Genomic DNA, 129,681 nt, shown 5'->3' on the forward strand with positions numbered 1-129,681 from the left:
TTATCTCCTGCTAACATTACTCAAGTTCGACAAGAAGACTGTTACAACAAAATACAGGTTAAAAAGATAGAAAGTCAGATGTGTGAAACAATATCCTAGCCTGACAGAGCTAGCTAGATGCTAATCTGTAAATAGCTTTGACCTACCTAACAAGAGAACATGACCCAGCATGAATACATTTATATTGATATAAAACTTTGTGCTACCAAATTGTGATTGTTGTGAAATGTATTATTATTATTATTATTATTATTATAACAGTAATAATACAATATTTTAAAGCAAATTTTATACATTAAATTGCAAAAGTGTGCTTTAGAATACAAAGCAAACAGGCTTCACACACCCCGTCCAAGGTATACATTTGCTAAGTGATTCAAAATGAATAATTAACATCAAAACATATTTCCTGCTCCTTGATTGTTTTCACAGAAAATCTGATTTGTTTCCAATTCTTCATTCAGCTTTTTTCCCCCTCCAGAAACATGCTGATACAATCAGCCTCTGGTTAATGAATGACTTCACTGGCTAAAAATATGTTGCTTTTGGATGGTTTCCCCTCTTTTTTCTATCTTTTTTTCCTCTTTTGGCCACAGGGTGTGTAGTAAGATAATGTGTTTGAAACATTGCAGTGTCTCCTCTCGGCCTCCAGGCGTCGCTGCACTCAAACTTCTCTGATATCGTTTTCTTGAAAATTCCTAGAATGGTGCAGTGAGTAAACAAAGTCTGATTATTCCTACGGGTTTCACAATCCACTACAACCTCTCATCTGTCTCACGTCAGTCTTTCTTTCTTTCTTTCTCTCTCTGTGTTCTGTGTTTGGAAGCAGTAGGACTTCACATGTATTTAATTAGCACTCTACAACTCAGCTAACTTTATAAACCTTATCATTTTATATTGAGATGTAAAGAGCAGTTATATAAAACAGTGGTTGTTGTTTCCAAAGGCACAGCCACAAATGAATATACAGAGAACACAAATACATTTTTTTTTAAATACAGTAAATAAAAGTATTGATTTATGAATAAACTTGTAGGAACTTAACTCTTGACATTTAAATCTTGTGGTCTCAAAATATAATAAAAAATATTAAAGAAAAAAACTGTTTTAAAATACTAAATTGTGGCCTGAATATTTACATATGTCGACTACATACATTCAATTATGGCCTCAATATATACATTTGTGGCCTCCAAATTGTATTAGTGGCCTCAATATACACAATATACGCTCAATATATTTGTTGACACAAGAACCTTAACGGCCTCATTAAATTTATTCATGTCAAGAGAAGTTTAACTCTTGGCCTCAGTCCCCTGTATAAATTTGTGGACCACACCTTGTAGAATAATAACAACCATGTCACTTCAGGGCCTCTATGTTTTGCCTCAGCTTCACTGTAGCTAAAACTTACACATGTAAAATATTACGTTTGAAAAGTGATAAACATGAATCACTGCCAAGGTGTGAAGGACTGAAGTTTAAACCAGTCTTTCCAAACAAATGTTTAGGCATTAGAAGTGCACAACAGAGCGAAAATATATCATGGTATTTCAAAACAAATGCTAATGTCTGGTTCGTTTACATTTATATCCAAAGTTTGACATATTAAGGTTTATAAAATGTAGAAATTGGAACATAATCCCTCCTCTGTAACATGATTAAAAGTGTAGGTTTCCTGAGAAATGCGGCCGAATGCTGGAATATAACATTTATTTGTAGTGCAGATGTTTAGTGCTATATTTAAATCTAATTAAAAATGTAGAAAAGTCTAATGTAAACATTCTTGACTCTGTAGTCATTTTCTCCTTTTCCCATATGACACACACACACACACACACACACACATATATATATATATATATATATACATGCTCAGAAAAGCATCCTGTGACTAAATGTGATGTAATTTATCACAACAATGTTAAATGTTGTCATATTTTCCACCCTTGTTAGGTACATTTCAGCAATTCACAAGGCTTTTAGGCGTACAGATACACAATTAGACAACCCCTGGACAAAATATATGTTTATATCATAATCAAAAATCCCTCTTCTAAAAAAGGACACAGTTGCCATTTAAAAACGTTCACATCTGAGCAAAACGTGTGACACAAACTTCATATTTGTATTTTTTCAATAGAAATGATGCACTAATATAATTTATAACTTTGGAACTTGAAAATAAAAAAAAACATGATTCAAAATTATGCATGACTCTATATTAAAAAAAAAACCCAGTGCTGTAAGTCATTTCACACTTCTTCTAATCAGAAATGCATAGATTCAGCTGCTGTGAAAATGGATGTGATTTTCTTGGTAAAACAGTGGATAGATTATTCACAAGTGAATGACACGTAGAAGAGTCTTTCACAGGTCAGCAGTCCAACTGGAGCTTGCCGTTCCTGTGTGGAAAATAATGTGATGTAGGAAACAGGATGATTTCCACCCATTTGCACCCAATGTATATTTTTAATCGCCAAAAACACAAGGCAGGAAATGGGTGCCCTTCTGAGTCAACACACAGCGAGGAACTGTGAAAATGAGAAGTAGCAGAAGTATTCACCTCATTGTGGTCGGAGACTATGTCAAAGACCAATACTGCAGGCTCTTATAAACACGTCGGTCTCAGCTCACTTTCAGTTAAGACTGAAATCAACCTTTTTTCTTTTTTAAAAGGTAGCACTAATCCTTTTTTTCTGATTTGACACAGGTCTGTAGATGTCCCTTTACATGGGCCTCAGCTCAAATCCAAACCCAGCCTATAATTAAAGAAGCTGATGACTAAATCTGATTCAACCACTAGAGGGTGCATCAAAGCTTGGAAAAAAACAAGGCTGGGGTGTTTTACATTTTAATGAAGTGCAGTTATTTCAAGGTTGACATGTTGTTCTCAAAATATTGGACGTATTATTAAGAGCATTTGAAGTGGCGGGCTACATTTCAATCACATATTTTGCTGTGGCCACGCCACATGGCTTCCATTACACGTGCTGCCTCTGACATTCAGAAACCAGAATGTAGCTCGAGCACATTTAGCCATCCTTCGCAAAACATGATCTAAACAAGATGTCTCAATAACCTGCTTAATATGGAGCCAAAAGAGAACCAGATCTGATAAAAGTGCTTAAAAACTGACCGGATTAAAGGGCGGTACGGTTGATTATTGACACGATAACATCACTAAGAGTGGCTTGATGTGACTTTGAATCAATTATTAAGAAGCAACTCATTACACATAACGACTACGAATATTCTGCCTCATGCTTGGGATACTTTTTTTTCCCACCATTTTGATCTAAGAGCTATTTTTATTAAACGCAACAGTCTCCAAAAAACCAGATTCATCACTATTTTCCCATCATTAACATTCCACATAAAACTCAGAAGACAAAAGTTCACTGATGTTTGTGGATAATAAATAAAAGGGAAATATTTGTGCTGCACACATGATAACCACTGGTTACTGTTACCACAGCTTTAAAATAAATCTGAGTCCTCCACCAACAAGTATTTCACATCATAGTGCAAAATGACTGTTTACCGTGTAATTATGAAGAAATTTAGAAGAAATGGTGAAACTCCCCTTTACATCACAGTCTGACACAACACCGTAATTATGTTTAAATGTCTCGACAAACTGGCTTAGTTCCTTTAGAATATAAAATCAGCGAGCAAGACTTAAGTTCTTATACGTCTTCTCTACAATTATTTGTACTGCAGCTAAACAAAAAAAAAAGGGCAAATAAATCAACATTTAAAAATAGCTGAATATTTAGTTTTTACAAGTTTTTTTTTTTAGGAAAAGGCAAAATCCCCTGACCTACTGAGGTCTGAACTCTAACCTCCAAAACACAGCTGGCTGTGACAGTCCAATGCAGAAAGAAGTTCTTTAAATGCTCCTGACAAACATTCTAATTATGGGGGCCTCAAAAAAAAAAAAATTCCCAGCGCTCATTACGGTTATAATGAAGACGGTAAACTACAGCAGATGTGCTCCAGTACAGGGCTCTTTCAGCGTGTGTGTGATTACAGTTAAAAACCAGGGATAACGTTCTCCTCCTGCAGAGACACTGTAGAAACACACCAGCTTTAAATAGGCCGCCTCCACCCTGTTATACAGCAGCTGACGTGTTTCTGTAAGAAGTTTACAATAATCAAGCTACAGTACTGTGAAAAAGTACATTTAATTTCCAGTCAAAACAACCATTATGATATTACAAGTGATACGTCATTCAGTTTCAGAAAACGATAAGAAACATATTGACAAGAAAATCACAAAAACGCCTCCGATATCAAATCAAAGACCGATAGGAGCTATTAGATATTGGAGATGGAACCAGAGGTAAAATGCATTAAACATAAAGAGAAAATGGAACTCCTATCACTAAATTAAAAGTGGGTCTCCTGAATATTTCTCTATATTTTTGTAAATGTCGTTATAAATAGCTGCTGAGGCATGTATTATTTTCTTGTGAATATGTTTTCCTTTATTCTGACCACTGGAGAATTAATAACTGGTACGTAATGGTCATTTTGAGTTTTGAAAGTTCTCTCTCTCTCTTTCCACACACACATTTGAAAAATTAGGTCATTTTCCTCAAGTATCAATTTCAAAACACACTCCACTGATCAGACACCCACATACAGCAAATGCAGAACATGAGTGGATAAAATATATATATATATATATATATTTAAGTTATAAAACAGTTTATTTCTTATTAAAAATGTTACATAGCAACCTTGAGTGCTACTCCAAACACTGCTGGAGCAAATACATTTCTTGAACTTTTAAGTTTAATTTCTCCTACTAATACATCAAAATAAAGGAAGAGGAAAAAAAAAAAAAAGAAATAATTGATTACCCCTAGGAAGATATCACTTTCAAAATGTGTGTTGATACATTTCCAAAATCCTTTGTGCAAAGACATTACTTTTTTTCACTGTCAGACAATTTCTGGTGGTTTCACATCAATTAACATAACTTTGAAAATAACATTTTTTTCCCCCCAAAAAAAGAACTGATCTCTGCCAATACACTTCAACACATTTTAAGGTCAGTTTGAAATCTGTTTTGATTTACTTTTGAACATAAACAATGAGGAGGGGGCTTTCGTGTGCTTCACTAAGTGCTGCTAAACACCCCCCACCCTCGCAAACCCAGGTATAGTCTCAAAATCTCCTGAAAATAATTCCTCTGAGTAAACTGTGATCACAAGTGTGTGCCTGCAAAGAAAAAAAATTCAAATTAAAAGCCACTTTCTGACACCGGAGTAGCCCCTGGACGCAGTACTTCATCCCATCACAAGCGAAGCGATCCCATTTTAGAACTTGCGGTTCAGCGCAGTCAGAAATTACAGTAGCCAGTGAGTATGATACAAAGTGTTTTCAGTTTGCTAGGGTTATGTACAAGCACCTCGGTCCTACATTTGACATACACATTCCACATTGCCCTGGAAAATGGGAGGGAGCCTCGCTGAGTGGGAGAGGAACAGAACGGGATGCCAGTGGATGGTGGTCAGAAAAGTGTGTGAAAACCTATCTCACATTTTATCATCGACGTAGAAGATTCTTTCAAGGAAAGCTTAGTTAGTTATGTACATGTAGCTGTGTAACACACCAATGTTCCGAACTCCGAACTTGTGGTTCTTGTGGTTTGAAGACAATTGAGATCTTAAAGTTTCAACCCTGCAGGGTATGACCTCGCTAAACTACCAAAAAAAAAAATGCAGAGTAAGGATTAATATGTAAAAGGTACAAGAGTTCACCAGGCAGCTCTCCCCTGCATCGTGTCAAAATAGTGTTTCAAACCGGAGTTCTGCAGATTGATTGAAATAGCATTGTTTTGATTGCATTTGCATTGCATTTATCACTTGGTTTATATCCTTTGGGCACCCAGAAGTTCAGGGAGAATTCCTGCTCCTCTGTTGGGATACAATACCCTCCGCTATCTGCGGCGCTCCTGCTAAGGCGATCCTTATTCAAACCAGATTGACGCCTGCAAACAGCGCAGTGAGAACAAGACACAATCAGCCCAGCTGTCCCATGTTCAAGGAAATGTGCAAATCATAAACTTGAGTGGCAAAAACAAAAACAGAAATAAACTGCTCCTTATTTTAAGCGTCTATACGACACGGCTAGCTGTGTAGTTGGCAGCATGGCCGTGCTAAACTGGAAATAGTGACCTTTCGAGTGAGAGTCAGGAGTGTCTTCTAGGTCTCCCCAGTTATCGGCATGTCTAAGAGAGTTTGGTGCTGGGATGAACTGAAGAGAGCTGTGGGGGACTGAAAGCTGGCTGGGGGTTGAGGGCAGACATAGGGTAGATGCCGTGATGAAGAATATCCCCGTAAGAAGTCCCGACAGGGTGTCTGTACAGGTGGGCTGGGTTGGCCGCCTGGGCCAAGAATTGTCTCTGCATCATTATGGAATGAATGGCGAAAGGAGGCATGAGTGGAGAAATGACAGCCTGGTTCTTCAAGTACTGCAGTGGATGTGAGTAACCGGGGGGGACATGAGGTCCCAGGCTGTCACACATGTCCTGCACCTGAGATACGAAAGCCCCAGGGTACAGTCCTGGGAACACCGGGGAGTGCAGGGGGAACTTGTGTCCCTCAGCAGCATAGCTGTTGATATGCACCGCGTGTGCCGGCTCGGCCGGCTTCATGGATTCGTTGTCGGGCTCCGGGGTCCGCACTTTTACTGGGATGTCTCTAGGCGTGGAACAGTGCATGGGCGTCACCGCCCGGATCTTCTTCTCGGTGGGTCCGTTCTCAAGCTCATCCAGGTTCCTTTTTAGAGGCCGGGCTGCGCCAACATTCTGTGGGCTGCATTTGGTGCTCAGGATGGGCCGAGCCATCTCTTCGACCTTGTAGCTATGCGTCTCTTCTCCCCGGTTGTTCTGTGCTTTGGGCTGGGGTTCTGCGACCTTTTTGGGATTGGAAACAGTCATAGGAGGGACCCTGCAGGCTCTGGGGTGGTAGTCCAAGCTTGAACTCTGACCACTGCCTGCTGAAAAGAGAGGAGTGCTTTTGCTGTCTTGTTGCATTATGGAATGTGGGAGGCTGCACAGAGATGAGGCGGAGTTGGGCAGTTTGGGCGGAGATGCCTTGGGGAGGCTCAGGTCTGTTGGTTGCTCCTCCGTCACCCTTTCACTGGGAGGACCTTTTTCTTTTTGATGGAGACGGGCACAGTACGTCAGACCCCCGTTGTCTGCCTGCTGGTTCTGGGGGAAACCGTGGGCAGTGTCAGAGTCCCGTGGGTAAGCCTCTCTGCTTAGGAACTTGCTCAGCTGTTCCTTACTTAGATGGTGCTCCGTCTGCCGGTAGAGGCTGTGAAGATGTGGTGAGGAGTAGAAATCCCCAAGGAAGCTTGGTGCTTGTCCTGAACGAGGTATGTCTGTGGATTTCTCCACACTGGAATTAGAGTTGGTCCTCGCTGCGTACGACTCTCCTGTGGGGCTGGTCTGAGACTGGTGCGAAGATTGGTGCTGCACTGGATCGGAAGGATAATCTCCCTCACCGCACGGCTCTCTTGTAGACGTCTCTACGGAAGGCCTCCTCTCCTCGCTGCCTCGAGACTTGAAACTCTGAGCATGCTGAATGACAGATGGACGTTTGATCACTACACTTGCCTCACTTGCAGCGGAAGGGACCTGGGGGCCATGCTGTCCAGCTGCTGCTTCATCCGTGCTGTTGGCTGATACCTTTTTGTTGACTAACGGGGGAGGTGGACCATAGGGGTAGTTATTGGTCACACCAGTGCCACTGACCTGGGACAACATCTTTTTCTTGGCTAAGGGGGACATGATGCCAGGATTGCTTCTAGGATAGAGCAGCGAGTTATAGTTGAAGCTCTCTTCCTTGGTGGGAAGTTCGGCCCTCTCTGTTGGAATCTCTGGCACTGAAAGGGGCTGCAAGGGTCTTTGCTTCAGTGTTGGTAGCACCATTACTACATGGTTCTGATTCTCTTTTGAGCCTGCCTGTTCCATATCTCCCAAGTTGAATGGAGGTACCTTATACTCTGGGGTCCCGTGCTGCCATTGGTCCTGTGTGTGAGGGTGGGGGAAGGGATGGGAATGACGTAGTGGCATGGAGACAGCAACAGGGAACACATCAGAGTCCTCGGATTTGAGAGGTGTGCCGTCCTGCGGAAGGGACGCGTGCTTGCTCCTACTGATTGGTTCATGTGGGTCGCTGTCCCAGGGGGCTTTCTGGAACACCAGTTTGTCTTCTTCCTCCTTAATGATCAGCTGCACGTCACCGTCCTCTGAGGTGGGACTGTTCACCTCGGACTCCCTCTGAGCTGGAAGTTGGCACTGCTGTGCCTTCTGCTTCGCCAGCACCTCCTCCTGAATATGCTCCTTGTCTTCTATGTCCTCTGCACCCTGAAAACACAAGCACAGGGAGACAACAGGCCACTTTATCACTGAATTGGATATTTGCTGGAGCACTTAATCTAGCTTTACTCTACTAAATGTAAATGTGTGTAAACCCACCCTCAAGGTCCCATAGTCTTTCAGCAGAGGCCCTTATGGGAAATTGGGCTCAGCAGAATCCTAATATCACATGACGCTGTGATAGTTGTTATTCGCAGTTGACAGATGACATGATGTCTGACTACACCAGGATCTAAGCTAATGGTAGTGTATTGTTAGCGTTGGGGATGGATCACAAGCATCTCACCCTATGACCCATTTGTTTGAGGCTTTTCCACTGCAGGGTTCTTACTGTACTCGGCTCTACTTGCATTTTGGTCCCTGGTACTCGGTTGGCTTTCCATGACGACAGCTTCTATGTGACTTGCAGCTGGTGACATTTCTTTAATGGGAAATGCAGGCTTTGGAAACCACAACAACTGCGACGGTAAGGTTTAGTGTTGTTTACTCATCGTGTATTTGTGTGTTGTTGTTGTTTTTTGGGACATAACACATATCCGCACACCATCTAGCTCTCTCTGGAGTCTTTTGTCGGCTCCCAGTTCAAGGACCACTTTGTAATTTAACAAGCTGCTGTTGTAAATTGAATAAAAACAAATGTGATCTCTACTGTACCCAGGAGGGTTTTACAAATGGCTAGTTTGTCCTGGGTGTCTGCATTATGTTGTAATTAACAAGTCTCACTGGCCAATCAGCGCTTTGCAATGCTTACACATCACCATTTAGTCACTACTCGGCTCGCTTGGAACCATAAATCAGCAGGTACTAAAAAAGTATCCGGTTCCAATGACCAGGTACCAGATTTGCCTAGTGTAAAATAAAAAAAAGCAGAGTAGAGACGAGTCGAGTAGTGAAGGCACCATGCAATGGAAAAGCACTATATGAAACTAAATTAAAAAGGTGCTAAATCTGTTCCATTCATTTTCTGGACAATGTGGTGTTCGAAGGCTTAAAATAATTTTAAACATGGTGGAAGTTTACAGGCTGTAAGGTACTAATCATTACAAAATGACGAGCTATTTTTTCACCTAATTTTCACTGTCGATTATCTGCAGTGAACTGTCACCTGTTTTTGAGCCACTGTGGGTCTGGTGGTCTGAGGCTGCCCATATCCCCTGGCAGTCAGAGGCCATTGGACACTGGCCCCATTGGACTAGTCTGCAATGAGTCCCTGTGTCAGCCCTAAGAGCTTCTTCCACTTCCACATAGAAAGGCAGAGGGGATGAAAAATCTCTTTCATAACTGAGATAAGAGGTGTGGTTTATAGAGCCCTGCTGGACCACCTCTCCCGAATCAGTGATGTACAAATCACTCCTGAAATCCCTGAAATGCACTCTGCTCTTAATGAAAACTGAAATTGAGTAGTCAGCATAGTTCTGCCAAAGTGACAGCGCACATTTGCTGCTGGCCTTAAGATCCAGTACCTCATGTCACAAAGCAGTTTGTGCACTCCAGGCACAGTGACTTCAGATGTCTTAAATGATCAGCTCCACCCCTCCATCGAGTATGAGGTTGGAGAAAGGCGCAGATGTTTCATGTCAGTCATGGAGCTTTATCACTACACGGTACCTACTTGACTCTGGTCCTGCTACCTGGAACCGGGTACTTTTTTTTTTTTTTTACTTGCAGAGAGCTGATTTGTCAGAGAGACAAAATACAGATATTGTGCATAAATTAGCTGTTTCAAAAAAAAAAAAAAAAAAAGCAGTAGAGAGCACAATAGTTTCCGACCCAGAATGACAGCTTGTAAAATTATACCGTAGTCTTTTGAAGTGGTTCAAATGCTCCTTGGATCAGTGGCCGCTGAAAGAATCCAGTGAGAGCTGAATGTAACAAGGAACAAAAATCTCTACTGATCTGTCTAAACTGAGGCATGGCTAAACTGTGTTTAGTCCCAAAAAACAACAACACACACACATTACAGCTGCCATTGTGGTTTCCAAAGCCTGCGGTTCCCATTAGAGATGGTGTTTTGAGACGTCACTTGCTACATTTCGGGTTGGGGGTGGTGGGGGTAACTGTCAAATAAAAAAAAAACTACCAAGAACAAGGTCCCAAAAAGCTTGTAGAGCAAAGCAGAGCTGGGTAGGTACCATACAGTGGAAAAGCACCATTAAACTAAAGTTTTGATTAATCTGTTTAATTTTGTTTACGTTCTCAACCAAATAAGTATGAAAATTCGTACGAATGATGGCTTGTGTATAAACCACATTATGCCGCTCCCAAACAACAGGTCCCACTTGTCTTCTGTAGACATTTGAAAAGGAACAATACCCTTATCTGGTGTCTGATTACACACAGTTAAGCTATGCACAATCTGTATGGGACCAAGAAAAAGGGACTCAAGTCTGTTCTGCTGATAAAGAACATGAGTGAATATTGTGTTGCTGATGACCCCTGACCTGGAGGCTCATTGAATCTCCTGCCCTGGAGGCTGTGCTCTGACATGCCCTTAATACAATGTCAAAAGAGGGTCTTAGAAGCAAGTGACTAACAGCCAAGATTACACAGTTGTAATGGGGTGTGACTGCCTGTTGGCAAGTCACGTATCTTTCAATAGCCCTGATTGTCTTTGGAGCCTGAGGAAAAACTAAATTAACAAGAGCTCACAACGCTCTGATTCTTACCAGAACAGCATGCCTATATTTGAACATGTCCTGATTATATTCCATTGACACAGGAGCCGTGAGACAAATCCCAGCACCTGCTTCTAAAAGATTTCTCTTACAGCGGAGATCTATAGCTTAGGTTGAAATGTTAAAAGTATCCCCCCCCACCTCCCTCTACATTTTCTCCCTCTCTAGCCATTCACTTTGGCTCTGCCTCAAACGGAGAATTCCATTTTCATTTTCTCCCTTGTACAATGTACAATCAATTATCTGGAGAGGGCTTTCAAATTACAGAACATACCAGACAGATGAGCTAGGCATGCCACTGGAAAAGCAGCCAGCCCCCTACAACAGCCTCCTTTGTTTCCACACTGCAGCCGATCACTCATTTCATGCGCGGCAGAAACGAATATGTGCTGTGCAGCTCTGAAATGTGTCGAAATCTGACACTTCAAGAGAAAAATTCAAACAGTCCTTTCATCTTCTCTGTAATCATTTGGTTATTCATGTGAAAATAATAACTCAATTTTCATTCCGCTCGCGGAGAGTGGTGCGCCTGCGTACACACCCCCACTCTTTTTTTTTTCTGATTTTCGCTTAACTGGAAAGACATTTGCAAATCACCATGGATTTATTGGCTTTCAGGGATAAAAATAAGCCTGTGGTTTATATAAGAACTAAAATATGGCATCAATTCACTTGGCACGTAATCGACGGTCGGACCTGATAGCAGCGTTTCCAGCACAGCCCTCTCTTTAGTGACGCTCTGCACACAATGGGTCTTGTCAATAACAGCAACTTGGTCATGATCTTTTCTCCTTCACTTGATTTGTGTGGAAAAACTCAGAGAGGGAGAGGGAGAGAGAGAGAGAGAGAGTGCCTAGTGTGCTCCAGCCCTTCAGTTCACAAGGAGAATATAACTGAATCAGGCAAAGCGTAAAAATCGCCTGGAGTCAGCGAGGCAGGGAAATACCATTTGATTTACCACGCTGTAGCGCAGCGGTCAGAGCCTCCAATTCAGCTCAAATAATTATGTTAAAACCAGCTGCCTCTGACAGTGCTATTCTTACAGGTCTTTGACGGCTTATTTGTTAAAGAGACAAAAGACAGCCAGCCTGAAGTGGCCTGTCGTTTTTCTTTTTTTGGGTCCCACCCCTACCCCCGTCTCTCTATTTCTGTGTGTTCTGGAAAGAAAAGTGTTGCGCTGCAGCATTCAGAGTTCAGTGAGAGAACTGGTAACTGACCAGCTCTGGAGCTTTGGCTGTGACGTCACTCCGGCCTTTCTGATTTAGCTCGTCTTTGGGTCGCTTCATGCCCGGGACCTTTGTCCTAACGCTCCCCTCCTGGGCGCTGGCCTCCTGCTTTCGGGGTTTGATGGGTGGTAGTGGCTTGTCCTCTTCTCCTTTCGTATATCTCTCATAGGGCAGAATTAGCCTGGGGAGAGGGGAAGTGAGACAGGTTAGCACTCTGGCCTAAATACCACCAAATGACTCACTGAGTGCTCTTTTCGTATTCCGCTTGCTCTCGTACCACATTAATAAGCCCTGTCTTCATTCTGCTGGAACAATGACTGGTGAGGAGTTGCAGGAAAATGCATCTGCTTTTTCAATCACAATATTCAACGGCCACCATTTTTTTGCCTCAGCCACACACTGATTAAAGCAGGTTATAGACGTAAAAACAAACACAGCCGGCGTGTACAAAATGTACTCTGTGACGAATCTGCCTCAGGGATTAGTCTCTTTTGACAGAGAAATAACTGTTATTATTTAAGGATTAAATTAAGTAGAGAACACACTAGCAAGATATAAGAAACAAGGCTTACTCTGATTGGCTGAGCCATATTCAAAGCTACTTTAAAATCCATATGCACATTTAATCAAATGAATGTTGTATCCTGTATTCATGCAGTGTGATCCTATTATAAAGCATGGGACATATTTTTGAGGAATATGCATCTAAATATTTAAAATGATCCTTTTAAAATGGTACACAACATCACCATTTGTAGGTGCTTGCTTTATTTAACAGTAAATCCGTCTAATGGAACACACTGCCCACAGTGCTCACCTGGGCACATTTGAAAAGTCCTCCTTCGCTGTTTTAAAAATTCAGTATAAATTAATGAACAAAAGTTGTTTATTTAATAGTTAGAACCATACTCTGCATTTTACATGGTTGGTATTAGCATTTTAATAGTTTTACCATTGTAATTTCTCTCTCTCTCTCTCTCTCTCTCTCTCTCTCTCTCTCTCTCTCTCTCTCTCTCTCTCTCTCTCTCTCTCTCTATATATATATATATATATATATATATATATATATATATATATATATATATATATATATATATATAGTGATATGTGTGGGCCAAGGGAAATAAATATGAATTTATATATTAGGGCTGTCAACTGATTTAAAAAAAAAAAAAAAAAAAAAATACATATTAATCACACAACTGGCTGCAATTAATTGAGAGCAATGTTTGATGTTTAAATGTAAAATAAAATAATCAATGTGACATTAACACAATGGAATTACATTTATATTAGTGGTGTCTGTCGATTAAAACATTTAACCACAACAAAGTGGTTACAAAGCTAAAATGCTCATACTTCTGTGTGATTTTGGGAGGGAAATGAATGTGTAGTGAGAGAGAGAGAGAGAGAGAGAGAGATGGGTAAGAGTTTGTTGTGATATTTAATACATATATCAGCGTTAAAAAATGTCTCCCTTTTGAACTCAGCAGTAGCGATGCTGTGTTTACATTACTAAATAAAACCTCTAATATGTCACTAGACTGTAAAAATAATGAATTATGGGAGGACGTTGTGGTAATGTTTCATTAGCTTTAAAAAATAACCACTTTATATTCCTGCATGCATTAGCGTGCAATAACTTGCTAATTCTGGCAGCACTTATATATGTGTGTGTGTGTGTGTGTGTATTCGTCCCAGAACATGGGAAATCACTAAGGCCCAAGGAGTAATCATGCACACGCTCCAGTATCTTTCTCTAATTCCTTGCTCTCAATGAGGCATGCAGGGCAAATAAGGGAAAAAGCACTTGAACCTAATTAAAAGAATTTCAGTTCCCTGCAGCTGATGACATATGCTCCCCTCACTTGCCCCTCTTTCTGCCTCCTCACCACACTTTCCTTAACCTGTACCTGCCTCACCCAGCCGAAGCCAAAAGGTTACAGCATGTGAATATGATGGATATACCACATGCAGCAGAAGCATTTATTGCTCTTTGTCTAATCCTGAACTGGATTCACATGGAGATCCAGGCGGTCGCTATCAGCCTTGTCTCTGGCTTTTGCTGATGGAGAAGCTTGATAGAGGCTGCGGTAATTGGATGGGGTGATACATAGTGCTGTAATCTGCCGCTCGGCTCCCGCGGTTTGAAGTTTTATAATGTAGCTCGGCGTGATTAATGAGACCGGGTGGGAACTGTCAGAGGCATCCAGAATTATAAATATCCACAGCGAGATGCCATCTATAATCAAAATAAAAATTCTACATCTCTCGCATCGTGATCTGGGGATGCCAAAGAGGAGCCGACAGAATCGGAGATGCGCTAAATACGTCAGGCCTCTCTATCTCAATTATTTAAAGGCTATTGTTGTTATTGTTTTATTTTCTTCCTTCTTTCTTTTTCGAAAGCTCATATCTCAAGAATCTCCTTCATACTGTGTGATCCCCCCCCACAAACTCTCTCTCTTTTTCCCCTTTATCTCTCCTTTCTTCTGCTGTTTAATAAAATCTGCAAGGCATCTCTAGAGGAATTCATTTCCGCTATTTTGCTTGGCTGAGTGTTTACTCAACAGCAAGGCCGTCCAGGCCTTCTTGGAGCTGGGGCCGGCAGGGCCGCACTGAGCATGCTCAGGCAGGGGGAGGCATGCGGGAGAACTATGCTAGCTGGGGTTTGGCAGCCGGCCAACGGCAAAGCTAAGCAGGAGCCCAGAGGGAACATTCATCTTCAGATCCCATTACCAAAAGAGTTTAAACATGTTACAGCTGCTAAAACTGGAAAACGGCTCGCTCCACGCGGTCAAATCAAAATAGCAGGCAGCTGCCAAATACCTGATTCCCACTGTAATGTTTCAGCTCGTGTTTATATAATAGAGGCATAATAAGGCACACAATGACTTATCTTGTTTGCAGCGCTGGTATCTTTAATAACACAAACCTGCCCCCGCCCCTCCCTCTCGTGCCCTCTCTCAAAGCCTCCAACACCCCTGGGAGCCCTCTCTAAGCTTTAAGCTGGTCTTGTGACCCTCTTTTAGTTTGTGTGCAATGGCCAAAATTAGGCTTTTTTTCTGACCTCATATTTCCATGTTTTTAAGTTGCTAGGGATAATTGATATCAGATGTCACCGCTTCATTGCTGTATTTACGTAACCACTGAGATTAAAATGGAAATAGTCCCTACTCCAAGGTGAGGAGTCAGTGAATAAATTCCAACAAACTCCCTCATTAAAACAAACCCAAAAAAAAAAAATAAAAAGTTCACTCCCCATATCCATGTATGGTCATCCAATCACTGTTCCTTTCCAATGTGTTTTTAGTGTGTTATTCAGTTGAAGGAAAATCTGCGCCTTACAAGTAAGGCCACAACATATTTCCTTCGTGAAGGAGGGGGGAAAAATGCTTTTAAGAGGTCGCAAGGGCCTGCATGACTTTAATTTCTGAATTTTTTGTTGTTTTTCATTGAGCTCAGCAGCTGGCAGCTAGACAGCAACATAGCTGCATTCCATACAGCTGGTGAGCGGCAAAGCGCCAAGAACAGGAAATCTGCAATTAAATGTTCCTTTATGAGAACAAGGGAGAGGAGAGAGGGAAGAGGGAAAGAGGGAGGAGACTAAAGAACAAGGAAAGAGAAAGAGACAACATTAAATGGACTGAAAAAAAGAAAAAGAATGGGATAAAAGCTATGGGATAGCCACTTGTTTATAAGCAATAATAAATGTAAGTTTGTTTATTGCCAGGACAAGGCATCTTTGTGTGATAGGGAATGTTGCCGGAATCAGTTTTACTGGGAAATGAACCAGAACCATTATAGTCCTAATGTGAACTCGCTCCAGAGACACAAAAAATAGCTTCAAGTGCCTGCACAAAGTACTCCATTTACTGTACTCGGAAACATAGCACACACACCCCCCCCCTTTTCCTCCCCATGCTGTCAACAACCCACACCATCTCCAGAGTGACTGATTACATCTCTGAGCATGAGTTTAACTTAACGGTGACGCTGGGGCCTGCCAGCAAGCTTGGGGAAGGGGAAAAGGGGAAGCGGGGGGTTGACATGCTGAGTGAGTCTTTCACATCAGCCTATGTCTATGCCTATATCAGTCCATTACAATCACCATTCCACCTCAATAAAGCCCTGCTACCTCAGAGGCCCCAGGACTCCTCTCTGTATTTTCACATTCTCAGCTGGATGAAGGGCACGGCTTTAAAAAGTCACGGTGTTGGTAGGGCTGAGTGCTGATGGGGCTTTTGTGGAATATCCAAATAGATACAGTTGTGCGAATCTGAAAAAGAGACACACATTAATTAGGAAGGTTCCTAAATCTAAGGATCTCATTCGGCTCCTTGAAAGCTTCCTGTAGTGTGTGTGTGTGTGTGTGTGTGTGCGGGTGTAAGTTTTGTATGTAGCGCTGGACGATATTGCCAAAATTGATATCATGATATATTTCTAATTTTTGATCGATACGATATAGTTCCGATATTGAGATGAACAGTATAAAACCAATAAATAAAAAAGAAACATGACATCACCATCAAACATGAACCTATTGGCTTTGTCAATATTAACATTTTTAAACTAAATTTTAAACTGAAAATGTGTTTAAAAATCATATCATTGATTAACATTTTATATTGTGATATATATTGATATTGGATTATCGTCAAGCCCCCAGCACAAAAACGGCAGAAATTATAATTAAGAAAATTATACTCCTTTTCCAATACTTGCTTTAATTCTAACCAAAACATCTGCAGGCCTACCTTTCAATGCCTCTAGTACACAGTGCACTTCCAAAGTTCAGTCTCATTCTCTGAGGTTTTCTCATGATCCAATTAATGTTTTTTTTATACATTTTAACACATTTAACACATTTATACTCATATGTCAAGGACAGATGCAAACACCTGTGGATTTTGTCAGATCTGAACTGAGAGTGGAGCTTGGTTTTCTCCCGTTGCTTAAAGATGAAAGAGTTTCAAAGGATTCTTTTACACATTGTTTCAAATTCTGCTCTGGAAACTGCTGTGTGTCATTTTCCTTTGACTTTCCCCTTCTTTATAGAACCAGGTTATATTTACAAGGGACTTTCAGTAAGTTCTCTGTATTGATAGGAGATAAAATACATATGAAGTTTATGATTTCTTTTCTTCTTCTATGAAATCATACTTCTGTATATCTGTTAGATTAACAATTATCTTTTTATTTTCCTGGAAAAAAACATTTACTTGAAAAAACTAATTTACAGCACGATGCTCAAATTTCCTCAATATATTTGTGTTACTCATTGGTTTAGGTTTATTTTTTGGGGGTTTTTTTGGAGCAATTTCAACAAACCTAGTGTTAAAAATGAGCTGATGTTTTCTTTATATCCGCTCAGAAAGTGCCAATGCCTGAAGGATTAGTAGATTATATCAATACAGAGTATTATTAAACACCCATTGTTTATCTAACCCCCTCAGAAACATGCTTATTTTATCTTATATTGCACCAAACACACACACACACACAGATATTTAAGTAACATATTTAAGCTGTGAAACATCACCCCAGTTCGCCGTGGAGAGAGAGAGAGAGAGAGAGAGAGAGAGAGAGAGAGAGAGAGAGAACGTGTTTGGTCAAGCCTCCTGACATAGGAATGATGATAATGTCAGATTGGTCAAGCCTAGATGGTAGCATCCAGAAGATGCAGGTAGCCAAGAAACTCTGTGAAACCACAAAAATGTGGCCACTTATTTAAAGTCATTTTGATGCCAGGTTCATCTTCGGGCCACATAAACATGTAGCAGTGCCTCTGGCCAGGCTCAGGTGTTCCTGCAGCAGGAAGCAGACGCTTATTTAAAAGAGACAGCAGAGACGGCCTTTCTCACAAGCACCAGGGCTTTGAGCCTGGGCTAGCTGCACCTGCAGACTGAAAGCTCTCTCTCTCTCTCTGTCTCTCTCTCTCTCTCTCTCACACACACACACACACACACACACACATCCTTACACACCAACAAGTGCTCACTGAGGGCTCCGTCTCCACTTATCCCAGTTCCTCAATATACTCCTTTGAGAAAAAACAACAGGCCAAGCTTTTAATAGAAAAGGGCAGGAATGTTTTTGGTGGAGGAAAGGGGGGAGGCACTGAGTTGGTACTGATTAAATGGGGCCTGGGTAAGGTTAGCTTTAGCAAAGCCTAGTGGTCAGTGTTCACAAATGACCATTCAAGATGAACAAAGCAGTGGAGATGCTTGTTAAAGCGGATGCGCTGGGGGAATGTGTGTAGCATTCATTCTGTTCATTTAAAAATATTATAACCGTAATCAGTCAACATACTAGCGTTGTTTATTCTTTTGCTGCCTTTATTGCACTAATGTGTAAACGGTTCCTCATCATATTTGGGTATTAGGCGTATTTTAAAAGAAAAATTCTACTGATTTATTACTAAAATGCATTTAGAAGGTAATGGCTGAGATGTAAACAAACATGTTTGCGGTGAGGAACCAGGAGAGTGTGACGGCGACCTGAAAAGTACTTTTTAAAATCAATGTATGATGGTATCTGAATCCTACCAGCACTGGCAGATATTCATTTTTAAAAAAAGTATATTGACATTTCTTTAATAACAATATTTATTCAACTTTGAAAGTCAACTCTGGGCTGCTGCACTACTATATCTGCATTTTATTCATTTACTGCAACTGGAATCCAGCAGAAATAAATATTAACTTTCTCCACAACGCTAGATAAATGTTGATTGAGTCCCAGCATTTTCATTTATTTTATATTTACATAGCAAATATATACAATACGGCATTTATCATAGGGTAGCAATATCTATTAAATACTGAAAGTGCCTGGAGGAGTAAATAAATGAGCGTGACCAGAAGACCATGCTTAGGGTAGTGCTACAATTTGAATCCATGTATGAATAGATCTTATTAGACAGGCAAATCAGACCCATTTGCATATTTTAAAGTCAAATAAATATATTCATGGCCTTTGAATGATTAGTATGACTACATGAATTTGTCTAAATTGAATTCATCCAGCAATAGGCTGACTCTTTTATGCATAACAGTTCTCCATCATTAATTCAAACGTGTAATTACTTTAGGATTTCGTGGGGAGAATAAAGCTCTCTTCATAATGCTGACAGATAAGGGCATCGCCACAGAGATGACAGCCTCACCGAAAACCATGAACCAATGTGTGCGTGTGTGTGTGTGTGTGTGTGTGTGTGTGTGTGTGTGTCCGCTGGGAGTGCTGCTGAATGGGTAATAAGATTCTGTTGCAGCATCTCTTTGTCCTTGCGGCCTCTAATCCGGCCTCTTACGTAACACTCATTTCCATAGTTAGCGATATAAAAAAAACGTTTTTTTTTCTTTTAGGGGAAATAATCGTGTTTAAGATACAGAATAATTACAGAAAGTGCCACATTAACACAGTGGTTTAAAGAGGTGACATACTTCCCCCTGGATTGGGTAGGGGAGGTTGGGCCCCTGAAATAAGGCATAGCCTCTGAAGTGCTCTCAGACAAAAATAGGCTAGTGGAGGAAGGCCCCTGTGAATTATAAGGAATGACAATTATTTTATTAACACCCAGGAACTTGTAAAATTGAGAAATTAGGAGTAAATACAGTACTGTGCAGGAGTCACGGAAGGTAACACAATGATAACAATATCAATGAGTCTGAAAGGATGTGGATCTGTCATTAAGACCTTACTGAGAAAAATATAATAGAGAAACTGTTGACTGTTTGGTTAAGAGCTAAGACCTCAATATCACAGAATGTGTGTGTTAAGGTAAGGAGCGTTCCTTTAGCTTGTAATATGCAAAAATTACAAAAAAATTCACTTGCGGGGGAAAAGTGGAGCAGAAATCCAGGCATTGCATTTCTTTCTTTCCAGCCACTGCTTGTAAATTATGCTGTGTTCCAAATAGAGCCATACTCCCTAAATAGTGTGCTTCACAGATTATAAATCTAACTAATTCACTGTGCACTACACAGGGTGGAAGAAGATCATTGATATTTATGATTCAGCCCTAGTGTTTTGGCGGAATAATTGCAGAGTGTTGCAAACACACCAACACACAAGTATAAACACTCACAACAATGTAGGGCACTCGTGCCGGCTCTGGTGTAAGGCCTTAAGAAAAACAAATACACAGGATTAGCCTGTGCTATTAATAGTGCCTGTTTGTTTATAAATTAAACTAATGCCAAAAAAAGATAAATGAATGAATATAAATTGGCTAATTTACCACCATCAGAAAAGTTGGAATTAGAAACATAACAGATATAAGTAGTAATAATTCAGGACACCCATGATCATGCTCCTTGAATGATTAGTGTTAATAAATGGCCTCCAGCTTAAACTGTCATATACAATTTAGTTGAACTAATTGGGTTTAATTGCACTTTTATTTGCTTGTGTTTTGTTATTTTTAAGAGAAAATGAATATATCCACCCTGTCTGGGCTGTGTTTCTCCAGACCTTCCACAACACTGATCAGGTCGAAGTGGACCCAAGAGATGAATAAATGAGGATCACATTTTTACACATTGTAATATGGTTGTTGTCGCCCCCGCTTAACTGAATTTACCAATAATTCCTTCATTTATTCATTTGCTTTCCATAACCTCTTCATCCTGATCAGGCCCTTTAGCAGCACACTGCGTTAAACATGGCTTTGGCATTGTATTTTTGTAACTGCAGGTCACTTTGTTTCTGCAATATCCTCCAGAGAGGCTGGGCAGTTATTGGGGCAGGAAGCAGGCCTGAGGTCAGTGGGTTTTTCCTGCACAGCAAGAGAAAGAGAGGCCCTGCAACTGTCCACCTTCATCCCACCCCACCCCACCTCTCTCCTGGCCTGGTTTATGAGCTTGTGCCTGCCGACCACAGAAGCATGAGCACGGCGGAAGTGAAAAACCAGAAGACTGAGCCAGTAAATATGAGGTCAAGCCTAAAAAGAAGAGATCAAACGTGTGGCTAAACACAGCACTAGAAACAGATAGTCACAAATGGCCTGGTTGTGAATTTACTCCACATACAGCATCACGGCTCATAAATGATAAAATTATCCATTTTGTTTTTTTAGTCTTGTGTCTGGGAACTGGAATTTCATTTCTATTTATCACTCGAGTAAGTGAGAAAAAAAAATGCAGGGGGTGGGTTGAGGCCAGAAGCTGTTTTTCACTTCTCAGCTCTACAGGGGAAAAAAAAAAAAAAAAAAAAAAAAAGCTCAGCGGAGCTAAATTACTAGCATTTAAGAGCGCTACTGGGAACGCCATCTCTGCTATTAGCACAAGATCCCACAATCAATACTCCGCTTTCCTTTGTTAACTAAAATAGCATGCGCAAATGGCTTTGTTGGTTTATATAACCATTACGTAATCCCATAGGATCACATTTGAGGAGGGGGTGGGGTGGGGTAGAGGGGGTGTACTATTGGACAATTGAATGTTGCCACAGTAACAGACAAATATGCAGCACAAATTTATCACAGAGAAAGATGTTACGTAAACTGACATTTAAACACATATGTGGGCAGCTGCGTATGCGTCAATATAATCACAGCAAAAGATGATTTCTTTCTCCCCTCTGACTCAATTCATAAATCACAATGAAACACCTCACTATGGAATGGAGAGGAGAGCAATAAAGGCATTATTATTCCTATCAGAGTAAGCAATACGATGATGCCACTGGCACTGTTATTAAAACAGAAGCAGGGGATGGGTGTGAGAAAATGTGTCAGCTTTTACCTTCATGTTTTAATGAATGCCATTTCAAGCTGTTTTGTTTATTTATTTATTTATTTTTTTTATGTCATCCCTCTGCAATGCCTCAAAGAGATGGTGTAATACTAGTGTTTGGCCACAAGATGGCACACATCTCAGCTTTGAGAGCCTTTCTAAGAAAGCAGTAATATATTACAGCCACACACAGCAAGCTAATGGAGCTTATTTCCAGCAAATCTTATCTTAGACACTTCTCTCCGAGGTAGTGTGGGATGAAAAAAAAAGAAAACCAAAATAGGAATAAAATATAATAATAATAATAAAATAATAAAAAAAAAACCATCCCCCTCCTCCAGTCCTGGAACAATAATATCCAAGATAAATAGCTGTTGACACCAACAGTTTTATTCTCTCGTTCAGCTCATTCAGAGCCTTTGGCTCCCATTAATGCCTGGGATCAAACATGACTGCATGTTAAAGTGAGATTATAGTTGTCCAACTATGTCTGAAGTTTGCTGGGACTTCCACGCACAAAAAAAGAGCCTCTAATGAAGGGCTACTGAAATGCCACTGCCTGTAAATCACAGAGAGGGGGGTTTGAAAGTGGGGTTAGTGGATAGATGGTGGCTGCATGGCAGTGCAGCAGGTTTTCTCTGATGCTAAATGGATGTTAAACAAACAACTGGAGGCTTGTGATTGAACCTAATGGAGAGAGCAGCTGAGCGCCTGGCCCGAGGCGATGTGGTGCCGTCCTGAAGCCCTGCACTGAAGCTGCGTTTTCATTACGGTGTCTGGAAGGACTGGGATCAAACCTCAAGCTTAAGAAAAGGGAAATAATTCAACATATTTGAGGGGGGGGGGGGGGGGGGGGAGCGAGAGGGAGCGAGAGAGAGAGAGAGAGAGAGAGAAACATAGCATGGCTTTTATTCTCTGCAGGGGGAAAATGTTGAATTAATCACAGAGACAGACAAGAGAGAGAGAGAGAGAGAGAGAGAGAATGCTGGACTGTGTATATGAGGGAGGGTGGGAGAAAAACAGACATTGTTCCATAAGCACTGCAGGATCTTTAGCATTTTTTTTGAGGGGGGTTTGGTTTTGAGAAAAAGTCAACCCTTGAACAAATCTGGACTCTCACACATTAAGGCAGGGTGAATGTGAAGGAAAGCCAAAGCAGGGCCCTTTTTCTTCTTCTTTCTTTTTTTGTGTCACTATTGGCTTTTAGACAATTCCCTTAAGACACAAACTCATTAACTTCCAAAAAGCCAACTTCAATTATGAAGCCTGGAGAATAATATGTAATACGTAAGCCGAAACGTCTTGCTCTGTATGTCCTGGAAAGTCTAAAAACCTTTACGACTACATCTTTCATTGTCGGAATTTCGCTCGGAAACTGTCCAAATGAGAGCCAGATTCTTCCGTAATGATTTAAAGCCCTTTTCTTTTAAAGGCTTTTTCTCCTTCCAGCTCTTTTGAATGTATCGACTCTCTCGGCCCAAAACAAACACGCCCCCACCCCACCATCCTTTTCTGTCTCCCACTCTCTGAGGATGATCCAAAGTGATAAAGCATAAATAAGTCGTACGATGAACATGAAACTACATCAATACTGTGGAGGGTTTAGAGAGAGAGAGAGTAGAGAGAAAAAAAAAAGTTCCAAAACAAAGGGCCTTTTTAATCTCCGCTTCATAAACAATCGAGGAACCTGAGCACGAGGCACCTATGAAAGCAAAGACTAACCTTAGTAAATGTTTAATACGGGTCAGTTACACATCCCGGGGGCTGAGCGAATCAGAAAATCTATTAAAAGTGCTAGACAAACTCAAAACGACAGCTCGGTGGAATGCAGGGGCCTGCAGTTAGCCTTGATGCAGAGTCCGCGACTCGATGCTAATGACCAGCGCAGGCTTTTCTCTGCAGCACACCTAAGAGCATTATCTTTATTGAGGAAAACACGGCTGACACCAGGCCGCCGCTATTAAATCAGACGCTTTTGTCTCGCTGAAGAAAAGAAGTGACGGCGTCTTGCTAGGGCAAATGAGGCTGCAAATCTCTGTGCAAATTGCAATGATAAACTAATTAGACCTATCAGGGATTTAATTAGGATTTGTCAGCTTCGAACACCCACCACGTCGCACCGGGGTCCCCTCCATTAGGTAAATTTCTTCATCACGGGTGTAAATACAGATACAGAGATAATCGCAAATAGATGCCTGTCAATACTTGGCATTTCCGCGAGCGCTGGGTCTTTCTGAAGTGACGTTCGCAGCAGTGCACTGCCACCGAGGCTTTGTTTTTTTCAGGATTATGAAGCAAGGGCCCCATGCTTTAAATAACGATACAGAGGGGGTAATGCATGCGATATTGCTATTGTTCACGGCAGCCTGAGTGCTTGAATGAAACACTGACCTCTCCAGGGACACGGACGGATAATGCAATACTCGGAGGATGAGGCGCTCCTCCAAAGACAGATCATTAAAATTTACTTAAAGGACCTGCATTAAAAAGCCGTCATAGCCGCTATAGGTTCAAGGAAGCGTGGCTCGTTTGAGTTTAGAGCAAACATTAATTCCAAAGGGGAGAGAGAAATCAATAAAGCACTGGGAGGAAGTGGCATTCTGCTTCTCTCTCTCTCTCTCTAAAAATGCCACAACACACTTTGTCATAGATTAACATGCCTTTTAGCTGATCTTTCTCAATGAGCAGCCAAATAATGGAATTATACGTTACGTAATTCGGCAAATATCTACATTATGCAAAGCGGATCAGGCGTTCCTGCCGACAATAGACTTCTTTGTAGAGCTTATTGTAGTGTGATAAGCAAACACAATCTACAAACTGGGACACAGATCTTGATAAATATTAATGCATTCCAAAGTAGTTTACAGTCTAATATTCCGTTTTTAAGACTGTATCCATTCCTGCCAGGGGCTGTGGTCAAACCCTTGAGCTATGACAAATAAATGAATAAATGCTTTAAAAAGTACATTAAGTACTGTATGTATCTGGACTCGCTCACTTTGAGAGTCCTTCAGCTGGAACTAACACCATGTAAAACTCTTACTGAACATTCTCCAGTGTACACACAGTAACCGAGGCTGAGTCAAAGAGGAACAGCTTGAACCCAGTAGACAAGGCTTTGTAAATTAGTGTAAGGCATTGCCATGAACATGAGAACAGGCCACTGCAGTAAAAGTAGTGGTCTCAGTTGTACTTTTGCAGGAGTGTTTGTAGACTACTTGTTGTTCTGGGGCGCACACAGAGTTTAGAAGGGCACAGGTCAATCGGTTGTAGAAGGCAGAACACTAAACACTAAACTCTAAAGTGCGTGTTAATCTGTCATGGATGAGAAGAGAATAATGAACAGAAAACATATATTAATAGCTTTCATTTTGTTTATGTGCACTTTCTAAAACAAATACGAACATAAACAGTATAAATCTCTTCAGTTGTGCTCTGTGCGCCAAACCTGCATCCACATTCCTCTGATATACACACGCAGAGTACACTGAACGTGAGAGATTTGGGTAATACCCTCTGCATTTCCTCATTTAACATCATCCATACCTGAACTGTCTATAAACGGCAGCTTTTAAATGAGCCATGCTTTTGGGTGGTGTTACATGCTCTTACCCTAAATTTCCATGGGCAGGGAATATCAGGAGAGTTCATTTAATGCTGTATTAGGTATTTTTGGAAAGACACTGGGGCACTATGGGGAATGTTGTTCCTGTAGTCCTGTAGTTTGCTTATCAAGCCTGGATTAAATGTACTTTGTACTGCTGTGATTTTAGTGGGGCAAAGCAACATTATACTGTGTTGGCAAAACATCGGTTTTAACCATAATACTTTGTAAAATTGGTGTATAATAGAGTTTAAGTTGCTGCAGGCTTTGTGCTGGCACCTCACCCATAATTGGCTGAAGCACCTTTTCCTTTTTCCTCTTGGACACTTCAGGGCCAGAAGCTCAACTGAACGCCTTTACATAGTTACACACTACAATCTAGACATCATTTGAGGCAGATACTAATTTGGAGAATGCGGTTATCTGCAGAACAGCCCATTTCTGGAACAAAGCACACCCTCCGAGAGAAGGAGGAGGAGGAGGAGGATTAAATAAATAAGCCAGGCCTGATTGATCAGTGCCACTGACCTATATAATTAAAAAAAGCAGTGGGGAAGGGAGGGAGGAATGCCGCAGTCTCTCTCAAGGTTATTCATGTCATTTTTATGACCCAATTTGCAATCTATGTTTCATTCTCATTCCTACTTCTTTTTTTTTTTTTACTTACTCCACCCCCTCCTTCCTCTACTCTAGCAGCAGATCAGTAAACTGATGACAGAGCTAAATAAATATCAGTAGGAGTGCTTAGAGTCTGACTGCTGGGACCATAGAGGACGTTAAATATTGATCTACAGCTGCTCTGGGTTGACGAGTTTTACTGACCTAAATGACCAAGGCCAAACCAGGCCAGATTACATTCAAACATAAACATTTTCTAGGCCAAAACCCACATCCTCACTGGCTAATTTTCACATTGAAGCTACACAAGCTTTACCATTCCCATAACTGGCAAGGACCACTCATTTCAAACCACACAACATGGTGAGAAAGTTTGCCAGGCTGCATTTTAGAGAGCAGTATTTAAGGGTTTACCCTCTCTGAAATAAAAGAAAAGATAGAAAAGGAAAGGGAGAGTGAAAATAACCAACATCAAGGCTCTTTCGGCTTGTTTCACAGAAGCAAGGTCCCCTTGTTAAAAAGAAAAAAAAGAAAGAAAAAAATTCCCATCTGTGGCTGGCTCTTTTTTTTGGCAGTGCTGCTGCTAGAGGAGTTTCAGTGAAAAGCCACTTCAGCTCGGCTCAGCTCGGATCCTCAGTGTGGAGCTTGTTGCTGGACAATGGTTGCCCAATGGTGTGGTGCGAAAAAACTGAGAGCACAAACAGTGAGGCCCAATCTTCGACTACGAAAACTGATAACATGCTCCCTGGGGATGTTAAAATGGATCAGTGCCCTGACAGTTTTGGAATGATATTCATGGTAACTGATTAAAATAATCAATGAAGTTTGTGCTAAGCAAAATGTTTGTTCATTTTATTAGTCACATAAAAACAAGAGGCTAAAACTGTGGTGAAATTTACAGTTTATGATGCTCTGAGTCATGTTCTCTATAATCATTTCGAAATCAGGTATTACCCCACTAAATGAAATGTGGTGAAATAAGGGATTACACAATGCAAAAATTATATCTTTAGAATCATTGTGATGCTCCACTGAGCTGTAAAAAGAAGAATAATGCCTCAGTTGTTGCTCATTCAGGCTCAGCACTGCAGAAACTGCACTATGTAACTTTTGGAGAAAGGTAGGGAACCACCCCCACCTCCTTTCCCCTTGATTTCAGCAAAGTGCCCCGTGAAAGTAAATTATACTCTGAAACCATAGGGGGATCCCAGAGGCAAATATTCCAAAATTTATATTGTGTTCCTTTAAAGGCTGTGTTTGCGATTTTAATAAAAATACTTTTCTTTTTATAAAACTCAGAGGATGTTTTTTCACCATTTGCTAGCTCTCTAGGCTGTTTGCATGCTGAATAACGGTTTAATGTGCTTATGAAGCCCCAGCATCAACAACAGTTTAAAAAAAATAAATGAATTAAAAAAAAAAAAGTTTCTCGGTCCAATACGTTAGGATACCTCTCTTTGTTCACGGTACAGAAAAAGCTAAAAGAGACCTCCAAACATTGAAAAGCATTTAAAAAAATATGCTGACTGTGCTATTTCTGCTCTGACTGACTAATTTTTGCTGTTATAAATTACTTAAAGTAACCTGACTCCAAATTCTGGAGGTTCTGCCTGAAAATAAACACATACAGAAAGTGCTTCAAAGTAAACAACTCGAGTTACAAATGAGTTGGTGTGGTAATTCAAACAGTGAATAAAAACTTCAGCCACATACAAAAAAAAAAAGTTCTGAACGTAAACAAACAAAAGAAAAGCAGTTCCCCCAAATCGTCTATGTTCCCTTTAAATTAATCAGAATTGAATCAAACTGTAGTCAAACTGAATCATTTTATGGTCATAAAAATGTCTACCACTAACTGAATCAAATGAAGCCATAATGAATGAAAGGACTCAGAGAGAGAATGAGCACAACTATGAAAACTCAACGGAGTTAAGACTGAACTGTGGTGTAGGGAGTGTCATGACACAATGATTTCTTTTCTGGACAATCATAATTGAACTGATTCACGATGAGATCAGATGTTTACGTCACTTCTGGGATCAAACTGTATTGAAATCTAAGGATTCATTAAATAATGAATCACTCCTCCAATGGTCAAATATTTATTCCTCTAGTGGCCACAACACCCTTACAGTCCTCAAAGAATGTAAAGAATGGCTTCATATGAGGGAAAATGAAATGGATTAATTACTCGAGACTCGCAGCTGCACAGGCGAACACCTCAGCACGTTCCCCGTCTGCTCCGCCGGGCTTTTGGCAGCATGTGATTCACCGGGCAGAGAATTTCTACACGGCTATCGATCGTGCAGCAGGTTGAGAACAGTGGGGCTGGAGGGTGGCCAGGTGCCGCAGCCTCGTCCACCCACTCTCCTGACCTCCCCTCTCCGCTCCCTCATGTCAAAGCAAATACGGGGCTCCTCGCAAATCTTAAAGGTCGCATTGGATTGCTTTTCAAATAAAAGACGGCCTTTTTGCCACCGCATACTCACTGATCCATGCCAGAACCAATAATTAGCTCGACGTGCTGCATACAAATACAAATATATACATGAGCACTCACAACTCATGACATCCACACACTTCCTCTTCGCCCACAAATCATATTTACATAAGTACAATGTCACTTTATTGTGAAAGGAAACACAAATCTCCTCCCACCCGAGTGTCCTCTTAATCTGTGACTGTGATAACGTCAGCGTGCATCTCACTTCTTCAGAAAATAATGAACAAAAGAGATAAGGCAAGTGGCCGGGCCGAACAAAGTCAAAATGACAGGACGTGGTGAACAAAAGTAGCGCTCATGAAACGGATACACTGCTGATCCTGGTTATTAGTATGAGCTCTGTAATCCACACCCCCTCATTACCATTCCCTAAATGATTCATTAACTGCCCGTATTAATTAAGTAATGCGGGGGGAACCGACTCACTCAAGTGTTGTACATGTGTGAGGCTCAATTGTAGAGACTCTCCAAGCCTCAAATCATATTTGTAAGGTGCCTTTATGAGTTTTAATCATCTGAAATATAGACTGAAGACAATTCTGATTTGACTTTTGATATCCACAATTCTAGAATCATTTTTCTTAAACAGCTACTTTTCTGTACAATATCTAAAATGTGTAGCCTATATTTCTGGCTTTGAATCATGAAACATCCAGTACGTCTGTGGGTTTGAGATTTTTATCCTCTGTTGGATAGTTAGTTGCCTTGAATGCTGATGTAAACAAATCTTACTAATGCAGGTCCAAACTGCTCCAAAAGTAAAAATAGAAATGTGTGAGCACTGATATTGAAACCTAACTATATTTTACAACTTCTAAAATGGCTCCTGAACAAAACAACATCTTCAAATCATTCAAAAATTTTTCAAAAGGCAAATGAAGTTATTTCTTTAATTTATTTGATCCTGTTCTTGTTTCTTTGTGTGTGATAAAAGAACCTGAAGTGTTTAAAACCTGCTCTGTGTCATCAACACTATGACAAGTGTTAATATAGTGTTAATATAGATACCAATGTGCTGTGGAAGTGAATGTAGACATGTAAACCCCATTTTTTTTGTGCGTGTGTTACCTCTCATAGTGTCTCCTTGTGCATGTGGCAGCACTGGTGCTGCCTGGGTTTCCGCCCAGTTCATCGTAAACATTTTTCCACTGTCGGCGAGCTGTGATCTGCAGAGAGACGGAACCAGTCATGAGCGAAGGACAACCACATTCAAAACAGTATAACAGTATATTGGTACATATACAGTAATGACTGACAAAAGCGGTATTATTTGGTTTAGAAATGCCAGACCGTGCAGGCTGCTGACATATGATGTCACAAATACTGGGACTCAAATTTCAGTAATGGTACTTTAAACATAAACAGTAAAGATTCTAAACAGCAAACATTGTAGTCAATTTAATGTATCAACATTATTAGGTATATGAAAAAAAAAGAAATTTCAATACAAGTTAACTGTTTTATTCCAAGTAACCGTGGCTAGGGGTGCCCAGCGCCCACTAGTGTTCACTGGTGTGTGTGTAAATGTGTTTCACAGCATGGATTGGAGAAAATGCGGAGAAAAAAATTCCTATGTGTGGATATATATATATATATATATATATATATATATATATATACCATGACATACAGGATGAATGCCATTTCTGCTTAGACATCACCCTGGAATTTTCCAAGCTAAAATTCAACCTGACTCAGAGGTTTACTCATCCCCTGTAGCTTGTCATGCCTCCAAGCTTCTGCTCAATAAAATGTTTTGCAGGAAAGCTGAACAATAATATTCCTGCAGGTCCCACTTCATTGCACTTGAGTTATTTTATTAAACCCCATATACAGCTTTTTGCATTGCTAATATAATCTTTACACTGCTCCACTTCTATTACAGTCACTCTCTTAACTCAGACACAAGTGGATAACAGATGTAGTGCATAATGCAACAAGCAAATGCAAATAGATGCCATTTTTCCAAGGTCATCGGAGTCTAATGACTTGATTATGCAGAATCTCCTGTACAGTGTCCTGATATTCAAGTCGAAACTGATAAACCAGCAACAACCACTGCACCAAAAGGCCACCAACACTCGATCAGCATAATGACTGTACACAGTATGATATTCATGAGACTTTCACTACATTGTGAGTGTGTTTGGGGTTAAAAGATTCTTAATGGCTCTTTCTAGCTGCCAATGGCAGCCTTTTTGGAATACCAAGTTGGTATTTGGGAAATACATGGTAATAAAGGACACCAAAGCTATGTAGACATTGTATATCATGAGACATCCTATATGTGCCATATGTTCATATTCAATTTGAAATGTATCTTTTCAAATTGATGGCTAGCTGAGACATGTTTGGAGTTTGGTAAGAGTGTAAGAGTGATTTGAAAAGAGCGTTTGACTCATGTATAATCTTTTTTTTTTGGGGGGGAAGTACTATCAGGTACCATCAGTATTATACAACATTGAAAATGTATCTCATGGAAACCGTAACACTGTGTCTTCTTATCCATAACTGAATCAGACGCTTGCTAGTCTCCTTTATTAGTTTTACACTGCAGCCAAGAGGACAATGTAGCTAACAAGTAATGTCAGCTTACAGTTCACCATTCAATAGTGTGTGAACTATATTCCTAAATCAATGGTCCTTGAATCCGGATCTTGGATCCAGGCCCCAGGCTGGGATTTTAAAATGGCCAGCAGGTATAGCACTATAGCTGCATCTGGCCAGGTACATCCCCTGTCAAAATACTCACACTTGCACATGCTCTCCTAAGTATGCGAGGCTGTAGGGTGTCCCAATTCTTTCATTTTCCTCAACATATGTGCTCATGAGCGCCCCCTGCGCGCATTTGATACAACCCTTTCATAAAATCAGAGTGATACATTCTACTGAAGGGTGAGAGTGTGCCTCATTCTGCACTCAACACTTGGAACACTTGAACCCTTGCACCCCTTTTGCTCACCCTTTAACAATGTTATCAAAAATTATCCAATTGCACGCTTCAAGAAAGGCCTTAGGGCTTAAGGCAAGAACAGGGGCATGGTGATAATATCATACCAACCACAGTAAAAACCCTGTTTGAAACCTAGATCTCTGGCTTAAATCTTCACACACTTGCCTTACAATGTGTTTAAAAGTGTAAAGAAAAAAGTACGTAAAACGCTTTTTATAAATTTCAGAGGATGTTTCCTCACCATTTGCCAGCTCTCATGTCTGTTTGCGTACTTGAAAAACATTGAATGTGTTTACGAAGCCCTGGTGTCTGTAAATGGCTAAAAACACCAAATGTTGAAAAGCAAGAACCAAGATGAGGATATTGATCTATTCCTGCTCCACAGTTGGGAAATATCGACTAGTTTTTGCTGTTTCGGATTACTTATAGTGGAAATATCTCCAAATTTGTGACCGAAAAGTGCTACAAAACGAAATAACTCGAGTTTCTGTGGTACTTCAAAGACTGAACAAAAACTTCTAGTTTTAATTCAGCTGCTTACAAACAAACAGTTCCACCTTAAAAGACCTGGCTCTCTCTTAGATGTTCCCTTTAACTGTTACATAATCGGCACTATTTAAATATTCGTTTTTCATGTGGTACATGGCTCCATTACTAAATCGCATTACTACTAGCTCCAGTGCAAAAACAAGAACTAGACTAAGGACACTTAGCGTGTCTTGGCTGATGAACTACGTTTGGCATTCAGGGAAAAAGTTTGGAAATGTAATATGTGACAACACACTTTAGGCTCTCAGTGACACCAAGTGGAAATATGATAACAGAGGTGAGAAATGCCTAAATGTCCATTAGTGTGTATTGAACTGCTTACAGTCCCTGCAGAAGGAGAGCAGGTCTGATTCACGGGCCTCTCTCTGCTCTCCATTAAATGCTTCAGCCCTAATACCCCCTGACTGTTGTTTGTTTTAATATGACTATTGTGGACCTGGGCCGGTCTCAAAGCTGTGGCCCCTAAACGCAGTCAGGAGGAGTTCAGCTGTGGCAGAGGTGCATAATCTCATCACTGTGCACCGTGGAAATGTTTCCAGTGACATCACTGCTTCTCCCCCTCTTTTCACATTGCACTGATTTGTGTTACAGATGTCAGCTGCCTCGGAGCTATGAAGACACTGAGTGTCCCAAACGGCGGCGGCGGCGCTCATGTACATGGGACTAATTTCATTACGGAACATACGCAAGGCGGAGGGCTTCCTTCGCCTGGCAGACAGGCAGCCTGGAGTATTGATAAGCAACATAAAAGGACTCAAGAGGACGAACGAGAGGGAGAAAATGAGGAGGAAGAAAAGAGACCTTGAGAGACTCTCTGTTCGCTCCTCATCCAAACAGTTTGGCCGTCTTTCTCGTTCCTCTCTTGACGAATAAAATGGTGTGAAACTCCGAGCAACCTTTCCTGATTAAATGGAAAAGGGCCCTAATGTTTTTGCCATATTATTCCTGCACGGATGTCAGATTGACTGCCAAGCAAATTCCCTGCTCGGTGCCATTTGCCGCTTGTGGAATAATAGCCCCTTAAGAGGCTCAACGTGGGTACCCACCAGACCCTAACAATTTCCTCCCCTGCAAAATAAAAAAAGGGGTTACACATGTTTTCCACTTGTAGCTTTCTTTTTTTAACAACGACCGCAAAAAAAAAGACTGGGCCAGATCTGGAGCAGAGTGAGTGCCCAAATATTACCATATTGGTCTGGTAAACACACATCACGGTGAGCCGAGAAATCGGCAAAATCCTCTTCTGGAATCAGATTGAAGAAAAAAAAATAATAATAAAAAAAGAAAAACCTGCTACTGATGGCACTAAATACGTTCAGGGAGATCAAAAGAGTAAACACTTACCAATTCGTATCCTCCCAGCTTCTGAGCAGCTTGAAACATAGTCCAAAGGTTTACTGTTAGAAGGACAATAAGCATAAAGATCAATACCGCGGGAGAAGAAAGGGAGAAAAAGAGCCACAGTCACTCACACACAAACACAGTCTTCCAATCAAGCACTTCATATGAGAACTGAAACATTACTCAAAGCACTTGTCAACAATCCATTGCCCGCTTTTCTTGCCTTGTGAATGCTAAAGAGGGGCCTTTCAGGAAAGAAAACAAGATGAAACTAAATAAATTAGTCATTTAATGATGCAGAACCAAAGTGCGTGTTTGAATGAGGCCGGGCAGAAATTAATGAGAGACTTTTGCTGCTGGGGAGACTAATCAATCAAGATTCAATCACCATACACACACACACACACACACACACACACACACACACACACCCCGTTGCATTTGTCAGAGTGGTGTTCTCCTATCCCCATATCTGGCAATATTGATTTTCACCTCCTCCCCAGCAGCTATTTCAGATGGACTGCAGGATTACGCCGCCAGTTCTTTTTTAGCCCTGAGAATGACATTAGGCCCGCAGCTTAGAGCTCTGCTCTCTACAGCCACAGAGGCTTTTATGTATCAGCAATACATCACGCACACACACTGATATTTTGAAAATAATTCAAGTGAACACTCAAGGTGAAGCTAATATTTAAGCAGCAAATGCATTTTTGAGGTAGTGCGAGGAAGTAACCTTAACCTCAAAAGCATTCTCATTGAAATTTCATTTAAAACACACAGGCCTGAGCAGGAGTATATTTCAAAATGATACTGATATGAAATCTTACTGGATGCCAGCATACTGCCTTCAGCAGCTGCTTGTGTTCAAGTCCGTTTCCTCTGAATTTGGTTGGGATTCAGCTCTTTGTGTATGAAAATCAATGCAATAAACGGCACATTAAATATTGTTTTAAATATTTGTCCAATGACTATCGTTTGTACAGCAGCCGTTTACAGATACTGCTATGTTTCAGGTACCTCTAGGCAATGTACAACGTGCTGCACTGTATAATTAAAACCAGTAACTGCCCCCCAATCTCTGCTGCAGACCTTATTTAACTGCAGTTATTTGCCTATTTTCCTTCTGTTCATTGTTTTATTTGTTCTCCTTCCAGAGAGCTGCATCAATCATGAAGCTAACATCAGCCCGATAAGTATTTTGCTCTAATCTAGAGCTTATTAATACATCTTCAAATATTGCCTGTACTCTCCCTAGTGTAATTGACCCTACCCCAATCTGAGATGTGATTCATCCTTCATATAACGAGGATATAATTTATTTTTTAACATATCAAGTGCGCCAAAAGATACATAAAAAAATAAACCCAGAAGAACATCTCATTCCTGAGTCGTTTTGGGTGTAATCGGCTATGAAGCAGCGGGCTAACGTGACACGACTAGAAGAAAACAAACTAGGGCTCTTTTTGATGACTGTGTACATCCATTCAGCTGTTTATCTGTTCTCCGAGCCCCAGAGGCACCTCTGCTAGGCTGCGGTTTGTGTGTGTGTGTGTGTGTGTATTTGTGGAGAGGGAGGGGGAGTGGTGGTGGGGGGAGGGGGGGGGTGGGATTTGTGTCAATGGACTCCAGCAACACTAACAATAAAAGGTGCCTTGGCGTGCATGTGAAATAATATGTTGCAGCCTGGCAGACTATCAATGAGCTACTGATGCCTATTTGCTGCACACTATTGTTGCTGTTCAGACCAATGGAAGAGAAAGATTATGTTTGTGTGTGTGTGTCAGTAGTAATGCAAAAAATAAAATAAAATAAATAAATAAACAAAAAGCAAACAAACAAACAAAAAAAACATGAGAAAGATGAGACAGAAATAAAATGTTGCTCTAAGCCGTTTCTATCATGCAGAAGTGCATCGAATTGGGGGTAATTAGGTTTGGCATAAACTACTTGTCAATTCAGCTCAGATATGGAAGGCGCAAATCCATATTCATGAACTGGAGGATGTTTTCATTGATGACTGCGGCAAAATCAAGGGGGAAAATGAAGATGAATATTAGCATTTTTTGCTTTCAGCATGTAGATAGCGAAGAGCATCTTCATGCGCATGTCGAGAGGGTGAGTCTGAACTGCTTTCCTATTCACGTCATGTTTCGGGCGAGAAAACAGCTGAAGATGTGGAACAGAATGGCTAGAGCTGACTAGCAATAATCGTCTCCGCACTTTTCTAAAGTTACGCCGACCTACTTTTCGGCCCAGCTGAGTACACTGCGACTTCTTTTTTCTTGTTTTGTTTCAAAGAGAATACCAATTAGCCTCGAAGGCAGGGAAAGGACGTTTCCGGGAGCGCTGCTGTGGTGTTTAGCGCAAACTGGACTGACAGATCATGTCCCTTTTCAGCCTTTGAGGACAAAATCTGAAGCCAGGGCTTATCAGGAGAAGCTGATACTCCCAGCATGCTTGGCTTTTTCAGTTGAGACACTGTACTGAATCTGTAATATCAACTGTGAGGTCACAAAGGGCTTCGCTAACAAAGTAGCACATGACCCTCAGTGAGAGAAGATAGGGTGTACTTTAAAGTAACCCTAGGTAAGATGTGGTCATTTTGCTCCTGAGCTGAAATAACATCCCTCCCCAATTTGAATTCCCAATTTAATCCCATTTAAAGTAACACTAGGTAGTAATTTGACCTTACAATTACACCTTCAAAATCATTGTAATGTTTCACTGACCTGTAAAAGGGTGAATACAGCTTCTTTTATTGCTACTCCGGGGTCAGCGCTGCACTGTGTAACTTTTGGAGGAGGGTAGGAAACCACCACTCCTTCCCCTCCCCCTTCATTTCAGGACAGTTTTGTATTGTAGTTAGTTGCTTTGTACAGCTCTAAGGGGAGTCTTGGAGCAAACATACCCAATCTTACATAGTGTTCCTTATTTTTTTTTAAAAAATAACGTAAAATAAATTAAATAAACCCTTTGCATGAGTGTGGTTATTTATAGCTTTTGAACAAACACTAAGCCTTGCCAATGAATTTCAACAATCCCATCATACAGTACAACATGATGCAAATTCCCAAGCCCTCTCTAAGACCATATTAATCTTCTGAAACTATTATAGACTTGTGTATGATAAACAGATTTGTTTTGGCATTGTCTCTTAATATGGTCATGCCAATAAACCTACCTTGAGTTAAACTGGGAGAGTGAAGTGAACTAGCTGTGCTTGAAGATGCCCAATTGGGGACAGTAAAAAGGTTTTAAACGCTCCGGCCACACTGTAACTGAACACGGGCAGTCAGGGCTTTAGGGGAGAGTTGAGTGGACTGTAGAAGGAGAAGTGTGAACTTACTCTGCTTGAAGCCTAGGTAGGGTATCCGCTCTATGGGGGTTTTCCTCTCTTTCATGTACTTGTAGAGAGCCACTAAGAAGGCTTGTTCTTCAGCCCGGCACTCCTCACCTCCTTCTTCTTTGGACTTATCCTCGCCTTGGGCTTGTCGTTTCCAGCTGCTGCTGCTGCTGCTTTTGGGTTTGGACACCATGGTCTTTGTGTCTCCTTTCACCTGGGCAACAATGAGCAGGAAAGAGAGAAGACACTTAGTTAACAGAGTGGCTGTATCATCCCAGACATTGTAGCTCTTTAGTCTCACAGCTTAAGCTCTTTATTTATTTCTATAGATTCCTTCATACTTCTTAATAGGAAAGTGCTGGCAGATGTAGGTAAGAAACGTCAGGCAAATAAGTCTTAAGGGATTTTTAACCAAGTCTGCCACATCCGTAATAGGCATGCATTAATAGTGACAGTGGGGCTGGGTATAGACTTAGTCAACAAGGAAGCCAGTGTGGATTTAGGGTTGTTGATAGTGCAGGCAGTTGATATTGTGCGTAAAGTCCTCATTGCACTGATGGCACTTAGCTGCATTAACGGTGCCAGTGTGGCTTGGTACCCCTTAATCACCAAGGAGGCCAGTTTGGCTCGACATATTAGATTATGATAGGTCTGTAAAGCACACTTTAAGTGGGGGTCGGAGATGCCAGACCTCAGTGCTGAGCTTTCTGGAGTGTTGTGGGAGGTACCTGATGAGCCCTGTAAAGAGCTAGCGATGTTCGGATGAACATCGGATGAGTAAGGAGTAATCTTAGTTGTTTGAGGTAGCTGATTTCTGATTGGACCATAAATTGTCATAGCAACCTTAGTGGCTAACAGTAGGATATAAATGTTCAACAACAGGTGCTAACAAATGTTGTGGTTGCTGGTAGGAAGAGAGTGGGCTGGGCCTTATGTAAAGCTGTAATGGACTGGCATATGATATTTCACATCTTGTCTGGAGTACTTTATAAAAACATCTATAATGATAATAACAAGAAGGAAGCAGGTAACATATAGAAATACACTTCAATTATGCAGGAGGAATGTAATAAAAGCCTAATGTTACCATGAACAGTAATCAAGATGGGGTGTTGTGTACTAGATTGCTGGATTACAGCACCACTCCACTTACTTGTAGTTAATTTTTTAACATATTTAAATTTTCGTATTCTAGAATAACAGTGAGAACATCAAAGCCATTATATAACACATAAGAAATAAAAAAGTGCCCCACAAAGTGTATATGCCCTATTTACTGCTCTATTTTAGATTATTTTAAGCAGCCTCCACTTCACCTTGATGCAACATTGCACACTCACTCTCATAATCCTCTCCAGCATCTTCATGAGGAGCCACCTAGGACAGGCTTTGATGAGGTTCTACAGCTGAGCACTTGTTGGATGTTAGGGGGACTATGTTTTCGTTCTGAATATACCAGGCTGGCATCCACTGGCATCTTCTGATCCAGTCAAAAATATATTTTTTAAAAAGCTACAATGATCTTCTGAATATATATGAAATATTTAATGGTAAAATAGCTGTAAATAATTAAAAAACAAAAAGTATTCTTTTTGCATTTCAATGCACTACATTCATTTTATAGATATGTTACAGGCCAAAATTCTGTATATTACTCTGACCAGAGATGGCAGTATCTATGATTTACATGTAGCACTTTTATTGGCAAACCATAAGGACAGTCTTTCTTATATGCAACACGTGGGCTATAATCACATTATTAATATCTGGATGTCATTATGCTGAATGTTTATAAAAATCTGGTGGAACTCTCCATCACGACAATGAAAAATCCTATCCTGTTAGTTGTACCCAAACTTTTGGCGTGTACCGTACCTGTTATAGGTTTATTGGCTGGTGTCACTGTCTCACTGCCTGTTGGTCGAGGAGAGTTCTCTACACATTCAGTGGCTTGTGACTGGCCTTTTAAAATTCAGCGGCCTCTGCCTATATCGTGCCTGACTCCACTACAGATCTGGACCTGAACTATTTAGAGCTTTATGCCGCAGTCAAAAGCCTGCTGCTGTGGGGCTGAATAGATGCGGGCCACACACTCCAGCCTACAAATGAAACATATGAAACATCTCGAGCATTTGGTATCATGAAAAATAAATGCATTGAAAAGATTCTCTGGATCCTTGGTTTCTAAGCACCGGAGCGTTGGAGGTGGGCGTCTGACGGGGCGAGCGAGTGTGTGGAGTCTGATCTCGAGTCAGATCCCGAGTGCCGGGCTGCAGTCGTGCTGTCACACTCGGCAGTCGGCTCTGGCCCACACGCGTCTGCTTAGCCATCTGCTACCGACAATCAAGCGCATTTGTTTTTCCAAAAGGAGCTATCAAGGCTAGCAGGATATATGAATGAACAACAACAACAGAAAGGAAATGGTGGAGATGCTAGTTCAATAAACACAACCTGGAATTGGCGCCGTGTTCCACCACAGAATGAGCCTTCTTTTAAAGGCTACTTTGGAAGCATATGAAAATGATCTCATACCGAACAATGAGACCATTTGTTGCACATTAAAACTGTTTATAAGTACAACTAAAATAACTGCTCCTTTTTTTTCTGTGGCACAAAGGGCTTGGAATATTACAGATGCGAACCAGCTGATTTGGCACTACGTTATCTTGTTCCTCCTTAAATCACACCTCAAAAACATGAAAAAAAGCTGAGATTTGGACTGATGTGCGGAGTGACTTTAGCCACTGTTTGAAAGTCTAGTCTATATACAGTAGCTAAAATAATAAGCATGAAACTCTGTTGCAAATGTTGACAGCTGAAAGTGCAAGGAAGTGGCATGTGGGGAACAAAGGTCGGTGAAATAACAAGAGGAAAAACAGTTGTGGACATTTCCCAAGCCTTGACAGTGGCTCTTTAATTAAATATTATACTGATATGAGGAAATGACTCCTCAGGTTTGCCCTGAGAAGTGAGGGAAGTGAGGAAGGTAGCATATTGTATATTGTGCACTATATATAACACATCATGCTTAACTCTTACAAGTCACAGTTATTGGCTGCGAGACCAGTCTTGTTTTGTATATGAACATTACCTCACTTAGAGCTCAATGAGCTCCAATTTAATTGTAGGTGAGGAGTCATAGGAATAGGGCTGGACGATACGGCCAAAATTTATATCACAATATATATCGGTCGATATAATATAATTCCCATATCGATTTAAACAACATAAAAACCACAGAAAAACTGTTAAGAACAAACAAGAAACATGACATCACCAGCAAACATAAACCTGCTCGCTTTCTCAATATTAATATTTTTAAATTAACTTTAAAATTGAGGGCAGTGAACTGATGGCAGCGCCCTCTAATGACCATCAGTCAGTGACAGATGCTGTAAATAATGCATACTGAAATATTGAAAATGTGTTTTAAAATCATATGATTTGTTATTGAAACATTTTATATCGTGATATATATTGATATTCAATTATTGTCCAGCCCTACATGGGAATATAAGTGAAAAAAACTGTTCTCAAAAATAGAGATAAATAGCACTTTTGCCTCCAATCTAAAATCAGCCACAGTTGTTTCTGTTCATCCCCGATTTATTCTTTGCCTTCGAAAGGATTTGGAGCTGTCAAGAAGCCCACACTCAGAAAATGAGATAAATAACATTAAAACATCAAATTGAAAAACTGTTAGTGCTCTCACTGTTAGAGGGAATGGAGGTCCAGACCTCAACATCAACTAAATGTGATTGGGATTACTTGGATCCTGAGAAACAACTTCTAAAACTGAGCGTTGTGTGGTGCTTGGTTTCCCTGAAAGTCATTTGAAAGGGTGGTCAATAGTGATGTAATCTACTAATCCTACAGATAATTTTATACTTGTTCTATGAAGTGGCACTTTCTGATGTGATAGAAACAAAATATCAGCTCATTTTTATCATTACTATATTATTTGCTATCACTAAGAAAACTTCACCATTAGTATGCTGAGAAAGCCTGAGAAATGCTCTGTGAGTGACTGTGGATTCCAAGAAATTAGTCCTTGAACCTAGTCCACCAGCTTTTCACCCATTCCCAAATTTAAAGAAAAATGTCAGTGAAAAGTGATTTTTTTGATGGTAGAAGATAAATGATCATTTTTTTAAAGTAAAGTTGAAATTCAGAGAAGTGAAAAGCTAAATGCTAAATTTGACAAATGTACAGAAATTTAGAGTAATATCATAGAATATAAATATATAATACATTTCTTATGTGTTTTACCTCATACCTATACTGAGATATTAGGAACACTTAACTTGCATCTACACTCCACTGACCATAGAGGAGCACTCTTGTAGTTCTACAATTACAGATTGTCATCCACCTGTTTCTCTGCATACTTCATCTCCATTTCACACTGCTCCTCAATAGTCTGGAAGATATTTTCTGTCCAGCAATGACACTTTAATGAGGGCTTTAATAAAAACTCTAGTAGACCTGCTGTGTCTGATCCACTCAGATCCAATCATACCTGCGCTGTAGAGGTCCTGAGCACTGGAGATCAGGATGAAAGGTGGCTTACAATATATTCAGAGCTACAGACTTTAATTGTAGAACTACAAAGTGTTCCTGTATGATCAGTGACGCTTAGAGAAAGAATAATGAGTGTAAAAGCAAGGAGGTTGTCATTATGTCTCTGTAAATTTCTGATAAACATATGTCCTATGAATTATTTCCTGACACTGAGAAAATTGTGTATTTAATGGCCATTTTGACTGAAAATTCCACACTTAAAAAAAAAGTGTCCTCTGACTTAGTACTGATTGTATGTTGCATTTCTAATCATAGTGCTACCTTGGTCTTGCCCTCCATATTGCCAGAGTCCTTGCCATTTCCGCTCTGGCTTTGCGAGTCTCTGCGCTGGGAGAAGGAAAGCTTCTTTTTGCGGGGCCGGCCCTTCAGGTTAGGAGCTGTGGAGAGAGAGCAGAAAAAAGCCATTTACAGTCCAGCCGCAATGACAGAGATTGCAACAACACACCCACTCACCCTAGAGGCTTCTGACACCCACCCCACTGCCCTATAGGCCCATACAGCCACATGAGAGCAGCAAATAATCCATCACCTCTAACCAAAATACAGTAATGATGAGATTCTTCTAAAAATGTGGACATCAACTCGGGTGGACACGAGCCTTGTCTGAAATAATGTGCTGCTGCTGGACTATTCTTTTCTCTTTATTTATAAATATATAGATTTTCAGGACCTAGGTTATAGCCAAGGCTTCAGACATATATATATATATATATATCAAATTGAGATGGAGGCAGAAACCCAGCTTGGTTTTCTAGGCTTTATTTGCTTGTTATTTCATCCGTTCAACAGTAGTGAAAAAATATATAATAAAGAATAATAACCCAGCAATGTAAGCTATGAAGGCATGTGTCAATAAGTAGGCGAGATTCGATAGCAAAGGACTGCCAGGTGAGAAAATTCCTAGCATGCCATTACTTTAAATAGCATTTCAAGGTAATGTGAGTGCACCTTCGCACACTTAGTTAGCGTGAATATCTGTTCTCAGGTGTGACAGCAATTCTAATCTATTAGTTTAGATGCCAAACAGAATATTTTGGCGCAAATAGATGGCTCCGAAAGAGGTCGGATCACATTTTCGGAATTCTCTTTAAAGCGCAAGGCAGAGCGAGCTTTTCCAGAGAGCTTTTTGTTTTCACTTCTTCAGAATCATTAAAAACATTTCACAGTTTGAGAAAGACAGCAAAGAGCAGGATGGCCTACCGACTCACAAAAGGGAGAAGATGCTAGGGCCCAAAGAGGTGAGAGGACGCTTTATTCCACGTCCGCTGATGATTAAATCAGAGTCAATAGCTTAGTCCCATGGCTAGAGCAATGCTGCCACACTGTATCTTCTAAAAGGCATTGTAAAAGTAAAAAAATATATATAAATAAAAAATAATAATAAATAATTTTTAAAAACGCTGAAATAAATCGCTGTGTTTAATGAGAAATCCTAAAATCCTAATCAGCAAAGGTCAAAGCTCTTTTTCTTGTATTCCAATTGCATTCCCATTATGCCATGGTGCTTTCTGTGTAATTGCTCTGTGAGCAGCAGGGGGTGGCGACAAAAAAATAAAAAAATAAAAAATACAGCACCTGAAATTAAACCCTTTCTCAGAAGAATAAACATTTATGTTGGAGCTTTTTTCCAGTTGCCTTGGCAACAGGGAGACCGTTTTGTTTTGCGCAGGCCTTTTGCGACAAGCAAAGCATCAGATACAGGTCCCACCGAGCCCTGCACTGAGGTAATGGGGACGTTCTGGAGAAACTGGACTGCTTCTTACTCAAATATCAGTTTGTCTTTGTCCCTGAGATTAATGTACTCTCACAGTCTGTTCTTTTTCTTTTTCACCCCCTCCTTTCTTTCTTTTTTTTCCTCCCATATACTAGTAGTCACACCATAATTCGAATTCCAGCCTCGTGAGTAATGCCTTACCCATGATTGCTGGAGTACATTACCGCTTATTCTCCACGCATGTTATGTCTTTGCTTGGTAAGAGGACACTGTTTCTGAGGCGTTTCACATGTGTTATTACATACAGCAATTTAAAGAGCATTCCAGCTAATGTTTCACACAGTTTATCAGTATGTTTCCCTGTACTTAGAAGAATAACTGTTGATGTCAAATAATTATAGCAACAGCTAACTGAAAAGTGCTTACAGCATATTGACTCTTATGATAAGTGATAGAGAATAAGCAGAAAAACCTTTAATAAGCAGGCTTTTAATAAGCATGCTCACAGTGAAGTATATTGCTGTCAACAGTGTAAGAGCCATCTCAGTAGGATGGGAAAAAATAATCAGTTCTTAAAGGCAACATAGACGATTCTGGAGAACTACTGTTCTCGCAGCTTAACAACCACCCCCCCCATTCAAAAGCTCTGAATCTTTTAAGGTGCAATGGTATGTTTGAGTAAGCCTATTCTAACTTGTTTGTGGTTGAAGTGTAACTTCATCTTTTTATTCACGTAATTACCACAGAAACTAATTTGTAAATCAAGCTGTTAAATTTGGATACTTAAGCCCCTTTCAAACCAGCACGGTATGTTCAGAGTTTACCCAGAGGAGCTATATGTGTGAAAGAGAACATCTGCAACTTTTGTCCTTTTTTTATGCTGAATTTATCCTCCTAATGCCCTTGTAAAAGTCAGCGCATGTGTGAATGGAGCCAATAATGTCCCGGAGTATTCGCTGTATCTCCTGCACAAATTGTACAGGCACAGCACTATGCCTTAAGGAGAACGTGTCTGACATAGACAATCTCCTGCTGTGCTCAACATGTGTGAAAGGACAACTAGCTAGAGAGCTAGCAAATGTTGAGAAAACATTCTAAGAATTTTATAAAAAGTGTATTGGATTAATTTAGACAAGTCTAAATACTTTAGGCTACAATCAAACATCTGTAATGACAAATACAGGAAAACAGATCCTAATAGAACATACAGATTTTGAAAATAAAATCACCAGTTAGATGATGAACCAAGTCAGAGAATGAGGAGCCAATGGTTCCCAACCCAACAACGGAGCACACACTCAAAAAACATCTGCCTCCTTCATTCGCCATCAAAAACCTACTGTGAAATTACAGCAAAAGGAAGAGAGAAGGGGTACATGGCGGGAGGAAGAATATGTTATTCCTGCCTCTTTCTCTCTTGCATTAGCACTCTACTCAGCTTCCCCACTGCGCAGGCTGTACAGGCATATGACAGGCACTGGGCCGAGGCTGCAGATTTTTTGGGGTGGGAGACGGACTGCTATTGGGCCTCCATTCCTCACACATAAACAGATTACTGGCAGCTCTACACTAGTGTGCAGCAACCAGAGTCCACAACTGTCACTGTTGACCCCCTGTGCCTTATTTTATTGACTTTCCTCAGGACTGACATAACAGCTGCCTGTGCCCCCCTCCCTGCTTCCTGTGCAGAAGTGTGTCAGTTGGACTGCAATGAGAACAAAGGCCCAAGTGGAATTTATACTGAGAAACTAGAGCTGAAATATCAGATCTGGATTTTTTAAGTTAAGGCTTTATTGGTCCCATAGGACACTGAATTGTGAAATGTATTGAAGTAGCAAAACATATTGCACAAAACACGAGGGGTTTACAAGGTACTTTCTAAAGACACAGTTAAAGCAGTATTGGATTAAAGACAGCTACGCCTAGGCAAATTTATCCATATAATTTTTTTCTACATTGATCAATATCAATAAGTACTATGATGTAAAAATTTGCAACAATGTCACAGTAGGACTAAACAATAATTCAATATCAATATATATCGCAACAACAGTTATATAATTATTAAACTCATTCACATTATTTTAATATACATTATTTCCAACATCTGTCACTGACTGACCTTCATTACAGTGCACTGTCATCAGTTCAGTGGACTCAATTAAAGTTTTATTTAAAAATATAAATATTGACAAATCAATAGGTTTAGGTTTGATGGTGATGTCATGTTTCTTTTTCCAGTGGATTTTATACTGTTTGTATCAATATCAGAATTATATTGTATCAAATATATTGTGATATAAATCTTGGCCATATCGTTCAGCCCTATATCACAGTTATCAAAGAGAATCCCTCTAAATACTGTAGGGTGAATTCACCAAATGTTTTTAATGTTAGCCAACATCTACTTTTTCTGCAATTAGTGATACAGTAGCTCTTCTGTGGGATCAGAACAGACGGGGTAGCTTTCTGTCCTCATGAGCATTAATGATCCTTGTGTGCCTACAACCCTGTTGCCGGTTTGCCAGTTGTCCTTCCTTGGACCCCTCTTGGTAGGTACTAACAACTGCAGAACTGGAACAGCCCACAAGAGATGCATTGAACAAAACATAATGACATCACCATTTGGCCCTTTGTCAAAGTCACTCTCTAAAGTGCAGAATGAGTGTCATGCCAGTTGCCGGTTCAGTAACAGAGCACAGTGCGTATGAATATAATTTTCAGATCAATAATGTGACTGTGATATTAATTGAGATGAGATTATTTTCAATAGATAAAGATCCAGGCCTCTTTTTTTGTGGTTGCATGTTTTGTATCATAGTGTCAGAGATAGTGTCATGGTTGTGATGTCCATAGACACCTCATAACCTCCGTGTTATTGAGGTAATACAACGCACTTACAAATTGCAGGGCCGTATTTAAAATCCTGGTCCATACAATATATATATATATATATATATATATATATATATATATATATATATATATATATATATATATATATATATATATATATATATATATATATATATATGTATTTTTTTTTCAATATTAAAATTAATAATTGTAATAATAATATATATTTATAAACGTTTAGAGAGAGAGAATTTAATTTGAAATTTGGATCTAAAATCATTTAATGTTTCATCTCTTCGGCACTTCCAGAATCTCACCCTTCACCTCCTTGCTACGGTTTGTTTGCGTCAATGAAGTGACAGGTTACTACATGAAAAATGTCAAAATGCTGTTTAGATGACTTCAGTTATGAGCCCGCGGCATTCATTTCGCTTAAAGCTGTCTATCCAGAAAGTTATTTGTAGCTAGGGGTGTGCATTCTGACTTGTTCCAATGACTTAATGAGCTGATAATAGCTTAAAAGAAGCAACTTTTTTTCACTGCTATTTCTTTCAGTTCCTTGAATTATTGTGACACAGTGTAACCAACACCTAAATACCATTTTACTATTCAAATACCAGTAATTTGCTGAAGGGTTTTTGGGGACTACAACTCATAGACACACTATTTAGAATTGTGATTATAGTCTACAAATAGTAACATGCAATATATGACATAATTCATATCAAAATCAAATATTCCTATTTATTTATAAAAGATTTTAAAGTAGTATGTAAACATGGTTACACTCTGCAGTCCATATATGGAAGACAAGCAGTCAGAACATGTTTTTGCGATATCATAAAAACCAACACTTCTAAATCTATCCACCTACCTATTCAGCCTACGGCAGTTTTGCTCTGCCCTTTTTACAATGAATATATTTGGAATGTTCTAGTTGGAACTGTTTTTTTTAAATGAGTCTCAGTACATGGCCAATAGCATTTACTGGCACCAGAGTAGTAATAAATGCAGCCAATATAATTCTGAGAGATTAAAAGAGACTGGAAAAAATATAATGAATAAATATGTTTTCAGCACTTAATTCCACAAAAAATATAAAACATATAATCAAGGGATGAATAACAGAGATATATAATGGTAAGATACACTATACATGTAACAAGTATTAGGACACATCCAAATAAATAGTGTAAATAAATCTAAGCCCCTAGCCATGTAGTTTGACTTTACAAACGTTTGTGGGATAACAGGATGTCCTAAAAAGCTCACTGGATTTGAGTGCGCTATTTTAAGTTGCAACTTGTTAAATTTTTTCCCTCTTAAATATTTTATGACTGACTGTGATTGGTATTACTGAGAAAAGATACATTTAGGAACCACAGCAACTCGGACCATATAAAGTGTTAACAACCAGGAAATCACAGAACCCTCACAATGGACCGTGCTACAAGAGACTTGCAAACAGGGAATAGAGTACTGCACACTGGTTCCTGGTGTATAAAGTGTGGATAACTGGTATGTTTGTCAGTATATACACGGACATAAATATGATTATACAGACTTCCGACAGACAGCTTTAACATGATATCTGTTTATTTACAGCCAGTGAGAAGGAAATGGTGATGAAATGGCTCTGCTTGTGTTTAGACACAGTTAAATGTAGCGTTTAAGTCTTCAGAGCAGAGCCTGCACTGAACTGTGGGGATGTGTATGTTTTAAGAGTGTATTCATGACAAAAGACATAGGTCGTATTATAATTTATGGTAGAACAATTGTATTACGCTTATTGTGTGTGTAGGTTTTTCATTTTCTGGGCAGATAATCGCAATCTTTCCTAAATTTGAGTATCTTACAGTACCAGTCAAAAGTTTGGACACAAGCTCTCATTAGCCTTTGGTGGAATAGGGCTATTCACTGTATAGAACTGTGTACCAGCCCCTATCTCTGCACAACCCAAGTTATGGTCTCAAACACATTAAGAAGGCGAGCAGATCCACAAATTAACTCTTGATGAGGCCACAGCTGTTCACTGAAAACCATTCCAGGTGATGACCTCATGAAGCCGACTGAGAACACGCCGAGAGTGCGCAAAGCTGTCATCAAAACACAAGGTGGCTACTTTGAAGAATCTAAAGTATAAAACATATTCTGGTTTGTTTAACCCTTTTTTTGTTTACTACATAATTTCATATGTGTTCCTTTTTTAATGTTTTAATGTCTTCCACATTCATTTACAATGTAGAAAAATAATAAAAAAACGAAGAGAAACCATTGAATGAAAATTGCCAAAAATAAAAGAAAACCTCGAGTGGGTGTATCCAAACATTTGACTGGTACTGTATACACTGTGTATGGATATAATATCCTGATAAATATTTGAATATTTTAAAAACATTGGTAGCGCAGCATGTAGTGTCGCAGTCACACAGGTGTGTTCTCTCTGTGTCTGCGTGGGTTTCCTCCGGGTGACTGTCTGTGAGGAGTGTGGTGTGTTCTCCCTGTGTCTGCGTGGGTTTCCTCCGGGTGCTCCGGTTTCCTCTCATTTTCCACACACGTTGGCGACTCAAAGTGTCCACAGGTGTGAGTGTGGGTCGCCCTGTGAAGGACTGGTGCCCCCTCCAGGTTGTATCCCGCCTTGCGCCCAGTGATTCCGGGTAGGCTCCGGCGGTAACAGACAATGAATGAAAGAACGAATGAATTAAAAACATTTGTTGTATTCACTCTAAAATTTTTAGAAACATATTTTTTACACAATTTACAAATTTCATATCATGGTAATTATCTATATGGATCCGTGCATAAATATTTATCGTGATACATTTTTGTCAATATCGCCCAGGACGATACTGTTAGTGGGTCTTTAAAACTTATCGATGAATGAATGACCTAAATAAAATAATTTTCACTTGCTTATCACATTCATACCTTGATTTTTCAGAAATCAAGGTATGAGCAATAAAACCCATTTGGGACTGTGATTTAATTTAAGTTGTTTAGTACACAGTAGTAAAAAAAATTTAAGTTTGCATAAAGCAGCCTTCTGCAATATCAGTATAGCATCAGCCAAAACTGTGGTAACATTAGCAAACATTGCATAGTGCAGCCCTATTGTTTCCTCATATAAACACACAGTTTGAATGGCATGTGGTAAGGGGGGGTCAAGACGGTAATTGAGGTATTGCTCAGGCTGGAAGTCCTCTGCCTTTCTTTCAAATCCACTGTGGAGCACTACAAGATTTCCAGCAGATCAAGTATCCGCTCACACATTCCTGTGGTCATGTTTGTTCCTTGAGTGAATATGTTTGAAGCATATCTGTGGACTCTCCTGCCAAATATTTGGCCTAAGCCTCTTGAAGCTCAAGGGAAGTCTCAAAAAAACCAAAAAAACCCAAATTAATGTAATGCCTCAGAGTGTTACTCAAAGCCATCCAAGCCACCCCCGCATCTCCAAAAAAAAAAAAATCTTATAAACACATACAAACCCAGCAGAAAATGTGAAAAATGCCTTGTGCTTTATCTTCTTCCTGCAATGCCAAAAACATCTTAATCCTCCACTTCTACTCTCCTTCATACGGTCATAAAAAAACAGACTAGGCACAAAATATGCCAATGTCAATATAATGTGCTGCAATGCTATTGAGTTCCTGTCTGAGTATTTGTATAAGAGCCTTTGGTTATGTACAGGGTTTAGGACTGGAAGCCTCCTCTGTAGTCCCAGTGCTCCATCCCTGCTGCTGCGCTAACTAGCATACAAACGCATCACGGCCACGATCAATGCAGCACTCCTCCGACAACTTCATCTATAATGCAGCAGAGCACTTTTCTTGTGTCTTTGTCTCATTCCTCTCTATTGTTGCCAGCAAATTGTTCACATTACTGCAGAGGACAATTAATTTAAAAAGTCTTGCCAAGAAATTTTAGATATTTCATTTTGACAGGGAGGAGCATGATGAATTCTTTAAAAAAAACTTTTTTTCTAAGGCCACACTGACAGCAGATTAGAAGACAGAGAGAGAGAGAGAGAGAGAGAGAGAGATTTGATTGGATTAAGTTCAAGTAACATGATTATCCTTGGATTTGTAAATACAAACCTGAGTAAAATCTAGGATGGACCCGAATATTCAGCAAATCGGAAGGTGCTTGGACTTGTTTGTACTAGCCTTGGGGGCAGTGAACAGTTGTTTAATCCTTTTAATGAAGTAGGAATTGCTGCGATTGGTTTAACCTTATAATTTATTTAATCTCTAAATATAAATTCATTGGGAACTACATAAATTAGCTGAGGAAAATAATGCATCCATTGATTGAAGGCAAAAAAATTAAATAAATAAATAAAATAACAAAATAAAATAAAATAATAATTGTGCACATCCACAGAAAATAAACGCTATGCAATGTGCAGTACATGCGTAAACAATACGCATAGTTCCTCTAGTGGAAGGCTCCAGTTACAAGCATAGCACATAGATAAATATGTGAACAGTCATGTTCACAACGCAAACGGTTGTCTAAGCGAATGCATTAGCAAACAGCAAGTACATCTCTATTCTAAAACAGCCCAACACACTGCAAGTTATTTCATCAGCTTTGAACCTAGAATTACACCACCTGCACGAAGCACTGTGGACAATGTGTACATACTCTGTGCCCTTAATGGCAGTGGTTAGTGAATGAAGCTGCGCTGTGAGCTGCAGCTCAGCCTGGAGATTGGGATTTTAAAGCGGGCACTGGTTGCAGATTTTCTAAACAAATATCCCGGAATATTTAAACATTCATCAGCTATTACTGCAGAAGCTCCAAAGCCCTAAAAATGATATACAGGACAGCCCTAGTAAAATCGTCCTCTGTGGAGTACCACACGGTTCACTGCTTGCACCTGCAACTTTCCAAACTCCATTTTGTAGGTTTTGCAGGCTGTTTCACAGTGAAGCAAAAAAAAAAAAAAAAATCAAACTAAAATTAGGAAATGTACTTGTGCTTGTGCTGTTGGACATTTGCTTTAGGCTTAAGCTTTATGGTTAACTTAGGGAAAACCTCTCTTAAACCCGTCTGTACTTATCCAGCAACACAGCAGACCCCCATCAACAACTCTCTCTTTCCTCCTCTCCACACCAGGGCCAACCCCAATTCACTCCACTCTTCATCATCCCCATGTTCATCCCCAATAATTCAGCTCATAATATGAGCGCACACGCTGCTGGAATAGATGGATTATATGAATATACACATGACAGAAACATTCATATCAATGTAGTAGAGTGAGAAGGAGTGGTCCGTCACTTCACATCTATCCACATATCGCACAGCTCACCATCTGTAAGAGAGACAGAAGGAAATAAATCTCCACCTATTCCCCCTCCCTCTGCCTGTTCACCACCAACACCCCCCCCCCCCCCCCCCCCCCCCCGTCTGATTTAATTCTCTCTTTCCTCCTTTTTTCGCTCCTTCGAACTCTCCCGCCTTCCCTCCATCCCTCGCTCACTACCTCCTCTCTCTGATTTAATACAACACTATACAGCAGATGGCAGTGTGAGGCACAGAAGGAGCAAAACATACACGATGAATAAATGATATCGTCCTCGCTAAATAATGCTGTGTGCTACTAAATCCCCATCTGAAACGGCAACTGTTCCATCTTTTAATCTCACACAGTGCTGAGAGAGAGAGCAAGAGCGAGAGAGAGAGAGAGAGAGAGAGAGAGAGGAAGCAGCAGAACACTCAGGCTCGCAGGACGACAACGTTTATAGCTTCACAGTGCAAACAGACGGGTCTGAACAATGAGTCAATGTCAGACTATGACGCGCATGCCAAGGTCAGATGCTAATTCAAGAGGGAGCAAGTGGTACAGTTGCACTGCAAAGGTTGTAGTCTCTCTCTCACACACACACACACCCTCACTGTCATTCTCACAAAATCACACACAGACACCTACCCAGCCATTTTCACATCAGCCGCTCAAGGTGGCTGTTATTTATCTACCTGGTCTGTTTATTTATTTATTTCGTCCCAGGTTTGTTTATTTTCTGCTAAAGCCGGCAGCCTTATGTCATTGGCTCACTCTGGTGCATTGTGGGAGAACGCTGTGTCAGCTGTACGTCACACTATCCTGCCTGCGGTCTTATGACAATTCATTCACCTCCTCCACCTCAATATTTCCAAATCTTATAACACTTAAGCTGACCTGTACACCCAGCGTTGCTTTTAATATCAGCCCAGGTGGTAGTGCTAAATGATACAGCTAATGTATCAAATGTAGACAGAATAGCACCGCTGCTATTGCAAATGTGATATGCATTGTTATATATCTCATAGACACAGTTGGCAATATTTTGCCCAAAAATGATTTAGGACGCCTTCATTACTTATTCTTCAGGAATGTCTATGACTGGTCAAGATGCATCCAGAACACAATAAACACTTTTGCGATTGGTTGGAGGGTTTCTTTACCCACTGTGATAAGTATTAACCAACAATATAATGCCTTTAAAGGGCAATTCCACAGTTTTTAACATAACTGTGACATAGTTAAATCATTAGGATTGCAAAGTCATTCAGAGGGGCTTGATGTCAGAACTGTTCAGTGGTGTTGATAGGAACCAGATGTCTGCTTTTAAAAGCAGACATAAAGATATTTAAGCAGCAATACACAGAAACAATGTGTTATAACGTGAGATATACGCCTGCTGATGTTCTGGTGTGTTATTGTGATAACACTACAGTTTCGTTATTGTCGTTCATTGTTTGATTTTAAGATAAAGAGGAGAGAAAACAATTTGCTTATCAGCATTCCTAAACGGAAAATAGTTTTCATTCTGTCAGGCACCCCATACCCCCCCCATACCACCACCACAACCACCGCTCACTTGTGAGTGCTGGTGTCACTGCTAGATTGTGTGTATGTGGTGGAGTAATACTTGAATATTGTTCAATATTGGGATTCCAAGAAAGTCTCTCAGCCAATCACATTGTAGGATCTGAAGTAACTGTGGGATAATACATGACATACTATGGTTGTCATTATGCTACATGACAGCAGCGATGAGATGTCTTGTATTACAATTATTATTATTTTTATAGGTTTAGTCCAAATAATTTTGTGTAGAGATTGTGATCCCTGCTTCTTATCTCCACCACTGTAAAGAGACTTGAATCTCCCAAGTATCTCTACAATGAGCCATTTTATATCAAACCACTCTCCACGACCGTGTTTACATCTGAATGAGTATATTATGCAGACATTTTGAAGGATTGTTGGAAGTCCTCCTTAATCACTATTGTCACCAGTATTGTCTCAGATAAACACACCGCTGTAACAGTCTGTCAAAGTCTCCCTTTAGAGGCAGCAGCAAGTGCCAATGAATTCAGTACCAGATATATTACAGCCAGCAAAGTATGTAAGAAGAGTGAAAAAATACAACACGACTAATCCAATTATGGCTACAGCTTCATCCTCTCTTTGTTCTTGCTCCACAGAAGCGCTTTTGTACAGCTCTGCACAGCAATGTGCTCCATGCATATTTTAGCTAGTCTTATTAAGTCCTGAATAACAGTTATTTGATCTTTACCTAAAATATTTCAATGTGACTCAGCTTCTCTCTCTCTCTCCACACAATTGTGTACAAAGCCTGATTACAATCTATATATAGCTGCAGAGCTGCATTCGGTGTGTCTATTGATGCATTAATAATGCATATACACCACACATAATATCTCTATAATACATATCACCTAAATATAGATCTTATACATATTTAGATCGAGAGCAATATTTCCATTCTTTCCTTTTCTTCCTTTTCACTGTAAGCTATTTTAAGCTTCTGTAAGCCCGGGCTCTGATATTAAAAAGACAAACCATGGGAATAAATGGCAGCATTGCTGGAGATTTGCCTTGAATTATTTATGTCTGTCATGTTAGAGAAGTCATCTCATTGACAGCCAGTTGCCCTCTAGTGTCACTGAGAGGTATTACTCTGAGCAATAATGACCTCAGCATAACCAAACACACACACACACACAGTCTCTCTCTCTCTCTCACACAAACAGTAACATATAGAAGAACCACTGCAGAGCTATAGAACATTACATTAACCCCTTCCTGGAGTCCCTTAGATAACACATGCGGCAATATCCTAATGGATGCCTCTTCAGGCTCCCAGTGAAAAGAACTAAAAGAAAGGCAGAGTCACGAGAGCTGTGACTGTAATCCTATTAGGCTGCATTAGAGCATCTGGAATACAGCAGAAGGGTGAGGCTAAACAATGTGCAACAGAAGCCATCTTAAACTCCACGATGATGCATCTGAATCATGCATTTAGGAATAAATATAACAGTGAAAATCTGTTCTCAGAAACTGAACATCTTACAGAGGATTGTAACAAAACAAAATGTTTTATAAAATTCAGAAGATGTTTCCTCGCCATCTGCTAGCTCGCTAGTGTGTCTGCACACCGGAAACCTGTCTAATGTGTTTATGAAGCCCCAGTGCCAGTAAACGACAAAAAAAAATAAAAATAATAAATAAATAAATAATAAACAACAACAAAGTGGCTCGGTCAGACATGCTAGGATAGACTCACAGCAGAGAACCGGCAAAGAGAGCACCAAATGTTGAAAAGCATGAAAAATGAGGATATTACTCTATTCCTGCTCCATAGTTGGGAAATAGTCACTTAAAGTGGAACTGACTCTAAATTTGGGAGACTGCTAACTGCATGATAATAGTGCTAATTCAAACTGTTAATAAAATCTTACAGACAAGTCAAACTTCAGCCACATACAAGCTACAGTCGGCTTTCTACTCAAATCTACCGTTCCACCATAAAAGATGCGGAGCTTCTGAATCAACACTAACGGGAGGAGGGGCTGTTTTACTGTAAGAACAGTAGTTCCTTAGAATCAGAAATATTACCTTTACATGGCACTTGTAATTATATTCAGGTGCCCCCTACCCTTAAAATTATGAAGAAGTTTAGAGATTCTTCTACCTTAAACAGAGCTCAAAAACACTGCTGCCAACGTTAAGTTCCACCTTAAATGAGTTAACGTTATATTGCATTGTTCAAAATAACATTTGCAGAAGTTAGTTCAGTTTGTGTAACAGTACCATTGATCTTCACACCACATTTACAAAAAACAGCACCAATACTGAATCATTTTGACCACTATAATATTAAATGTAATATATTTTCATGACTACAATGTACTATTGCTATATTAAAATATTTAAATAACCCCAAATGACCCACATATTAAACCATATCAGTTTTTTCACTCAAGCCCAATATAAATCTTTGTTAGCCATATATTTGTTGATAAGCAGTCCCCGTGACACTGTTATCAATCCGGTGTCTGTGAGCTGAGGCGGAGTGAGAAACAAATCCCACACAGTCCACCTTAAGATGAATCCCCCGACAGCTCACATTTAACAACAGCACAGACAGTAATGTAATAGGCCTGTGAGACTGGGGCTGTTAAAGCGAACATTAATCTAGGCTGGTCACTTCTCCGCGGAGGGCCCGGCGGGTTGTCCGAGCGGGGGTCAATTTATGGACGTACAAATTAACGGTCCCCACCGAACAACAGACGCAGCGTCACCTGATCCCCTCGTCCGACGTTTACTTAGCGCCTTCGTCCATTTCATCCTCTTTTAGCCATGGCACATTCCTGGGGGGGCTGTTAGTAGAGCAGGGGGCCACTGTAAGTGTATCCACTCCAGGCGCAGGCGTGTGTAATATCCACCAGCCCAATTTCTCATAAATCTCATTTATTTTTACAGCTCTTGCCCTCTTTTTTTTTATTTGGAAATCCCTCCCCCTTCCGTCTCTCTTCCACTACTAAATGAAGGCACTAATATGCAGCATTGGTTTGACCGAGCGCTAGCCATCTGTGTTGACGTTTAATGCCTTGGATAGTTAGCACTTACGTTCCAGTGAAATTTAATGTGGCCGGGGAATATGCTCATGAAGTGAAGAGAGCAATTTGGCTCAAAGAAGCGAGCGTTTTTTAAAAAATGTAGAAATCGCTGATTAAATCAGATAATTAAGTAACAGATAACGAAAGAGGCTCCTATCACACATACAACTGTAATCTGCCATTGCTAATGAAGATTTTCACGAGGAGAAGTATAAACAGTCCTTAGCGGGGGACCTGTGGGAGACAAAGCTTTCCTTGTGCTCGGAAAGGTGCGGAATAACCTACGCCTTCTATGGTAAATTCATCAAAATAAATTGCATGGGGTCCGCGGGGAGGGGAAGAATGTGCGGTGTGAAATTTGCATTAGGATTGCTGATGCAACTGTGTAACTTGCAGCACAGGGCAAAGCGCAATCAGGAGAGAGAGACAGAAAGTATGTGAGAGACTGACAGTGAGTATTTGCTGCAGAAAATCTACTGAAAACTATGCCTAGAACTCAAAAAAAATATCACGATATGCAAAATGTATCCCAACATTTCCTTCTTCTAAGATTACATAAGTTGGATCTGACCATAATAAACCATCAGAGCTTCATAAAAACTATAACAAACCCTCAAATATAATCATTTTAATTCATTTCACATTAAAGGCCTACACTCAGTGTACAAACCCTTTCCTGCACAAACTCACAATAGCACACTGTGGCATAATATGATGTCATCAATCACCATAACCACCATATCTGTCCTCATAATCCCCACCCCTAGCTGTAAGTAGTGATTATTCCTATAATCATTTAATCTATTGATTACTATACAATTAATCTACTTACCTTACAATTGCCCCGATTGATCTCAATTTATCACATTAGTAAGTGACACAAACCGGGGTGTAGCTAAGCATTGATCCTGTGTAACTGCTCAATTTGAGAGTGATAATTCAGCAGTCCGAATATGAAGCTGTTAGAACAGGCTGCATCTGATTAGCCATATAAATTTAGCCATTTTTGCCCACTTTGGACATTAAAAAACGCATTACTGTGTAAACAGTTCCTCCATTCAAAGTAGTGTATTTGAACCATGTGACCTTCCTCAATGCAGTGGATCGAGGTTTTAAAGCAACACTAAGTTACAGCTGCAGAGTGTAATTCACTTTTACAGCACTGTCCTGAAATCAAGGAGGGGGATGTGGTTTCCTACTCTCCTTCAAAAGTTACATAGCACAGTTTCTCCAGTGCTGAGCCTGGAGTAGCAACGACAGAGGCTCTGAGCTCAATATTACAGTTCAGTAGAGCATCACAATGATTTTGAAGTTGTTATTCTGAGGTAAAAATAATACTTAATGCTCCTTTAATTCCACTCTCAGGCACGCATACTATGCAATACCGATGAGTCATTGGGCAAGACTTTTAATGCTACATTCACACACTACATTCAAATGCAAGATGAATAAACTGTAAGCTGCTTTAGGAAAAGAGCAATATATCTCATATTGCACTTGTTTATCTATATTAGATTATTTTCTTTATATTTGCTCTTGGTTTTTATCTTTTCAAGATCACTGTCGGTAGCTTCTGTACTTGTCTGAGTCTGTTGACACATGACATGACGTATAATATGTGATCGGAAAAAAGCAACCTCTTTATATGTGTAACAATAGCTGTCACTGCAGATGTACTTAGAACCCTCTGTGTGTTTGTGTGTTCCTTATATAAGAATGCAGGGCGACCTAGGCAGGCTTTCCATCTTGCTTGAGTGTCCTGTCACGGTGGCGATGGAGGCTTGGGGACAGCAGAGATGGAGCAAGTTAAAGATGACACAGCACATGTGGCTGCAGTGGTTTACACACTCTCTCTCACACACATACACACACATATATACATACTTCAGTGCCTATCACAGGTCACTGTCTATGGGCTGTGCAGATTTTAACAATCCAGAGGTCTGAGCGTGTGCATTTCCCTGCGCTGCTCCCTGAGGCACTAATGAGAGATGGAAACAGAAATCTATGATGTTTAATGAGATTAGTTCCTAAACTTTACTGTAACAAGTGCTTTGTTTGGCTTAATAAAAAGACCTCAAATGGGGCTCTAAATGCACAAGGCACAGCGCAGAGTGACCATGCAGACTGCATGAAGAACTGACTTCTTTTTTAAACACAAAAGAGAACCATTTTTTGGATTTAACCACCCAAAAAAGTCCCTGAAGCCATTAACTATTCTCTTTACACGCGTCCAATTTGGGTTGTCACTCCCAAAAGAATGGCAGAGAGAGAGAGAGGAGGTAAAATAGGGAGAGTGAAGTGTGTGTGTGTGTGTGTGTCTGTGTGTGTAAGAGAAGCTGAATATAACTATTGCTGTTTGTTCACTCCTGCTGACATAATGTGAATTCCACGGTGGCTGCGATTACCAGGGAGATAGGGCAGCATATAAAAGATCTTCTGCTTGCTTCTCAAACTTTGATTTTCGCTGAATGTAATTACACAGCCCAGCATGTGCTCTTTGTCAAAGTCAACACAAAAGGAAGGGCATATCATAATCCTTCGGCAAGCTTCGACCACTAATGATTTTCATTACGACACAAGCAAGGTTAATCTCGACACGCATCTGCAAATAAGTGCCCCTGTTTACACGCTGCCTTTGTACCTGCGGCCATGTGAATGTTGCCATTTGAGTTCAATCGAAACACAAGATAAAATGTACAGTATTTTTATTATTATTTTTTTTAATCAGTACTTTTGTACATTATTTCTACTAAATCCACCAGCCAGGAGATAATTGGTGTGTAAAACATGAAAAAAATGCAGAGGAGACCTAGTGATTTCTGTGAACTATAATAAACAATGTATTTTTATGTCATTTAATATATTCATAATTACATTCTCGTGGATGGTGTGTTTAATCACATTGAATACTGTGTTATTCTTTTTTTTTAAAGATCTAGGTAGGATTTCTTTTTTCTCATTTTAGACAGATACTGCCCAGCGAGCTCTCCCATTGGTCAGACACTCAGGAGCTGACCTGACCGCTTAAAGGAACAGTATGTGAAATGTGTTATTTTTGCTCCAGAACCCACTCATTTTTGTAATGCTGTGTATTTGCTTTTGCAGCACTGTTTTAAAATCAAGGGGAGTGTGTGAGGAGGGAGGAGGAGTTTCCTACCCTTCTCCACAAATTACATAGTGCAGTCTCTGCAGTGCTGAGCCTAGAGTAGCAACAAACAGAGACACTATATCCCCATTACAGGTCAGGGAATTACCACAATGATTTTGAAGCTGTAACTTTAAGCTGTAAGGTCAAAATACTGCCTACTGTTACTTTAAGGTAATATCAACCCTGTCTAATTTACAGTGGAAATAACCTTTTCACTGACTGAGAACTGGTCGCTTGACTAGTGCATTTTAGTCAGAAATGGAAAACAGCAGCGGGAGCTCTTTACTAAGTCACTGTAAAGAAGGCAAATACAAAGTAAACACGAGTTAAATATTCGCGAATGTGTTACACACTTCAAGCAAAACATTAAATGCCTTTTACTAGCTTCAAATGTCCAGGTTTATATTAGAACCACCAAAAATATTTGTGTGCCCATATTTCAGCTTAGCCATCACACACTACTAGAATCCCATAGCGGTGCTAGCAGTAGTTAGTATTATTATTGTGTGTAGTTTTCTCATTTATGGAAAATAAATTAAATGTATGGCCCAAATTGTAGGATATGTTATAGTTCCCTGCTGGAAAACAATATGTCATAAGTTATATATGATGTTTGTACTGGCTAACTGTCACTGAGGTCTAGAGCGAAGTTGTGTAATGAATCAATCACTCAACATTTATGTACACAAAGGCTATATTGAAGGTGGCCCTCAGTTAGCCATTTAGCTTTATTTAGAGCCTCATGCAGCCGAATGTTACATAAAAACAAGGTACTGAAAGGATTAAAGGAACACTAGGTAAGATTTTGTATTTTGGCTTGTGGGCTCCCCATAAAGTCACAGAGTCATACAGCACAGTTGGCGGGAGGAGGGAAGGGAGGACTGGTCATTTCTCACCCTCCTCCAAAAGTTACATAGTGCAGTTTCTGCAGTGCTGAACCTGGAGCAGCAATGACACAGACTCTTTTTTTGCTTTTACAGCTCAGTGAAGCATCACAATGATTTTGAAGCTGTGATTTTAAGGTCAAAACACAACCTAGTGTTGCTTTAAATATATGTATGTATATTTAAATAATTATGCAGCCAAGTAAGTCAAATAAATGACATTATTGACTAAACCATGTCTGAATACTCTACAATAAGCCTGTTAGGGACTTTGAAGGCAAAGCAGGCGGGAGGGGGAGGAGGGGGGGGGGTAAAATAAGAGGAGGAGCATTTTCTAATCCGAATGTGTGATTTGAGATGGCTGGACCAAAGCCAGGCGCTAATCGTCATGATGTAGCTTGACTGCAGACCCCATTCCACTGTATCCCCATGACAACCGGGCTACCGGCGGCGCATGTATATTTACCAGAAACTTAGGAGAACTTTGAAGTCGGCAGCCCCCTGCTATAGGTGAGCCATTTGAAAAGGCTGGCTGGGATCGATTTGATCGCAAAGCTCCCGCTGAGAGATGGAATATTAGCGCCTCATTTAGGAATTAGCGGGGGGGGGGGGGGGGGGTGTCTGGGGAGGGGGCGATGCTATAGCTGTGGAAGCTTTGTAATTTGGGATATAATTTATAGCCATTTGTTCTCTTTGGAAGAAAGCTTGACATCCCTTCTTTTTTTATATAAAACTGCCTCTTCTTTGCTTCTATATAAATTTGACATGTTTCCTAAGGCAGCTCATTCTGGTTTGTAACTCTTGCTATGTCATCTGTCAGCCGAGCCGGAGCATTCTGTACACTCTCACTGGCGACGTCTCTGAAGTGGCATGAGTGCCGTTATAAATGTGGCAGCAGATCCCAGTGAGACCACGCTTAAAAGCCTTCTGCATGTATGTTACTTGCGTGCGTTCTTCTGTACAATATTAGAGTAGAGCTGGGGCCCAAGCCGGGAAGCCATGGATACAGTAGTGTCCCAATTTCTCAGCGAGGGGAACCAGGCTCGTTGGCCCCCGGCACAGATGGATCCATGCCCGCTAATGACATTCCACGTCCTGAGACATATGATAACAAGGGATCTGCTCCAAGTGCAAGCTTGCTCTCCTGTGACCTGAAGAATGCAAGACTCCTTAGCCCCTCCCTCTTATACCCTTCGCTTTTCCAGCCACCATTCACAAACGGGTCATTTGCATGTCATTGTGCAAACCTGAATCAGCAAGTTCCGCTCTCCCGCTGCGAAGGGGGGTCAACAGAGTTAACCTGCCGTGGTCCTATAGGCCGATGACAGCCTGACCGCTGATGACAGCCTCCATTCGTCTTTTAGGCAAAAGCCTCCAACCAGGAGTGGATCCGCTCCATTGGCTGATGGGGTCATTTGCATAAAGTCGTATGTGTTTGCATACATATAAATAAAACATTCTGGTAATGAGGCTGGGACGAATGTGGAGGCAGGATATTGGGTCAGGGCTTGGTGCCCCCTCTAAAACATTACTTTGTTTTTAAGGGGAATTAATTATAGTCTGTGAAGAACAATTACAGTCAAAGTCAGATATTAAGTGTAAGCACTTAAGCTACAGCAAAATAACAGGTGTTTAAAGGTGATGATCACAGATTTAATTCAAAACACTTCTTATAAAATACAGAGAATATTTCCTCACATTTGCTAGCTCTCCAGTCTGTTCGCATGCTGGAAACAGCTCAGGTGTTTGTACACAGCCCTGGCTCGGTAAATAGGGAAAAATCAAAGGGCCTTGGTCTGAAATAGCTCAAGCTTTCTCGTTCTCACAGCCATGGCCTGCAAACTACATCTGTAGGGTTTTGGACACTGGAGAGATTGTTGAAGAGCATAAAGAGATCAGGATGTTAGTCTATTTCTGCTGAGTAGATGGGTAATATTGTATTTTTTTATGCTGTTACAGATTACTTAATGTGGAACTGACTCCAAATCGGAGTCCACAATCAGGGGAACACACAGTGAAAGTGCTAAAAACTAAAAAGCAACAAAATGAGTTTCTGTGAACTCAAACAGTAATTAAAAACTTACAGACAGAAGTTAAACATCACATGCACAAGCTACAGTCTGCTTCTTACTCAGACATACCGTTCCACCTTTAAAGACGCATAGCTTCTGAACCAAAACAATCATATGGGGAGAGTCTGTTTCGCTGTGAGAACAGTAGCTCTCCAGAATTGTTGATGTTGCCTTTAAACAGGACCAGTTTCTTTGGAATTCCAGCACTTGTGTTCCACTTACATGGTAAAGCTACATCTTTTATTAATGCTCACAAAGATGGGGAAATAAGTCGGTCCAGGAAGAGGCAATTAAAACAACTCAAAAACCTATTGTTCGCTCTCTGCTCATTCATTCCCACGGTGGGAAAAAAAAAAAAGGTTCCGAGCTCTGACAACAAAACACGCAGAAGCTCAGTGGGTAGTAACCTTTGAAATATTAAAGCAATGCATCAAAAAGGAATATTATACAACCCTACACTTTGGGATAGAAAATGCAGAGCTGCTATAGGGCTACATTTTTGAATAAAGACTGCTCTGAACGCTCTGCAATTCTGCTCAGAGCTATACTTTAAGGACTTCTCCTTGAAGGACGTGAACTCATTTCTCATGATTACATGATTATCTGTAACAACAGGCTCATACTCATAAGATACAGCATCAGCATGGCCACTGTATCTGCTTTTCTATGTGTTTTTTTCCTCTTTTCTCAGTCTGACGCAGCACATAACTGCTGATATTTGGCAGAGGGTAAAACTCAGTGGCTGAGCTGCTGAATGACAGAGGGCTGAGCGTGTGAGAGAGAGAGAGAGAGAGCATTGGTATTCAGCACACACAGCGTAATTTAGTTACTTGGCCAGTAATAAACCATCTTGCCGCCTCTGTAAAGTGTATTCTAGCAAAACCCTTGTGGAGCCAGGGAGAGAGAAAGAGAGAGAGAGAGAGTGTGAATATGTCACAAGGTCTCGGAACTGACCTTTAAAATGACTAAAGTGTGGGGAGCTGTGAAATAATAGTTTGTCACAAAGAGGCGAAGCTGCGAAAGCCGCAACCACTCCAGGAGTGTTTAATCATTACATGTCGAAATAATGAAGTAGCACAACGCCACTGTCGGCAAATGAAATTATCCCAAGGGGGGGTAGTCATGAGGGTGGGGGTGGTTGAATCGCTCTCCGTAGAGTTGAGCAATGTGACAAAAATATCATTTCACAAGGCTTACAGACATTTCAACAATATGCGATAAGTATCACAATATTTTGACACACAGTGCAGTATTAGTGCAACATTTAAAAACATCCATCCAAACTATACGCACAGTCATATCAGAATATTATGACACTCACTGTCCATTTTATCAGCCTCACTGACCATAGAGAAGCACTTCATAGTTCTACAATTGCAGACTGTAGCCCACCTGTTGCACTGCATATTCCTTTCATCTTGTTCTTTAATCGTCAGGACCCCAACACGACCAGAACAGAGCAGATATGAATTGGGTGGTGGGGTGTTGTTGTTGTGTTAGTATGTGTTGTATTGGCACAAGTGGATCAGACACAGCAGTGCTGCTTGAGTTTTTAAACCCTCACTGTGAGGGTGACACTCACTGTGTCACCATCTTGCTAGTCATCTGACGCTGCACAGTTTGTGTTTGTCGTCCTCTAGTTCTTCATCAGTGAATACAGGATGCTGTCAGCTGGATATTTTTGGGTTGGTGGACTATTGAGTCCAGCAGTGACATTCAGGGCTTTAAAAACTCCAGCAGCACTTCTGTGACTGATCCACACGTAAAAACACACTAACACACCACCGCAACGTCAGTGTGACTTCAGCACTGAGAATGATCCACTACCCGAAACCCTACATGGTGAAAGGGGGCTTTTAAAAAGTATGCAGAGCAACAGATGGACTACCGTCTGTAATCGTAGAACTACAAAGCGCTCCCGTATGGTCAGTAGAGCTGAAAGAATGAACAAGGAGTGTAAAAAAAGTATATTTTAAGAATATATTTGAGAATATAACAATGCAGGCATGAGCAATCGATCCTGTGTTGTAGTGTCTATCGGGTGCTGATCTGAGAGGATGAATTGTGGTCGCATTCCTCACAGTTTCCTGATGTTGCTTCACTTATTCTTTTGGGTGAGCACATGAGAGCAAACTGGACCCTGGTGTGCAAAAAAAATATATATATAAAAAATTCAAACACTGATCTCTCACATCAACACTCTCTCATTTAGTGCCCTGCTCCTCTTTTTTTTTCCACCAGTGTTGTAATTATTCTGTACATGCCTTTTGAAATGACCTTGTTGAAACAGTCTCCCGTCCACGGAATGATGTATGATTTGGCCGCAACTCCTCAGCTCACAATGGCTGGGGAAGGCACAATGCACCGACTAATTGTTTAACTGAGGCAGCGGGCTATTAAGGCTGCGATTGTACAGCTCTTCAAAATGGTAGTCTATTATTTCTGCATGAGCGGCCCTGCACTAAGCACAACTCAAATTAGGGCTCTCCTGAGTCAATCCAAGCGCCTCCGACTCTCGTCGTTCTAATAAAATATCAAGCAAATACTGTTCAAAATAAATATATAAAATAATCACAGAGAAAGCAGAATTTTATTACCCTATTATTCGAGATGGAATGCCCCTCCTTTTTTTAATTTCCCATGCAGCCCAAACCACTCGACGTAATGACAGTTAATTACAGTGAAATACAACACGGGGCGAAGGCGTCCCCCTGGGTTACTGATATGTCAGTGTGGTATGCAAAGCGAACATAAAGTCTGGCACACAGGCATGGCCATGACAGCCATTATCTGCACAAACCTCTCAGACACCTACCACAGCTCTGACATCCTTCACTTACTTAGAAAGGAGCCCTAAACAGTGTTTAGTGACTAAGTAAACAACTGCTGATGCTGCTAAGATGTAGGCATGTACACATGCAGAAATTATCCGTGAACACTGGAACTTCTGTTCTCTAATTACATCACAACAGCAACTCAAAATGTAGGAGAGAATCAGGTTGTGTTGTAAATCAAACTAACCAACAACAAAGTTAATTGAAGGTGGGATTGACATAGCTGACCGCCACGAACTCCATAAAGTACTGTGCTAAAGTCAGAGAGCACCCATTCATTTCCAGGCTTAACAGCCAGGTACAAGGTATTTCTTTTTCAGCAAGAAAAAGTAGCTGTTTTTAGTACTAGCTTTGGGTTTATTGTATAACATCTACAAGAATATTGTCCAGCCCTCCAAAGTTCAGTCTTAGAAGTTGGCTCTGGTGGTCTATAGGCATCTGCATGGTTGTTAGGAGTAGGCCTTATCTTTTTGTTGACCTTAATATGGTGTATTGTTTATATAAGAATGAACCTTAGCAATATTTTAGCCACTCGCTCTGTTTTGTTTTGTTTTGTTTTGTTTTGTAGAGGTTATTTCTAGTCTCTATTCTGAAGCCTATGATTTGTTATAAATTCAGTGGTTTTATTTAATTTAATTTTTATTTATATTTAGTATATTTAAATAATTTTTTATATACATTTTCCTCCAGAATATTGCTGTCCAATAAAAAGACAACTTTACAAGAGAAGGAAAACAAAATTGGCTTAATTTTAATGGAAGTCAATGGGAAAAGTCAAGTCATTTTGGAGCATTTCTATTGGTCCATACATCATGAAACTATTCCAAAACATGAAAGACAGCTTCTGTGTAGTAAGTTGAAGTAAACTAAAAAAGGAACAAAACTGGAGATACGTGTTATTTATCAGACAGTGACGAAAAAGTTCATAGCTCTTTAAAGGAGTTTAACTACATTATTATGCTACTCTATTATCTTTATATCAAAGGCATGAAATTATAATATATTTTATCACAATTATTTTTGGGACAATATATCGATCACAAAATATGGCTACTGTGACAGACGTAGTTAGAAGTCGAGTTTATGTTTTTATACCTTACTTTTCTTCAACCCTTCCTTTTCCTTATGCAAAAGGGAGTTATATCCAATCTTTTCAGAAATAGCTTCTGAAAAGTAACTTTTACTGAAGTCCATTTTGTCAGAAAATGAAAGCCAAACTCATGCGCCTAATGTATGTAATTTCTCAGATCATCTGCTCACACCTTGAATAAGCTCGTTACTGCAGTGCTGTCAAAACCCAGCACAGAGTGACATCACATGTTTATGTCTCGGGTGTCCCAGTGTTCCAGTAAATCTAATCCACTTTATGACCTAATCAGGTCACACACTTTCATTCTGTAGATAATTACACTGCATGCAGATAATTTCATTACACGCTGAATGTACAACCCACGTATGCCCTTAGGGCAGCTCAGGAGCAAGGGTTGAGCAGAAAAGGCCACCGCACCAACAGATGGTGCTTCACTTTAATGCAGGGAACATCTGAAAGCAAACTTAATGGCCTTCAGAAGATGGGTCAATGGTCAGAATATGTCACAATAATGACAATAATGAAAGCAGATTATGGATGAATGTATCTTTGAATATGTTTCTATTATCAATGGAAAGCATTCTCTGCAGACACTGACAATGACATCTGTCTTCGTACTTAAATCAGCCTTCTGTATTTGAGCTAATGGGGAAAGTCAGAGGGAGAGAGAGTGATACAGATTCTACCGTCACAGATTAAGTGAATTTTCCGTGAATGTATTAAGCGAGAGACCGAGAGGCTTGTTCTGAAGACAAGAACACTCTTCACTTCAGTGTATACAATGTGAAAGTGACTTTAAAATGCAGCCTGAATGGGCAAATCCCACTCACCACTCAATCAATACTCAGGAAAGACATCTTCACAAAGATGGGCTTATACGTCCATTCACAGTAATAAAGAACAGAAAGGGAAGGAAAGGAAGAAAGTATGTGCACTGCATCTCCTCTACGTGACTGTAACTCATGCAATAAAAGTCCCATAAAAGGATAAGCGAGATAAATGGGGTGATTTAAGTTCTTCTATCGATCATTGACATACTCACTTTTAAGCACATACGGACAAAAGAATATGAGCGGATCCATACAGTGAATCTACAGGGAGTCTACTGCTCCTTTTGAAACCACACTGGATAAATAATTTGTATACACAAACACCAGTACTATGAAAGTGTGTGTGTGTGAGTGAGAGGGTGTGGGTGCAAAAGAGAGAGCTAAAAGGAAAGGATTTAATCATATGAGATAAAGCTGGCTAAAAGCCATCTTAGTAAGACTGGGAGATACTGACAAAATAAAATATTGTGATATTTCCAACTACAAATACAAAGTTTGGAGATATTTCACTCTACTGATAAAGTTAATGACCCAATGGTTTCTGAGAACATGGCTTGGGAAGCTTGGAAGATTTTCCGCAATTAAAATAAACCCCAAAACAACAATAATCCACAGTGTATTTCTACCAGGATGGCATCAGATATTGGGGCTGACCAATATAAAAAAAATCTGTGGACGATACTGATGCCGATATTAAAGATTAACATTAACATATCATGACCGATATCGGCTGATACAATTTTAGATTTCGTTACACATCTGTAATATTATTGGCAAAACAATATCTAGCATGGATATAATGTTTATTATCCATCCATTCATTATCTGTAACCGCTTATCCAATTTAGGGTCGCGGGGGGTCCAGAGCCTACCTGGAATCATTGGGCGCAAGGCGGGAATACACCCTGGAGGGGACGCCAGTCCTTCACAGGGCAACACAGACACACACACATTCACTCACACACTCACACCTACGGACACTTTCGAGTCGCCAATCCACCTGCAACGTGTGTTTTTGGACTGTGGGAGGAAACCGGAGCACCCGGAGGAAACCCACGCGGACACGGGGAGAACACACCAACTCCTCACAGACAGTCACCCGGAGCGGGAATCGAACCCACAACCTCCAGGCCCCTGGAGCTGTGTGACTGCGACACTACCTGCTGCGCCACCGTGCCGCCATATGTTTATTATCTATCAATATAACAACTTTAATTTAAAAATATATATATATACACAAAAAATTAAGAATAAAAACACTGTAGTTTAATCAGAGGTACAATCTTTAATTGGGGTGTGGGTCATTTGGAAGGTGATATCAAAGGCATCCCCTCAGAACAGTACCTTAAATATGTCTCTTAACCTAGCTCAAGTAAAACAGTTTGACTGTGTTTGGGAACACTAATCCCTTTCTGTTCTTAGCCATGCATGGCTGAGTGTGTGTGAGTGTGAGTGTGTGTGTGTGTGAGAGAGAGAGAGAGAGAGAGAGAGAGAGAGAGAGAGAGAGAGAGAGAGGTTGAGTGTCCCCACTGCTCATTAATGCACATCACAGTCAGAAAAGACCACATAAGGGGCTTTGAACTGCACCCTCTCCATGTGCTCTGACCACTAATCCAGCTCCACCTCTGGCGCTCCCAGCCGTCCCAGCCCCTTAACCTGGCTCCCACTTAGAGGCCCCACCACTCACTTTGACTCAGAGCCATCACCCCTGACCCCCTCTGCAGAACTAGAGATGAATGAACAGAACGGGGCCTCATTTCACTAATTGTGGACATGTAAATACAAAATAAATGAGCACACATGAGAGCTGAACCAGGGCTCAATGGGAGGATAATATTATGCAAAACTCACTTTTTGTATTTCCACTTGGGTCTCTACTGCTCCTATAAACACTCCAAGCGCGCAAATAAATACATCTGTTTTCTGTGAGTCGCTTTAAAAATTTTGGTGTCAGGAATCATATGCTTCTATGAGCCATTTGGATGGCTCCCTTATTGTGACATCACAATAAGGATATTTGCATAGAACCACCCTGGCACCACCTGTGTAAACATGGGATGGGTGGGGCGTGGCCAGCAACAGCTTATTTGCATAAACGTGAGAGAGCACTTAAACTGCTTATTCAGAAAGGGACTGAAACTGGCAAGAATAGAGCTGGTGAGATATCTTTATGTGAGAGTGATTTTGTGCATATGTTTTGTATCACCCACAGACCTATTCTAACTTTTTTAAAAGAGGTATAATATGTCCCGTTTAGCATCTGGCCAATGACGATATTGCTAGTTGTGAAACATTCATGGAACTGGCTTGTAAATCTCTCTCTCTCTCTCTCTCTCTCTCTCTCTCTCTCTCTCTCTCTCTCTCTCTTTAATCAAATACTTCAAGTGGGGCAATATTAATTTTTTGTTTTTTAAATGAATAAATCTGGCAATATCAATATAATTTATTCCAGTATATTTGTTCATCCCTAATTGCTAAACACTGTGACTGAAATTATTCATAGCAAAATACCGAAAACACATCAGTGAACCCTTGATATCATGTGGCTAAGCATTATATTGACCAAAATTTGTTATTTAAATTAAATTTGTTGAACATCTAGAACCGAGCAAACACCCACACAAACCAATGCTCCCAATAAAACCCAATAAAGCTTGTTTTTATGTTTCTTAGCGGCTCTTTTCTTCTTTGCATTCAGAGGCTAATGTCATTAGAGCGATTAAATAACATGGCTATGAGGCCCTACCACACACAAACTTATCTAGATCCTCCCAACTGCTTATAACAGCAACAAATACCTTGATTTCCTGACAAAGCAAATAAAGTGGTTCTGTAGTGACGGTTGTTAATAGCCAGGCATTCGGGTACTTTCTGAACCACTGCTGAACATATGTCTGCACCGACTCCTGTGACAATAACACTGAAATGGAATGAAACCGAGAAAAGAGGCAATGGAGAGAAATGATTCATTGAAATGTGGACCTATAAATATACATCTGAGTGACAAGCATGTGCTTTTGAAGTTCCTCTCTGAGCAGCTTAGCCATGGGCTGTGGTGTTTATTGCCCATTGTTTAGGCAGAGAGAAAAGCCTTTCAGGGATTAATTTGATGTGAAATAAGGCCCAAAACGCTCTAAACAGAGAGAGCACTGGGTTGTGGTGTGGCATTTAAGAAAGGACATTACATAATGCTGCCAAACTATACACACATGTATATCTATATATAGCTGTATATTTGTGGCTGTATATACATATTATATATATATAGCTGTTAAAGCAATTCAATCACACAGCCATTATGCACTGCTTTCAACTGCAATTTTCTGCTAAGGGGGAATAAAAAGTGTAGCTGCTAAGCCAAACAGACACTCCAGTGTTGTTCTCTCAGCAAAGCTGGCTGCAAATTAAAAAACTAGCCCGTGATATCTGTCTTCACTTTGGCTGCAGTTTCACAGAACGGCTGTAAACAGATAAATCCCTCTGTAAACATGTTGGAGCAAACAATCGGAAATGGCTTCTTGCAAGTAGCAATATTTACAGCACCTGATTCCACAGTAATAAATTGCATTTAAGGCTGATGACCTATAATTACTAGGAACAGAAAATCATGAGACAACAAGACTTTCAGAGAGAGAGAGAGACACATCAGATGTTCTGGGACCTGTTTAACTGTTGAGAGAACTGAAGCAATCAAATATAGCTATAAAGTCTCGAAAATAAAAAATAAAAAAATAAAAAAGGACCAACGTTATCCAAAATATCAAATTACAATTTCAAATGACTTCACATGGCCTGTGGCAGGCCCGCATAATAACATCTTTAAACGTGACACCATCTATCACCATCCGCCTGAATATTATGCTGTGGCAGGAAAAAAAAAAAAAAAAAAAAAAGAAAGCTTTTACTGGGGGCCAACTTTCAGACCAACCCCCCTTACTCACATTCCTTTAGTAAAAGCCTCTCAGAGGGAGCAGGAGGGAGGGACACAGAGAGAGTGAGAGAAATAGAGAGAGAGAGAGAGAAAGAGAGAGTGTGTGTGTGTAAAAATATATAATGAAAACAAAGCAATTGAGCAGTCCAGTAACGAGGAAGTAATGTTTTCCCGATGGTCCTGCAACACACGGAGTGAGTCCTTGAACCCCCTTCGCTTGCTTTAAAGCTATTATCAGAGACTTTGCTGTGCATTTTGTTCACGTCCACCACAACAGTCTCATTAAATGTTTATGGAGGGATGCGCCAACATCCAAGTGAATCATGGCACACGCGCACACACACACACACACACACAAAAGAAGCAGTGTCCACACACACTGGGCCCAGAAAAGCGGGCCACATTCCTCTCTAAAAAAGAGAAATGAACTGCCTCGTCAGGCTTTAAAGTGACACTTCACCTCCAACTTCTGTCTATGAGCTCGAAATCCACACTACCAGTGCTGGTGTATTAAAAAAACCATAAATCACACTGAGTCCTGAAAGGAAGGTTCCATTTTTTCAGCATGAATAATTTATTTCGTCTGTAAGTAGTCTACTGGGGATACGTGGGCTTTAAATAAATAAATATTATATATATATATATATATATATATATATATATATATATATATATATATATATATATATATATATATATATCAAGCTCAATATTTTTCTTTCGCCACACAGTACTCCGAATCAATGCTCATCACGGCCACGACTGTGCAGTGACTTAACAACGCCAGCATGGGGCTCCTTTCAGGACAGTGTAAAAGAAAGGGAAAGGAGACAAACACAAGAAACACTGGTTTCTCACGCTTTTCCCTAGAATGAGATTTCATTACCAAGAGGGAGCGCCAGTGGCATAATTAGTCCAAATCGCAGAGGACGCTAAAAATAATCAGCGCAACCTCAAATGTCAAGTCTTAACCGATAATTCCTTCCAACAGGGCGAGCCTTGGTCTCTCTCCAAAGACCTGAGAGATTATTCTTAAAAAAATAAATATATTAAACAAAAAAAAAACCTATACTGTTATTATTAAGGTGTCCCAGAGTAGAAACAGGAGCTGATGGCTCACACTGGATGTTGTCAGAGTTATTCTGCTTAATGTTCTGTTCCTTACGTTTGAAGGCTTCCGGCCACAGGAGGCCGTTCGCTGGTCTCTCCACACACCGCAAATTGTGGTGATGATGTCATTCATAGCTATGGGCTTAAAGACAAAAAAAGAATGGCTGTTTAAGTGAGTGAATGCACATGTCTCTCTCTCTCCCTCTCCCTCTGTGTGTGAGTACATTCAAGGGCTCTAAGCACTTTAATAAAGCACTCTGTTCCACTCACAGCTGTCAGAATGCAGAGGCTCACAGGGCCCTGTGCAACATTAGGACCAAATAATGGCAATTTGGTTTTAATTTGATGTGATGCACTGGAACCACACATTAGAAAAAGAAAAATCAGAAGGAGGGGGAAAAGAGCCCCTTTTTCTATCACTCCACCCCTCCTTTCTGTGCCACACAGTACTCAGGAAGGCAGTCTGGCTCCAGTTTATACACCATTCATAAATGCACTGCAACAAAGTCCAGAAAAAAAATAATAAAAATAAACATACTTTACAAATTTAAACCATTTCTTAAAGCCTTATGGAGAAGTGCCTCATCAACATGGAAGCCCAAACTGGCATAGAAGAGATGGCATGACCTCACTCTACATCTATGATGCCACTGTTTTCCATTACAAGCGGATTTTAGCTGTGCACTTTAATAAACAGTTTAGTTGCATGTCAGGTTTACACATTTTTCCTCTTACTCTAAATGTTGTCATGTGTTTTGTGTCCACAATTTGCGTCAGTTTTACTCTGGAGCCTGGGGCTGTCATGAATTCTTGATTAAAACTGCTTACTCCCTTTTATAATAAGTACGCTAAGTTATTACCTGCAATTTAGAATGGTACACATGGTATACACTAAAGTCATGCATAGAACATATAAAGTCATGTTTAGCAGCCTAAATAATGTCCACACGGAGCGCTATAAGCACTAAAGTGGCTTTGCTGTCTATAAATACATCTGATAAATACCTACATAAAATACCAAATAAAATTGTAAATATGTTTTAATCTATTAGTGAATGTGTTTTAATTAGGGCAATCAATAACAAAATAGATTCATCACATAATTTGCAATTAATTTACGTAAAATAAAAGAATCAATGTTCAAGATAAATGCAATGGAATTGTATGTACTTTAATCTAAAACTAACAATAGATTTAAAATATTTGTATATTTGGGAGGGACATATATGTGCTTTTTCATATGCATGATGTGTTTACATCACTAGATAAAACAGCTAGACTCTGTAGTGAATTATGGGAGGAAGTTGTGGCCAAACATGGCTAAATGACTAATTAGCATTAACTAAAATTAACACATTAAACTCTTAACTTTTGACAGCACTAGTTTTTACTGAGCTGGTTTACAGTAAGATTTATGTCTTGTAGCATTTAAAATAACTTCATGCAGGCATTATTTCTGTGTTTGTTGATAAACTGTGTTGAATTACACTGGGACCCAAATCAGTTAAACAGACCAGCTAGACTGTTATCTCTATGTTTTCATTTTTTTTTTCAGTTTCAGGGCCACTTACCCTGACTGAATGGCAGCATGAGAATACATTCATCTTCCTCAGAAATCTAAACTGGAACTAAACAAATGAATCTGTATTTGGGCAATTTGCCTTTGTGTGAACGTTGATTATCTCTTGATTCAGTCTTGCCAACAAATTGGCAGGCTCAGAAAACTGTAGCTGTCAGGGGAGAGTGGCGCTCACCTTGAAAATAATTGAAGCAACTCTCATTTTCCTGTGTTTATTTGAGTAAAAACCTTTTGTTTTTTGTGATAAATAAGCCTCAGGCTCTGAAAATGGTCAGGAATCCTGAGTGTTATAGCATCATGTTTAAATAGTATATATAAATATATATATGTGTGTGTGTGTGTGTGTTTTTTTAAATAATAAAAAAAATGATGCTCTGTTATGTTTACATAATGGCGTCATGTGATTACACGTAATATGGTGTACATTCATTACGTGAGTCATTTAGGCACGGTGACAGGTACGGTTTTTTTCTGCCTGCTCTGCTTTCAGAAATTTTCAGATTTGCTCTGCTTTCAAAAAATTCTTCTAAAAGACGAGTGACTTCAGTCGTGTGGAGGTGGTTTGGAAATAAAATATCAATATTATAAATATTTTTATACAATGTCAGAATCTTGGTAAGTTACAGTTGTTTAAAAATAAGCAAATGTTTACACATTTATTTGTTGTTTCTTCTGAATGTTTGAAATTGTTCGATTTGTACAAAAATAAAATATAACTGAATATAATTTAAATAAGACATTTAATATATTATTAAATTAATTTTGTTGTAATAGTGTGTTGAATTAATACAATTATTTTCACTGTTTTTTCATATCACCAAGGATATCGTTATCGCCAAAATACCCTGAAATATCGTGATATTATTTTATGGCCATATCGTCCACCCCTAATGCACACCAAGTAGCATCATGTAATTTCATACAGACTTGTTTTTGTACACTGTATGACGTACTGTATTCACTAATAACAGACACAAGTGCGTGCGTCATATGACTAAACCCCCTTCTTCTAACCTAAATTTGGCCTGTACTTGGCCTGTAGTTTATTTTAAAACATGACAGTATGTAATACAGTGTCAGTAGCCACACAAACAGGCCAAACCCAACAGTGAGATGAGATGAGATTGTGATTTTGACATATGCGAATATAAGCTTTCATTACTCATCCGCTACATTAGTATCGTAGCTAAAGCAGCAAATGACACACATCAAACACGCCTTGGCTGTTTTACTATATTTGGAGACTACAGTGGATTTATTTATTTATTAATATATTTTTTTGAATTCTTTTAAGAATCCCTTCCAATGAGAATGTAGGAAGTCCTGTAAATGTCCACCACGACACTGTGAACTCTATCAGATGGTCCTGCTGGCGCTGTGTAGGATGGGAAACCGCCAAACAATCTGGCATGCGAGAGAATTGCTAAGCCTGGCACTGTAAAACGTATTTGAACTGATGATACTGACCCCACAGTCACAGCAGAAAAACCACAAAGTACATGAACAGGACGCGGCACACACACACACACACACACACACACACACACACACACACACACATACACACACACACATACACATACACACACACACACACACACACACACACACACCTCCCTCAGCCACGGCTAGCTCTCAAGGTTCCACTCTGCGCATCGAGCTTGCAATCATGTGCATCTGGATGGTTTGTATGTTATTCATTACAAAATCCGAGGGAATATTGTACTTCAGCAGACAATTATGCAAATGCCACTCATGGGTAAAACGTTTTCAGATTTTAAGAGTTTTTTTTTGTTTAGTTTGTTTTTCTTTTTTAAACCAGGCAGGCAGAACGGACCGAGGTTGGAAAAAAACAAAAGTATAACTTTGGATCAGAATAAGAGTCAGTCTTTTGCTTTGGCCTTGAATTCTTAATATGACACATGGAAGAGGCATATGGGCTATTAAAAAATGCATGACCTTTAGTAATTCAATCCAGATTGGGAAAGGGGTGAAAAAAATAGTAAATAATAATAATAATAATAATAATAATAATAATAATAATAAAACAAAACCCTGAATCATCAAAGCTAATGAAGAAAACAGTGCTTGAATAGATGCATCAAACAAAGGTAGTGCTTAAAGATAGAAGCAGAGAACATGAAAAGCACGTACAGTCAGCTGAGGCAAAACCTGAAATGTAATGATGCTGCTCTTGTTTTTTCTCCCCCCCCCCCCTCTCCTATTTAATGCAAATGATCACTGTAAAAGCTTGTGTCGGGGCTAATTGTATGGTTTGCGCGAGGGAAAACAGTAATCATTTTACATTCTGTTTACTTAACTGCTCATACAATTCTTCTTGAGTGTATTAAGTGATTAGTGTGGATGGAGCCTGCCCCAGCTTGCCCGTGCTTTCAGTGTGCGCCGCTGAAATAGATCGGACTCCAACATCTGGATGGCATTAATAATCTGCATTAAAGCTAGCGTAGCCAAATACAGAGAGAGAGAGAGAGAGAGAGGGGTCTGTGATGGAATGTGGGAAATCTTCCTACTGTAGTAAGAACTGCTGGGATATAGGATACAAAGCATATTTTAAAGCAAACAAACCACCAGGATTTGATTTCCAATGAAAGCAACAAAGAATTTCATATCCTACATGGTCAAACAGAAAGAGCTGCTATAAATAGGCCCAGGGAAAGAGAGAGAGAGAGAGAGAGAGAGAGAGAGAGAGAGAGAGAGAGAGAGAGAGAGAGGAGTGCATCAAATTCTCTGGAAAGTCTTAATGCTGAATCAAATTTGAAAGCTTTTGTTTATTTAAGCGGCAAGCCTGAGGACCAGATCCGATTGCAAAAGGAACTGGGTAATAGGTAATTCTGCCTCGACATTATACCCCCCCACACACCCACCCACCCCCAAACCTCACCCCTCCTTTCCTTCCTCGATAAAACAGCACTGGGGACAGGGAAGGGAGGGTGGGGTTGCATGATGTTTCTCCATATACAACAAAGTCTCTTCCGTACCCGACCAGGATGATAAATCTTTTCCCTGCATCTCATTATTCAAATGTTCCGTGAGCCACATGTTCGCACAAGAAGCCAGTGCCCACTTCCTTCAAGGCCTCGCCAGAGCCTCTGCACTCCACACTCCTTTAAAGAGCGAAAAAACAAACAAGCCTGACAATGCCAGCAAAATATTAATACAGACACCTCCCTACCCTGCCCTCAGGTGCCTTGATGTTCCCCTAAAATAGGATCTCAATCTTGACAACAATCATTGACAGCATACACAAATATTCAAATGGAGACTGAACACATTCCCCGAAACCCAAATCTAGCTGAATGGCCAACTGGTTGTTGATGTTTCTTTGCACTAATCCCAAAAAGATAATGTATCTACAACTGGATGGTTGTAACTTCTAGGTTAGCATTGCACATGCCCAAATCCTCCATTCACAAAGGGTCAAAATAACCTCGAGTGGTGTTTTCTGGTATATAGAACACTAGCACTAGGTTCTATTTTTTAAGCACAGGTTTCCTACCCTCCTCTTAAAGTTACAGAGTTGGGGGCCAATTTGAAGAACTACAAGTATATCCAGAGAATGAGCTGTTTTGAAAGTGTGAAATTTTTAAGAAATGACGATTATAATGCCTACATTTGTCAGCAGCTATGGTCAGGATTACCTCATGACCACTGGGGGACTCCCAGTGGTTGTCTGCTCTGTTTTTCAGTACTGTAGTGAGAGACTTTTTGATGGACGTATAGGTTAGTACTATAACAGATACGAAACCCTGAATTCTGTCAAACTGAGGTTGACAGAGGCCCTGCTGCTTCCGAATATGACATGACAACATATTAAATGCTCGATCAAAGCCTCAACGCCTCTCTAAGCAAACAGACTTCTCAAATAGACTTGCTTATGGTTTCTGACACTAAAAGACAAATTGCTTATTGTAGGATGTACAAAGCTGCTGGCTAAATTGCAGGCTTCGAGATGGATGTTGCTACTGTATTTAGGTATGTGAATTTTTTTTTCCTGTCTCTCTCTTTTGTTTACATTTATGCAGAGAGGGCTGACTCCACTTGAGCTTAAGGGAAAGCTGTGAGAAGTAGATTCATGTGCCAGAATACAAAGATATGCCAAAGATGGCCATATGGATGCAGTTGCGTGCGTCTGCGAAATGACAGAACCTGCGCACACACCATGCAATGGATTTGTTTTGTGAGAAGAAAATAATAAATGACCTATTTTTTTTTATTTTTTATTGCAGCATATGTGGTAAACAATCCCCCTAAATGAGGCGGATGATAGAATCCGAGCACTGGTTTGGCACTCAGAACCCAGGATGGCACTGCTGGCCCTCAATTTGATTTAGTTAAGTGCAAATTATTAACACTCCTGAACAATGGCCACGACAGAAGAGGCCCCTCGATGATAAACAACAATGGGCTTCTTTGTGGAGGCCCCCCTCACTCTCTCCACTAAACAACAAGCTATCATTAATTCCTTTTCCTCATTGCTATGCAACCAATCACGGACGGTAATCGTACGCCCTGCATTCCTGTCACGGCCTTGGTATGGCTAGTCCATGTAGAGCTTCATTTTAAATAATAATAATAATAATAATAATTATAAAGATAATAGTAACAATAGCAATAATAAAACCATGCTAACCATAGAGCTTTTATTCACAGCCACACTCAGTACATTTCCGCATATCCTTAACCTGACAGCGCTAACCAGTCCCAGGGCCTGCGTACAAAGAGATAAGGCCTTAAGAGAACGTGGAGAGCGAGAGAACATCACATCGCTTGCCACAAAACATGTGTCCTAACAACAGGAACAACTAGTGAACATTAATGCCTCTCTCTCTCTCTCTCTCTCTCTCTGACAAGAAAAAGAAAAAAAACATTCAACCCATTTTTCCCCCTCTCTCTGTCTCCACTCCATAATGCAGTTATTATGCAGTAGGTCTGCACTTCACTCTGCAATCATTAAGCATATGCCCACATAATAATACTGACTTCCTAAAAATAAACCCCCTCAGAGACAGGAAATGAATCAGGAGGGGAACGAATAACAGTGTGGCCATTACAGAGCATCTACGTACAAACACTCTTCAATAATTCACCCCCCACCCCCCTCCATTAACCATGTCCCTCTAAACAGGCACTTCCTCTCTCTCTCTCTCTGTGCCTTTGTCAGAGTCTGTTCTTTCATTGAGGAAGATGTCATCTCTCTTTCTGGGGGATGGGGAGATTGAATTTGTGGGCGATCCAAACTGAGCGGAGGGTCCCCTTAGTGTCATAGAAAAGCATTATTCATGATAAACTACTATCATGATAAACTACTAGTGTACAAAGTTTTAAAGCAGAATGAATTCAGTATTCAAATATTCCCTTGCTCATTTTATGATCACTGTTGCGTAGTATTAAAAATGACATTGACATATTATTCCACTAAAAAATAACCTAAACATTTAGTATAAATATGCCATTTTCATGATAACGCTAACTCCGAAATCATGTCTTTAAATCATCTAAACCAAATCTCACACATATTTTTGGGTGCAATATTATCCCTAAGAACAGACCAAATGGATGCACATTCTTTTGCAGTGATTTTTTAAAAAATTTTATTTTATTTTTTTTTTTTATATAAAATGAAAATTCTCATTTTAAATACAACGTAACTTTTACTGTAAAATGACAAAAGAGCATAAGCGTGTTTGAGATTTGAATTACAGAAAAAATGTACATAATTTTTTAATTAATTTGTACACCTGATACATCTCTATACACTTTATTTTACTGTAAATTTCAAGTACGTGTTTCAACAAGTCAACAGCCTTGTTAAAACACGTAACTGGATTACGTTTTTTGGGTGTTGTCAAATAATAACAACAAAACACTGCCAAATGTATAGTGTTCACAATTGTAATTTGGGCTGCAAGAATGGTCAATATGATCTGATAATTACCACTACTAAAATATTAGAAAACACCACAGATATCTGAATAACTGATATGCTCTTGTGTGAGAAAAATCTTTTGTTTATCAAACCAAACATTACCATAAAAGAAACAATCAGCAATAGCGATTTTTGACCTTTCGACATCTCTTCAACATATGGGGCCTGTATTAGTAGTTAAGAAAAACAAAAGTGCGACAGTGAGAGAGGAATGTGACAGGGGTGATGGTTCAGGCCGCTATTAAGTGTCACATGACCTACAGGGGTCAGGGTTAGGTCCTGCTGAGGTCAGCAAATACTGGCCTGTGCTGTCTATTCACTGTGCTCAACTTTTGCACAACTGACAGCGTTGTGATTACATTTACATCTCTGCTTATTGTAGTTCTAGACTTTTGCTTAGGTTTTGGTATTAGACCGTCGGTAATGCGTCCAACTTCTGTCCACCTCTCTCAGGAGCCAATCAGAGAGAGAGAGAGAGAGAGAGAGAGAGAGAGAGAGAGAGAGAGAGAGAGAGATTGACATGTGGCCAAAAGAGCAGGCAGGCAAGGCAAACCCTGTGGATAACTCCATTAAAGCGCACCGCAGATGAAACTGGAATTGGCAAGGGATGTCCAGGATAGACTTACTAAAAATATGTGAGAGTGAGAACAAGAGTTAGCTACACCATTCTCTTTCACACTTTTCATCTGTAATGTATTGGAGCCTTCTCAAAACTATCAGCTACCTCGCTCAAACGCCAAAAATTTGGGATCCCTGCTATTTGCTTCAGAATCTTGTTGGCCGGGCTAAATGCTGAAAGTTTTAAACCAAGCAACCATTCACTGCGGGCATGAACAAATCTTAATGTTTACACACGCACACACCCACTCTCCGATTTTCTCATCTGTCTCTGAAGTGCATAGAGTGCTAAAAAAATCAAATCAACACTTCTGTGAGCGACTCAGTTCTCAGGAACCCTCCTTTACATAAACAATAACCTGTGCATAGTGCGCTGCATAAGTTAAATAAAATGATGGTTTGTTACAGGGCCCTTATAACATTACTCTGTTGTCGTCTGAGCTCTTTTTAAGACCTGGGCTGGAGGGACAAAAAAATATATATATATATTTTTTAACCAGAGAATGTAATTCTACTCCACAAGCTGTCAGAATTCAGAACAAACACAGCATATAACAGAATAACAACTGCGTCTGTGATTTTTTTCCAGTAATTAAAGAAATCCCAGGCTATTCTTAGTCGGCTCATGCATGCTTTATATACAACAGATAAACCATTAAGTACATTGTGAGCCATTTACGCAAATCTGCTCTTGCTGCAGGTTATTATATAAACAACCCTAGCCCCCTTTTCAGAGCAGAGAACAGCCAGTGCCTCAATATGCGGCCAGTTGGAAACGGCCTAATCAGGATTCCTGCGCTGACCCTTTGGCAAATGAACTGGATTGGAAGTCCTACAAGCAACAATAAAGTACAGTAAGCTTTCTGAGATGCAATACAGAGCGGTCGATAAAATATTCATGTCATTGTTAAGGGTCTAGGCATGTATAATTCATGCCGAATTTAAACATTTATACTTCAATGAAAGATTAGCATATGTGGGTTGCCAAGATTAGAGTCACCAAGCAATATTTATCATCTTATCTCTCAGATGATATTTCTAAAGTGGATCTCCGGCTGTTGGCACAATATGGACAAATAATAAATACTGCAACATAAAATATGCTCTGCAATGTGTTAAAAACATTGTTGAATGACTGATGAAAACCTGACCTGCATTATTTTCACCAACATGATTTACTTCTGCTGGGTCACATTCATCAAAACACCCACAGAAACAGTCTGTGATTGGCTAAGATGCTCAAGAAATATGACTGCTTGGAGGCTCATATGCATATGTCTGCACTGCAAAGGCCACTCTAGTGACGATGATTAACAAGGAATGTATTGAGGAGCTCTACTGTTTGGGAATACTGCTACAACTGGACTCTTTGTATCTCTATATTCTCAGATAAAATGAAGGAGAATTTTTAGCCTTTTTAAAATTCAAGTAATTGGACAAAGCAGTTTGAAAAATTCCAATTTTTACTAAACACTAAAACTATATGTATGTGCTCCAGATGTTTTTTGTTTTGGTTTTTTTAGTACCTTGTTTTTTTCTTTTTTTTTTTAGTACCTTGCTGCTAGAGGCAGGATGCAGGCTTCGAGGTGTGAGATAAACAGTGCAAAAAACATTTTGATGAGTTTCGATTATGCAAGGCTTGGGCAGCCCTGGTCAAATGACAAGTATTCTAATCTTCAGCAAAAATGTGTCAGCACATCCTGTATTGAGGATATGTTCTTTCAAAATATTGCACTCACAATTTAACATTTTATAAACAAATTCACGTTTGTTCACTTGTAAAATCAATAAAACTTGTAAATGCACATGTGTATTAAGTTTTACATTCCAATGTATGTTGGCTTCACATCACAATTCTGAGCACTAGTTAAATCAGTCCAGTAGAAAACAAAAAAATGAGGTACTAAACTATATTGTTAATAGCAAACAGGAGTGACAATGAGCCTTTTAGTGTGAAATATATACAAAATAAAAGTTCCCACTTTTTAAAACTACTCAATGATTTATTTTTAAAGCATTGACAGCAAGTGTATTATTACAAGGCTTTGTTTTCACTGCGTACGTTTTCCAATGTGATATTTTGCCTGTAAAATGGCCCTTATTTGTCAAAGCTAATGCTTGCTGAAAAGATACCGCATTCCTTTTGAACTTAGATGTCGTTTTATTTTTACCGAATCCCAAGTATGAAATTTGGAACTGGAACACCCCCACAAGTCAGATTTCCTACTCAGACTTCAGAATGCAAGACGGCTGCCCACATATCAAAGGTGTGTAAATGCCATAGTGTTATTCAGTTTATTAGCACTTCTATTTATCTATTTGTGTCACATTAAATCGGCAGTACACATATTATTGTGCAAAATGCTAAATATGGGGGTGTTTCCATGGTTTTAATTACATGTTATATATTGTTTAATGGCCTGTTATCAACTGGTATCGCTAACAATGCTACCTGGGAACAAACTAACAATGAAAACTTAGCGCATAGGGTTTTCTGAACATTTAACTGGAATACACTCAGTATCCGATGTCATTCCCAGCTCTGACATCTGACTTACAAGGTAAACGGAATGCAGCTTGTACCCAGTGTAGCTTGTCAGTCTGTATTACAGTAAAGTTTTAATTTTCTTGCACTGGAACTGGTTTCACCTCTTATCTAATATTAGTATTTTCACATTAATATTGTAGTTTGTGCCTTGCATTTAACAGGAAAGTCATTTCCAAACCAATATTCACTATTAAACTGCAGCCCATATTTATTAAACTTGGATGTTACTCTTTATTCCAACACTGTTATGTAACAGGCCAAAAAGTCACCTCTAAGAAGTGAAACCCCACAAGTTTGCTGTGTGTCCCTTCAATACAGTATGTAAAGGCTGGCTGAGCATCACTCTGAGTACTAATAGAAGCTCTTTCTAGTGCCCTACTGATAGTTTCACTTTCAAAATTAGGTCACATAGGCCACTGCTGACAAAAAATAATAATAATAATAAAAAAATTTTAAAAGCATGGGGAGTTCTGGGATGATCAAACCAACAGGAGCACAGATGGTGCCTCTTCTCCATCATCAAGATACTCCTTGAGAAGAAGCCTTAGGTCAGCAGTGTGGCTCTGACATACAATTCCACCTTGCTCTGACCCCAGGCTGTAAAAAAAAAATTACACATATCACTTCTGCTGAGAACCAGGTTCCAACCTGAGAATGCAAGTAAGGTTTATTCCCACAGCACATTTAAAACAAGTGACAATGCACTAAAATGTACACTATTAAGGTCCAAAAAGAGTAAAAAGTAGGATCCAAGTAAACAACACATAATGAGACAACACCTCATATTCTGTAATAACCAAACTATATTAAGTACTTTTTCAGCTTTGATTTAATGGACACTGAGAAAGTGGAACCAAGAAAGTGTTCCCCAATCTTGGTGCCTCCATTGAGAACAGCCTTGTGCATCCCCCTTTTGCCTTCGTTCTCTGGTTCTGGCCGAAAGTTAAAGACCCGGCCACATTCAAACCAAGCTTGTGTCTGTTTCAATTACCACTGGCTTGATCAAACCAGCTCCAAGTCATTTATCCCGGTTCCGGGCCAGTGCCAGAACCCATCACCCTGCCAAAGGCTCTCCTGCGAGAGTTTAGCGCCCGTCAGGTAATTAAGATAAAGCACAACCTTCACAGGGACGTTTGTTCGGTCAAGTCCTTTTGGGGGTTTCTTTCGTTTGCTTGTGAGTGTGGATTGCGCTCATTCTTTCATTCAACTGCCCATCGATAAGTCCACTTACTCACCCTCCTGACTATCCAGTAGCCTTCTCATTCATCCACTCACTCATTCAAACCTCATTCTTCCAGAGAAGAACACACACACATGCTGCTGTCCACTAGCATCTGCATCACTCTACAAGTGACCTACTCATGCTTCATTGTTGCCATGTTGGATGATGTTTACAGAATGCTGGCATTAAAAAACATTTATGAGAAACTGTGAGGTACAGCAAGCATATTAAGTGCCATAATCGCACATAAGCACCACATCGCCGTTAGTTCAGCTAATCATAGTTATTTAGGCTGTCCACCTTTTTTAGCTTTCACAGTCCTGTGTTTAGGTTTCAATAAACAGAAATATAAATTGTGAATGTGTGGGTGTGATTATGACTTAGGGTGAGACAAACAAAATAAAAGAAAGCATAAAACGCATGTGATGTGACAGAGAGTAAAACAAGAGTGAATAAGTTCTGGCAGGTGCTATAGAACTTAGCACTGAGTAATATTTCTTTAAGTGTGTAATCAGTTAGCTACTAAGGCAGCTTTGAAGCTGTTATCAAATATAAACACTGGAAAATGTCCGGAGTTGCCCTTTTACAAATGTAGTGTGTTGGATGTGTTCTCAGAGCTGGAAATGTTCCGCATGGTTCAGGCATGGGACGGCGCCTTTGTAGCGCATGTGGGAGGCACTGCATAAGTATACTGTGATACTCCGGAATATTACCGGCTCTATTCACACACACACAAGAAAAAACAAACTTTGAATGACCTTAATTTCATTTTTTTTGTGTTGCATGAAATTAAATCATGTACATCCATATAATTTGATACAATTTGAGTACAGTAGTCATTCTCAGATTTTATATCTGGATGTATATTATTTATTTAATGCAACCCTTTGATCATCATTAGATTGTAATTAATTAAATTTTTAACTGAAATTTAACACACTATTATAGCAGTTTGTGTGTCTTGTGATAATTACTGTTCTTTAAAAGCCACTGACATGACAAGCCCATTTCCGATGTTTTACTGTCGGTAGCTTGTTATGTGATGCTGTCCAATATTGCAAAGTATGTGTGTGAATGCAGAGCATGGAAAATATTTATTGCAAACTGAAGGAAATACAAACAGTAAAATATTACAATAACCATGCTTACCAAATTCGTCGCAAATGTTCTCGTTCTCCAGTAGCGTCGGGTGCTCAAAAGTGTCTCTACAGTAGAGGATCTGTGTGTTACTGGTGAGCGAGGCGATGCCCCCCAGTGCCAGGACCACCTGGTCCGTCAGGAGGGATGCGGGCCGCTCTCTGAGACGAGCGATGATGGAGCGGTATCGACAGTACTGTGGATAACTTAGCACCAGAATCCTCTTCTCCTCTGCATCCTCACCTGCAAGAACACAGAAATAACAGAGATAACATTATCACACATTTTAACACAGTTTAACACCAAAAGCGCTTCAAACCATGTGATACTATATGATACTATATTCAAAAGTACATGTGAGATTTGTTTTAGACAATTTAAAGATGGCGATTTTGATGTTAGCCTTCGTGAACATCGTGTAATATATATATTTTTTTACAATGGTCATTTTTAATAATACGCAACAGTTACCATAAAAATGACAAAAGAACAGGATAATGTGTACATTTCTAATTATAATTACACGTTACACAAAAACATAAAATAATTCAAACGTATTTGTACACCTAAAACTTTAAATAGATTATAATTATAACATTCAATAACACTGTTTCCTACAGGCAGGCTCCTCTATTTGTAGTTTCTGAACACACGGTTGATTCACTAAGTGAAAAAGAACCCTTCTCAGAATATAACTTCAACACATTTGAATGCACAATCATGCACAATGCAAATTTTATCTGCTGAATTCAACACATTGGGTGTTATGTGTAACCTGTTCAACAGTTATGGCACATCTTTTATTTTGTCTAATGCTTTTGCATGCACATTAGCTTCAGAATAATATACTTTTGAAAAATTGAAAAAACAAATAATTGTATATTGTATTATCCGTTTTCCCCAATATGTTACACACATAGGTGCCAATAAAGAAAATGTGCACTGAAGCAAATGTCATACGTTCCCTGTAAAACATCACCAATACATGTCATTTACGTCATGGATGTAAAGTGCTGAGCCAACTTGCACAGTTCATCTCCAACAGACCAAACTGGGCTTATAACCCAAACAGGGTCCTTCTCCTGAAGCTGGTGCAGCTTTCGCATAAAGCAGTAGTTTTGCTTATCTATCAAGACAGAGAGATGAACCCGGTTGAAATATAGATGTGTGAAAAGTAATGTTTCACTATGGCTCAAACTGCTGTTTTAACATGACAGCCCTCTGTTAGGATTGGCAATATAAAAGCCTCTGGGCAAGGAGCCATGTCATTCAGGCCTATATGAAGAATGAAAAGCAAGAGTGTTTTTGTGTACTTCCTTCTGCTTTCATCGTGACATCCCTGCAGTGGTGAGATGTTAAAAAGAAAAGAAAAAAAAAGGTAATAAAAAAAAAGAAGATAGCACCCCTGATAGCATCCAAGCCTAGAATATAGGCGCTCGTAATGTACCATGCAAGATGCAGAAACTGCTCTGGCTGGTGGATCTCCACATACTGGAGTGCTCCAGTGTTATTCAGACACACTGGACAGTTTAGAACATGCTGCTGGGGAGCCGTAAAACATGATCTACTTGACACAGTCGAAGTGAGTCTGCATCTGTTGCTGGAGTCAAAAGCCTGAGAAACAGCCCTGTGACAGAAAACGGCCTGGGCGCATGATGTTAATGAGATGGATTGGTTATGAGATAACGAGCGCCTAAAAAACACTTGATCCTAGGCAGTAGGGCTACATAATAAATCTTTTATCTCAATATTGGCTTTAGCAATAATGATATGGCAGAAGCATTATGCATATAAGCCCTCTAACCACTTAAAATGAACACCTTTGACCTGCTGCAGTTCTACAGGTGCTTTGATAAGCAAAGAAACTCCTGTAATTTAACAGTAGGATTTTTACTGTGGTTAAGCTAATGCAGTCTTATATTTAAAAATCAGTCATATTATTGACTGCTATTCTTAAAGCAACACTAGGTAATATTTTGACCTTAAAACTACAACTTAAAAATCATTGGGATGCTTCAACGACCTGTAATAGGGAGAATAACGCCTCTGCTCTTACTACTCTGGGGTCAGCACTGCAGAAACTGTACAATGTACCTTTGGGAGACAGGCAGGATATAACCCCCCACCCTAGTGCTGGGCGATATTACTTCAAATCAATATCACGATTAAGTGAACATTGTACCTCGATTATGATTAAAGTATGATTATTTTGGCTTTGTTTTTTCCCTCGTAGCTCACTAACAAGGCTTGTACTGTAAATATGCTCAGGTATTAAAGCGGGGACATTTATTTTCTAATGTTCTGGCGCTTAAAGTGTTGAAACAGACTGATGAGATTAATTTTGGTTGCTGAGTTTTTTCCAGTGTTTACATTTGTCTTCGCTAAATTCAAAACACCTCCAAGTTGCTTGAGTTGCTCGGTTGGCCTCCCTGTTTAGGTTCTCCTTCATGTTGCTTCCATGTGGCAGATTGGATGTGGTAGCATCACATGACTACCTGAGGGATAGTGTGGTTTTAAAGCAACAGTACATGAACACGCAGTGGGGGACATATTAAGAGTATTAACAACAAAGAGAATATGAGACTATGTTGATTAGAATTTTTGTCAATTTCCATTCCTTTTCAATCAATTGCCCAGCGCTACTTTGTCCTTGATTTCAGGACACAGCTGAAAAAGTTAATTAAAACTGCAACTGTAGGGGGAGCCCAGGAGTAAAAATACCAAATCTTACCTACTGTTGCTTTAATATAATTCATTATAAATATGTGGGGCCCTGATGTCCTCCCACAATCCAAAAACACCCGTTGGTAGGTGGATTGGTGACTCAAAAGTGTCTGTAGGTGTGAGTGTGTGAGTGAATGTGAGCGTGAACGTGTTGCCCTGTGAAGGACTGGCGCCCCCTCCAGGGTGTGATCCCGCCTTGCACCCAATGATTCCAGGTAGGCTTTGGACCCACCGCGACCCTGAACTGGATAAGGGTTACAGATAATGAATGAATGAATGAATGAATATATAATTACAGTTATATAACAGGGTCTCTCCTACATAGCTGGTATGGCTTCAGAGTAGTAGACATAAGATTCATCCTTCCACTGTGAGAAGACCACTCCTGGCCAAACCGCTATATTAGTATGTTTTAGTCCATATTTTGCAGCAGTACCAGGCAGTTTGGAGATCAGATGTTGGAATGTTTCAAGAGTGTTTTTTTACGGTTGATCAAATTATTCCGCTTAATGTTTGGAGAGAGGGAGAGAAGGAGAATACCAAAGCAATGGGAAGCAGTCTGGAGGAAGTGTGCTGACTTCAGATGAACTTGAGTGCCCTTGCTCCTCTGTGGCAGTTGGAAGGGAAAGAAATAGGCAAAACATAAAGCTGTGATTTATCTTCTTACCCTTTTATAGGACTTTTACTGCATGCGTTAGAGTCACTTAGAATAAATGCTAGGCACATACTTTCTTTCTTTTGCTTTGTATCTTATTACACTGAATGGACACATAAGAACATCTTTGAGAAGCTATGAAGCTATCCGTCCTTGCTATTGATTGAGTGGTAAGGGATTGTTGCGCATTTACCCAGATAGAATTCTGCAATTAAAGTGACTTCATACTGTCGTATTGTATAAACAACTACAAAACAAGAGCTTTTTTGTCTCTTCACAACAAGCTCCTGTATTGCCTAATACATTAAAGCAACAGTGAGTAGAATTTTTACATTAACATTCCGGGTTCAAAATCATTGTGATGTTTCACTGAGCTGTAATATGTAGAATAGAGCTTCTGTGGTAGCTATTCTGGGCTCAGCACTGCAGAAACTGCACTATGCAACTTTTGAAGAAGGGTAGGAAACTACCCCCACGCCCTCCCTCCTCCACAAAAAAAAAAACCAAAAAAAAAAAAAACACACACTTGATTTCAGGACAGTGCTGTAAATGTGAATTACACTCTGCAACTGCAGGGGGAGCTCAGAAGCAAAAATTCCAAATCTTATGTAGTGTTGCTTTAATGAAGAAATTAATACATTTAATTCATTTTGACAGAAGTATCTCTTTCTCTCTCTCCACCTCCTCTTCTCCTTCCTACTCTCCTTTTTACTTGCAATTAGCACAGCTGACTACGGTCTCAAAACGTCCAGCTTTTTATGGGCCACCCTGGCCGGTGTTAATCGCCCAGGGATCCTGCGAACATTTTCCTGATTAGATTTCGCTCTCGGCCAGAGTTGGGATCGGAGAAAGAGAAGAAGGAGCAGCAGCAAAAGGAGCTCCCATGCCACACAGTCATTTGGCTCATAAAATCTAACCTTTCCCGAAGAAAGGCATTCTTATCTCTTTGCTATTTAATTGGTGAGGGCTGCACTATCATTAGAGAGCACTGGAAATCGCATTATGCAATTTTCCTTTAATACCCCTGACAAGAGGGCCTTGTCGAGAGGTGGAGATGGTGGGGGTGGGGGTGGGGGCAGGTAGGCATGTATTGGTAACAAAAAAAAAAAAAACAACAAAAAACAATCCGTTGAATCTGCAGGACTAAGCCTCACAAGTCTTATCAGATCCTTGGTAAGGGACGCTGTCTCTTTAACTGTGGCAATGTTCTCCTCGTTTACAGCTCAAGTGCTCCACAAAATGTCAAACGGCCCTCGGTGGGAATATATTTACATAACACCTCTCCATGCTGAGCCCCTACAAAAGAGGGCCAATTAAAGATAAAAACGTGGACATATGTGGGTTAAACAATGTACATGAAACTTTATCATTCATGTTATTTCAACTTATATAATTTTTATCAGACATCTCAAATAATAATAAAATAAAATTAAATTAAATTAAATACAATTAAATGAATACAAATAAAAAGTGGAATGAGTGGAATTGTTTTTCCCCCCTGACTTCATTATTCACCCCATGCAACAAAAATGTCATGTTACAGACAAGAAAAGACAGAAAACATACCAATTACAAGCCCAAGCATTTTCTGAGTGAAAAAATTTTTTTAGATATATATTACTCTATAATTACGACATGTGGTGCATGAAAGACAGCATGACCCAGATAAACATCTGATAATGTCTGTGTACAGCTTTTTTTTTGCTCCGGTGCCTGCCTGAGCTTGTTATGGAAGTTTACAGAGAGCCATGTCTCAAAGTCACCTGTCAGAGTCGTTAATGTTCTCAATGCGTCTGCTCTAGCCCCCCCACCCCACATTTTTTTCCATTCCAAATTACAAATATCGGGCTAGAACTGGCTGCCAGCCACATCAAAAGCCCCTTTGATTTTCTCTGAGGGTAACCTGAGTGTTCGCAAAGATATTGTTCTGTATCAGCACCACCCCCCCCACCCCCCACCCAAACAAGACGCCCGGGTGCAGTGACTAAGCTTGAAGAAAAACAACTTCTAGCGGCCGCTAATGTACATGCAGAGGCTTCAAAGCTGCTCTAAATGGCCTGTTGGATTCCCAGCAAGTCAAACAGAGGTGCTGAGATGCATTCCAGTAGAGCCCCACCCTCAGAGCCCACTGCATTCTCACTGTCGAATGAATCAGGCTTGACAAACGAGCTTTAATAGTTACCTGTCTCTTTGAAATGTGCGGGTCAAAATATCAATTCGAGCACAGGGCTGCTGTAGAGACAGAGAGAGAGAGAGAGAGAGCGAGAGAGAGAGAGAGTGAAAGCGAGAGAGACATTAAGGATAGTATTTCTGGCAGAACTGCTTATTATATGTCCTGGTTACAGCAGCCTATTAAAACAGATGAGCGTCGATGCTAAGGTTATTGGCATGTGTTATTATTGATACTAACGTGCCGCAAGCCGCGGAGGGGGGTGAAATATGTGTGTCATTGCCACGGCAACTGTTCTAATGGAAGACTTCTCATCAATAACAGCTAACACAATTACACTTCGGTCATAAAGCCATGAATCAATGCGCTGGATGTGTTTAACGTGTGTTTGTGCACTGTAACTCGGGGCTGTCTCGGTGGCTGTGTGTTATTAGTGAGCTACAGTGCTGGGAGACTGGGTAGACAAAATAAAAATGTTGTTAGCGCAATGCTAAAAACACAAGATCCCATGGTTTTATCATGGTGCCATATATCCTGTTGTAATTATTAGCACACATGGCCTCTACAGAGACAAATCACAATGGAATATTCATTTCACTAAATAAATAAATAAATAAATGGCTCGAGCCACCGCACCCTGCTTGGGTCATTAACAGGATAGTGCTGCTGTAATAGTTCTTGGCTTGAGTGCCAAAATGTGTGATATCACAAGCTATTCACAACAGTGTTAATCTGTGAGTCTAGGCCAGCCACGGTTTGGATTGGAAAGTAGGCCAAAAATATTTATCTTTAAGCAAATACAGTAGTGCCATCGAGTCATTGATAACCAAACTGGAAACTCTAGCAATGGCAATGGCAGTTGTAATCAAGAGAGAAGACATTTGTTTCTTGCAAATGCCTAAATGCATGGGACACCACAGGCTATTGTCTACAGTGCTAATCTATGAGAGAGTGTGAGACTAGCCTAGAAAATTTTAAGTAGGCCAAATATATTTATTTTTGAACAAATATAGTAGTGCAGCACTATGTGCAGCACAGGGGTTGAAGTTTTACCCTTTGCAGGCTATTCTAGAGCTCTGCTCCTGCTGGTGAATTGTCCTCTGTCTGTAACCTCCATACCAAGCTAGGACACAGCAACCAGCAGGGCATCAGTCTATCAGGCTGTTTGTGTTTATTTCCCAGGAATGGAGGTCCATCATCAAATGGATGCCTCAGAATCTGCGGATAACTTAATCTGGCCTGAACTGGGTTTTTCATATTGAAAATATGGCTGTGGATTTATTTATTATTATTTTTTAATGAACAAATTAATTACACAATTTTTTAAAAACTAAACTTCAAATGGTATTACTTTTGGGTGGGAGATAAATGTGTAGTGTGATGTTCAGGACAAATCTGCTTGAGCAAACCGTTCCTTTTACTTTATTATAATATCTATGCTGATTTTTAAATTCAAATCTCTTCATTTGCTCAGTAAATGTTCCAGGGAGAGCTTTAGCATCAGGCACAGTAAGCTTTAATAGAGAAAATTAAGACTCATTTTGCAGAAATAAATGGAGGGATTAAGTGAGGTAGGAAACCAAGCAGGAGCTCTGTGTGTGTGTGGGGTAAGAGTGAGAATTATTTATGAAATTTGATACATATTTCAGCATAAATAAAATGGAATCTACCTTCTGAATTCATCAGTAGCAACACTGTTTACATCGATACTTAAGTCTGCTAATATCTCAGTAGACTAATAGTGAATTATAGGAGGACGTTGTGGCCAAATTTGGCGGTAAAAAAAATGAACACTTTAAAGTCCTGTGTTCATTGGCGTGTGTTAATGCATTAACATTGACAGCACTAATTTAATCGTCTCTGATTCGCGCTCCACTTTTATAGCCTTCGGAAGTACGCAGCTATGTTACAAGGGCCATGGCTCTGTTCAAATCTTCCCCCTCCATTATTTCCAACAGGCCTTTCCTTTCTTTCAATGCTAGAAGACCCCTAAAAGCATATCATATTTTCACTGAGCCCAAAGGAAATGTTCAATTGAAAGCAGGTGCTTGGGGGAAAAAAAAAATACACAGCTCAAATCTGTTCCTGATCTCAATTACGGAGAAATGCTCTAACTCGCTTGTTAAATTTGCCTGATTGCGTTTTGCGCGCCAAGAGCAACAGCGGAAGATCTAAGCCTAACAGATCGCTCAGGTCACTCCAATCCCACTGCCCTGCGCACCTCTATAATGTCGCTCTTTATTCGACTCCGTCTTTGTCCTGACTCCAGGCCCAAATTGCCCCGAGTCAAGTAGTTCCGCACAATCCCCCCGATGTCCATGAGAAACACTTTCCTCCAGATTTATGTTACCTGCTGATATTTTATTGGACTAGACTTACAGCTCGTACGAGTCCACCACTTTCTGCACGGCTCTCCATGAATAAGCCAAGGCTACAGCCTTCTCAGCTTCACTTCTAAAAGCCTGTGTCATTGATAACCAAATTGGAAACTCTTGGAAAAAGAACGGTGCTGTAATCGAGACAGAACTGAAGACATTTGGTTGTTTCAAATGATTCCTAAGCTTGAAGAAAGGAGTGTTTTAAAAAAAAAAAAAACCTTCTATGATTCCAGTGACGTGCCTGTCTAAACAATGAGCATCCTGATGTAAAATGAGGTCACAGGCATAAAGTACTGTTATTGTAAAGGAAATTGTTGCTGTCAACAAAAGAGCAGTTCACATAAGAGCAGCAACACTGAAACAATGTAACTGCACCATGCCAGCAGCATGACTCTTAAACCTGTTACAGAAAACCATAAACCTGAACATTATTTTGAGCATAATGCATTCCAGCTGTAAATACCACAGTCAGCCAGTCCCAGCAAGAGAAAAGACGGATTAGCTTCCTCAGAGCTCAGGAGTGAAGTTTTGCTTACTCAAATGTTTCAAGGGAACTAATTGCCTTGGGTCATCCTATTGTTCAAGAGACGCGAGTTAAGTAACCGTAGCTCTAATAACCCAAGGCAGTTTTATTTTATACAAGCAAGCACACAGCCTAGTGTTTTACTGTGAAGCCAGCAATCTCTTTGAACTCAGCCAGCAGGGATACATCAGCACTGACCTCTACAGAGCACTGCTACTGCTTTTGAGTTACAGTGACAAAGCTGGAATGCAACGGGAAGTTTCAGTTCTAGTGATAGAGCTGGAACTGGGCTGGAATTCCAAGTTACAGTGAAACAGCCAACAATGGAACGGAACTGTGTGTTAGAATGAAAAAGGCCACAAATGTGGTGGAATTCCGAGTTGCAGTTTAAGAAAATCACACATGTAGCAGAATTCCAAGCTGCATTTAAAATTGTACATAATTATTTATGTAGTTATAATTTCTGAGTTGCAGTGGAAAAAGTCGTGAAAGTAGTGGAATTCTGAGTTACAGTTAAAAAGCCACAGGTTGAGCAGAATTCCAAGCTACAGTGAAAAAGCCACAATCATAGCGGAATTGTGAATCACAGTGCTAAAGCTAGGAATGAAGTGGAATTCTCAGTTACAGGGATAAAGCCATGAATGGAGCAGAATTCTGAGGTGATAAAGCCATGAATGAACGGGAATGGAATGTTGAGTAACAACCCTGGACTTCACTGGAATTCTAACCTCCAATTAGAAGCAAAGCAACAATATGTGACTGGGATTTGAAATTTCGTTCCTTTCATTTTGATAAATCTGGAATGTGTTTACACTGGAAATCGGTAACTGACCAGTAATTCCAAATCTGTTGTTAAATTGGAATTACAGTGAAAAGCTGGAAATCCTGTTATGAAAGTCCACATTCAAGGTAAAGTACAAAATATTCCATGTCCCCAAACGGGCTGAAGGCCGAGCCCACTGTTTTTTTTAGAAAATGCATCTTTCATGAAACACAATAAGCACATTTACACCGGCGCACAACAGATTGGCAGCACTGGAGCTACACAGATATGAATGCGTGTCCTGGGAATTGTATGTATTTTTGATTGCGTTTGAACAAGCTCTCCGGAAAACAGCTATGAATTGTTTAAAACTTGCTAATGTGAAACATCGTTTCATAGTCGCTCTGTTCAAAAGCACTTTGAAATCTGAGGAGCCCACGGGACGCGCGTCCTTAAAGCAGATTCTGTTTTTCATTCACAGGTTCCACGTCTCTGTGACTTCAAGTTGGGAACTGAGAATCTTATTTTAGCTTGTTAAATATATTTTAACAAACAGCAGATTTACCAAAGGTGACCTAATTGCAATAACGCTGGAGCGCACTGGTTAGATATTGGTTATTAAATTACAGATTAAAAACCTGTACATGTGGCCCAATATTGGACTGATCTGAGACTCCAAAAGTGATGCAGTTAAATGTATTTCCATTCCATCTCACAAGGCAAGCACAAATATTTGTTGTTTGGTGGTGCTTCTAATAAGCAATTTAAATATGTATTAACTCGGGACGCAGGTGTCAAACAAAAAGCAACAAAAACAAGGGCTCTGGTAAAATGGAAAGCACTCCGTGTTTGCTGGCAAGCCCCGCTCTGCAGCGATGACAGCTCTCTCTATTTTAGCACACGAGTGGGAGAAAATGATTACAGTTTACACTGAGCTGAGAGAATGGCAGGGAAGAATGGCATTACTCGATGAAGCTAATTAAAAAGTATTTAGAACGTGACACAAAGGAGTGGATTTAGATGGCGGCAGTGGATAAGAAGATGGTACGCTATCAATGCACCATTGTGTCGATTTCTCCATCCACACTCCCTGCTAAACAAGGCCTTTTCAATTACTGCCCTAAGATGAAATGGCTTGTAATTGCAGGGGCCGTCGAAAAAAGGGAAAAAAAAAAATAAAAAAAATCATGCATGCTAAAATACTTCAAATCTCACAGAAAGACTTACTGCCGCTTCCTATTTTTGAGAAAATAAACAAGAGAGACAGGCCGTGCCTGATTTCTATTTCTAATTTATCACTCGCTGAGTCTGATCAAAGTTGATAAAGCTATGCCGTCCCCTTTTTTGTGTGCTGAAGCTGCTAAACAGGAGAAGGATGAAGGGGAGCCATGTTTGAAGTGTGCACTGACCTCAGTCTGCCGAACGCCCGCTACCATATGTTTAGTATGATGCTGCTCTGAGTTTATTTAGAGAATTTTATTCAGCGATTTCAAGGCATGACATCACTATAACGATTAGCTGAGAATAGGTCTTGAGGTGGTGATGTTCCCTCAGTCGTCATTATTTTGAGTGCATGGTAAGAAAAACATATACATTTATAACATTTATTTGGAAGGCACACGTCTCCAAATCATTTTACAGAGGCTAATTAGGGCTGGGCAATAATTTAGTATCAATATATATCGCAATATAACATGTTTCAATAGCAATCAAATTTTTATACACATTTATTTATTTACAGCATCTGTCATGGACTGACTTTCATTATGGGGTACTGCTGCCAGTTTACTGCACTCTGTTTTAAAGTTAGTTTAAAAATAATATTAAAATTAATGTCGACAAAGCCAAGAGGTATATGTTCAACAGTAATTTCATGTTTCTTGTTGTTTTTGGCAGTTTTTCTGTGGCTTTTATATCGTTCACTTCGATACCGTAAATATATCGCATGACCGAAATTAAGAAACACATTGTGATATAAATTTTGGCTGTATTGTCCATCCCTGAAGCTAATGCAGCTTTACCAGTCTTGCCCAAGAATTCCATCCTGAATCACATGCTGTTATTTATTATTCTCATGCAAATTATTACATATATTATTTGAACGATAATATTTTGCATTCACACTTCACCAGATCAGCATCTCATGCTGTAAGATATTAAAGCAAATCTAGTATTTACATAGTATCTTTACTTAAAATCATGTTTCACTGTCCTGTAATAGGGAAAACTAACACTGTGGTGTGGCTCAGCCCTGCAGAAACTGCACTATGTACATTTTGCAGTAGGGTAGGAAACACTCTGACCTAGTGTTCCTTAAAATGAATGCCTCACTTTAGCTTCCTCAGTAGCCAATCCATAATCCTCAGTCCAGCGAGCTCATATCTTTGGAATACTGATAAAAAAATGGCCTGATACTATTGCCCAACTGATATTTTGGTCATACCTTAATAAAAGTGTCATGTATTTCCCAAACATATCAAGATATCAGATGAAATGTCAGTTTATGTGCATTATAAAAGTTATTAAACCCAGGCTGCCTCAATAATGCTGCTCTAAGCTCTCAGCATTTATAATCCCTGGATTATTATTTACACTTTTGGCCTGTATATTTTAAATCTGCCCTCCAGACTATGCAATCAGGCTGATTTCTTGCTGAATGTCTAAATAATCATGTGGTGCATTATATCCAAAGAAAGGGAACTTGTTGACATTTAACAAGCCAACCGAAGAAGCAAAGACCTCATTAGCATGTTTTGATTGAACTGTTCTGTTTTGTTCTGTTCGCTCCTCTTAAACATACAAAAATTAGACAAGCTTGCACAAAAATGCAGGCAGGAATCAAGCCCAGACCACAATTCTAAAAAGAAAAAAGACTACTCATTTAGTTTTTTTGTGCTTGGAACTGTTCTTTCAGAACAGACTGAAGTGTCTACCACAACTGAACTTATCTGTATTGTTGTACGAAAAGCTGATGAACCCATATGATCCCAACATGATCCATCATCCAGCACCAGTCAATAATGATATGGACCCTACCGCCCACCAATGGCTAACATGTATTTACCCACATGGAGGAATGCTAATAAGGACAACACAAATCACACAGAGCTGGTATTCGCTGGGTCACTGGCCCCCATGCTCACACAGGGTCAGAGGTGAAGCAGACAAGCGACGGGTGCCGGCCGCTGATTGGCTACAAACTGCAGAGCCAGGTCCTGCAGCCATGTTCAGCCGGGGCAGCCGGGGAGAGAGAGTGGGGTGAGAGTGCAGAGAGCATGGCTGACTAGATAAATGTGGTCCAGGCATAAGAGGTGGGCACGCTGGGATATTTGTCACCACTTTGAACGCACACTGTTTGCTCCTTGTGCCTTTCCCCTGCCAGGACCTGCAAATCAACCTGACGCCTGTCACTGGGAGGAAGAGGGGGGGTGGAGGGTGTAGGGGAAGAACCCCCAAGCACAATACCACATGCTCTAAAAAGAAAAACGGGCACACACACACACACAAACAAATATACTGCCTAACCTCACGGAACAGTAATCACACGACAGGCCAAGAAGCAAACAGTGATTTAAAATATTCAAGTAAACAGTAAAAAAAAAAACCTTATTTATATATTATTTCCACATTTCTCCCCACACACCTCATACACAGTCAGTCTGACATTTAGTACTCCTTTGTTGAATTCATTCTCAAGTTAATGCCCACCAAAAACCTTCATATAACCCTCCCCGATGCTTCTCAACCCACCCCAACCGCATCCATGTCTTCATTAATGTGGGACTTGCTGATGTATGAACTCCAAAATTGAAATAAACCCGCTGTGTAAAATAAACGGGGTAACTCGACATTTTTAACAGCAGCACACCACAGACTACATCTACATTTCCACTGTTTCTACGAATGGTTAAAAGCTGAGCTCTAGTGTTTGTCTACGACGTTAGAAACCTTGGCTGAGAGTAATAAAATTGCATTTTTGTTGTCAAATTACTCCTTTCTTTTTCATCAAACAGTATAAACTATTAGGCTTTTCCACACGATTTGTAGTGGAATGTACACACATCTTCACACTCTCACATTTACAATATTTGAATGTTGATCAAGTTAACTGAGCCTACAGAAGCATATCTTTTAAACTATTGTTTATAGAAGTTATAGTTATTGAAGTAATAAATTACACCTCTAGAACCTTTAATAATACATGACTAAAATTAGGCTGATTTTTTACAATTTTGACTAAAGTGTTTTTAGTTCCCATCAGCTAAAACTAGACTAATGTTAACAATAAATAAAACAGACTTAAACTAATGCACAAATATAAATAAAGTACACTAATACATAAATATTCCACAATAATCAGATGTTGCCTTATAGCTAATATAAGTGAACTGAAACACTGACTGCCTTTAGGAGTCCACTGCTGGACAGGAGATTCATTTGCCCCAGATATACAGCTCGTGCAAATTCCAGGACGTTTAATATTTAAGGAAGGACTTCTTGAGTTTCGCAATTCCCACCCCCTCTGCTTCCCTTACATGCAATGATTGGCTGGTGATAATAACAGATTAGTCATCCTGACCGAATGGGGCTTGGCACCACACACCATAAGAAGCTGCATTGTATTTCTCTGACAAACAGACTCGGCCCCCTCGGGTTCAAATGTATAATTCCACACAATAGCCTGCCTGGAGTTGGTGGGTTACTAGATCTGGGCACGCTTTTTAGAGTATATTAATATATATTCAAAACAAGACACAAGTCATAGTTTGATGTTGTGGTAAAATGTGTAATCCATATATAAAATAAATGGCCAATTGTTTTTAGAATATATATAAAGTGTATGGGCTATGATTTTTTATTCATATCGCCTAGCCCTAACTGTAACTGGACACTATAATATTAACAGGGCACTGAATTTCCTGTTTAAAAATGCAGCTGTAAAAAAGAGGGGGAAAAATAAAGGAACAAATGTAATAAAACAGTCAGATAAATGATTTTCCATGTTACTAACCCTCAAGGATCCCCACCCCTCCCTTCCACTGAGTTTTCTGGCTGTTTCAGGGGGCCTATTTTCATGTTATAGGAGGGGGGGATGAGGGGGGAGTCACTTCAATAACTCGACTGTTGTTTCAGACTCAGTTAATGGACAGACAATAAAAGTATTCATTTCCTCAAAGGTCAGGCCTGGGATCCATGCACATTGTTCTGAGTGATGTGCTGGCAAGGCTGCTATCTCCAAGCTTGAGCCTGGGCCTGAGCCTGGGCCTGAGCCTGAGCCTGGCGGGCTGGAAGCAACGGAAACAGAGCAAAAGCAACAAAAACAAACAGAGAAGGACTTGAAACTGAGCAATGATTACGGCACAGACTATTTCTACTCCCCTCTGTGGACCCCCACCTTCTCTTTTCCTTTTGTGTGGAAAAAAGGCAAAAACTACAGCACAGAAAACCAGCGTTGCAGCTATTAGCAACTAACAGACTTTTTCCACATCAAACTCTGGCATTTAGTTTCAGAATCACTGGCACTGATCCACAGTGTGGTCAGAGGGGAATAATAATATGAGCAGATCAGTGGGTTTATAATGGACAATAAGCCTTGTAAACTTCTAAATGGTCTCGCCAATAATCAAAATGCAATGACTATTAAAAGAAACACAACTGAGAACTAAGAAAACTGTGTGCAAAGAAAAGGCTTAATGCAGAAGCTTAATGTTTTTTTAAAGATGGTTGAAAGGAAAGTAAGATGATTGCTTCATAGAATGAGAAACAGTTTGGTTTTGTTACTGACTCCAAACACAGTATCCAAGAGCCTGATTCATTTGTTTCAACCGAGCGCCATCAACACTGTCCTCGCCTGCAATCTTTTCTGTTGCAAAAGCTGGAAAAAGCCAGTGCGGAGGCTGGAATATTATAATTTCAAATGTAAAGAAATACGCTTAAGAGTATCTGCATAATAATGTGTTTTGTTATACGTGGCCCAAATATAGGACACAATTTCCTGCTCACAATCCGCATGTAGCAACATAATTTGTATTTAGTGTGGAATATATTACCTTGACTCTGAGTGCTAACATGTCATCTGTTTTTCTCTGTTTCACCCTCTTCTGCATTAGCCTCCTGCCTGTGTCAGCACAAACGCTTTGCGGCCTGCCATTTTTGGGATGTATGAAAATGAAAATCACACAGATCCTCTGTTCCAAATCAAATGCTGCATAGAAGCTTTTATATATATTTTTTTCCCTGACATGAATGTCATTTAATTGGCAGCCTCTGCCAGCGTCCCCCAGCGCCACGAGAGCCTGAAACATTCCTCCTCACTTTCAGAAAGGATCCAGAGAGAGGTACTACGCCAAATACAGTTATGGAATATGAATTGTTGCCATCTCTTTTACTTCTGTTGCCGCTGCCGCTGCTGCTGCTGTTACTGATGATGATGATGGCCAACTGGCCGGCTGAAAGCAAATAAGGCCTTTGCCACAAATCAAAGCAGGATCTGGGCATGAGATGGAATGGGATAAACATGTGCCGGAATCTGGTCAGCTAGCCTCCACACTAAAGATTCAGAAGCTACAAAAAAATAAAAAATAAAAAAAATAAATAAAAAAATAAAAAAAATAACACAATCTGTCTGCCTGCTTCCTGCCATGATCCACACAGACCTGATGCCACAAAAGTAGAATGAGATGGTCTAATGGGGTAAAATATAGCGGGAAGGAAATTGTCAGCGAAGGACGGGTGGATTAAAGAATAATGGACAGAGATAAAAGCTCATGAGTATCTACAGCTTTGTAAAAATACACTGCACAGTTCATTCAGATCAGTAATAATTTTAAATTATGTGTGCACTTATTGCTATAGGTAGTTATACTCTGATAGCCATATTAGCATGTTAGACTTCAATACATTTCTCTGCTTATACACGTGTCAGCATGTAAAAGAGTACAGACACAAGCCACATATTCTTTTGTCTCATTCCATTACCCCCATTCACAGGATAAATAATCTGATTCCCTCTCCCTGCTCTCTAACAGATTCTTGGAGTGCAGTGTTATTACTGCGACTGTCTGCTTAAATTATTTCTCTGATTTGGCTTAAAGTTTAATAAAGCAGTTCTTCTTGTCTGAACATGTGAGCTGTCAGTGAGAGATGTTTCCATGCCACCCTCTGTAGGGCACAGTGTTGGTCATAACAGTTTCTGCCCTCTTGTAGTGCTCTGTGTGTCAAAAATTATTTTTAATGAGACAAACTGTTCATATTTGCCTGTCGAATTAGTGTTTAATTACTGTTTGGGTGCAGTATTTTTAGTTTTATTATCTGAGATGAGTCACTATGTAGGGAGTGTAGCGATACTTGGAACACGGCCCGAGCTCCTGACTGACTGACACAAATGAACAGAGCTCTGTTTACAAACGTGATGTGGATAAACAGGCCAGGGATCCATACTCATATTTCTTTCATTTTAACCTCTGAGGACTAAATGTGTTAAAAGGAACAGCAAAACTATTTAAACATCACCGGTTTTGTTTGAGTTGTGTGTCTGATTAATGAGTAAGTACCCAATATGGCGGCTACTTTACACTGTGATGTCATTTTGCTAAATATAGGCAAAAGGACTGAAATGGTTTAGAAGAATCCAAATGCAATCAGAAGTCTAAGAACACATATATAAGAATTGCACAAGATCCAGAATTTATCCTTTAATGCAATCAAAATACTAAAATAACTGTTCTCTACTTGGTGGTTAATATTTGGAGACGTTGCATGGCGACAGAAAGAAAAACTTCACAGCAGTTCTATTCCTTTCTTTTCCCTGACAGATATTGGTTTGAAAATGCAAGCTCTGTCTTAGTCTGATGTGAGATGTCGAGTTTCCAACAGTGAGCTGGTATTGCGTGACTGACAAGCCAAACACAGAAGCGCTCCTTTAATATAAGCCGTGCAGGCAAATAAATATTCAGATTTATTCCTGCACCATATTGCCAAGCTGCATTAATATCATCTCGCCTAACTAGGAGAGAAAAGCCCCTCCCTGCGTGCTTGTGGATACAGTCTGACAGGCTGGTTGTTAGCTGTATTGTTCGGTGGGCTGGTAAAGTAATTGTGCAGGTACATCTCGTGCTCTCTGAAAGAAAAGCCTTTTTCAGATATATCGCTCTCCTCTGGCTGCTGCTTACTCAAACATTTCACACAAAACCACTGGTCTCCTGAATCAGAGCCTTGTTAGCCTCAGCAATCCCCACCTGGCGTTAGATTACAGATCAGACCCGGCCTTTCTATCACACCTATCTTCCTATTTCCCTCCAATAGTTCAGCAGGGTGTGGTTTTACAAATCCTCACTATATCCTCAAAATACCTGCTTACTGTCCACATACAACAATTCACTTTTTTACATTTTGTTTATTTACAGAACTCATTTTTTTATGTCAAATAAGAGCTATGGGTGCATGAACTGGCAAGACTGCACCATAGCAATAACTGAATGTTTCTCCACAATACTTTGTTATGTCTTGCAGGAACAGACATAACAAAAAACCTGGGGGAAAACCAGAGCTGAATTTATATCAAAATTTAAGCATACAATTTAAAGCCACACTGTGTGGTACTTTTACCTTAAAATTACAGCTTCCAAATCATTGTGATGCTCCACTGACCTGTAAATGGGGAGAACAGAACCTCTCTTGTTGCTACTCCGGGGTCAGCACCGCAGAAACTGCACTATGTAGTACACACACTCCCTCCCACTCTCTTCAGTTCAGGACAGTGCAATATAAGTGATTTACACTCATACACACAAACGTACCAAAGCTTATCGAGTGTGCCTTTAAGATGCAAGTAGGAAATTTGAAGTGTAATGCCACCACAAGTCAGATTTGATATATATGAGGTAAATGGAATGCAGCATATATCCATAAAAAACACAAATAAATGTAATGACAATATTGATAAAAGAAATCATGAATTCAACCAAATCTGTCAGTTCTTTAGATCTAAGAACTAAGAAAGAGTAAACTGAGTAGAAAATAAATACAAATAGGGGGCGCTAAAAGTACGCAAAAAAGAGAATAGTGAAAATTCATGCCGAGCATCTGAGATGTGCAATTTCTAAATATGTAATCTGATGTTTATTACAATGTTTTTTTTCAATTCCTTTTAAAAATGCTGGTTGTGCTTTATAGGTTTCCACAACTGTTTTCAGTTCCTTTTTTTTTTTTTTAATGAAGGAAGCTACTTTCTAGAAGCAGTAGTGACACACATGCTGTGCTCTGAAAAGTGCACCATGACATAATCTCACAATAATCACGGATTGTAATATCGCTCACTCTTATCTACAGCCAAAGCTGAGTGGACTGGACGGACAGACAGACAGATAGACAGACAGACAGACAGACAGAAAAAGAGACAGACAGATGCTTCCTCCTGTTAGATTTGTGACCTGAATCCCATCCGGACGCACAGTAATGAGCTGTAGGAGATGAGCTATCTGCATCATCTGGGAATTTAATGAGGGAAAATATATCCTTAAGACACAAAGTCAAACTTCAGCTGAATCTAACAAGGCCAGAAGGGAGATACTTTAATTACAAGATCAGGAATACATCAAGTCAATTTTCGAGTTGTTTTGCTTTTCTTTTCTCCTGCTCTCCCCACCAACCCCCCTACCACCACCACCACCATCACCACCCCTCCTCTTTCTTGTGTTCAGCTTCAGTGAAAGTCATTAAACTTCTTGTTTTTTCTTCTAAGACAGGAACTTGGCAGCAGATACATGAAATATGAGCATGTATAAGCAAGCGTTGTTACACTGTGTTTGCAATTACTGGGCCACATTGACTCTATAAGTAACGTCTTTTAATGCCACTCTGTGGAGATCATTATGCTGATGGCTTTTTTTCCGTTTGGTTTCCATTTTAATGTATGAAACGGGCTAAATATAGAGTACTTTGCAAAACTCAGAGACTACCCTTCATTTGTTTAAACTTACAGACAAAACAAGAGAATGGAAAAAAAGGCAGTAAACATATTTAACGGAAAATTACACAGAAGCCTCCAATGCCTAAATATAGTATTCCATTTTTCAGCACTTAGTCTGGCCACCCTTTCCCTTTATTACAGCTTCTATTTTGTTCCAGGAGCCAGGCTTTCAGTTTCAGACAAATCTGCTGCTGGGATAGAATATTTTTGCACACCTCCAAAGTTCAGTCTTCGATATTGGATGCAATAACTTGTTCCTAGCAATCTCTAGTAGTGCAGTGGTTCCCAAAGTGGGGGGCTATTGTGTGTGTGTCAATGGGGTGGGGGGAGGACTTGATTTGTGTGTTTAAGTTGGGTGGGCTTGAAAATATCTACAAAAGGGGGGCACTGTGGAAAAATGTTGAGAACCACTGGAGTAGTTTATTCCAAATAATTCCAAACACATCCAGTGATGTTGGGGTGTGGGCTCTGGGACCAGTCCACTGTCCTGAGGGCACTAGTAACTTTTCTGATTGATTTATTGTTTTGTGTCTATTTCCTTTTCTTAACAAAGGCTTCTTTACTTGCGTGTTTGTTTCCATAGAATTAAAAACATTTCTTTTTTTCCTGGGACAATATATGGACCAAAAAATGGCTACTGTGACAGGCCTCTCCACATTCTTTCTGACCCATAGTGTTGTGCTGTTTTCTGACGTGGGAAGGACAGACATTAGCACCAGTGGATTTGTTCACACGTAAATCAAAAGGGCTCAATGCTGTGCTGCGAGCACAACCCGGCTAAAGATTTTCATTCATGAAGCATCCAGTGCAGTGTGAAGGTAGAATCAGGTCAGAAAGTGGAAGCGAGAAGGAAATTTCTGAAGAGTCTTGAAATAGCACAGGGTTGAAAGTGACTGAAACTGAAATGACCCATCATTAAATAAACGCAGTTTCTTCGAAGGACAGTGCAAAATGCTGCGTTATCTCCCTGAGCCTGCTGACTATTGGCTAACGTGGCAAAATCGTTATAGCTCTCCTCCTGTCTCCCATGAGAGGAGGCTCAAATGAGCACAATCCCTTACTGCTCCGACATTACAATCAGGTACAGCTTTTTAAAACCTAATTACGAGCAGAACATGCAATCTTTGACACGACTCGATGGGCTAAGCGACTTCATTGGTCGCCAAACGGCCCACGAATTGTGTCGGAGATGATAAGCTTGACATAAATTGATTACGCTCGCAAATAAGCTGCCTGGCCAAATATTAGAGGGAGTTTTCTTTTATGGAGAGCTCTCACACTCTCACCTTCTGGCACATTCTACCACTGGCTGTCATCCACGTACAAGCTAGTGCAGAGAATAAAAAAAACCCTCTCTCCTTTAATTATTAAAACACTTCCCATTTTTGCAGGTGAACAATTGCTTTTTTATTCAGGGGCTTCAATTATAGCCAAACTTTCTTTCGCTCTCCTTATTTTCCAACTATATGCGCTGTGTGCTGCTTCACTTATGATCAAGGCAATTTCCACATCAATTGCAGACAGCTCCCTTTCTTTACCTGCGTTAAATGGCACTAAAAAAAAAAACACTGGTCCAAGAAAACAGATGGAAGAGCCATCATCTTAAATCCAAAAGCCCACTCACTCATCTGAGCCTGTGGTTTGAAATTAAAAGGCAAATTAGTTTATTACGTGTCACTTGCAATTTGCGCTAATTCAATACGCTCTTCCAAAAAAATAAATAGACTTAGCAAGAGGGTCAAAACTGAGCCCAAAATTGACATGTCTAATTCATGTGGCAGTTTCAATTAATGGTTTATTTCCCATCAGTAGAGCTGCTTTTTAAGTCTGCCTTGTGCTACTGAAAAGCACTGCCCCGCTGAATGATCCCTTTCTTTCTGCCAGCAACAAAGAAAATTGAGAGAGAGAGGGAGAGAGTGAGAGAGACAGAGAGAGACACAGAGATGGCCCCTGGTCCTCTGCCAGAATATTCTGCTTACCAAGCCCAATCGCAGGCACTATGAGTAAGTGCATTCAGAACCCTGACAACATAAACAGGCTAATACAGTCATTAAAAAGCGACTTATTAACAGCACAGGGAAGCGCTCTCGCAACGGGCACAAAAAAATAAAGTTGGTCGAGTGGCAGTAAATAAATCACACATCTTTTTTTACCCCCCCCCCCCCTTGCCCTCCTATTGATTCGCATTCGCAGCTGTAGCCTCCATGTAAGCTTAAGTGACAAAGCATCCATTATTGATTCCCCTATCTAATCTCGGCATAGGCAGCTAATACATCAGCCAATTCAAGGGCAATTTAACATTTGCTTCCATGGACTGAGACAAAGCTGTATGCAAATTCCAGCAACTGGCAAAGTCAGCCCGTCCACTGCTGTGTAATTACTCCCTCCTGCTAAATGGGGAAATATGTAAGTATAGCTCTCTTAGATGTCTTTTCAAGCCGCCTGCAAAACCAAAACGATCTGGAGCAAATAAAGGGGGGGGGGGGGGTTTGAGGTTTTGCTTCACCAGCTCTCGCACTAAAAGAAGACACTTCACAGAAGTACGTGGCTATTCTTGTTGGGCTGTTTCTTGGCTAGCAGCAGGTATCTGCTATGCAGGAATGCAGCCAAAATGACATATTTATATGGCCATAAAGCTTGTACTGCCGCATTTATACTCGACAGTGAAGGACTTTGCAATAACTGAGGCATGTTACAGATGTATAAATTCATGTCGTGTTGTTTCAAACCACCATTCTACACCACAATAAAAGCCAATATGCCTGTAACATTTCACTTCAGAACCTATTTGTCCCCTTAACAATGCAATCAGTGAAGAAACATAATCATGCTGAGAAAAATGGGCTCCTAAATTAATGAACATTTTGACAAACCAATGTTTCGAGGCCAATGAGAGTTGGAAAGGAAAAGAGAAGAAAAAAGAAGAAATGCTGATGAGGAGGTGCCATAATGCCTGTGTAAATCCCTTTATAATTAGAACTGTCATTTTGCTATGCTGTTTAAAAGTAATTACGTTATAAATGGCACTTACGTTTGATTTCCATTCTGTCAAGACCCATTCTCTCAGAACCCACAGGGGTCTAGCATTGATGCACTGTGATTTAAACTCCTGCAGCTCTGCTGTGTCTGATCCACTCGTGCTAATGCTGTGGTCTTTTCAGGCTCCTGACCCATGAAGAGCAGGGTGAAATGGGGATGAGAAAGTATGCAGAGAAACAGGTGGACTACAGCCTGTAACTGTAGAACTACAAAGTGCTTCCCTTTGGTCAGTGGAGATGATGGTTCAAATGTTACATAATGCACTGTGAGCTCTGTAATGACCTACATTTGCAGTCAATATATATGCGTTACTGATAGTCTGGCGCTTTTGTGGGCACTATTTACTTCATAAACCACTATGAATGAATAAAACAAATTAAAATTGGGCGGGATTCCCCATTTTCAAAACAAAACGTAAAAAGGTATCAGTTTGACAAGGCATGGAAACCACCCATTAGCACGATATCATCTTCATTCCACTGGTGGTAATTCCCTTTTCTTCTCCATCAGCAGCTTTAGCATTGTACGAGTGCGTGTTTGGTTCTAAAGCCCCACCACCACGCCTGAAAATCACTGCTGACTGACGATTGAGTCGGCCAAAGAAAACGAACAAGAGCGCAGCATATCTCTGAAAACATCCTGTTTGTCTCAGCTAACTACAAACATTGCTCTGCTTTTGGATGTGGGTTAAATGCCCACTTGAAATGAGTTGCAAATATTGAAGGGATTAAGAGCTCCCGGTGATTGATCGCGGGTCTTAAGGAGTACATTTTTCTGCGCTAGGAGGTAAACACTGGCCGGAGCACAGCGCGTTTTATCTACAGTCAGTGCTTTCTTTGAATCTGTCATGCGCTTATGAATGAGGATTGCTGTCATAAAGCCCTGGCAACTTGGCCTTCTTTTTACAAGACAGCCTTGAAGCAAGTGAGAAAGATGACCTCAAACGCTGCCATCGTGGAATCGTCATCATTTCAGCATCAGGATCCTCTAGAGAGCTGTGTAACTTAGAAGCAGTTGGAATGATCGAAGATAGAGCTGGCATGCATTTACAGCGCACCATAACAACCAGCGAGTCAATGCTCCAAGTCATCATTTACATATGCACAGCAGGGCTATGGATATGCACAAAAACATCATACTGCAGTGCTGCTACATACTGAGACTGTGGTCTTTGCAATATATACAATACACAATAAATGTGACCTGAATAAAAAAAAAAAGCCTGAATTCTGACTAAAAAGGTCTCACAAGTGCCTTCGTTAAAGGCTGCACAATGCTGTTTGTTAATTATTATCTTGATATTGGCCTTTGCACTGCTGATATTGCTGAACACTCAACCAATCAGGATGTTTATAAAAGTTAGCTATCAGCATCTGGACCAATCAGTGCTGCAGATAAGAGTTTCTCTGGGATGTTGATAAACCATAACGTAAGTATTTAATCTAATGAAATTAAAGGAACACTAGGTAAATTACAGCTTCAAAATCACTGTGATGCTCCACTGAACTGTAATAGGGAGAACAGTGCCTCAGTTGTTGCTACTCTGGGCTCAACACTGCAGAAACTGTTATATGTAACAGATGGAGGAGGGTAGGAAACCATCCCCTTTGATTATGTCACAATAGCCCTTCATCCAAACACCTACAGTTGAGGTCTTCAAATCTGGACTTTGGATCCAGGTTTATAAATAGTCGGCTTGTATGACACTATAGCTGCGGCTGCTAATGCATCGTTACATAGTTCATTTTCTACAGTGCTGAGCCCAGAGTGGCAAAGACAGAGAACCACATTCGGTCGCTGGAGCATGAAGAATGATTTTGAAGCTGCAATTTTAGGGTAAAATATAACAGTGTTCCAATAAGGTTAATTTGCATATTCATTTTCAATGTCTGTAACAGCTCTTCCAGTTCCAGTTCACGGTGGGTACCAGGAATCACTGGGTGCACACACCCTGGTGGAGGCGCCAGTCCTTCACAGAGTGAACATTTGCATATACTAAAGACTGATATTGTTTTATTATTCAACAACGTGGTTATATAATAAATAGTAAAACAATGTCATTACTAATTACTCAACAAAACCTATCTTGACATTTTCCACTTCCCGATTCAGACTGATAAAGCCGGCTAATTTTGTGATGACCGAACGTGGTCCAAACTGACCTGACAACACTACGATTTAGGAATGTTTCTGGGCTTATGCCTTGCATCAAAAAGCAAACGTGTTAGAGCATCTATGATTAATGCCATTGACGGTTACCTAATTCAGCCTTCTCCCTCAGGACGTCCTTGAAGTTGAGGCCGCTGTTGAGTGTGGACTCTCTGTATTTGTGGAGGGCTTCCCTCTGGCCATTCTTGCCCAGCTCCTTGAGCGTGGAGGGCTTCAGAGGCATGGCCCGAAGGCCTGTGTTCCAGCATGAGGCGTCCCACACCGTCCATTTCACAAGGTCCTCCAACTTCACAATGACCTTCTCGGACACTGCGATGACCTCGTCCTGCCGGGAGAAAAGGTACTGTGTTAGACCGGGCTACAGGGGTGTCCAGAGGTATGGGGGGGGGGCAGATATTGTGTATTTGTGCATGGCTCAGGAGCACTTGCTTATAAATTGTGAATCAAATGAGAACACCTCTATCAACAGAGAACTGTGCACATGCTGCACAGTGGAGGAAGCACACAAAGCAATGTAATGACACAGACAGAACTTAAAGTAGCCTGAGGTAGGGGTGGGCGATATGACCCTAAAATAATATCACGATATTTCAGGATATTTTGGCGGTAACGATATTCTTGGCGATATGAAAAAGCACTGAAAATAATTGTATGATTTCAAGAACACACGATTATAACAAAATAAATGTTATATTAGTATTAATTACATTAAATAATATATTTAATTTCTTATTTAAATAATATTACATTTTATTTAAGTACAAATCTAACAATTTCAAATAAATGTGTAAACATTTGCTTATTTTGTGAAAAACTGTAACTTACCAAGATTCTGACATTGTATACAAAATATTTATTGATATTTTATATATTTATAGGTATGCTGTATTATATGTTACCGTATGACGTCATCATGTAAACAAGTCAGAATATCACAATATTGATTTTTTTTTACCCGTTTAAAAAACATTGTGATATTCTTGCACACGATACGATATGGCACAGCCCTAGCATGAGGCATGAAGGGGAAAAAATGTGCTAGTAAAACAAAATTTATTATTATAATATATTATTATTTTATTTTGAATTCACAACAGTAACCAAACACAGCCAGGGCATTTCTAATTTCAGCATCAGCACTGCTTTGAGCTGTGTGGGCCCACTGGACAAAATGTGCAACAGCAAAAGATAACAGAAATCCTGCTTATAGAAGGGAATCTGCTGTGCCTTGATCAAGCATTTCTGACTGATACCTCAGCATACTCCGTGAGTGAAGTAACACTGCAGAGTCACTGACTTCTTCCTGCCCACATGACGTGTTCACAGACATGACCCAATAAAAGCAAAACACACATCACAGAAAGTGTACCACCTCTTACAAGCGCTGAATATGGCTGCTCACTTTCTCTTATGTTGCATACTTCTGCACTGGAGCTGGTGCCCAAACCATTCAAATAGCAGAGTTTTAAATCAGAACAAGGGATTTATCTTCTTGCCATACTGCTGTCAAACAACAGAAGCCATTGTCTTCTGAAACAATGTCATGCTCATGAGAAAAAAACGAGTCATATGGACAACAGAGCCTTATTTGAGTAATATCATGAAACATCCCCTGGCTCGCACTGCCCTATAAAAGTGTCCCATAAAAAACAATTCAATCAGCGAGCGAATTATTACACAACGCTCTCATACCAAACACTCTGTTGCAATGTCAGTGGGGTCAGTTGTTAATAAAAGCAGCGAGGATATGAATGTGACGGCTATAATTTCCTTTAATTTTCCATGGGCTGAATATATGCATTCCAGTAGGTTTACATAGCATTCTTCCTCCGACGTCCGAATATTACTGTAGTCTAAACAACCTTTTTTTTCTCTCCATTCTCCCCACAAATGGAAACGGTCTCCCTGCGGGCCCTCCAGATTACGCACCTTAAAGTTATTGCAGCACAACGACTAGCACAGCCCTGTGCATAATAACCACTTAAGCGCAAAGGCATCTGTTTCCATGCCCCTATAAAGCTAAGTGGGTCAAACACTGTTAATCCTAATGGCGACACAGCAAACTTTACTATGAGATCATGAGCTTTTGCTGCTTTGAAGATCTGACACTGCTCCTTGGCTTTGATTGGAGTAATGCCGCATGTCTTCCTTTCTCCAATTTGGAAATACAGAGCAATAAAAAATAATGGAGCGGCTCTCTCTCTCTCTCATATATATATATATATATAGATCCCCACTGTATCTCCATTTTTGTCCATTTGTAGTTTAATACATCATTTAAACACAGCTGCTGTGTGACAATTTCATGATGAATGGACCAATAGAAATGTTCCAAAATGACTTTTTAAATTAAAATCTTGTACACTGCCTTTCATTGAAACTTAAGGGTTTTTTTTTTCTTCTCCTGTAAAGTTACTATGTTGGAGATAAACGCTTTACCTTTATATACTGTATTATATATAAATATTACAATGTCATTATACTCCTTTTCATAAAATCATTACATGGTGAATAACATACTGTACTTGTTTATATGTACAGTAATTTCGCACAGGTTTGAGCACTGGCTGATCATTTCATCATAAACCTATCTACAGATCTGTTCATGCTTCTGACAAATCAAAAATTTCTTTATTTTTTCATACAAAGCACTTGAAAACTAGTTTTACAAGCTCCCTCCCAACCACACAGACACAGACACACTCACATATGCATATACTATGTTTAAAATTTGAATAAGTAGCAGCTGCAACAATAGTTAAAGGCCAAACTGACATATGTTTGTATGTTATTGTTTCAGGTATGTCATTTTCTTTTTACAATCGCTCCGATATATCTAGTCTGAAATGCTGGCAAACAAAACTGCTCATTAAGAACGGCTCTGAAGAGCTTTAGTTCCATTTGTGGAAAGAAGAATGCTATGTTTCTGATTTGGGGTTCGGGGTTGTGTAGTAATAACAACTGGCTCCTTGTAATTAGACTTAAAGTAGGGGGGGGATGTAGTGGGGGTGAGAGGCATAAGCTGCCCAGAGTGGTGCAGTAAAGTAACCCAGCAAAGCCCCTCAAACAGCATCACACTGAGTCCGCCTCAGTCAGCCGAGATGGGGAGGGTGGGGGGGTGGGGGGGGTCAAGCCAAGAATTCCCCAGGTCATTGCAGATTTGTACACCTGCTCGCATGCCTATTGAATTATTGACCTGCTAACATGAAAAATGTGCCTATAGCGCATCCAGAGGAAGCCTTTGTTTCGAACGCTGACAGTTAAATGAACTATTTTTTCTCCTGCCATTAAATTGATCTCACCCTGTGCTCGAGTAAATTACTTTGTCATGTAAAAAGGAAAGAAAAAAAAAGAAATCTAGTTAATATATTGGGACATGAGCGCCAACAAGGTAGTCAGTGCAGCATGACCTAATTGTAACCTGTGCTGATATCTTTGAAAACTGCCTTCGAGGTCTCCAAGGAGAAAGCCTGATAAGTATTCACGCATTTAGAAACTTACAGCTCATGTTAAAGACTTTCTTAATACCCACATGGTAATTGAGTGCCCTAGGCAAGACCTTGTCAAAGTGGTACAGCGATTTTCTGCATAGTATTATCACAGCTAAATCTATTTCGCACTCGTCACACTTGGGAGGAGGTATGGCGAGGATCTATACTTCTGCAATTAGCACTTATCAGTGTCAAGAAAACAGCACCACTGCCTGGGACGTAAATAACTTCCAAATGCTCAACTGAAATCTGCTCTGGATCAAATGCCACTTAGCATTCAGACAATAGGCATTTGTGTGAATCTGGATGGCGAGGCATAACATGGCGTACTGTGAAATATGATGACACCATATAACCAAATTAAACCCATTTGTCATGAAACACTAGATCTCAGAGAGATGCGCAATGCAAATGTGGGTTCCCTGAGCCCGAGGGGGTTGGGGGGGGGGGGGGGGGGGGGGTTGGCAAAACTGCCTTTTTTAAGTGCCCCTGTGGTTAACAGACAACCATTATAGTAGTTCCATTGCTGGAAAACTAATTATCCTAACTAGTTCCACATATATCATAGCTTCAGATAATACATTCGAATGTGTAATTCATTAAATCGTTTGAACAGAAACAAGAACAGTCACCACCACCAAGATTTTGCAAATATTTCATGGAAAATTTCAGTAAACTAAATGGCTATATTTGAGTTATAGATATAGGAACCTCTGGTAATAATCAAATAATAATTATAAATCAAATAAATCTATAAAATGTCAGTAAATATAGAAACGCAAATCATTCAGAACGAGTTTCTTTACACTGAGTCATCTTGAAGTCAGTGGAATTCCTGTTCCTAATAGTCCCAGGTTTCTCAGCACTGCTGCAAGTCTCTGAAAAGAATGTCAGAACTTGTTTTGATTGGATTGCTTCCTTCTGACTCTCTTAAAACAGCACGCAATGGAATCTTACCCAATATTGTAAACATTAACCAAATCAAATCCACAATTTGAGAAAGATGTGTGTTTGTTTTTTTTAACTGTTCTTTGTATCAATCTGATCCCTGCAAGTGACATGAACATTTACCTGTCAATACTCTCTAAGACTGAGAAGCAATATCGGTAACGACTCTCTGGTATAGGTAGGTGATTTATCGCCCAGCACTACCTCAGTGTCACCCAGGCAATCCGGTTTTACTCTTGGTGGTGACCTAGCCGACTAACATCAACCGCTTGTGCACCGCATTCTCCAGCTGAGCTAAAGCATTGAAAAACCTCATGTTGAAGACAAGAATGTTACCTTTCTAGGAATAAAAAAAAGAAAGATAGAAAGACTGATGATCTCATTTGAGCTATAAATACGTCCCAGGCATTCAAAACACAAACATGGACTTCTGCCAAGCAGAAAAGACAGGTTTGGATCCCTGCCACAAAGCACCTCTGCAAAAGTCCCTGGCTCAAAGGCCTGAAAGCTGTTTTTGTCACTCCACTAACAGCAGCGAGAGAAGTTACTAATTAGATATTGCCACCGTTCCCTAGATCCCCTCGATGCAACAGCGCATGGACGATATGGAGACTGTATGCAAATGCAGGGTCACTATCAATGCATATGCTGCATCGCTCACCGTATGTAACACTGCAGCTTACGTGTAGATATGTAAACTATGGTGAGATAGAGAAAGCGTTCAGTGCTTGCTGGAATCTGATATGGAACCTATTTATAATGCGCAAGCCCCCATTTAGTTCTGCCCTTATGTCACATAAGCGCTATTCAAGACTATTGCCAATGTCGACGCAGCTTTCGCTCCTGCCAAAGCGCTGATATTACGAGCAACAGAGCAACAAAGCTGCAGAACAACTGGGTCCAATTAAATATGGGGGAGAGAGAGAGAGAGCGAAAGAGAAATAGGTCCACTATGGGAACACTTTTCACCACTCACCGGGAAAAAAAAAACATTTTTCTTTCTAATTTAGATATAGTTTCTCCACAGAATAATCACAGAAAATAGAAAAAAAAGCCCCTCACATAAAAACACAACCCCACGCTTTTAGAGACAGACATCCATTCCAGAGAGATGAAAGAGAAAAGAGGAAATAATTAGAAACGAGTGATAGCTCTGCAAGGCAAGAAGAATATCAACAGCGCTCAAAGAAAAGCATGTTTGCAGAAGCCTGATAGAGTCAGTTCAGCAAAGTAGAAACAGCACATGTCTGAACGAGAGTGTAATGTTGCCCTCTCTAGGCTCAAGGCCTAAGTGTTAAATTCTATAGGCTGAGTGCCAGAGAGAGAGAGAGAGAGAGAGAGAGAGAGAGAGAGAGAAAACACTGCAGGCCCTTGCACTGTTACAGCCACCACTGCTATCCTCCTAATGAATGACTAACTCCAGCCAGAGGGGAAATTACATCACCTGGGTGTAGAAACAAAAAAGCATCTGGAAACACAGTGCCCTGCTTTTATCCCAGCAATCATAGCTATTTACCGCTCACATATACACACACACATACACACGTTTGCTAAACATTAGCACATTTGCTGTCGCTTTGGGTAAAAGCCGATTACCGACTCTATTCTTGCGAGTGCTCCTCGACTAAACGCTGTTTTGGCAAAAATAATAATAACAATATGAAACCTACAGATGTATTCCAAATGCTCTGAGGGGGAGGGTGTCTTAAAATGTATCATTTATTACAAGAACATGATTTACCAGAGTGACAAAAACAAAAGAAATGTTGCTAAATTTCACCCCCCCCCCCCCCCTCCCTCCCTTTCCCAACACCAACCACTCCTCATTCTCCCACGTTGTCTTTATGGAAAAGCAGTACATGGACAAATGCAAATGTAATTTAATTGGACAATCTGCTGAGTGCATGGAGCCCGGTGGAGGCGGAGGCGTTGGAGGCTCACGTTACTGCAGGTGGTTAGGTTGACACTCAATCTCATTGTTATTTAAATGTTGCATGTCTCATTTAGCAACTACATAAAGGACACGCCGTACAAAAGACTGATGCCTATCCCTCTCTCTCTCTGCTTGGTCCGGGATTGGAGCATCCAGAACAGAAGTGGAGCAGGCAGAAACGACTAAAACACATTAAAAATAGTCACCCAGCAGCTGCTGACAGATAAAAATCTCTTTTCCTCCCAACACTGTGCACTGTGAAGTAGGCTAAAAGTCTGAAAAGTTGAGAGCATTGTCCTTGGGCTTTGTAATCCTATCTCTCTCTCTCTCTCCTAGATCAGCAATAATACATTTGAAAAGCAAATAGTTGGCATCGCTTGTGAGTGGGGGGGAGGAGCACAGGTCGTTAGGGGAGGAGGAGGAGGAGGAATAAGAGGAGGAGGAGAAAGAGGAGGGGGTTGTTGGTGTCAAATTGGAGAAAGGACAGGGGGCTGATCAAGTGAACAAACAGAGCGTTAAGTCCTACTGTTTTTCCCTTCAATTCCACCTCCCTCTGTTGTGTCAACAGCTTGCGCGCGTCTTCGATGCGCGATGCTATCTCCCTGCTCACCTTTTTTTAATATTCTTCTTAATCATTTCATAGCCCTGACCTTGACATTGCACCCAGACACGAGGCTCTTCCTCACAGCCTTCGAAAACCTGTTGCTCATAAGAATAGGAAATTTGATAGTCGAATCCTCTGAGCAAAGGAGGGGACATGAGATAAGTTAATGGTTATTGTCTCCTGCCTTTGAGTGCATGAGAAACCAGGTAGAGACCGTGTGAGCCTGCAGTTGGTTTTAAACAAATAAATAAATAAACAAACAAATAAATAGTGGCGGCATTGCAACACAACTGGAAAGGTGAGGAGGAGATGAGGGTGAAGACTGAACACATTAAGCAAGTGACAGGTTAAACCCCCCATGACAAATGGATATGTATTTTTCCTCTCTTTTCCAGCAATTGCTGAGAATCAGAGCATTAAGCCAAGCTCAGAGCAGAACGATGAATTGATTTAATATCAACATCACAATACCAGGCCAATTCTGTGGTTTCGGTTCTATTCTACATGTTGTAAGGGGAAGTTTAAACCAATGAGCTTGTGACATTCCTTGAGTGCCAACAAATGGATGTGCAAATATTTATGGAAAATAAATCAGATATTGCAATATTGCTCTAAAAAAATATTAAAATTCAATATCAGCTATAAATCATCCAGCCCTAAGTAAAGGCTGCAGCACTTTTGACTATAACCTTCAAAAATGTCAACCAATGCCTTTAAGGCAGGGCTGGCGCTATCAGGTCAGCATTGCTTTTATTCATTGATTCACCCTTAAAAGCTTTTGGATGGCAGCAACCACTATCACAGTAATAAAAATAGAAATAAATATTAATTACCGCAGTTATAAGTGCTAAATATTAGGCTTTTGGCGCAGGCGCGTAGACGAAGTACTTGCAAACCTGTGAGCTTTCCACTAAGAGGATACATATGGTAAGAATTATATATATATATAAAAAATATTGCTCCCCCTTGGTGATTGAGCATGTGCAAATACTGTATTAGCTCATACCACTGAGCCTCTCTCTCTCTCCCCTTTCATAATTTCCGCACTCTTGTAGCTATATGACACCGTGACACACAAAAAATAAGATGACACTGAGGCAACTTATAACACCAAAAACCACAAGCACTTCAAGCTGCTAATGTTAATGTTTCTGAGGGGGAGGAGCGGGTGTTGAAAAAAAATGATATACAACGAAGTGACGTTCATTTGTGGCTGTCGCTCACATAACCGTAACTGCTATCGTAAATCTTATTTTATAGAGGAGATACGCTGTTATTTCAGCAATATCTGACTCAACAGCGACTCGAAACGAGAGAAACATCGCTTCAGAAGCGCGAACAACAGCAACAGCGAGCAGAGACGTGAAAATAACGAACAGCAACACACAAAACACACAGAGGTCGTGTTTCATCGGCTGCGTCTCAAACCGCACACACCACACTGCACTAAACAGGGTGTCAAAGACAACAACAACACACCTCCGTTAGAGCTACGTTCGCCGGGGTCGTGTGTGTGTGTGTGTGTGTGTGTGTACAGGCTACAGTGGACGTCTCATTCCGTCCCAGTGTGTCAGCTGTACTTGTACAAGAGTGGGCTGGCTCCAACACAACATGCCGCCTGAACAGGAGTCTCCAAACTTTTGCATTCGCCCGTTCAGTGCACAGGGAGCGTGCGGTTTGAGACGCAGCCATCGATAAGCAAAGTGTGGAAAGTGTGGAAAGAGTTCACTTTATCAAACAAGCAGGAAACGAGTCAGAGAGAGTAGAGGAGGAGGAGATGAAGGCACAGTAAATGAATGCGAGACGAACGGTTCACTGTTACCTCGCCGTGAGTGACAGTCCTTCCCTGGGGAGTGTCCTCTGGGAGAAAATAAAGTTTGGAGCTGGATAAAAGTTGCTTGCTTGTCCTTTCCTCCCACAGCAGCTGGAGCTCGGCTATGCACACCGGCTCCTCGGGTTTACATCTCACGAAGAAAAAGTCTCCAAGGGACAAAATCCGCGCTTTGCCTTCAAGGTTAAACCTGAACGCCTTGTAGAAAATGTACGGTCCGTGCAGACCGCAAGGAGAGCCTACCCACTGCGGGGGGGAAACATTAAAACAAGAGATGTAACACATTCATTGTACTGTAGACTACGCTATTTGCCCCATCACAATTTACAAAAGCAACGGCTGCATCTCAAACCGCATGCTAAAAATAGGACATCAAAAATAGTACATATCAGCAGAATGTATAGAATGTATAATGCGCTTTGAGATGCGGCCGGAGTGTCACCGAAATAGAGACAAATCGCCTGGAATAATCTCCAACTAATCACCACCGCAGCGAAACACGATCAGCGCCACCATTCAGCGCTGATAACACAATAATGAGTGATAAAAAGAATAAAACTTCTCCCCCACTTGCCCGTGCCGCTTCCCTAGCATGCATCTAAAGGTGCACGTGCTATAAAATCATCTGTCAGCTCTGTATATTGATGCAAAAACCAGCCATAATGGGAGTAATACCGTGAGTGAGTTGGGCTCCATCTCGACGCTCTGAATTGATTAAACTCAACATTCACTCCAAACTTGTTGGCTTGAATGGATCGCTGCGCGGTCCTGGAAGGACAAAATATCTACGCCTCCACCGGCACCCGTGCTCCCAATATGAGATCGACGCCGAGCCCAGTCGAGGCACAAAAAATGTGCGCAATGGTCATCCAATATTTTTTCAGCCGTCCGCGCGTCGTTCCGCGCCCTTTCCGCGGCGCTCCGTCCTCGAAAGCTTCATATTAAATTCGAAACACGGCGCAGACCCGCCGCTCCGTCCGCGCCGCACGACTATCCGCGTCGATTTTTAAATACTCGAAAACGTTTCAGGGTCCAAGTTTTGACTTTGCCAGGGTTGGGTGAGCGAAGTAAGAACGGTGAAGCTGTCGAGTCATTTTTAGAGAATATCAGACGGCAATAATATCAGAAAACGTTAACGTGTTGTTGTATGGACCTGCCAGGACCTGTGTTGAGGACGTTTTTTTTGTGTGTGTATATATATATGTGTGTGTGTTTGTGTGTGTGTGTGTATGTGTGTGTAATAAAGAGAGCATTTCCTGCAGAGCTGCAGAGATTCAGTGGCGCTCACTCGTTTTGTTATTTTTGTCTTCTATTAATATATCTCTTTCTGCTGTAACTAAGGGCGTTTTTTTTCCACTCTACTGTCAAAAACAAGAACTGACCCAAAACGGGAACCAACCAAGCTTACGGTTCTAGGTCTAGTTCATGTTCCACCTGCCTGAGAAACAGCTGGCACCGCCGCAATAACAGAAACAATTGAATTGTTTTAGTCATTTTTATTCCAACGTCTGAAACGTCGAATTCGCCGAGTTAGCGACATTGTTTGCCTCGGCTACGGACTGATACGAGGCGATATACGGCACTGCTTCGTGAACAAACACTCACACAAATGTCTCATGTTTAGTTTGAGGCAAATGTGATATTTATCTCTGCCGAATATGAAAATGAACAAAAACTCTCGGTCTGAGGAGAGGCTAACGGCGTTAGCGTCCTAACCAGCTTATGTCATCATCTTAGCCAAGTGTTTACAAAGTGAATAATAAAAATAGCGACATACACATTAACATATCGGACAGGGTTAAGTTCTGGGGCTATTACAGGACACGTAATTGTGTTTTGTGACTTTATATTCACATAGGAATGTTTATTTCGCTACATAATTGGCTTTGAATACAACTGATATCAAACAAAACGGGAATACCTTCGGGCACAATTAAGTATTAAATGCCAGTGATAGCAGTTTTTTAACAGGTAACGTCACCTAAAAAGAGAGAAACTGCGGCATCTGGTATTGAACCAGTGACCGAACTGTACTGATCATGATCTCAATGCGAAGTGCAGAATGGGCTCAGCACAATACAGAGTAAGAGTGGTCTTTTAGGAAGAGTCTTCCTGCGTAAATACAATAAAGAAACAGATCTAATCAGCTCCTTTTAGAAATGTTATGTTTCCGTGTCTGCCACCAGACTGCGTAGCTTAATGACTACTTCGTTTATAGTGTAGATTATCTGCCCAAGGTTGTTGCTGTTTGTCCAGCTTTTTACCGGCGAGCGCATAAATGTTATATCAGCAAACTGCAGAATAAACGATGATAAAGCTGTCGAGCCTCTCGGCTCATTTTAAAAAGTGCTGTAAAGATCTGCGGTGTCAGAGATTTCGACGAAATCCTTCAGCAGTGCGGAAAAAAACAAAGTTGCAGCAATATCAACTATAGCCTAAATTACAGGATATAAGGTTTACGTCAGCGATATGAGAAAGAGAGAGAGAGAGAGAGAGAGAGAGAGAGGGAGAGAGAGAGAGAGAGAGAGAAAGTGTGTTATGCAATGTTTTATCTCAAGTCACGAGGAAAACGGCTTGTAATTGTGGATTGGAGATGGCAGTCACAAGAAACTTGAGCTGATGGGGTCAACCACTGTGGGGGAGAAAAGGCGCTACGGGATGAGAAATTAAACTGAAATATGAAGAATTTTTTACCATATCATATCTAATCGCTTAAAGAGAAATTCCCCCACATTCCCGTATTTGCTGCATAACCACAGGTTTCATGTGTAAATAAAGTCATTGTGTCTGTTCTAAAATGAAATGTTCGCTTATAGAGAAATGTGCAGAGTCAATTTTTTTCCACAGTGGTGGTGATAGGAACCAGACGTCTGAAGCCTTTAATGCACTTTGAGAAGGTTGAAATGGATACATACACGCTGCTTATCACTTTAGAAACACTTTTATGACAGAAGTAAAAACTATGTAGGTCAGATAGTAAATAAAATGGACACATTTGCATTGTAGTCATTGTCGCTGCAGTTTCTTATCAGCGTGTTTCTCTACAGTGAGCTAGGGAAGCATTATCATTTCTGAGAAACGGTGTTACAGATTTATGAAGCAAATAATGTGAGGCATTAAGTGTTATGTACAACTGTTTTTAATGTCAGTATAATCCCCGTTTGTCTTTCATGGAGCACATAATCTTATTGATATTGCAAATGTGCTTGGAGTATTGTAAAAAACAAAAAAGCTCATTAAGCAAATTGGCTGAGAAAAAGGAAGACAAAATAATGAAAAACATTAATAATAAAATAATTAAGTTCACCTTTAATAATTAATGAGCAGTGCATCCAGTGAACCAGTTTACACTGTACCATGCTTGTGTCATCCTCCAGTCATCTTAATTAGTTCAGAATAGCTGTCTTAACTCTTTATATGTATTATTTTGCAATAAAATCAACTGTGTTTTATATTTTAATGTTTTAAGTCTTGGTTCATGCAAAACAGTGACCCAGATCCCAGAAGATTACAGTCTGTAAAATCAGTGTGTGACTAAAAACTCTTAGGCTGCATCCCAGGTGTGTACTACACACTAATATTATGTAGTATATACTATGTACTAATCTTAAAAGTGTGAGTTCATCTGATCAGTACACAAAAGATTAGCATACTACACCTTTTATTACTAACAGGACGTGATGTACTGTTGATATGACAAAGCATGTCATACCAAGCAGCAGGTGCAACGTTGTCCACCTATATTTTTCAAAGTTTGCAACACATACATCCCTCTCCACACTTTGTAGTGCACAGTGTAGGTCATAAAATAATGTTTTCTGCTCTAAAATTGTGCATTGCATGTATGTACCATTTATATCCTATATAAGCTTCACATCCCTCTAAAATGTGGTGAACAGTCTGAGTGTAGTAGTATTAGACTTATAATTTGTGAAGTGCACTCCGCAGGGAGTAGGGCAGTATATGGAATACAGCCAATATTTTCCACACATGAAAAGCTCCTCCCTTTCCATTTCCTGTTAGATTGTGGAACAATAGTGTCCATCATTACTGTACTGAAAAACCAACCAAGTCTAAGCATGAGATGTGGATTTTCAGTATACTCAACTTTGAAACTTGCATACTACATACTCAAACACTAGTTAGTGTTAAATGTGCAATTTGGACACAGCATTTGCCTTTGATGTGGTAGAACAACAGACTTTAGCTTCTCTAGTGTAGGGTTAACCCCCCCCCCTCCCCCAAGTATTTATAAAAAGAAAGAACTATAAGTTACACAGAGCTTCAGGAAATGCTACAATGTAAAGGAAATGAGTACATGTAAAAGTGACAGATTGCTTTAATTTAATAGGTTATATATGTCAGTGTAGATGAAGGGCAGTAAATATCTTAATGTAATGGTAATGTATATGAACAGTATGATGTATAGGACTGTAATAGGCCAGAGCTGCCACTCTGTATTACATCTGGCAACAGTATAACAACCTACAAATGAGCAAAACAGTGAAACACAAGACTTTACAACACTGGCTGCGAGGCTCCGATGGACCTTTGTGATTGGAGGAAGAAATGGCGCAGTCATGTCGAGCAATGATTAAGCTCCTTTATTTGAGACAGTGAACGGTAAGAGTGAGAGCATTCAAGCATGCCATCAATCATCCAGCGCAGACGTAAGGCTTTTTGCTGTCACATGCTGACACAAGGGGGGTGGGAGGGAAGGTCGGCCCTGCAGGGGCTTCACTTCCTCTGAGGACCCGACGTACCAAAGCATCTGGCACACGATCCGGCTAGAGATATTTTACCGGAGTGGTGGAAAAAGAAAAAAAAAGCAAATTTTGTCATCATTCTCCAATCATCAAGAGCGTTGCCCATAGTGCATGTGCAAATAATTTCATGAAATGTGCTAAGCGCTTTGATAAGCTTTGGCCCGAGTATTCTAAGTTACACAGGAGGAAGGTGATTTATGGAGATAGACTGATGGAATGGACATATCAGACAGAATTCAATTTAAGCGAAGGAAAAATGTCCTGTATTGAACGTACGCAGATGTTTAGCCTCAAGATTTTTAAGGTTGAAGTGTTAATCCCATGGATATCTGTCCCTCTGTACGCTCCATATATATGTCACCGATGTTCAATTTCTTTTAGTCCATGATAGTCAAGCTGCCTCGAGCTGCCTGAGCTATTTATGGCTTTTAAAAGATGATATGCCAGATTTACAAACGTGTCTAAATATTGTTCTCGCGCCTGATTGCTCGGTCTGTCTTTATAATGAATGGAGAGGACAACAACGTTAAGAATAATTTGCTTTACAGATTGTGTGCTTCGGTATCTGCCGCGCAGCACGGGTTTCTCCTGCATAGTGACAATATGAGTGGGGTAGATTGATAGCCTAATCCTTCTTTCTGAGCTGCAAGGCACATTTGCAGTTTGAGAGCTTGTGGGGGAAAAAAAAATTCAATTCCTTTTGCGTGCGTGTGCTTGGTATGTCAATATGTTATTCAGGATGGATAAGTGTTCTCTGGTTTAAAAGGCTATTGATCCACATAGCCGCTCTTTTGGAACACGTAATATGCAAAATATTCGATTTCTGGGCCAATCTAGCTTCAAACAGATATCATATTGTGATTCAGTTCCCCTGAAATGCATCCGTGTTCTTTATCAAGTGTAATATAATTATATGTCGTCCTCTCTGGTTTCACAGGCTGGGTTTGAATTCTAGGGAGAAAGCATTTAAAGAGATTGCTCCAGGCCATTCAAATGCTGCTCACCTAACCGTTAGTAATTCACAGGGTGGGAGTGAAAACCATGTCAGCAGTTTTTTCTTTCTTTTTTTTTCTTTCTTTCTTTTACCCCCTTTCTCCCCTTTGGAGATAACATATAAATTAATGACAAATCACCATCAAGCTCAACACTGCTGCTAGTGGCAGGAATCAGGCACTGCACTGCACTCCCTCCCCCATTGCCCCAGTTCCACCCAAAGAGCAAAGCAGTCATTAAGCAGATTGAACTTATCTGCAAGCATGTATACCCACAGCTTTTATTCTTGGTGATTAATTATCCCTTATTGCAGGTGAATGCTTTTAAAAAACAGCAAGGGCTCACTTCTCCCTGCCTGTATATATATATATATATATATATAGACACACAATCCCTCGTGGCATTTTAGCCTTTGAAATATTTATCTCCTGTTTCTATATAAATGTCGGTTACATTTAAGTTTGATGACCGTGCGCATGTGCTGATATTTTCCGTCTACTGGAGATTAGTAGCTTTTATGTCTGCGAGCTATGATAATTTCAAATGAATAAAGGCCTATTTGCAGTCTCTCGCCCACAAACAATTACTTATAGAAATCCTGCCATCCCCTCAGCAGCCTTAAGACTGGGCCAAAAAAAAAAGGCAAAAAGAAAAGAAAAGGGCTGCCAGATCTGAGTAACAGATGAATATATGTTTAAAGCACATGTGTGGAGCAGCATGCTGGCTCATAGAAAGCCATATAAGGAGAAGATCAGATGAGAACAGGCTGCCTGTTCTGTTCTGGTTTCATCCTCATGTTGTTTATTTATTTATTAGCTATGGGAACCAAATATTCCTAATCTTTCTCTCTCTCTCTCTCTCTCTCTCTCTCTCTCTGTGCACCAATTTACCGGGAAAGTTAAGAGCGCTTATCAATCATCCTCATAAGCACCATCTGTTCCATTTTGTTGTTGTTGTTTGGATGCAATGACACAAATAAACAGGATGATCTATGGAATTGGCAAGCGTAATGACAATAGGCAGTGAATGCAATGGTTCAGTTGGCCCTAAAAATAGCAATATCATTATGAGCAATATCATTATATTCTTCAAAGGCAGCCATCAGTCACTCATATCTTCCAGGTTATCTTCGACACGAGCGTAGGGAGAAAAGAATACTCTCCAACAACAGGGAAATTAACCTCCCCTTCCAAAGACAAACACTGTTTCATGTCACACGTACATGTGGTTTGCGTAATTTTCTTTTTTTCCCTTGATCTCGGCTATTAAGAAGAAAGGCTGCTCGACATTGAAAAACTCAGGACTAATTTCTCATGCGACGATAAAAATCTTTCCAATTTGAAGCGACTCTATATTACGACTTGGCTGAGCATTTCTGCTGTTCTCCATACAATAATGATGAGAACCACATGCCCTCCTTGTACTTCATCTTTTCCCTGAGAAGTGAAACACGGACTCCCGCAGGATATTACAACCAGCAGACTGCTCTGTGTCCGTTTAGCTCTTGAAAACCATTCGCTTTGCAGGTTTCTCCGAAAACGGATGGCAGGTTGCTGCTTGCTTAGGAGGAAAACACCTCGGCTCGAGACAATATGGCTGGCAAAGGCACAGGCAAACACCCATAAGTACATCATAAATACTCTTGTTAATGGGGCTTGGTCTATCTGCAAGGCTGTGGAAAGTAATAGTCATCAGCTTGACTTGACGGAGGGCTATCATTAACACATGGATGGATGGCTTTAATTTGGGGATCGACAGAGGAATTCACAGGGAAGATTATGCCTTGCCTCCTCTGGTTTGAATACTTGGCTGGAATATTTAAAGCTTTGCTTTACACCAGTTGCCTTGGTGATTTGCTGATAATGTTGTTAAACCATATCATATAACAGCGCTCCATCTGAGTCCAGGAGAAGCAACAAAAGATTTCCGCAGCTGTTTTAATACTAACCCCGGGCTTTATATTCAGTTATTAAGCTTAAGATTTGGTAATAAGAAACTGTATATGTTTTTATCAGATGTTTGCACAAGGATTCGTTTCGGTTGTGTAATGCTACAATAAAACTTAGCCAATGTAATTACATCTTTGAAATAGTTACAACTCGAACTGACATTTCCTCTCATTGCTACATTAAAAGGGAAAAATATGGCTTTCTCCTCAAGTGAACAGAGTTCTGGGCTCTTAATAAAATGTCTGTGACATGCTTTGGTCAAAATACCACAAGGATCAAACACCACAGCAGCGTTCTCCTCCTTTCTAAACTGGTTGGTTTCTGCGCCTGTTCCTTTAAATGACAATGAGCCACAGCTCAGTTCAGTGCAAGAGCCCAGGAGTGAGGAGCAGAAGTTCTGGAATCTTTGTCATCTTCTCCATTTTTACTCAGTGCTCTTATTTCACCACCACTAATGTATTCACCACAACTGCCCCTTTATTTTTTGCCTCTGTATATATCTTCTTTTATTATATTACATATAAATAAACATACATCTACTATGTTTATTTTTAGTTCTTTGTATATTATTTCATATTTATATTTATAAATCTCTATTAGATCTGTTTTTATTAGATCTCTCTTTTACACACTTATTGTCTGTATGTCTTTACCATTTTTTAAATGCTTATTTTTTGTTAATACTTCTATCCTCTTTATCTTATTGACTTTATCCTATGTTGAAGTGATAGTCATTTCACTGCTAGTTTACCGTGTGTGACTATGTATGTGACAAATAAACTTTGATTTGATCTGATCTGAGTTGATCTGATTACTGCTCCACACTCGTCATGTTTGTTTTGCTCTGTTTAACCACATCTTTGCACTCTCTATGATTTCAACCAATCCTCACTGCTAGCCACTGAGCAATGGGCTAATAAATATAACTAAGCTGTGAATGTTTCCAGTGTGGGATTTACAGAGATTGAGTACCAATAAAGTAAACAAGCATGGAGGTGAAAGGCATGGGCCACATAAACACAGACCCCTGACGTTTAAGGTGTTAAAACCTTATTTGGAATGCATTTATGAGATATACACATCTACATTTCACAGTGTAAAGTGGCTAAATGCAGCGTTAGCCTTTTTTCTAAATTCCCAATTATGAAGTTTTCACTGTGGTTATTCGAGGAGACTGTCACAGTCGGTTGCATAACAGGGGAAATATTAGTCCTGGGAAATTATTACAATGAATGCAAACAGCCCCTGTGACCCGGGTTATTCGGACATCGCAGGTTAACAGAGCGGAGGACACTCTGTTCCGGACGAATGGCGCCCCCCCTGTTCTCCCTCCCTCACTGCGTAAGTCGGATGAATCTATTTGCTGACAAGCGCTCAATGTATGCCTTGGAGAATATGACACCGGGCTGATAATATTAGATCAATATCCACGTCTACTCCTACAGCTGCAGTTGCGCTCCATCATCCGGGCGCATATTGGGTTTTATTGTATTGCTGCTTAAAGGGCCTTTCTTAGAAATGAATCTAATTGGAGATGTTGTTTTATTTTTTTATGATTGATTGTGCTCTGTGGCTCTGGATGAATATGCTAACCGAGCCGCCACTGGAATACAGTCATTACCATACAGTGCAAGGCCGACCCAAGCCTTTGCATAATTCAAACTCCTGCATGTAATAATGCAATTCATTACAGAGGGGGCCCCCGTGCTTTAAGGATTGATATTAAAAATGCATTATTCGCCTTGTTATACAACACACGTTTCGTCTGTCACAGAGGCACAAAACTGCTTTGCATTATATAAACCTTAATGCTAGCCCAATCCCAATAAGGATTAAGCAACACACAGAGACACTCTATCACACAAAGGCAGCGCGGCTAACTGCAGAGTCAGGATTTGCTGTGGCTTAAAAAACCTTACTGTGCATTACACCGTTACATTTACATTTAAGTAAAAGTAATATCAAATTCATAATTTCTTGGCTATTTACATCTGCTCCAGTATATTTCTGCGTAAAGGAATCCATTTTATAATCAGCAGCTAGGTACTCCCTGTGTCTCACTGTGTTCACTATATATTCACCATTTGGCAGCATATCATATAAAAAAAAGATCATGTCAATTTTTTAGTTAAATATTTTAATAAAGCACTGGTATTTTATTTACTAGTGTTTTAAAGAAGCACTTTGTTAAAATATGGCATTGTTGCTCCAGGACTCCTCTTACAGTTGTAAGATGTACTTGCCTTGTAAACCAAGAGGGAGGGAGGGGTGTGGTTTCCTACCCTCCTCCAGAAGTTACATATTAGGGCTGTACAATAATTGAATATCAATTTACATTGCAATATAAAATGTTTCGATAGCAATGATATGACTTTAAAACACATTTTCAATACTTCAATATACATCATTTACAGCATCTGTCACTGACTGACGTTCATTAAAGGGGGCTGTCATCAGTTCGTTGCACTCAATTTTAAAAATTAGTTTAAAAAAATGAATACTGACATAGCCAAGAGATTCAATTTTCCAGGCAATATTTCTGTGTAATTTTTTATTGTTCATATCAATATCGGAATATCGTATCAATAGAAACTAAGAAGTATATTGTGATATAAATATTTTGGCCATATCATCCAGCCCTCTATATATATATATATACACACCCATCTTTTGCAGAGCCCAGCCCATGCTCGCCTGAATAGATATATAATAGCATTCCTAACATGATGAATAACAAAAACAATCAGAAATTCTATCAACAATCAGAAATATCTTTCCACTGCAGTACGACAGAATTTATTCTCCACAGTCCAGTCCAGAAATATTCATGATATTGGAGCTAAATAAATTATTAAATAATCAAGTCATAATCGGTTGTGGTTTATTACCGTTAACAACTGAATGGCGCTTGTAGAACTGTTGTGTAAAAGCAATATCACATTCAGGGTTGTGCTGTTACAGAATACGAGCACCACTCTGATTATCTTTTGCATGCGACTAAATCACAGCTCTGATATTCACTGTAACAGTACGACCTTGAGGGGTATATTGCTTGTTCCCCTGCGCTTTTAAAAGTTGCTCAAACCTTAAGTGGTTTTGAACTTCTTCTTATCAACAGATTTAAAGCACACTGAATTGTTCAGAAGGTTTTAGAAGGTAATTCAAATCATATCAAACATGTTTCTACTTAAGGCTACTCATTTGTAATTGATATAAAAATAATTTAATGTATTTGGAAACCTTTGCCCGTGTAAATATCAGTTGGCATTTTCTTGACCATTACAGAAACTATTCAGTATGATCACATTCAAGTTATACTGAAAGTTATTAATGTGTTTTCCTCCTCCTGTCAAGTTGCTATTTTGGAGATTCGTAAATAGGTTTTGTTCCAACAGCAAAGTCATGTTTCAAGCTACTCTGTCCCGGCCCTCCCTGACGTACTGTTTCCACTTTTCATGAAAGCAAACATTCCTCCTTGGCATCCCAGGTTATGACATGAACAAACGCCCACGCGCACATTTCACAATGTGGATGAAAAGGCTTCGAGCTTTCTCCACAGTCTCTGTTGACAAGCAGCAGTGTCAACACAGGGCTGCTCCTTCCATTGATCAGAGGTAGAGCGCAACAGCCCGCCTTGTGTCTCCACGACATTTATGTACGCAGAAATTGATGCTGGCAAGTTGATATTAACAGCTAAATGTCATTTCCGTCGTACAGGCCCAATGTAATAAGTAAATGTTTGCCACGCTGCGTATTGAGAATCACAAAAGCACCGGGGCTTTGTGTTTCCAATCACGGGACAAAGA

The 129,681-nt window shown here is 40.1% G+C and overlaps 1 protein-coding gene across 1 annotated transcript; it reads right to left on the bottom strand.

Moving 5' to 3' along the window:
* Nucleotides 1-3,872: 3,872 nt before the first annotated feature.
* Nucleotides 3,873-118,958, bottom strand: arid5b (AT-rich interaction domain 5B). The gene is made up of 10 exons (XM_066665814.1): nucleotides 118,843-118,958; nucleotides 118,159-118,413; nucleotides 109,451-109,685; nucleotides 84,982-85,212; nucleotides 41,793-41,908; nucleotides 36,954-37,164; nucleotides 33,611-33,663; nucleotides 29,833-29,930; nucleotides 12,291-12,480; nucleotides 3,873-8,386 (listed from the first exon to the last, which is right to left on the bottom strand). The coding sequence occupies exons 1-10, from the start codon at nucleotides 118,861-118,863 to the stop codon at nucleotides 6,242-6,244; spliced, it is 3,555 nt and encodes a 1,184-aa protein (XP_066521911.1). The 5' UTR covers nucleotides 118,864-118,958; the 3' UTR covers nucleotides 3,873-6,241.
* Nucleotides 118,959-129,681: the final 10,723 nt, after the last annotated feature.

Source organism: Hoplias malabaricus, chromosome 3 (assembly GCF_029633855.1).
Source record: "Hoplias malabaricus isolate fHopMal1 chromosome 3, fHopMal1.hap1, whole genome shotgun sequence".
Classification (NCBI taxonomy): domain Eukaryota; kingdom Metazoa; phylum Chordata; class Actinopteri; order Characiformes; family Erythrinidae; genus Hoplias; species Hoplias malabaricus.

Coding starts and splice junctions, on each gene's coding strand:
- arid5b (XM_066665814.1), bottom strand. CDS start 118,863: ATGGAGCCCAACTCACTCACG. Junction 109,686..118,158: donor GGACTGTCACTCACGGCGAG/GTAACAGTGAAC, acceptor TTCTCCCGGCAG/GACGAGGTCATCGCAGTGTC. Junction 29,931..33,610: donor AGCTGGGAGGATACGAATTG/GTAAGTGTTTAC, acceptor GTCTCTCTGCAG/ATCACAGCTCGCCGACAGTG.